The sequence below is a fragment of the Mobula hypostoma genome, chromosome 23 (genome assembly GCF_963921235.1).
Source record: "Mobula hypostoma chromosome 23, sMobHyp1.1, whole genome shotgun sequence".
Classification (NCBI taxonomy): Eukaryota; Metazoa; Chordata; class Chondrichthyes; order Myliobatiformes; family Myliobatidae; genus Mobula; species Mobula hypostoma.
The window spans coordinates 40,108,879-40,253,057 of record NC_086119.1 but is presented as its reverse complement, the minus strand read 5'-3'; the positions used below and the strand labels follow the sequence as shown (position 1 = coordinate 40,253,057).

The following is a 144,179-nucleotide window of genomic DNA, read 5'->3' as shown; positions in this document are numbered from 1 at the left end:
GAGGGACAGAGGGAGAAAAGGGAGAGTGAGAGAAAGAATGTGCGTATAAAAATAAATAACGGATGGGGTACGAGGGGGAGGTAGGGCATTAGCGGAAGTTAGAGAAGTCGATGTTCATGCCATCAGGTTGGAGGCTACCCAGACGGAATATAAGGTGTTGTTCCTCCAACCTGAGTGTGGCTTCATCTTTACAGTAGAGGAGGCCGTGGATAGACATGTCAGAATGGGAATGGGATGTGGAATTAAAATGTGTGGCCACTGGGAGATCCTGCTTTCTCTGGCGGACAGAGCGTAGATGTTCAGCAAAGCGGTCTCCCAGTCTGCGTCGGGTCTCACCAATATATAAAAGGCCACATCGGGAGCACTGGACGCAGTATATCACCCCAGTCGACTCACAGGTGAAGTGATGCCTCACCTGGAAGGACTGTTTGGGGCCCTGAATGGTGGTAAGGGAGGAAGTGTAAGGGCATGTGTAGCACTTGTTCCGCTTACACGGATAAGTGCCAGGAGGAAGATCAGTGGGGAGGGATGGGGGGGACGAATGGACAAGGGAGTTGTGTAGGGAGCGATCCCTGCGGAATGCAGAGAGAGGGGGGGAGGGAAAGATGTGCTTAGTGGTGGGATCCCGTTGGAGGTGGCGGAAGTTACGGAGAATAATATGTTGGACCCGGAGGCTGGTGGGGTGGTAGGTGAGGACCAGGGGAACCCTATTCCTAGTGGGGTGGTGGGAGGATGGAGTGAGAGCAGATGTACGTGAAATGGGGGAGATGCGTTTAAGAGCAGAGTTGATGGTGGAGGAAGGGAAGCCCCTTTCTTTAAAAAATGAAGACATCTCCCTCGTCCTAGAATGAAAAGCCTCATCCTGAGAGCAGATGCGGCGGAGACGGAGGAATTGCGAGAAGGGGATGGCGTTTTTGCAAGAGACAGGGTGAGAAGAGGAATAGTCCAGATAGCTGTGAGAGTAAAAATATACCGTCTGTCCTGGCCTGAACATCCTCACCAATGAGAGGTAACTACCTTTCACCAACATTCCCTTGCCTTAGTTGATTATGACATCTTTCCTAGCAGGAACATCCACCCATAGACCACAAATAAAAGCTACTGAATACAAATGCTGTAGATGTGGGAAACTTGAAACAAAACCAGTAAAATTCTTAGTATTACTCGGCAGACCTGAGGTTTTAGGAAGCGAGGCAGTGCAAGGGCGATGGAGAAAACATCCAAGTCAACTGGACTTGTTTCCATTCCTTTCCACAGTGACTGTTCTACTTCATGGTGTCTGTAAATTAAAATGCTAATAAAATTAAAATATAAAACAGAAACTCTCCCAAATGCTTAACAGTATCTGTGGAAAGAAACACAGAGTTTAAAGATTCAGGCTGAAGACTGAATGAAGACTAAAATGTAGGTCCATATTATTGTGAGCTGTTGTTGAGGATCAAAGAGCACCCTGCTTCTTTTCTGATTCTTCAGCTGAGCATAAAGACAAGACCTAAAGTTTCATCACAGGCATAGTGAAAAGTTTCAGCTATTGCCACATGCTCACGATCCCATGGCATTATTTGAGTCGGAAAAAGTCCTGATCTTTGCGCCTCAACTGATGTCACTGGTGAAAGGAAAAGCAGTGCTTTGGTCACGGGCAAGTTGTGGTTTGTGGTATCTTGTTGTGTACGAATGGGCTGTCAGGTTCCCTACGTTAATAAACATGCTGGCTCTTCAAAAGCACTTCACAGGATGTAAAGCGCCTCGGAACTCACCGAGATTGTTAAGGATGCTATAGAAATGTAAGCCTCTCTTTTCAGTTGGCAACACTTGCACTGTGTGAAGCCAGTGAGTGTTTTATGGCATCAGTCAAAGCTAAACAGCTGCAGCATTTGGAGTGTTATTGCATTGCCTCTCCTCACAACAGGAGATGCAAAATATCTCCTGGCGATAGAGAACTGCCAGCTCTAGAGAGAATGCCAGACCAAAACAATTTTGCATAAAGAATACAATTAGGAACATTAAGGGGACTGAAAGGCAATAAATTGTCAGGATCCAATAATCTGCACAGGTGGTTCTGGAAGGGTTGAAGATAGTGGATACAATGGGTGCTCAGCTATCGATTCAGGGACAGTTCACAGATTGGAAGGGAGAAAATGCGATCACAAAGAATCAAAGAACGGGATGGAAAGATGAATTGGTAGATTATAAAAGTGTGGTGTGTGTGTGCATGCATGTTTTTCTAACAGACCAGGTATAAGACAGTTTTACATAGCTTGGTGAAACAGGGTTACCAGTTTCAAAAGGTAGTTACTAACCATTAAAGACGCCAAAGGAGTGTGTGTCTACTGTATACTCACTCAGGGAACTGTATAGGGGCATATGTGTTTATGAGATATTTGTGTATTATTGAATAAGTTTGAAACTTTGGTAACAAGAATTGAATTAGAATTGACTTTATTTCTTACATCCTTCACATACATGAAGAGTAAAACTCTTTATGTTATGTCTCCATCTGAATGTGCAATGTGCAAATTATAGTAATTTGTAATAAATAGTATGTGCGGTAAGATATACAACAGAACAGTCAATATCGCTTAGAAATACAACTGTGTCAGCATGAATTACTCAGTCTGACGGCCTGGTGGAAGAAGCTGTCCCGGAGCCTGTTGGACCCGGCTTTTATGCTGCGGTTCCGGGACTAGGCCGTTTAAATAGTTCGTCATGGACTAGATGGGCCGAAGGGCCTGTTTCTGCACTGTCCTTTTCTGTGACTCTATGAGTTAGCAAAACAAAGGTATTGAAGAGAGATGGGGCAGAAATGTGGGATTAGAGGCAAAAGTAAAGGAATGAAGCACAAAGACAGAACATAAAATATAGAACATAGAATAGTACAGCACATTACAGGCCCTTCGGCCCACAATGTTGTGCTGACCCTTAAACCCTGCCTCCCATATAACCCTCCACCTTAAATTCCTCCATATACCTGTCTAGTAGTCTCTTAAACTTCACTAGTGTATCTGCCTCCACCACTGACTCAGGCAAAATCAATGCTATGTACAGGAAACTCGTCCATTTTGCCTACTAAAATGCTTCCGATTTTTTTTCGTTTGAATGTTGAAATATTATCTAAGAATATACCAAGACCACTCTTAGCGGAATGTATCAGAATCAGGATTAATATCATTGCCATATGTCATGAAATTTTTTGTTTTGCTGCAGCAGTATATTGCAATTCATAGTAATAAGTACAATAAATTATAGTAAGTAAATATAAAAAATTAAGTAATTAGAAACATAGAAAACCTACAGCACAATACAGGCCCTTCGGCCCACAAAGTTGTGCTGAACATGTCCCTTCCTTAGAAATTACTAGACATTTCTAATTTCTAAATAAAATATTTGCTGGATGGTAGCAGTTGGAACAGTTTGTGGTTGGGGTGACTCGAGTCCCCGATAATCCTTCGGGCCCTTTTTACACACCTGTCTTTGTAAATGTCCTGAACAGTGGGAAGTTCACATCTACAGATGCGCTGGGCTGTCCACACCACTCTCTGCAGAGTCCTGCGATTGAGGGAAGTACAGTTCCCATACCAGCTAGTGATGTAGCCAGTCAGGATGCTCTCAATTATGCCCCTGTAGAAAGTCCTTAGGATTTGGAGTTTTATAAGCAAGAGAATATAACAGGAATTGAGAGTTCAGCAGCACATAAGTAGAAGACTGGCAGAGTGCACACGCTGTGGTTTTAAGTACGTACTGTTTAGTTTTTATGCATCATTTATATTTTGCTTAGTGTGAAGATATTTGAGAGAGAGATTATATCCAGGTATATCTGTTAGGTTTATGTATCCATTTAGGTCAGACAACGTCAGGTTGAGAATCTTGACAACCCAAGCCGGCCCTTAAAACTGATTACTACCATTCACAAACCCTTCACCCCCAGGGAGGAGCTGAGCATTTTGTTTGAGCTGACTTCAATTAAAGTCACTTGTGGCAATTCAGAATTTTGGCGCAAGCCCAAGGAAATGATTGAAATTCACCAGGAGCACCCCAAGGATTCACATGCGCTGGTTAGAGCAAAATGTCCGAGGAATATGTGGGATAGTATGGCCCAGGGAGTGCAATTTGCTACATCTGCAACTGCACCATGGATACCCGTAAAGAAGAGAGATTATTATTTCTTTAAGGGGGAAGCGAGGCAGCGATCAGGGAGAGGTGAGAGTAACTGGGGAATGATAATGTCAGTGGATCAAAGAGCTGATGAGACATTATGCAGAGTGGATTATGCAGAGTGAATAACTAGCATATGAGGAATACTTGGGATTGGACATTCCTGGGAGGGATGATCCAGACTTCCTGAAAATGATGCAGGAAGTCCTGAGTTCAGCCCACAGGAAGCTTTAGATTTGGGGATTGACCTACTCCATGATAGTATCATGGGCCAGGGAGATAGACCAGAAGATGGGGAAGAGAAGTCATAAACTGGCTGTAGTGGACGTAGTTGTTGTAAAGAGGTTGTAAAACTGTTGTGTGCAGCAACTAGGGCACCTAGCAAGGGAGCACCAGAACAGGTTTAGGAAGGTGGAGATGATCTGTTGCAGCTGTGGCCTCTCAAGCCATGGTTGGAGGCAGTGTTCTAAAAAAAAGGAGGAAGGTGTGACAGTCACTCACCAAAACAGGCAGATTCCACAGCAGTGTCCCCTCTGACAGTTTAACTGCTGACCTGATTATAGAGTTGGTGAGTTCGGCATCTAGGTCAGACAAATGGCTGGCAGCAGCCTCCTTTGCCAGTAGTTGTCACCCACAAATGTTCTCAAGAGCTTAATCAGGGGGCCAGTACCAGTATGTTAGTGGATACGGAGACATCAATATTGATAACTGACCTACCCTTGCCCACGACTGGAGAGGCAATTTACATTACCAGTGCAGGAGCTGAAACAATGAGGGCAGAGGGAAGTCAGCCTCAGGTACCCGGGCTTGAGGAAGTGCAGCTTCCTGCACATTTTTGGATGTGCCCAAACAATGAAGGTACTGTCCTAGGGATTGACATACTGAGTAAGACAGGTGCTAACATAGATTCAGGAAAAGGAGAAATCACATGGGCAAGACTGGGACAGCAGACGTGTACGATCCACAAAGCAGACAACATGGCCCACAGAGAGACAGCAGCCCTGAGCAGGTGCGGGAGGCTGGACTATTTGTGACAATTAGACCAGGAGGTCCCAAGGATGGGGGCCAAACACTGTGAAGAAGTGTTAGAAACAGCCCAGCTGCCTGCTGAGGTAGGAGCAATCAAAGTAAAGACACACAAGAAAGGGGAGAGTAAGAAGCAGAAAGGGAATTAGTGTACAAATCATGCACCAAAGAGAGCAGCAGAACATAAAACAACAGGAACTGGAAGTGTACAGGAAGAAACTACTAAAGCCAATTTAGTACAATTATACGGGTGTGTGAAGGGTCATTATAACCAGATTAACACAATGAGGGACAGAGCAAAACATCAGCAACATATTGTTGATCAGAGAGAGTCAGACAGAGAAAAGGTAGTCCTCCCACATCTGGGTGACCAAGTCATGGAAAGGGAGCTGCTTAAAAAGGCAAATTTCACTCCCACACACAAGGAAATCTGCAGATGCTGGAATTTCAAGCAACACACATAAAAGTTGCTGGTGAGCGCAGCAGGCCAGGCAGCATCTATAGGAAGAGGTACAGTCTTCTTCCCATATACCGCTTCCTATAGATGCTGCCCGGCCTGCTGCATTCACCAGCAACTTTTATGAAAGTTCACTCCCAGGTGGTGAGGACAATAGATGGTTCTTCTGACAAAAGACACCTGTGTTGGTACAGACTCAGTGAGGCGGCCAATGGAAACGCTGGACTCGGGTTAAACCATACGACTCACCTTGTGTCGCCCTCACAGGCAGGATAAGGGATCAGTCCGCCCATTAACAGTGTCATTACAGAGAATCTAAATGATGAACAGCAGCCTGCTGCTTCACGTCTGACCACTCCTGATGGACACAGACTCACAGATGAAGGCAAATGGAAATGCCAATGCAGAAGACAGAGAGAGAGTGTGTCGGCGAACCGTGAATAAAGTTTAAAGTGTAACCGTAACGATAGGTGTAGTGAAGACTGGTCTTGGAGATAGAAATAGTTGTATAGATCAGAATAGAAAGATATTTGGGGAAAATAGATGGGAAGGGACCCGAGTTAAGGCAGAGGCCTTAATTCCACAATTTCAATGGCAAGGCAGACCGTAAAGGAGAGGAGAATTGCACACAGCTTCGGAAGGCAGCCACTCCAGCTGAGTGGGGAGTGAATGCATATAATCTCGGTGGCTGGGTCTGCAATCAAAAGGACTGTCCAGAAGTGGGTGGCACCTGGGCACCTTGCAGCTATTCAGATAGGGACCCCCCAAACCCTCCAACAGACCAATCAAAAAGAACGGTTTCAAGATAACTCTAATAATCTTCTGTCACGGCATGGAATGTGAACTGCTGCCTGTGAACCTGAAACAGTCATCTTGCTTTGACCCTACCCAGAGAGTAACTACTGATAGTTTTAACTATCAGAGATTGAAGGGGTGAAGAGGATGTGATCAATTTTCTGGAACGTTTTGTTGCCACCTTTGCGCAGTGTTGTAGATAGCCAGGGATGATAATGTAGATGCACAGAGGAACATGATAGGTTCGTAACTGGGGAAGGGATCTGAAGTGAAGGACATTTTTAACTGCTCCACTTAATCAGATTCTCTTTAAAGTTTGGCCTTCCTGGGACAGATTTCTGTCCAGGGGCCACGAGGAGGTTATGTTAGTGAGCATTCTGGAGTTAGGTGAATATAGCAGATATTAAATCAAAGAACCAGGCTTCAGTTCTTGTTGTAAATGTAAATAAGTTCAGGAAGCTCACAATTAGCCCTCGGTTCTTTCGGCGATAGGATGCTCCACAAACTTAGAGATTGCATACGCGAGAGCCAAACATTAAAACAATGGGATTGTGTTAATTGGCTTGCATCTACGGAGGGAAATAAACTGTTCATGTTTTGGGCCAAGACAGGCTTTGAGAGGGAGGTGGATAGGTCAAGGATCCCAGCGCTCAAGGCTTGGCGTCAGAAGGAAAGACCGCAAGCAATGGATGAGAAAATTGGTGGCTCCAAATTCGTTGGCAGGATAAGCAAACCAGCATCAATGCCATCTGCAGTAGATTTGGTATATGTATTGGTTTCCTATTGTTATGCGTACAGACTTACAGTGAAAAGCTTTTGCTTGCATGTCTCCCAGGTAGATCATACTATACACAAATAGATTGAGGTAGTGAAAAAGAAAACAGAATGTAGAATCCGACAGGCCAGGCACGGAAAAGAGTACAGTCAAGGTATCAGACAGAGGCCCTTCATCAGGACTGGAAAAAAAAGATGAGGAATCAGAGTATAAAAAGAAGTGTGGGCAATGGGTAAGGAGGGGAGGATATGTGAAACCGGGAAGGGGTGAAGTAAAGAGCTGGGAAGTCGATTGGTGAAAGAGATACAGGGCTGGAGAAGGGGGAATCTGACAGGGGAGGCCGGAGAGCCATGGAAGCAGGAAAGGAGGGAGGAGCACAAGAGGGAGAGTGACAGGCAGGGTGATAGGAGATGAGGTGAGAAAGGGAAATGGGAATGGCAAACGGTGAAGGAGAGAGGAGGGGGCGTCACCGGAAGTTGAAGAAATCAGTGTTCATGCCATCAGGTTGGAAGCTACCCAGACGGAATATAAGGTGTTGTTCCTCCAACCTGAGTGTGGTCTAATCCCGACAGTAGAGGAGGCCGTGGACTGACACGTCAGAATGGGAATGGGAAGTAGAATTAAAATGTGTAGTCACTGGGAGATTCTGCTTTCTCTGGCGGACAGAGCGTAGGTGCTCAGTGAAGCGGTCTCCCAGTCTGCGTCAGGTCTCACCGCTATACAGGAGGCCACACCGGGAGCGTCAGACACAGTACATGACCCCAACAGACTCACAGGTGAAGCAGTGTCTCACCTGGAAGGACTGTTTAGGGCCCTGAGTGGTAGTGAGGGAGGAGGTGTAGGGGCAGGTGTGGTACTTGTTCTGCTAGTAAGGAGCAGTGCCAGGAGGGAGATCAGTGGAGAGGGATGAATGGACAAGGGACTCGCATAGGAAGTGATCCAGGTTGGTGGGAAGATGGGGGAATTTACAGAGAATTACGTGCTGGACGTAGAGGCTGGTGGGGTGGAAGGTGAGGACAAGAGGAACCCTACCCCTGGTAGGGTGGTGGGAGGATGGGGTAAGGGTAGACATGCGCAAAATGGAAGAGGTGAGGATGAGGGCAGCATTGATAGAGGAGGAAGGGAAGCCCCTTTCTTTGAAGGAGGAGGACATTGTCTTAATTCTGGAAAGAAAAGCCTCATCCTAAGAGCTGTTGCAGTGGAGATAGAGGAATTGAGAGAAGGGGATGACATTTTTACCACCGACAGGGTGGGATGAGGTGTAGTCCAGGTAGCTGTGAAAGTCATTGGGTAAGGCATCAGTATAGATCGTACAGACATCAGTGGATAAGCTGTCTCCAGAGACAGTGAGATTGAGAAAGGAGAAGGAGGTGTCAGAAATGGACCAGGTAAATTTGAGGGCAGGGTGGAAATTGGAGGCAAAGTTGATGAAGTCGATGAGCTCAGCAGAAAGCAGCACCAACACAGTCGTCGATGTAGCCTATGAAAAGTTGGGGAGTGATACCAGTGTAGGCTTGGAACATAGACTGTTCCACGTATGTGACAAAGAGGCAGGCATAGCTGCCCATGGCTACACCTTTTGCTTGAAGGAAGTCGGAGGAGCCAAAGGTGAAATTATTAAGGATGCGTTCCTCCAGATGGAGGAGAGTGGTGCTGGAGGGGAACTGGCTGGCTCTGGTGTCCAGAAAGAAACGGACAGTTTTGAGGCTTTCCTGGTGGGAGATGGAGGTATATAGGGACTGGATGATGTGGCCAAGGAACTAGAAATCATCGAAAGATCAAGAGCATGTAAAGTGCCATGGATGTAGATGGAAAGGGACTGAACCAGGGAGGGTAAAACTGAGTTGAGGTATGCAGATTGCAAATGCAAGGTCAGTGGGGCAGGAACAAGCAGAAACAATGGGTCTACCTGTACAGGCAGGTTTATGGATCTTGGGTAGGAGGCAGAAACGGGAGGTGTGGGGTGAGGAAACAGTGAGGTTAGTGGCAGTGGATGGAAGATTTCTAGAGTTAATAAGGCCTGTGATGGTGTGGGAGACAATGGCCTGGTGCTCCTTAGTGGGGTCCCATTCGAAGGGTAAGTAAGAGGAGGTATCCAACAATTGTGGCGGGCCTCAGCAAGGTACAGGTCAGTCCGCCAGACTACGACAGCAACACCCTTATCTGCGGGTTTGATGGTGATGTTAGGATTAATGCGGATATAGTGGAGAGCAGAGCGTCCAACACACACAAAATGCTGGAGGAACTCAGCAGGGCAGGCAGCATCTATGGAAAAGTGTGCAGCCCACGCTTCGGGCCGAGACCCTTCATCAGGACTGAAAATAAAGTTGAGATTTTGTGTGTGCTAGTCCTGATGAAGGGTCTCAGCCCAAAACGTCGACTGTACTCTTTTCCATAGATGCTGCCTGGCCTGCTGAGGTCCACCAGCATTTTGTGTGTGTTGCTCAGATCTCAAGCATCTGCAGATTCTCTCTGGTTTGTGTTATAAAATGTAGAATATAGTGTTGTAGCTGCAGTCAAAGTGTAGTGTGGGCCAACAAATGAACTGCAAGGGGAGAGCCACAATTCAGATTAGCCTTAGAGACGTCAGCAGCAGCTATTCCAGGAGAAAAAACAACAAACAATCTGCTGCAACACTCAGCATCTGTGGAAGGAAAGGAATCGTTGACATTTCCAGTTGAAACCCTGCTTCAGGATTCAATGCCTGATACAACCTGCAGATTGTTTGCTGCTCCAGATTCTAGCATCTGCAGTCTCTCCAGAGCAGGGACCCCGGTCACCCACATGGAGCAGGCTGTGTCATTCCTGCCTCTTTATTAACACGCCTAGCACCAAACTCTCCAAACTGGCACAGCAATAATCAGGCAGATAGAGGAATAGATTCGATAATGCAGCTAAGACCTCCTTTAAGAAATACATCTTCTGCATTGACTGCTGGGGGTCTCTGGCCTAAGGAAAACGAACATTCAGGACAGTGCTGAGAACCTCGAGCCAGTGCATCTGTAGCACGTAGAAACACCAAATCAATGGCAGCCGGATTGTGCCACCTCTCCATTTACCCACACCCCCCTCCCTTGAGTCAGCCACCCCGCCCGCCTATGGAAGAGCCTGGCTCCCATAGCGACCTTTCGCAGAACCCACAAAACCAGGGTAGGAGCAAGTTATTCTCAGCCTTGCGTCACTGCGGAGGAAGGGAACTGAGCCAAAATGAGAAGAGAATATAATAAAGCAGATCAGACTGGTGAGGCTACAGGTAAGAAAGGCAGAGGTCTTGAATGTAAACACAAACTTGAGAAGTTTAAACAACAGAACTTTACAGCGGGGACTGGGATCAGCTGCTGGCCAACGGTATTGGAACATAAAACATAGCGTACAGCAGCATAGTGCAGGCCCATTGGCCCACAATGTTGTGCTCATCTTTTAACCTATTCTGAGATCAATCCAACCCTTCCCTTTTACATACCCTCCATTTTTCTATCATCTATCTAAATTTCTTAAATGACCCTGATGTATCTAGCTCTACCACCACCCTGGTAGGGTGTTCCATGCACTCACCACTCTCCGTGTAAAAATAACCTGACATTTCCCCCTATACTGTCCTCCAAATCCCCTTAAAATTATCTCTTATCTCCTTTGCTCCAGAGAGAAAAGCGCTAGCTTGTTCAACCTATCCTCACGTGTCATGGTCTCCGATCCTGGCAGCATTCTAGCAAATCTCCTCTGCACCCTCTCTAAAGCTTCCACATCCTCCCTATAAGGAGGAGTCTAGATTGAACACAATCCTTCAAGTGTGGTCTAACTCAAGTTTTGTAGAGAAACATTACGTCGTGACTCTTGAACTCAATTCCCCTGACTAATGAAGGCCAACATAGCCATACGCCTTCTTAACAACCCTATCAACTCGCACGGCAACTTTGACTGACCTACGGACATGGACCCCAAGATCCCCCTGTTCCTCCACACTGCTAGGAATCCTGCCATTAACAGGAAAGGTGTAATAATAACAGAGTTGTCATGGTGGGAGATTTTAATTTCCCAAATATCGATTGGCATCTCCCGAGAGCAAGGGGTTTAGATGGGGTGCAGTTTGTTAGGTGTGTTCAGGAAGGTTTCCTGAAACAATATGTAGATAAGCCTACAAGAGGAGAGACTGTACTTGATCTGGAATGGGAAATGAACCTGATCAGCTGTCAGATCTCTCAGTGGGAGAGCACTTTGGAGATAGTGATCACAATTCTATCTCCTTTACAATAGCAAACAACAGGAATTCTGCAGATGCTGGAAATTCAAGCAACACACATCAAAGTTGCTGGTGAACGCAGCAGGCCAGGCAGCATCTCTAGGAAGAGGTACAGTCGACGTTTCAGGCCGAGACCCTTCGTCAGGACTAACTGAAGGAAGAGTTAGTAAGAGATTTGAAAGTGGGAGGGGGAGGGATGGAGCCAAGAGCTGGACAGGTGATTGGCAAAGGGGATATGAGAGGATCATGGGACAGGAGGTCCAGGGAGAAAGACAAGGCCGGGGGGGGAACCCAGAGGATGGGCAAGGGGTATATTCAGAGGGACAGAGGGAGAAAAGGGAGAGTGAGAGAAAGAATGTGTGTATAAAAATAAATAACGGATGGGGTACGAGGGGGAGGTAGGGCATTAGCAGAAGTTAGAGAAGTCGATGTTCATGCCATCAGGTTGGAGGCTACCCAGACGGAATATAAGGTGTTCCTCCTCCAACCTGAGTGTGGCTTCATCTTTACAGTAGAGGAGGCCGTGGATAGACATGTCAGAATGGGAATGGGATGTGGAATTAAAATATGTGGCCACTGGGAGATCCTGCTTTCTCTGGCGGACAGAGCGTAGGTGTTCAGCAAAGCGGTCTCCCAGTCTGCGTCGGGTCTCGCCAATATATGGAAGACCACATCGGGAGCACCGGACGCAGTATATCACCCCAGCCGACTCACAGGTGAAGTGTCGCCTCACCTGGAAGGACTGTCTGGGGCCCTGAATGGTGGTAAGGGAGGAAGTGTAAGGGCATGTGTAGCACTTGTTCCGCTTACAAGGATAAGTGCCAGGAGGGAGATCAGTGGGGAGGGATGGGGGGGGTACGAATGGACAAGGGAGTCGTGTAGACAGCGATCCCTGCGGAAAGCGGGGGGGGAACGGAAAGATGTGCTTAGTGGTGGGATCCCGTTGGAGGTGGCGGAAGTTACGGAGAATAATATGTTGGACACGGAGGCTGGTGGGGTGGTAGGTGAGGACCAGGGGAACCCTATTCCTAGTGGGGTGGCGGGAGGATGGAGTGAGAGCAGATGTACGTGAAATGGGGGAGATGCGTTTGAGAGCAGAGTTGATAGTGGAGGAAGGGAAGCCCCTTTCTTTAAAAAAGGAGGACATCTCCCTCATCCTGGAATGAAAAACCTCATCCTGAGAGCAGATGCGGCGGAGACGGAGGAATTGCGAGAAGGGGATGGCATTTTTGCAAGAGACAGGGTGAGAAGAGGAATAGTCCAGATAGCTGTGAGAGTCAGTAGGCTTATAGTAGACATCAGTAGATAAGCTGTCTCCAGAGACAGAGACAGAAAGATCCAGAAAGGGGAAGGAGGTGTCGGAAATGGACCAGGTAAACTTGAGGGCAGGGTGAAAGTTGGAGGCAAAGTTAATAAAGTCAACGAGCTCAGCATGCGTGCTGGAAGCAGCGCCAATGCAGTCATCAATGCAGCGAAGGAAAAGTGGGGGACAGATACCAGAATAGGCACGGAACATAGATTGTTCCACAAAGCCAACAAAAAGGCAGGCATAGCTAGGACCCATACGGGTGCCCATAGCTACACCTTTAGTTTGGAGGAAGTGGGAGGAGCCAAAGGAGAAATTATTAAGAGTAAGGACTAATTCCGCTAGACAGAGCAGAGTGGTGGTAGAGGGGAACTGATTAGGTCTGGAATCCAAAAAGAAGCGGAGAGCTTTGAGACCTTCCTGATGAGGGATGGAAGTATATGGGGACTGGACATCCATGGTGAAAATAAAGTGGTGGGGGTCAGGGAACTTAAAATCATCGAAAAGTTTAAGAGCGTGAGAAGTGTCACGAACATAGGTAGGAAGGGACTCCACTAAGGAGCACCAGGCCATTGTCTCCCACACCATCACCTACTTTATCTGCTCAGGGGATCTTCCATCCACTGCTACCAACCTTATAGTTCCCACACCTCGCACTTCCCGTTTCTACCTCCTACCCAAGATCCACAAACCTGCCTGTCCTGGCAGACCTATTGTCTCAGCTTGCTCCTGCCCCACCAAACTTGTTTCTGCATACCTCGACACGGTTTTATCCCCCCTTGTTCAACCCCTTCCTACCTATGTTCATGACACTTCTCATGCTCTTGAACTTTTCGATGATTTTAAGTTCCCTGGCCCCCACCGCTTTATTTTCACCATGGATGTCCAGTCCCTATATACTTCCATCCCCCATCAGGATGGTCTCAAAGCTCTCCGGCACCTCCCCCCCCCTTTCTAGATCTTTCTGTCTCTGTCTCTGGAGACAGCTTATCTACTGATATCAACTATAAGCCTACTGACTCTCACAGCTATCTGGACTATTCCTCTTCACACCCTATCTCTTGGAAAAATGCCATCCCATTCCCGCAATTCCTCCGTCTCCGCCGCATCTGCTCTCAGGATGAGGCTTTTCATTCCAGGACGAGGGAGATATCCTCCTTCTTTAAAGAAAGGGGCTTCCCTTCCTCCACTATCAACTCTGCTCTCAAACGCATCTCCCCCAATTCACACACATCTGCTCTCACTCCATCCTCCCGCCACCCCACTAGGAATAGGGTTCCCCCGGTCCTCACCTACCACCCCACCAGCCTCTGGGTCCAACATATTATTCTCCATAACTTCCGCCACCTCCAACGGGATCCCACCACTAAGCACATCTCTCCCTCCCCTCCCCTCTCTGCTTTCCACAGGGATCACTGTCTACACGACTCCCTTGTCCATTCGTCCCCCCCATCCCTCCCCACTGATCTCCCTCCTGGCACTTATCCTTGTAAGCGGAACAAGTGCTACACCTGCCCTTACACTTCCTCCCTTACTACCATTCAGGGCCCCAGACAGTCCCTCCAGGTGAGGCGACACTTCACCTGTGAGTCGGCTGGGGTGATATACTGTGCCCGGTGCTCCCGATGTGGCCTTCTATATATTGGCGAGACCTGACGCAGACTGGGAGATCGTTTCGCTGAACACCTACGCTCTGTCCGCCAGAGAAAGCAGGATCTCCCAGTGGCCGCACATTTTAATTCCACATCCCATTCCCATTCTGATATGTCTATTCACGACCTCCTCTGTTGTAAAGATGAAGCCACACTCAGGTTGGAGGAACAACACCTTATATTCCGTCTGGGTAGCCTCCAACCTGATGGCTTGAACATCGACTTCTCTAACTTCCGCTAATGCCCTACCTCCCCCTCGTACCCCATCCGTTATTTATTTTTATACACACATTCTCTCTCTCACTCTCCTTTTTCTCCCTCTGTCCCTCTGAATATACCCCTTGCCCATCCTCTGGTTCTCCCCCCCTTGTCTTTCTCCCCGGACCTCCTGTCCCATGATCCTCTCATATCCCCTTTGCCAATCACCTGTCCAGCTCTTGGCTCCATCCCTCCACCTCCTGTCTTCTCCTATCATTTTGGATCTCCCCCTCCCCTCCCCCTCCCACTTTCAAATCTCTTACTAACTCTTCCTTCAGTTAATCCTGACAAAGGGTCTCGGCCTGAAACGTCGACTGTACCTCTTCCTAGAGATGCTGCCTGGCCTGCTGTGTTCACCAGCAACTTTGATGTGTGTTCCTTTACAATAGCATTGGAGAGAGATAGGAACAGGCAAGTTAGAAAAGCGTTTAATTATGAGGCTATCAGGTAGGAACTTGGAAGCTTAAATTGGGAATAGATGTTCTCAGGGAAAAGTATAGAAGAAATGTGGCAAGTGTTCAGGGGATATTAGTTCTGCATAGTTCCGTTTCAATGAGAGAGGGAAGTTATGGTAGGGTACAGGAACCGTGGTGTACAAAGGCTGTAGTAAATCTAGTCAAAAAGAAAAGAAAAGCTTACATAAGGTTCAGAGAGCTAGGTAATGTTAGAGATAAGAACATAAAAACATAAGAAATAGGAGCAGTAGGCCATCCGGCCCATCGAGCCTGCCTGGCCATTCAATAAGATCATGGCTGATCTGTCCGTAAACTCAGCTCCATTTACCTGCCTTTTCCCCATAACCCTTAATTCCCTGACTATGTAAAAACCTATCTAACTGTATCTTAAATATATTTAGTGAAGAAGCCTCAAATGCTTCCCTGGGCAGAGAATTCCACAGATTCACCACTCTCTGGGAAAAATAGTTTTTCCTCATCTCCATCCTAAATCTTCTACCCTGAATCTTGAGGCAATGTCCCCTAGTTCTAGTCTCACCTACCAATGGAAACAACTTGCCTACTTCTATCTTATCTATCCCTTTCAAAATTTTGTATGTTTCTATAAGATCCCCTCTCATTCTTCTGAATTCCAGAGAGTATAGTCCCAGGCAACTCAATCTCTCCTCATAGGTTAACCCCTTCATCTCTGGAATCAATCTGGTGAACCTCCTCTGCACTGCCTCCAAAGCCGGTATATCCTTCCTCAAGTATGGAGACCAGAACTGCACACAGTACTCTAGGTGCGGCCTCACCAGTACCCTGTACAGTTGCAGCCTGACCTCTCTGCTCTTGAATTCAATCTCTCTAGCAATGAAGGCCAACATTCCTTTTGCCTTCTTAATAACATTTTGGACCTGCAAGCCAACTTCTTGCGATTCATGAACAAGCACTCCCAAGTCCCTCTGCACAACAGCGTGTTGCAATCTTTCACCATTTAAATAATAATCTGCTCTGCTACTACTCCTTCCAATGTCGTATTGCATCTGCCAGACCTTGGCCCACTCACTTAACCCATCTATGTCCCTCTGCAGACTCTCCATATCCTCTGTTCAATTTGCTGTTCCACTCAGTTTAGTGTCATCAGCAAATTTTGCTACGCTACACTCAGTCCCCTCTTCCAAATCATCAATGTAAATGGTAAACAGCTGCGGGCCCAGCACCGACCCCTGTGACACCCCACTCACCACTGACTGCCAACTGGAGAAACACCCATTTATACCAACTCTCTGCCTTCTATTGGTTAACCAATCCACTACCCATGCCAATACACTTCCTCAGACTCCACGTATCCGTATCTTATTTATAAGTCTCTTGTGAGGCACCTTATCGAACACCTTATCTAGAAGACTATAAGGCTAACAGGAAGGAGCTTAAGAAGAAAATTAGGAGAGCCAGAAGGGGCCATGAGAAGGCCTTGGTGGGCAGGATTAAGGAAAACCCCAAGGCATTCTACAAGTATGTGAAGAGCAAGAGGATAAGACATGAAAGAATAGGACCAATCAAGTGTGACAGTGGGAAAGTGTGTATGGAACCAGAGGAAATAGCAGAGGTACTTAATGAATACTTTACTTCAGTATTCACTGTGGAAAACGATCTTGGTGATTGTAGAGATGACTTGCAGCAGACTGAAAAGCTTGAGCATATAGATATTAAGAAAGAGGATGTTCTGGAGCTTTTGGAAAGCATCAAGTTGGATAAGTCGCTAGGACCAGATGAGATGTACCCCAGGCTACTGTGGGAGGTGAGGAAGGAGATTGCTGAGCCTGTGGCAATGATCTTTGCAACATCAATGGGGATGGTAGAGGTTCTGGAGGATTGGAGGGTTGCAGATGTTGTTCCCTTATTCAAGAAAGGGAGTAGGGATAGCCCAGGAAATTATAGACCAGTGAATCTTACTTCAGTGGTTGGTAAGTTGATGGAGAAGATCCTGAGAGGCAGGATTTATGAACATTTGGAGAGGCATAATATGATTAAAAATAGTCAGCATGGCTTTGTCAAGGGCAGGTCATGACTTACGAGCCTGATTGAATTTTTTGAGGATGTGACATAACATATTGATGAAGGAAGAGCAGTAGATGTAGTGTATATGGATTTCACCAAGGCAAGGTACTTCATGCAAGGCTTATTGAGAAAGTAAGGAGGCATGGGATCCAAGGGGACATTGTTTTGTGGATCCAGAACTGGCTTGCCCACAGAAGGCAAAGAGTGGTTGCAGACAGGTCATATTCTGCATGAAGGTCGGTCACCAGTGGTGTGCCTCAGGGATCTGTTCTGGGACCCTTACTCTTTGTGATTTTTATAAATGACCTGGATGAGGAAGGGGAGGGATGAGTTAATAAGTTTGCTGATGACGCAAAGGTTAGGGGTGTTGTGGATAGTGTGGAGGGCTGTCAGAGGTTACAGCGGGACATTGATAGGATGCAAAACTGGACTGAGAAGTGGCAGATGGAGTTCAACCCACATAGTGTGAGGTGGTTCATTTTTGTAGGTCAAATATGATAGCAGAATATAGTATTAATGGTAAGAATCTTGGCAGTGTGGAGGATCAGAGGGATCTTGGGGTCCGAATCCATAGGACTCTCAAAGCTGCTGCGCAGGTTGACTCTGTGGTTAAGAAGGCATATAGTGTATTGGCCTTCATCAATCATGGAATTGAATTTAGGAGCCGAGAGGTAATGTTGCAGCTATATAGTTCCCTGGTCAGACCCCACTTGGAGTACTGTGCTCAGTTCTGGTCACCTCACTACAGGAAGGATGTGGAAGCTATAGAAAGGGTGCAAAGGAGATTTACAAGGATGTTGCCTGGATTGGGGAGCATGCTTTATGAAAACACGTAGAGTGAACTCGACCTTTTCTTCTTGGAGCGACAGAGGATGAGAGGTGACCTGATAGAGGTGTATAAGTTGATGAGAGGCATTGATCGTGTGGATAGTCAGAGGCTTTTTCCCAGGGCTGAAATGGCTGCCACAAGAGGACACAGGTTTAAGGTGCTGGGGAGTAGGTACAGAGGAGAAGTCAGGGGTAAGTTTTTTTTACTCAGAGAGTGGTGAGCGCGTGGAATGGGCTGCCGGCGACGGTGGTGGAGGTGGAAACGATAGGGTCTTTTAAGAGACTTTTGGATAGGGACATGGAGCTCAGAAAAATAGAGGGCTATGGGTAAGTCTAGTAATTTCTAAGGTAGGAACATATTTGGCACAACTTTGTGGGCCGAAGGGCCTGTATTGTGCTGTAGGTTTTCTATGTTTCTATGTTTCTAACCCTGTATTCTGCTTTCAAATTTGATCTTTCAAAATGAATCACTTCCTAAAAGACTTCCGCATTTCTGTTGGGCATTTTAGAGTACTTATGCACCCAAGTTCCTACCTGATAGTTCCATCATTATCCCTCCCCCAATTAAATACTTTCTCATACCATCAGTTCCTATCCCTCTCCAATGAGTTGTCGTGACTCTGAAATGCTCACCCACTGAGATAACTGATACCTGACCTGGCTTATCATGGTCATATTACTGGTTTGCATTGTCACATGTACCGAGATACAGTGAAAAGCTTGTCACATATACTGTTCACACAGATCAAATCACTACACAGTGCATTGAGTGAGCAAAAGGTAAAACAATAACAATGCAGAATGAAGTGTAGAAGTGGATTGTCACGGTAACGTAGCAGTTAGCACAACGCTTCAGAGTACCAGCGACCCAGTTCAATGGCCGCCGTTGCCTGTAAAGCGATATACCTTCTCCCTGTGACCACGTGGGCTTCTTCCAAGTGCCTCTCACAGTCCAAAGATGTACCAGTTGGTAGATTAATTAGTCATTATCAATAGTCCCGTGATTTATAGGCATCCGTTAGTCTTGTGAGACCATAGATTTGTGATTTGGAAGGTTTCTAGGGTGCAGCCCCGGGCAAGGTTGTATGGAAGACCGGCAGTTGCCTATGCTGCAAGTCTTCCCTCTCCACGCCACCGATGTTGTCCAAGGGAAGGGCACTAGGGCTGATACAGCTTGGCATCGGTGTCGTCGCAGAGCAACGTGTGGTTAAGTGCCTTGCTCAAGGACACAACGCGCTGCCTCAGCCAAGGCTCGAACTAGTGGCCTTCAGATCACTAGACGAACACCTTTCGCCACGCGCTGAGTCCCGTGATTAGGCTACGGTTAAATTGGAGGCTGCTGGGTAGCATGGCTTGAAGGGCTGAAGGGCTTGTTGCTTGCTGTACCTCAACACATAAACAAATAAATAAATACATTTTAAAAGCTACCACACAAGTGCTGATAAATGACAAAGTGCAAGATTATAACAAGCAGATTGAAAGGTCAAGAGTAGATTTTATTGAGCAAAAGTTCCATTCAGGAGTCTGTTAAATTGCACTGTCCTTGAGTCTGGTGGTTCATGCTCTCCGGGTTTTGTACTTTCTGCCCAGTGGGAAAGGGGAGAAGAGGAAATGCCTGGGGTGGGTGGGGTCTTTGATTACACTGGCTGCCTTATTGACGCAGCGAGAAGTATAGACAGAGTCCGTAGAGGGGAAGCTGGTTCCCGTGATGTGCCAAGCGATGTCCACAACTCTCTGCTGTTTCTTGCGGTCAGGTACAGAGCAGTTTCCATACCAAGCCACCATGCATCCAGACAGGGTGCTTTCTATGGTCCATCAGTAAAAATTGATAAGGGTCAAAGGAGACATGCAAATTTCTTTAGCTTCCTGAGGGAAAAGAGGTGCTGGTGACCTTTCTTGGCTGTGACATCAACATGGTCGGACCTGGACAGGGTACAGTATCGGCTATGTTCATACGCAGGAACCTGAAATTCTCCACCCTCTCAAATTCAAACCGCAGATACAGACAGGAGCATGCACCCTTCCCCGCCTTTCTGAAGTCAATCACCAGCTCTTCTGTTTTGTTGACACTGAGGGAAAGGACGTTGTCAAGACACCATGTCACTAAGCCCCCTGTCTCCTTGCTGCGCTCCAACTCAACGTTACTGATGATCTGGCCAACTGCAGTGATACCGTCTGCAAACATGTCGATGGACTTAGATCTGAATTGGGCCATGCAGTCATGAGTGCACCCAGACTAGAGCCATACATGTTATCAGAGAGTAGTACCTCCTCTGTTGTCAATGTCCTTCAAAGACCAAAGTGCTTGGGTGCAGTATCGACATGATATGATGCTGTGTTTTTGCAGCATTAGAAGTATCCCCCCTGATGGGTACACATTCTCGTGCTGGCATTGGGCTTCTCCAGATCTGAACGTTGGCACAGTGAGCCTGTGGGTAAGATTTGTCTAGATCATTTAACAACGAGTGTGAAGAGGAGCAACCCCAGCCCTCATCACCACTGGGGACCCAGGTGCAAGCCTCACCTTTGGGTGCTGTTTGAGTGGAGCTCAGGTTTTCCCTCTGTCTGTGAAGGGTGTCAATGCTTACAGGAGGAGCCAAGAGAATGGGATTGAGAGGGAAGAAAATAAATGAGCCATAATCGAATGGTAAAGTAGACTCAACGGACAAAATGGCCTAATTCTGTTCCTATGTCTTACGGTCTTACAGTATATTCATTTTCAATGTCCTGCAAATGCATTCAATGCTTGAATGAACTCCACCTCTTAAAATGTTCCAAAGCACTTTACAGAGAAACCTTTTTGGAAATTGTCATTAGTGTTGTACAGTAAACTTGGCATCTAACCTTCGAGACCTCACAGACAATAATGTGATGACAAACAAATAATCTTGGTTGAAAATCAAAACAACCTGCAGATGCTGGAAGTCTGAAATACAAGTGAGATCTGTGGCAAGAGATGTTTCAGCACGAGGACATGCTGAGGTCTGGGTCTCCTTTGTGCAACAGGCTCCTCGATTCTGTCACTTGCAGGCCCAATTCCAATCGGATTGGCAACAACATCTCCTCCACGATCTCCATCAGCACAGGTGCACCACAAGGCTGTGTGCTCAGCCCCCTGCTCTACTTGCTTTACACTTACACTATGACTGAGTGCAGCTAAGTGCAGCTCGGATTTAAGTTTGCTGATGACTCTACTGTTGTGAGCCAAATCAGAGGTGGTGACAAATCTGCACATAGGAGCAAGCTGTGTAAATTATTATTCTGCAGTTTGGCTTCTTTTGCAGATTAGTGTCCATCAGTCTTTGTGTGTAATTTTGATTGATTCAATTGTACTTCTATGTTCTACTGTGAATGCTTGCAAGAAAATGAATCTGAAGGTAGTACATGGTGACATATACTATATTCAGTTTGATAATAAATTTACATTAAACTTCAAACTTTGACAATGTCAGTTGCCTGAGAGATTATTATCAGCCACGGAACGGATTCTGAATTAACAACCTGCTGGACGAACTCAGGATCTGATTGCAGGATTTTAACCGAAATGGGAACATTTCCTGTACTTCTACAGGGGCTGCTCGACCCGCTGGATTATTCCAGTGGGTTATTTGCTCGAGGTTCCAGCATCTGCATTCTCCAGTTTTCTTCAAGGCAGTATAATGGAATCCATGATATCCTGAGGTGGCACAAGTTGTCCTTGATTTCACGTCATACCAGATTTTGTTCTGAGGTCACTGGAACGGGACTTTAACCCACACCATTCTGGTCTAAGAGATAGCAGTGTATCAACTCAAAAATTTCAAAGTTCAAAGTACATTTTTTTTAAATCAAAGTATGTATGCATTATACAACCTTGACATTCATCTGCTTACAGCTAGCCACAAAACAAGATACCTGAAAGAACCCAATTTTTAAAAAAAGAGACCAACAATTTTTCATGATTGTGAGCATGAAAAACCAATTCATGCTCACAATCAAACATCGGCATTCGGAACAAACCTGAGCCCATAAACCGGAAGACTGGAGTAAACCCACAGACACGGTCTCTGTTCTTCACACGCCGAGGCAAATCTCTGCGAAGCTCGCGGACACTAAGCGTGGAGCAGACGGGGCACAACACAACCTCACCCTCAGCGCTGAGGAGAGCAGAGTTAAACATCGCAGAGCAGGACCAGCCCCGACACTCACCTCTGGTCCAGACATCCTGCTTTTTCGATCATTCTGGGCTGGCGTTTGAATTCTCCAAGCGCCGGGCCCCACCACAGCAATACGATCTGGGCCTAGGCCCCGTCTTCCTCCTTTCTAATTCAGCCCAGCACCTAGATCAGCCCAACCTCACTCCCGGTTTAGGTGAACGGGCTCTGAAATAACTCCACTCCAACTTTTCTCCGTTCTGCTCTCTTTGACTCACACTTCATCTCCAACTTGCCTTGACCTCACTCCAGCCACTCGAATGTGCCTCGACTACACCCCGACTCTATCTCATACCCGGCACCCCTTGACCCTCAGATCAGCTTCACCTTCACTTGTCCTTTCATCATTTGTGGTGATTGTTTACAACTTACCACGTTGAAGGTCATTATTAATAGAGTACTTAGTCGTATTTCTTGCTTTGTAAACCACCAGTAAGCTGTCGCCCACCTTCAGTAGCACCATGTTAAACCAGAAGTTAAACTTCTGAGCAAGTTGCAAAGGGGACAGGTCCCTCTCAGTACCGAACGGGGAGGGAAGGAGATTGTTGCTTCTGGCGGTGGAAGCTTCTTGGAGGAGGCTGGAAGGGATGTGAGCCTGCTGGAGAAGGAAGTGAGGACTGGGGGTGGGGAATAGGCAGGGGAAATGCTATTCTTCTCCTGTATTGAGGAGAGCTGCAAGAAATTTTATGGATAGGGACATAAGGAATGCGGGTCAATGGTACTAGGTAGTTTAAATGGTTCAGCACAGACTAGATGGGCCAAAGGGCCTGTTTTTGTGCTGTAATTCTCTGTGACTCTATGACTCTAAATTGACGAGATAGGGTCAAAGGCATGGAAGAGCGGGAAGCCATGGTTCAGTTTAAGAAATGACAGCTCAGAGGAAATTCTCATTTCAGGACATAGGCAAATACAAAATGGGGAGCCAGATGGGAGGATGTATAATCAAGATATCTGTAAAAAAACTGTGGGCTCAAAGAGCGGGAGAAGCTGAGCCTCTGTAGCTCACGGATGAGTTGGTGACAGGTGGCGAACGCGGGATCTGAAGCTGGAGAATTTGCTGCATTTCTTACTGGTATTTGTTGTCAGCCTTTCCCCTGAGATGGGGCAGTGGGGGGGGGGGGGGAGATAGAGACAGAGAGAGACACACACACATCAAGGGAGAGAAGAATCAAAGTGAAGAAAGTAATGAATTTCAAGTTCTGTATAAAGCAGGAAGTGCCACCAATGCAGATGGCAAAGAATAGAGGGAGTGGTCCAGAGTAACTCTGATACAAATACCATACCACGCGTGTCATCAGGTGCGATTTAGGCCTGCGTGACTTCCCATAGCTACAACTTTTATCTGGAGAATGAGTGTGAAGTTGAAGGGTAATTTCCTCCATGAGTTCTTGGTGGAAGGGGACTGTTTGGGCCTCTGTTCACGAAAGGTGCAGAGGCTCGTTTGACTACTCTGCTGTGGGTAAAGAGGGATTACACATACCTGGTAAAGATGAGCTAGCTGGGACCAGGAAATTGGAAACAGTCAATATGGCTACCACTTTCATGAGGTTCACTCCTGATTTTGGCCTTACTCCGTCTTCATCAGGGGGACAGCTTAGCATCAATAGTCCATTACAAATATATGGCATTCTCCAAGTTCATGTTCACATCCCCTGCCTGTTTCAGAACTGACCACTTCTGATCTAAGTCATCCATCAGTTACATTAACTTAGTTCTCTTCACTGGCACAGCCTGGTCTGAGGGCACTTGCTGAAGCCCTGCACTTTGCAAAGGGTTAAGTTCCTTTACGTGTATTTATTTTCACACAGGGAGTGGTGGGAGCATGGAATGCTCTGCCAGCGGCGGTGGTGGAGGCGGATACAACAGGGTCTTTTAAGAGCCTCGTAAGATAGGTATATGGAGTTTAGAAAAATAGAGGGCTATGCGGTAGGGAAATTCTAGGCAGTTTCTAGAGTAGGTTTCATGGACAGCACAACATAGTGGGCCGAAGGGCCTGTAATGTGCTGTGGATTTCTATGTTCCATTATTGACGGCTCTGTGCTATCAATGGTTTATGACAAGGACTTTGCAAGAAGAACCTTTGCTTGAGGTAGAGGTACCAATCCTAGTCTGGAACTGGCAGAGTGATGCCTAGCAGAATTACAATAGCAGCGAGTAAAAACCCATGTCTGTGCACCCTCTGCCCTCCAGCGGTCCCCAACCACCGGGCCGCAAAGCATGCGCTACCGGGCCGTGAGGAAACGATACGAGTCAGCTGCACCTTTCCTCATTCCCTGTCACGCACTGTTGAACTTGAACATAGGGTTGCCAACTGTCCCGTATTTGCCGGGACATCCCGTATATTGGGCTAAATTGGTTTGTCCCATATTTCCCCTGCTAAGGTAGAGCGTTCCTATGAAACCTTTTGTGTCGAAATGGCATAAAGCGAAGAAGCAATTACCATTAATTTATATGGGAAAAATTTTGAGCATTCTCAGACCCAAAAAATAACCTAACAAATCATACCAAATAACACATAAAACCGAAAATAATTAACACCTATATATAGTAAAAGCAGGAATGATATGATAAATACACAGCCTATATAAAGTAGGAATAAAGTATGTACAGTGTAGTCAGGAAGATGAAGGGAAAACTGAATTGTGGGGAAAAAATTCGGCCCATACGCACATGCTCACATCACATATGCGCACGTCACGCATGCGCAAGGCCTCATGGTCATGGTAGTCTTTCCTGGGGTAAAGTGTCCCAGGATTTGACTGCTACTTTTGTCCCTTATTTGGGAGTGAGAAAGTTGGCAACCCTAACTGTAAAAGACATGCTGAGGTGAGTTTAACCCTACTTGAACACCCACCCACCCAGTCGGCCAGTCCACAAGAATATTATCAATATTAAACCGGTCTGCGGTGCAAAAAAGGTTGGGGACCCCTGCTTGTATGCCACCTGCCAAGTTTGAGAAAGGGGCTCTCAGACACGATATGGTACTGAACCCTGAGAGAACCCATTCAAAGAGCCTGTGCACTGTGACCGGAGAAGAAAGGAAAACTTTCCTGATCCCGTAATCTGGGTAGGGATAATCATAACCAATGCTGTAGGGATCAGTGAGACAACCCCTCTCTTCCTGGGCAGGAGCTGTCGAACTGTAAGACTCCCACTCATATTCAGAGTGATACACAAACGGCTGGAGGAACTCAGCAGGGCAGGCAGCATCTGTGGAGGGAAACAGACAATGTTTTGAGACCTTTTCTCTGGATTTGAAATGCTGACTCTGTAATTCCCACCGTGGATGCTGCCTGATTCACTGAGTTCATCCAGCTCAGTGGCACTGAGTTCATCCAGCTCAGTGGGTTGCCTCAGATTCCAGTGTCTCCATATTCAAAGTGCTCCCACCCGCCCTCCCAAGAGGAGATTCTCAGGCAAAACTGCCTTCTCTTCATGCAGGCAGCAAAGTACAGTGAGGTGGTAATAGGTGCCCGAGTTGCAGGTTAACTAACTCCTCCAGTCAGAGCCTCCTCTCGTACTTCTTCATCGCCAAAGTGTTCCAGTGTGCACTGAGCAACCAGTTTTCAGCATCGAGTCCCAATATAGGGACTGTTTACTTCTCTCCATAGATGCCACTGAGCTGCTGAGTTCTTCCAGCACTTTGTGTGTGTTATACGAGGTTCCCAGCATCTGCACAATCTCTCGTGTTCCAGCACTGCACGGAGCCAATTTCCGGCCTCTGGAAGTAACACTGCAACAGGCTCAGTCAAAGTCATCTCATCATGCTCACCCAATGACAACACACCACCCCTTCCCCCAGAGTTATTACTGCCCTTTGTTGTTAACACTGTGAGCAGTCTGCATGTGTTTGCTCCGTAATTAACAAATAACTTTATGGCTGCCCACAGGTGTGAGAAATCCTTGGCCAGGGCAAGGCCTTTCAAATAGATATTATCCCATTTATCTTGGCTTAGAATGAGGTCATGTCATTTTTACTGCCTTTAAAAAGGTCAATCTGTTTCACAGTTCATGGCACCAGTCACTTGTTATGCCAGTAAATTTAGGCTCCTGTTTATCTTGGTTATAGCCCCTGAGGTATTGTTTTTGCTCACTATCGAGCATGTCCAGGAGCGTTATTCAAACTAGTGGTGTCTCAAGACCACAGGGAACATCTACACAACACAGAACCAATACTTCCCAAAAACAACAAAAACACAGGAAAGGTACCACATTTATCAAAAAGGAGGAAATGACCCTCAAAATCTTCTCCCAAGATAAACACATTTTTGTTTCCACGGAGAACGCAGTGAGAAACATTGGAAAGCGAAGGCCACAGGGAGCTGGATCACTGCATGTTGTCAGCGGAATTGTTTTGAGGGTCTTTTACATCGGCTAGAGGGAGGCACAAGAAAAGCTGCAGATGCTGGAAATCCAAGCACACACACACACACATAAAATGCTGGAGGAGCTCAGCGGGTCATGCAGCAGCTATGGAAATGAAAAAACAAGCCGCAGGTGCTGCCTGACCTGCTGAGCTCCTCCAGCATTTCGGGTAGACATGGATCCCGGTTCTCAGACAGTGGGCATTCCAGCGGACAATGCATCTCATGCCTCAGGTCTGTGAAAACTGCTGAGAGCCTTTAGGATTCATGCCCAAGTCAGATATTTATTCCTACACATTGACACCAAGGAATTTAAGGCCACCTCCATTCCCCCTAGCGTGGGCTGGCTCATGGACTCCAGCCTCCTCCTCCTGTAGTTGATAATCAGCTCTGATGTTGAGTGACAGCTTATTGTTGAGGCAATATTCAACTAGATTTTCCAATCTCCCTCCTATATGCTGATTCACCACCACCTTTGATTCAAGCAACAGGGGTGCTGCCAGCAAGCTTATATGCTGTACTTAGCCACACAATCAGAAGTATAAAGTGAATAGACAGGGTGCCAAGACAAAACTTTGTGGTGCACTTGTGCTGATGAAGAGCGTGGAGGAGGTGTTGGTACCAAGCCATACTAACTGGGATCTGCCAGCGAGGAAATCAAGGATTCAATTGCACAGGGAGGTACCGAGGCTCAGATCTTGGAGCTTAGTGATGAGATTCGAGGGGATGAGAGTGTTGAGTTGTTGACAATGAAGGATATTCTGACATGAGCATCTTCAATGTCCGGGTGTTCCAGAGCAGAGTGAAGGGCCAATTAGATGGCATCTGCCTTTGACCTGTTGTGATAGTAGGCAAATTGGAGTGGATCCAACTCTCTCTTCAAGAGGAGTTTGATATTCTTCATGACCAACCTCTGAAAGCACTTCATCACAGCGCATGTATAGTAAGTGCTACTGGACGATAGCCTTGGAGGTATGTTCTTGGGGACCGGTTTAATGAAGCCTGCTGGAAGCAGGTGGGTCTCATACAGCTGAAGAGATGGTGAGGGTGTCACTAGTAGTATGAACTGATTCTGTGATGCAATTCACAGGCTCATGCTGTTAGTATTATTTTTATTTTCATAGGTTGTCTTTTGCACATGGTGTTCATCAGTCTGTTGCAGAGTTCAAATTTATTATCGATGTATACTACATGCAAACTTGAGATTCATCTTGCAGTCACCCACAAAACAAAGAAACACAATAGAATTACATGAAAAACCACACAAAGACCAACAAGTATCCAAGGTGAAAAAAGGGGGCAAATCATGCAAACAATAATTTCAAAAAAAGCAAATAATATATATAACACAAACAGGAGAAAATCTGCAGATGCTGGAAATCCAAAGCAAAGCACACAAAATGCTGGAGGAACTCAGCAGGCCAGGCAGCATCTATGGAAAAGAGTAAATAGTCAATGTTTCTGGGCCGAGACCCTTGGCCTGAAATGTTCACTGTTTACTCTTTTCCATAAATGCTGCCTGGCATACATCAGAACATGAGCTTCAGAGACCCTGAAAGTGAGTCCACAGCTGCAAGGTCAGTTCAGCACAGAGGCAAATGAACCCAGTCTAGGAGCCCGATGTCTGCAGAGAAAAAATGGCTCCCAAAACTAGTGGCGTGGGACCAAGACTCCTGCACCCCCCCCCCACCACCCAATGGCAGTAGCGAGAAGAGGGGATGGGTCAAAAGCAGGCAGATGCTGCTGAGCACCAGTTTGTTTTTCGTTCTCGGGCCTCGACACTTCAATCTGGTCAGTCACTTTAATCAGTGCGGAGTACTGGAGCCGAGCATGGGCGTGTTTTCCACTCTTGGGCCTTGACACAGCACCCGCCACCAGTGATGGCTGCAACTGCATTCTCAAGAGTCAAGTTCACCAAATCCTTCCAGAGATCGTAAAATTGCTAGTTTGTTTAGATGGCTCAAAAGTACATTTCTTAAAGGGAAATTGCATTCTGTGGATTGAAGTGATCATAGTTCAGAAGTATATCTAGTAGTTTTGAGTTGCTTGCAGCGCCATCTTGTAGCTTTATACGTAGTTTTTTGTAAACTTCTATTCCCTTTTTCCTAAAATGCCTACAAGAAAATGAACCTCAAAGTAGTACATGGTAATATATTCAAAGGTTCATTTTATTATCAAAATATGAAGAATACAACTCCGAGATTTGTCTTCTCCAGATAGCCATAAACCACAGAAGTAGTTGAAAGAATGTCAATCCCCCCCCATGAAAGAAAAAGAAAAAACTCACAAACCCCAAATCCCTCAACCCCTCCCTTGCACAATACTTTGAGATTCATTATCTTGCACGCTTTTTCAGGGAAAAAAGGAATACAATATAATGGAGGTTTATGGAAAACCATACATAAATCTACAAGATGGCACACGTATATATGCTTTGATAATTTTACTCTAGAACTCTGAACTACGCTTTGGTTTTCCAGAGAAATGCTGGTATTAAAGTTCAAAATTGTGCCTGCAATCCTTTTCTTGAGGCTGCAGGTCTAAACAAAATCAAAAAGTCTGCTGGAGGAACTCAGCAGGCTGAGCATCATCAGTGAGAGGGAAGGAATTGTCAACAATTTGGGCAGAAACGCAGTATCAGAACAAAAACAAGTGTTTGTCTTGATTCCTGTAGCTTGTTCCAGAAGCAAGCAGCCTCTAATTTTTGATAAGATCATTTCAGTCATCGTAATAGAACATTCACATTTACAAAGGCTTCCAAATCATTGAGCACATCTACATGAAACGTTGTCGTAGGAAAGCAGCATCCATCATCAGAGATCCCCACCACCCAGGTCATGCTCTCTTCTCACTGTTACCACCTGGGAGAAGGTACAAAAGCTTCAGGACTCGCACCACCAGGGTCAAGAACAGTTACCATCCTCAACCACCAGGCTCTTGAACAAAAGGGGAAAAACTGTGACATCCTGCAAAGTTTAGGGAACTAGGAAAATTAAAAAAAACAGGAGATCCACAAAGATTGTCATATCAGGATCTTGTGCTCGACTCTACCGAAATGGGTGTATAGAGCAGATAAGTATGTGGCTGAAGAGATGGATGGTGCAAGAGGGTTTTAGATTTCGAAGGCACTGGAACAATTTTTTGGGCTGGTGGGAGCAGTATAAATTGTAGTAGTACTCCTCTGCAGGACCAGGACCAACATCCTAGCAGGGGGATTTGCCTGTGCAATTGGTTAAATTTAAACAAGCCTAGAAGTAGGATGGGAACATTAGAGGAAAGGGAGAGAGGGGGTGAGGAATAAACACACACAAAGCAGGAAGGTGATGTTAGAATATAGTAAAAGTACATAGATGACAAAAAAATTCTAATAGTAAATTTCAAAAATGAGGAAGAGAAATGAAGTAATTTAGGGTCTATTAGAGTGGATTTCTTTCTGGGCAGATGATTTGTTTACACTTAAATGACTTTGGCCACCAGACTTCTATTTTAACTGTTTGACAAAGGACTGTGGATTGAGTCCACCACAATGGGCTTCCTAAAAGGTGTGAATACCAGATGCTTCTGGTGCCTGATGCTGTAGTTTCGAAGACAGCCTTATCTATACATTATAAACATTAAGTGTCTTCTATGTTAGCACATAAAATGCCAGATAAATGTATTGTGGATTGAACTAAAGGCTGTGGATACCAACACAGACATGTTGGCGTCAGAAGGAAAGGATGAAATCTGAAGGTGTGATGTTTGTATGTAACTTCAAAAGGAAGCATTGTCTATGCATTGTCTGTAACTTTTTAAGTAGCATTGCCTTCGTGTTTAGCATATAAATATCGAGCCCACATTTTAGCTAGCAGACCTTTCTGTGGAAAGCGTCTCCATCCGTATGATGCCTGCTGTACCTTGTGTCGAATAAAGAAGCTGCTTTGTATCTACCAGTGACTGTCTCTCCAGTAATTTCATCCACGCTGCAACAGGGTCAAACTAATTTCTGGCTTTGTCAGTTCTGATGAAGAGGGCTGGACTTAAAACATTAATGTTTCTCTTTCCTTAGTTGCTGCCTGACATGCTGTTTCCAGTATGTTCTGTTTTTATGTATGGCTGTATCTTAAATCCATTTATACCTCTTTTCTCCAGATCCTTCAATATCTTTAACAAAGATCTATCAGATCCACAGATTACTGCACTGGCTCCCACCACAATAATGGCAGGACTTTTAACTGTGCCACTCTCTACTCTTAGGCCTTCTCCTTTCACCCAGAACTTGGACAAAATTGTGCAGCACCTCACCGTTCTACACAGTCAACAGATTAATCCATAACACTTTCAATGCAATACCTCTCTCAGACACATCACTGTCTTCATCTCCAAGCTCATGTTTACTTCTATGGGCACACATAGACAGGGTACAAATACCACATTTTCTTTTGTAAGCAGCAGCACAGAAAAGTGAGAGACATGTTAACATAGACAAATGGACATAAATTAGGCAATCAGTGGCCACATCATTAGGTATATCCTGTACCTAAGGTAGCCACTGAGTGGATGCTCATGGTCTTCTGTTCCTCTAACCCATCTACTTCAAGGTTCAACGTGTTGTGCATTTAGAGATGCACTTTTGCACACTACTGTTGAAACACGTGGTTATTTGATTACTGTCGCCTTCCTGTCAGTTTCAACCAGTCTGGACTTTCTCCTCTGACTTCTCTCGTTAATGAGGTATTTTTGCCCACAGAAGAGCGGCTCACTGGATTTTTTTTTGTTTTCACACCCTTCTCTGTAAACTCTAAAGACTGTTGTGCACGGAAATCCCAGGGGATCAGCAGTTTCTGAGATACTCAAACCACCCTCTCCAGCATGACATATTATTCCATAGTTAAAATTACTTAGATCACATTTCTTCCTCATTCTGATGTTTGGTCTGAACAATGAACCTCTTGGCCATGTCATGTCTGCGTTCTTTTATGCAGTGTGTTTCTGCCACATAATTGGCTGACTGGATATGTGATTTAACAAGTGGGTGTACCTAATAAAGTGGCCACTGAGTGCAACTTAGACATAATGACACTGGTGCTATACTGAGTGAAAATATGTATCTTCTGCCAGTATCGAGGAGAAGACTTGGCCCGGATGGTGCGAGTCCCGAGACATCGCATCCTATGGTGGGAGAGCTGCACCTGTGATGGAACTGGCCAAGTCCATCATTCTCTGAAGTTCCTTGCATTCCTGTTCTATATCAGACCACCAGAGTGCTTTGCAAGATACTTCTGTGAATGGCTGCTTGAGTCTTCAATGACACACTTCATCACCTTAAACTTCTGAAGAACACGAGTTGCACCACCTTTATCTATATGCTGGGCCCAGGAGAGATCCACCCAACAATTTGAAGCTGCTCACCCTTTCCACCACAGACCCACCCATCAGGACTGGTGCTTGCTTGCCTGATTTCTCCTCCTTAAAGTTCATGATCTGTTCCTTGCTTCTGCCACATTGAGTGCTATGTTGTTGTGACAATACCAGTCTACCAGCTGACCCATCTCACTCTTGTATACAGCTTCATCGTCACCCATGAGTCTGCTGACAACAGTGTTGCTATTGGCAAACTGGTAGTGTTGGAGCGATGCTTAGCCACTCAATTGTAGGTATAGAGAGTAGATCTTGGTTCTAAGCACACAACTATAAGGTACACCTGTGTTGATGGTCAGCGTGATGTTGTTTCCAATCTACATCAAGGAAGTTGGAGAATCCAATTGCAGAGGAAGGTATAGAAGCCCCAAATCTTGGAATTTGATACTTTGATGATTAAATAAACAACAGCCCAATGTACAGTATGTATTCCAATTTTCCAAGCGGTCCACAGCAGAGTAGAGAAACAGCAAGATTGCTTCTACGATAGACCTATTGTAGTTATAGGTGAGTTAAAGTGGGTCCAGGTCATCATTAAGGCAGAAGTTGATCTGAGCTATCAAACTCTTTCAGCACTTCATTACAGTGGGTGTTAAGCGCCACCAGATGGTAATTGTTGATGCAGGCCATCCTGATCTTCTTGGGAATCAATATAATTGATATCTTGATGTGGATGGAAACTTCAGACCACATAAGTGAGGGGTTTAAGGTGACCCTGAATATTTCAGGCAGTTGGTCAGCATAAATTTTAAGCAATCAGGTCCACTGCCAGAGCCTGACAGGATCTACCCAACCATAGAACATTACAGCACAGATACAGGCCTTTTGGCCCTTCTTGGCTGTGCCGAACCATTTTTCTGCCTAGTCCCACTGACCGGCACCTGGACCATATCCCTCCATACACCTCTCATCCATGTACCTGTCCAAGCTTTTCTTAAATGTTAAAAGTGAGCCCACATTTACCACTTCATCTGGCAGCTCATTCCACACTCCCACCACTCTCTGTGTAAAGAAGCTCCCCCCATTGTTTCCTTTAAACTTTTCCCCCTTCACCCTTAACCCATGTCCTCTAGTTTTTTTCTCCCCTAACCTCAGTGGAAAAAGCCTGCTTGCATTCACTCTATCTATACCCATCATAATTTTATATACCTCTATCAAATCTCCCCTCATTCTTCTATGCTCCAGGGAATAAAGTCCTAACCTATTCAACCTTTCTCTATAACTCAGTTTCTCAAGTCCCAGCAACATCCTTGTAAACTTTCTCTGCACTCTTTCAACCTTATTAATATCCTTCCTGTAATTTAGTGATTAAACCTGTACACAATACTCCAAATTCGGCCTCACCAATGCCTTATACGACCTCACTGTAACATTCCCACTCTTATACTCGATACTTTGATTTATAAAGGCCAATGTACCAAAAGCTCTCTTTACGACCCTATCTACCTGTGACGCCACTTTTAGGGAATTTTGTATCTGTATTCCCAGATCCCTCTGTTCTACTGCATCTCCTCAGTGCCCTACCATTTACCTTGTATGTTCTACCTTGGTTGGTCCTTCCAAAGTGCAGTACCTCACACTTGTCTGTATTAAACTCCATCTGCCATTTTTCAGCCCATTCTTCCAGCTGGTCCAAACCCCTCTGCAAGTTTTGAAAACCTTCCTCACTGTCCACTACACCTCCAATCTACCTGAGTATATCCAGCATTTCTGGTCTATTTCAGACTCTTCACCCTCTTTTTGCATTTGAAAAGGATTTTTGCCTCTGGCATGGCCTTAGTTATCTTCCATCTCCTCCAGTTCCCTTGCCATGCACTTATCACTTCACCTCCTCCCTTCCAGCTTGCCATGGTCCCAAAACCAATTCAGCTGAGGCTGCAATTCAACTGCACTTTTTAACAGTTCAGAATACTGAATTTGTTGCTACTGATGAGATCTCCTCTACATGAAGGATATATTTTAAAAAAACACGCTGTTCAGTCCATGAGCTACCAGTTTCCTGTCAATTTAACCTTCATCCTTTGGTTTTTCTCTTCCGTTCCAATGAAACTCAACATTCTTCTGGAATGTCCATTCATCCTTTGACAGTGGACAGCACCAAATTCCACAGCATTAGTTAATCAGCAGTTCCAGCATTAGCAATTTACTTTTCTAGAATCTGTGGGTGTATTTTCTCCTGGCAATTTCAGATGCTTGAATTTTTCTTGTTTACAATTCCCCTCAACACTTTCACTATGAACTAAACCCCATGTTTTTTTCCCTGCCTTCACAGACTCTGCTTTGTTCTCCCCTCCCAACTTCCCTTGCATTTAAAAAATACTTTGTTTCCCAGTCCTAATAAAGAAAATCAGCCATTTTGTTGATCAATAGAAAACTTAAAGGGCCATATTACTTATTCCATTTCTTTATTATGTATTTCAAATAGCATGAATAGATAAAGGAACAGCAAATACATGGCAAATGAAATTGAAGATAAAAATGTGCAAGGTAATATTTTTGCAGGAAGAATGAGAGATGATTGATATCTAGTGGTAAAATTTTGAATAGGATCAAAAACAGATCTCTAGCCATGAGGATTATGCAAAACCTCTCACCAGCAACACCAAGGAGCTGATTATTGACTACAGAAGGAAAGCAGAGGTCTATGAGCCCATCCTCATCAGGGGATCAGAGGTGGAGAGGGCCAGCAACTTTAAATTTGGCAGCATTAACATTTCAGAGGATCTTCCCTGGGTCCAGCACGCAAGCTCTATTACGGAGAAAGCACGGCAACATTGAGGAGATTTGACATGTCATTTAAAACTTTGACAAACTTGTGAAGAGTATATTGACTGGCTGCATCACAGCCTGGAATGGAAACACCAATGCCTTGAATGGAAAAGCCCAAAAAAAGTAGTGGATACAGCCCATCCATCATGGGTAAAGCCCTCCCCACCAATGAACGCATCTACATGGGAGCACTATGGCAGGAAAAACAGAATCCATCATCTAGGCCACGTTCCCTTGTTGCTGCTACCATCAAGGAGGTGGCACAGGAGCTTTAGAACTTATACCATCAAACTCAGGAACAGCTATTATCCCTCACTCATCAGGCTCTTGAACCAGGGAGAATAACTTCTCTCACTCCAACACTGAACTGCTCCCAAAACCCATGGACTGACTTTACACATACACAGACACAAACATACACATTTCAATAATAAATTTACTTCGAACTTTGAAATCTGTGAAGAGCGCAGGTCAGGATAAAGCAAGTGGAAATTTATACCCAACTCTACACAAAACTGTTTTTGCTTCAGCAAGTGTATTGTGTCAAATTCTGGGTACACACACCAGGAACACGAGATTAAAGAAACACAAAAAGATTTACAGGAATCAATCGAGGGATGAGGGACTACAGTTACGTGAACAGACAGAAGCAGTTGTAGTTGAGTTCCTTAGAAATGCCTTGATCGAATTTGTTAACACTGAAGGGATTAAGTACGATGAATAAAAACTTTCCAATGGCAGAAGACATGATGACCAGAGAAAATGCTTTTATGGCACTAGGTAAACAAACATTACTAAAATCCATGCAACTGGTGGCTAGGATTCAAAATACAATACTTCATAAAGTAGTGTAAATTGTCTCCATAAAAGGGAATTGAATAAATATTTGAGAGAAAACGCAGTAGAGCCTTGACAGATCAAATTTGCCTTATCTAAAATGTCTGTAAACCTTATGCATCTTTCCCAAGGACTTTACATTACCTTAATAATCTGCAAACCAAGGCTGTTCTCTGCACTTTAATGAACATTCTATACAAGATTATCAATATCTTGTTTTTCAATTCACTCTCTAGAAAAGCATTTCTTCATATGCTTTCAAGTTACTTATTTGAATATTTCCTGATTCCAGTTTCCTTACCTATTTAATTGCATTTTTCAAGGAATATATGAGGTCACTTTTCAGTGTCAATTACTCACCCAATTTGTATTTACCATTTGGAAAAGCCAAACAAAATCCACACCTTCCAACCAGTGAAAACAGTTCTAATTTCAAACCATTAAAAACATAGAACAAGAAACAAAGTGAATACTCTTCCTGAAGTTATATCCACAAAGAACATTTTTGCAAAGTTTTAAACATAATTGCTTTTATTTAAAATTTCAAAAATGTTTTTTTCATACAAGTATAGCCCTCCTCAAACAACTACCACAGACACTTGGGAAAATATACAATGCAAATTCCACAGTTTTATTCTACATCACTTACCTACACAACTGTGACAAGGAAAGGTGTGAAACGCCAAATGGGAAGCGGGGAAACGAACATAAAAAAGAAATTTAGATCAGTGCTTTGCTTCCTCCTAGGGGAAAAAATCTGGTGGTGCAAAAAGGAAGATGAAGAACCTGATGCTCACAAATACTCAAATAATAATCAGTTATTTATACAAACTACGGTAAAGGGGCAGATGGAAACAAGTTCAAGTTGTGCCACAAGAATCTTAATCTGCTGGTTAGGTCTACACATCTGTATGCACTGTACAAATCTCCACACAAAAGGAGTACTTTACAATTCTTCAAAAATACCATTGCATTACAGGAGAACCATCTGATCAGCAATCACAAGACCAGACAACCCTACAAGTGAAATGCAACATTGTTGGCAACCAACACGCATTAGATGTCATAGAACATTTTTGTTCTATCACAGTGTGATGTTAGCTTGCACCATCTGCAGCGTGTACTGAAAGCATAATCTCCAGTTGTCAGTAACTAGACACCCAATGTATTAAAACACCCTTTGGTTAGACCAGAGATTTCAGAGTAGATGATCAAAATACAAATATTGTCATCACATATCGGACAATTCTCTCTGTTGGCGAGGACTAATCACACTCCAGTTTTGAAATGGAGATGCCTATAAACTAAGCATCTCTCACCAGTTTAGGGTGTTCATCACCTGCTCATCAGCAAATAGCTGTTTCCAGGCCACAGTCATCCAATGACATAGAAGAAGGTTGGAAGTTCAGAAGAAGCTCAAGTTTTACACGTCTTTTTAGGGGCACGGATTCTACTCAAGTAGTAGGACTTTGTTAGAATAGAAAGCAGCTTTGTATTTAAAATACTGTTCTGTGATCAACGCAGGGTTATTTTACACTTACAGTGAGTGCCTTGAAAAAGTATTCAGCCCCCACAACTATTTCCCCATTTTACTGTCCCATTTTCTATATTAAAAATATATTGAAGGATTTTTTGAGCTAATCTACAAAACATTGTGCACCATGTCAAATGAAAAGAAAAACTGCGAAACCTGTCACCAATTTGCTAAAAATTAAAAAAAAAATTGTAAGGCTGTATTCATCCCCTTTGTATCAGGTGAAATATACAGGTATTACCTAACCAACTTACCCAAATTTATGCAGAAAGTTGGAAGATCATCTGTTTTCAATAAATTCTTAAGAATAAATATCCCCTCTCTCCCCAAGGTCAACAATATGGTAGATTTTCAACAAACCAAACCAAAAAGACCAAAGAGCATTCAAGACAATTCAGGGAAAAGATAATAGACAAGCACAAATCTGGAGAAGGGTGCAAGACCATCTCAAAGGCACTAAACATACCTTGGAGCTCTATGAGAAAAACGGAAAATATATGAAACGACGGCCACACTGCCGAGGTCAGGCTGTCCCTCTGAGCTGAATCACTGAAGAATGGCACTTGTAAGAGAGGCAACTGTGATGCCAACAATCACTCTGACTGAGCTGCAGAAGTCAGTGGTTGCATCTGGAGATGAAGTTTATGATTCCACAAACTCTAAGGCCTTGCACAAAAAGGGTATTTATGAGGGAAGGAAGAAGTTCTGGCTAAAATAAAAAAAGCACATCTTTGCCTGTAAAGATTTTGCAAATCGTCACTTAGAAGATATTGTAAAGATGTGGAAGAAGGTCTTGTGGTCGGATGGAACTAAAAGAACTTTTTGGCTTCAACACTAAATGGTACACGTGGCGTAAATCTAATACTGTACATCACCCAGGTAACACCATCCCTACTGTGAAGTATGGTGGAGGTAGCATCACACTATAGGGATGATTTTCAGTAGTAGGGACTGGAATTCTAGTCAGGATTCATGGGAAGATGAATGCCGCTGAATACAGAGATCCTGGAATAAAATCCTGATAGCCATTACCAGAGAGCTTAAACTGAGGAGAAAGTTGGTCTTTCAGCAGGACGACCCAAAGGACACGGCCAGAGCAACCATGGAGTACCTTGAAGTGAAGCAGATTGATGTTCTTGAGTGACCCAGTCAGAGTTCTGACCTTAACACGACTGAATATCTCTGGCAAGCCCTCAAGATTGCTGTCCACCGCTGCTCCCAAACTAACCTGGCACACCTTGAGCAATTTTACAAGGAGGATTGGGCAAATCTTGCTCCATCACATTCTGCAAAGCTAAGAGACTTATCCAAAAAGACTACTGGCTATAATAGCTGCGAGAGATGGTTCAACTAAGTACTGAGCAAAGGGGGATGAATACTTTTGAACTGCTGACATGTTAGTATTTGAATTTTTAGTTTTTCACGCTTTACAACTGTCCCTGTATTTTTGGGTTTTACTGTGAAAAAGGAGCATATGATTCCCTGGCTGCAATACTGTACTCACTTATGTGAACAAAGGGTTGGGGGCTGAATACTTTTACAACGTACTCTATTCTGATATATGGTCAAACTTAAAATGCAGCTGGATAAAACAGATGCTGGTGATGAATTGTGTGTGGCACCTGGCACAGCCTGTTATTGAGCCTTGGCCTTCAATCTGCTGGAGCTGCCACTCCTGTACAAGTTTTCTCCAGCAATGTACTATTTTTAGAATGCACCAACGACTGACCACTTTGAGGTCTAATTCCCAGTAATGACATCTCTATTTCAAAGATGAATAATTATGAAAGACTTTACGCTGAAAGCTGATACAAGGACAGAAATATTAATGCAAAAGTTCTGTATGGTGTTCATGTAATGAGAACTACAGAGCTACAATCAATGAACTTAATTTCACAACCATTTTTAATAAAACAAGGATCTTCCTAGCCCTCAGCCTCACAAATCCTCCCAACTGCACAAGAGATTACAAAATTCTATAAGAGCTTTTGGTTTCAACCTTTTTATATTCCTATGAAAGTGTCCAAGTCAGGTTGAAGTTATGTATTTGATCCAGTATTTTAAATCAGTCAACGTAAACATTTAAAGTACAAACATGTTTGCAGTTTCCAAAATAATTACTACATCCATCATTATTTAGAAATCTTGGCTATTTGTAATTCACTTCCGACGTTTGCGTGGTGGGATGGAATGTTCACTTGATTCTGCATCACTGTCAACGTACTCGTCCTCCTCCATCTCTTCCTCCTCCTCATCCTCATCCTCTTCCTCCAACTCTACCTGCACCAACCTTGTCCTTTTTTGGATGCCTTTTCGTGGTTTGCCTCTTCTGTAGTTGTAGTTGGGGAGGTGTTTCCGCAATATCTCAATGAAGCATCGTTCTGTTTTTTCAACACAGGTGAGAACCTGGCTTCCTTCCTGATTATACAATTCTGCATTGTTAAACACCAACTTTATATCCTCAAGAAATTCTTCCACAGATCTGTAGTTGCTGCATGAAAACTTGCTCTGCATAGTCTGCAAATCCATAGGTTTGGAGATAACTTCAAAATAATCTTCTGCTTCTTCCGTTGTCACAGGCTCTCTAAATAAAAAGGGGGGAAGAAAAACAACCTGTAAACTTTATAGAAGAAGGGAAACCAGTAACTGGTGATTTTAGTGGCACACCTGACTACATTGCTCCTCAATTGCAGGAGTTGATACAATGTGCATTTAACCTGTTCACCCTTCCGCCATGGCTTTAGACTGCACAGAATGAAGCTAAGTGAAATTATTAGCTGACCCAAGCGCTACTCAACTGACCTCTTAACCACACGTACCTGCTGATAATATATTTCTATCTTGCGTTTTAATATTTTCTCTATACGGCATTTTAAAAGACTCAAGTTATCTATTGGTAGGCCTTACTTCATGGATTGTTGTTATTTCTCCTTTCCACATCTTGCAGCACAGTGGGTGGCAATCTTGTTATTTCTTTAGCAGTTTTTTGTCTTGTTTTTTTTAAAAAGTGAGGCAAAGTTGCTAGCTCAACACTCAACCCAGCACAGATAGAAAGCATGCAGGGAGCCAGCCGGATTTGAACCTGGAACCACTTCATCACAAAACCCTTGAAATAAAATTCCATCCTACTTTGATAACTATTCCTCAGAGACCCCTTTACAGAAATTGTTATCCCATCTCAGTACACAATACCAGATATGAAATGGTCAGTTTGCTAGGGTTCCTTCACATATGATTTTTTTTCAAAAAGCAATTCAAAGAACTCAATTGCTATACTAGTCCTGCTAATTTGATTTCTCAGTCAATGTAGCCTCCCCCAAAGACTTGGTTACTATTCCTCCTTGAAACAATTCCCTTACCTGAAGGGCCAGCTGTATCTGGATCTGACTAACTTGTTCAGGATTTCTTCACACTTTGTCAGCTCCAGATTTAGTCTTCTCGATCTGTACTTTGTTCTTTGTTGCACCTATCAACACAAGTAAATAGCAATTAGGAAGGCATGTTCTTTAATAGTGTTATTCCCTACCAAGCAAAAAGTAAAGCAAATAACATCAAATTCTTCTTTTGTTCCTGCCAAGTCATCCAAGGATTTATTGTTCGCATGTGAATTTTATTCAATTTAAATCATGACCTTTCAGAATGTCTACTAGGATTCATCCAAAGAGCCATTAGTGACTAAAGGTAGGAACCTGCCTCTTAAGACTCCCCCCACCCCCATCAGTCTTCAGGCAATCCAATTCACAACCTATACCAAGGAATTGCTGAGAACAATGAATAAAGGGAAAACTATGGGACCAGGTAACATCCTGGTCTGTATTACAAATACCCGGGACTTTAGAATTAGCTTCACTTTGAGCTGAACTATTACTATAGATCTACAACAAGGCCATCTTTCCAATAATATAGAAAACTGCCCTTATAAATGCTACTCACAAAAAGACAGGATAAATCCCATCAGTTAATTATAACCAAATGGATGTATTCTCAAATAAAACGACGGAAGGCATTGTTCCCATGGCTACCAAGCCATAATTGCTCACAAATAATCTGCCCACCTTAGTCCAAATATGGATCAAACAGCTGAATTTGAAACACGACATGGGAATAACATAAAAGCAACATTTGACCAAATATGGCATCAAGAATCCCTGGTAATACTAAACACAAGTGATTCTTCAAATGTTGGAAAGCTTGAGGAACACACACACACACACACACACACACACACAGAGTACTGGAGGAACTCAGTGGGTTAGGCAGTATCTATGGAGAGGAACAAACAGTTGCCATCAGGTTGGAGGCTACCAAGACGGGACATGACATGTTGCTACCTCCAACCTGAGCATGTGTCATCTGCAAAATGCACCATTTCCATTTAATCTCAACTCAAAGCACCAAGGGAACAAGTATCAAGAGGAGCATCTTGAACAAAGAGGAGACCGTGATATTCCAGTCATCATTTGCAATCAGTACTACTGCATAAATACTTATTTGTTTAAATTGAGCAGGGACAAAAACCAAATGAATTAATGCCTAGAATTAGAAGCTTTGGCTGCAAATTGACAAAAGGCTTTTGAACAGAGCTATACATCATGAAATACAGGAGAGAAAGGCCAGTCAACTACCTCAAAATCATTTCTGGAAACTAATTCTACAAGTTTATATGTTACTCCAAATGTTCCCTTCACAGAAACAAAATTACTTAATTATTCATGTAGATTACTTAATTATTCAAAAAGGCAACAATTATACCAGAGCCCAAGAAGAATAATGTGGGCTGCCTTAATAACTATCGCCAGGCAGCACTCACATCGACAGTGATGAAATGCTTGAGAGGTTGGACATGACTAGACTGAACTCCTGCCCAAGGACCTGGACCCACTGCAATTTGCCTATCGCCACAATAGGTCAAAGACAGGTGTTATCTCAATGGCTCTCCACAAGGCTTTAGACCACCTGGACAACACAAACACCTACGTCAGGATGCTCTTCATCGACTACAGCTTAGCATTTAATACCATCATTTCCACAATCCTGATTGAGAAGTTGCAGAACCTAGGCCTCTGTACCACCGCCTGCAATTGGATCCTCAACTTCCTGACTGGAAGACCACAATCTGTGCGGATTGGTGATAACCTATCCTCTTCGCTGACAATCAACACTGGTGCACCTCAGGGGTCTGTACCTAGCCCTCTGCTCTACTCTCTATTTACACATGACTGTGTGGCTAGGGATAGCTGAAATACCATCTATAAATTTACTGATGATACAACCATTGTTGGTAGGATCTCAGGTGGTGACGAGAGGGTGTACAGGAGTGAGATTTGCCAACTAGTGGAGTGGTGCCACAGCAACAACCTGGCGCTCAACGTCAGTAAGACAAAAGAGCTGATTGCGGACTTCAGGAAGGATAAGACGAAGGAACACATACCAATCCTCATAGAGGGATCAGAAGTGGAGAGAGTGAGCAGCTTCAAGTTCCTGAGTGTCAAGATCTCTGAGGACCTAACCTGGTCCCAACATATCGATGTAATCATAAAGGCGGCAAGACAGTGGCTATACTTTATTAGGAGTTTGAAGAGATTTGGCATGTCATCAAATATACTCAAAAACTTTTATAGTTGTACCGTGCAGAGCATTCTGACAGGCTACATCACTGTCTGGTATGGAGGAGCTACTGCACAGGACCGAAAGAAGCTGCAGAAGGTTGTAAATCTAGTCAGCTCCATCTTGGGCACTAGCCTATAAAGTACCCAGGATATCTTTAGGGAGCAGTGTCTCAGAAAGGCAGTGTCCATTATTAGGGACCTCCAGCATCCCGGGCATGCCCTTTGCTCACTGTTACCATCAGGTAGGAGGTACAGAAGCCTGAAGGCACACTCTCAGCGATTCAGGAACAGTTTCATCCCCTCTGTCATCCAATTCCAAAATGAACATTGAATCTTTGGACACTACCTCACTTTTTAAAAAAATATACAGTATTTCTGTTTTTACATTTTAAAGTCTATTCAATATAAGCAAATTACCTTTATTATTATTTTATTTATTATTATTACTATTTTTTTTCTCTGCTAGATTATATATTGCATTGAACTGCTGCTGCTAAGTTAACAAATTTCACGTCACATGCCGGTGATAGTAAACCTGATTCTAAGATTTCAAAGTTCCAAGTAAATTTATTATCAAAGTACATATATATCACCTGAGATTTGCTTTCTTGCAGACATTCACAACAAATATAAAGAAAAACAAAACAAAATCACTAAAAACTATACACAATCATTATGAAAGAACAAAGTGTGCAAATACAAAAGAAAAAACAAAATAACAATAGATAAACAAGTGATAAATAATATTGAGAACCTAACTTGTAGTCATAGGAACATAGAAAACCTACAGCACAATACAGGCCCTTCGGCCCACAATGCTGGACTGAACATGTACTTTAGAAATTACCTATGGTTACCCATAGCCCTCTATTTTTCTAAGCTCCATGTACCTATCCAGGAAAGACTCTATCGTATACGCACCCACCATTGTTGCTGCCAGCCTATTCCACACACTCACCACTCTCTGCGTAACAAAAAAACCTTACCTCTGACATCTCCTCTGTACCTACTTCCAACCACCTTAAAACTGTGTCCTCTCATGATAGCCATTTCAGCCCTGGGAAAAAGCCTTTGACTATCCACACAATCAATGCCTCTCATCTTATACACCTCTATCAGGTCACCTCTCATCCTCAGTCGCTCCAAGGAGAAAAGGCCGAGTTCACTCTACATGTTTTCATAAAGCACGCTCCCCAATCCAGGCAACATCCTTTTAAATCTCCTCTGCACCCTTTCTACGGCTTCCACATCCTTCCTGTAGTGAGGTGACCAGAACTGAGTACAGTACTCCAAGTGGGGTCTGACCAGGTTCCTATATAGCTGTAACATTACGTCTCGGCTCCTAAACTCAGTCCCATGGTTGATGAAGGCCAATGCACCGTATGCCTTCTTAACCACAGAGTCAACCCGAGCAGCAGCTTTGAGTATCCTATGGACTCGGACCCCAAGATCCCTCTGATCCTCTACACTGCCAAGAGTCTTACCATTAATACGATATTCTGCCATGTGTCATCAGCAAATTTACTAACCAATCCCTCCACTTCCTCATCACAAAGAGAAGGGGTCCCAGAACAGAACCCTGAGGCACACCACTGGTCACTGACCTCCATGCAGAATATGACCCGTCTACAACCACTCTGTCTTCTGTGGGCAAGCCAATTCCGCATCCACAAAGCAAGGTCTCATGGATCCTATGCCTCCTTACTTTCTGAATAAGCCTTGCATGGGGTACCTTATCAAATGCCTTGCTGAAATCCATATACACTACTTCATCAACGTGTTTAGTCACATCCTCAAAAAAATCAATCAAGCTCATAAGGCACGACCTGCCTTTGACAAAGCCATGCTGACTATTCCTAACCATATTATGAACATTTGGAGAGACATAAGTCAAGTCATGTTAAGCCACTTTTTATTGTCATTTCGACCATAACTGCTGGTACAGTACACAGTAAAAACGAGACAATGTTTTTCAGGACCATGGTGCCATATGAAACAATACAAAAACTACACTGAACTATGTAAAACAACACAAAAACTACACTAGACTACAGACCTACCCAGGACTGCATAAAGTGCACAAAACAGTGTAGGCATTACAATAAATAATAAACAAGACAATAGGCACAGTAAAGGGCAGCAGGTTGGTGTCAGTCCAGGCTCTGGGTATTGAGGAGTCTGATGGCTTGGGGGAAGAAACTGTTACATAGTCTGGTCATGAGAGCCCAAATACTTCGGTGCCTTTTGCCAGATGACAGGAGGGAGAAGAGATTGTATGAGGGGTGCGTGGGGTCCTTCATAATGCTGTTTGTTTTACGGATGCAGCGTGTGGTGTAAATGTCTGTAATGGCGGGAAGAGAGACCCCGATAATCTTCTCAGCTGACCTCACTATCCGCTGCAGGATCATGCGATCCGAGATGGTGCAATTTCCGAACCAGGCAGTGATGCAGCTGCTCAGGATGCTCTCAATACAACCTCTGCAGAATGTGGTGAGGATGCGGCGGGGGGGAGGTGAGAGATGGACTTTTCTCAGCCTTTACAGAAAGTAGAGATGCTGCTGGGCTTTCTTTGCTATGGAGCTGGTGTTGAGGGACCAGGTGAGATTCTGCCTCTCAGGATCTTTTCCATCAACTTACCAACCACTGACGCAAGACTCACTGGTCTATAATTTCCTGGGCTATCTCTACTCCCTTTCTTGAGTAAGGGAACATCTGCAACCCTCCAATCCTCCAGAACATCTCCCATCCTCATTGATGATGCAAAGATCATTGCCAGAGGCTCAGCAATCTCCTCCTTCGCCTCCCACAGTAGCCTGGGGTACATCTCGTCTGGTCCCCGACACTTATCAAATTTGATCCTTTACAAAAGCTCCAGCACATCCTTTTTCTTAATGTCTATATGCTCCAGCTTTTCAGTCCGCTCTAAGTCATCCCCTACAATCACCAAGATCCTTTTCCGTAGTGAATACTGAAGCAAAGTATCTCTGCTATCTCCTCCGGTTCCATACACTTTTCATCAGGACTCATCATCACATGTTCTTGATGTTTACTGCTTATTATCATTTCTTTCATTTTGTATTTGCAGTTTGTCATTTTTTGCATACCAGCTTAACATTCAAGTTGTTGTGGTCTTTCATTGATTCTGTTATGGTTATTATTTTACGGATTTATTGAGCATGGTTGCAAGAAAATGAATCTCAGAGTTGTACATGGTGATAGCCATGCACTTTGATAATAAATTTACTCTAAACTTTGGTTCCAGAGCCTAAAGGTTGAAAGGAAATAATTTCCTGACCCTGGTGATGTGGGACCCAAGGCTCCTGTACTTTATTGCTGATAGCAGCCGCGAGAAGAGAACATGGCCTGGATGGTGGGGGGGGGGGGGGTCCTTGATGATAGATGCTGCTTTCCTGCAACAGCATTTCTTGCAAGAAAGCCCAGCAGTGTCTCTACATTCTGCGAAGGCTGAGAAAAGTCCATCTCCCACCCCCCCATCCTCACCACATTCTAGAGGATGTATAGAGAGCATCTTGAGCAGCTGCATCACTGCCTGGTTCGGGAATTGCACCATCTCGGATCGCAAGACCCCACAGCGGATAGTGAGGTCAGCTGAGAAGATCATCGGGGTCTCTCTTCCCACCATCACAGACATTTACACCACACGCTGCACCTACAAAGCTAACAGCATTATGAAAGACCCCACGCACCCCTCACACAAATTCTTCTCCCTCCTGACATCTGGCAAAAGGTACCGAAGCATTCAGGCTCTCACGACCAGACTGTACAACGGTTTCTTCCCCCGAGCCATCAGACTTCTCAATACTTAGAGTCTAGACTGACATCTACATCATTTATTATTATATTGTAATTTGTCCTCTACTGTGCCGATTGTCTTGTTTATTAATTATTGTAGTGCCCTGCACTGTTTTGTGTACTTTATGTAGTCCTGTACAGGTCTGTAGTCTAGCACAGTTTTTTAATGTTGTTTTACATAGTCTGGTGTAGCCTTGTGTTGTCTCACATAGTCTAGTGTAGTTTTGTGTTGTTTCATGTAGTACCAGGGTCCTGGAGGAACGTTGTTTCGTTTTTACTGTGTAATGTACCAGCAGCTTATGGTCGAAATGACAATAAACTTGACTTGACTTGAGTTGAGTTGTAGATGTACTCAATGGCGGGAAAAGCTTTAACTGTGATGGACTGGGCTGTATCGACCACCTTTTGCAGGCAAAGTTCACCTGGTATGTTAAATATTCATCATGCATTGTTCAGAATATCTAGCTCTGATCACAAAACAGTGCAAGTTAATTCTTATAGAAAATATTGAGATCAGAGTGAAGTTTTGCAACTAACCAGGAGATATTGAAGCCAAACAGAATTTGAAACAAATGTACTTTGGTGAAAAGTAAAAAATTAGCACTTGAAAAATAGTTATTCCACTTACAAAAGATTTATATACATTTGTCAACTGTACTATTCACAATGTTCCTTGTGCAATCTCTAGCAACTACATTACCCTGTTGACCATTCAAACTGACGTATCTCAGCATCTGAGTAGGTTGGACAGTGATTGTTCTAAACAATGTACCTGGGAATGGAAAATCTAAGACATTTAACACTTATTTATCTCCCAAAGTCTCAGTAACAGGATCTTGATAAATAAATTAGTGACTTGGAATCAAGATATTTCCATTTTGGTTTCCAATAACCTTTAAAACATCAGTCTAATAGTTACACAGAAGAATGAACCTAATAGAATCTTCACATTTGACATTCATCAGAACTCAAAGCTGGAATCCATAAGATGCTGAAGAACATCAACTACTGAATCACCAATACAAGGAGGAAACTCAGAGGGGCGTACCAGCAAAAACATGATGTCCAAAGAACATGGCACCTACTTCATGAAGCTGTCAGAACTACATGCTGAACAATAACAATCCATAGTAGACAGTTAAGTGATCCCACAACCAACAGATCATATTGAATCTTTACATTGCTGCTCCTTCCAGTTGTGAATAATTTGTTTAAATACCATCTTACCAATCTACTCTCAACATGCAGCAAAGTAAGAGGTAAAATGTTGTGAATAGGGCTTTCAAGCAGTAATCATTCAGCAATAACTTGGTGGTCAGTTTAGGTTTTGCCTCAACCACATGCTTCCAGACCTCATTGCAGCCTTGGTCCAAACCCTGGAAAGAGATGAATTTCATGGGCAAGGAGGGTGACTTCTCCAGACATCAAACAACACCAACCACAAAGGTTGGTGCCCACATTAAGCCAAAGTCAATGGAATCAAACCAACACCATAACTGGAGTTAACCACCTTACTTTGCGCTAGTATGTGGTTGCTGGAAAATCTGTCTCTGTTTCTAAGACACTGCTGAAGAACACCCACGGTGCAGTGTCCTGGGCCAGCTAGTTTCAGTCCTTTCAACACCAAGTGGTGAATTTTCATTAATGTTTGCACAATGCTCTATTAATATTTTGTCAGAAAATAGAGATACTTTATTGATCCCAAAAGGAACTTAGTGTCACAGTAGCATTACAAATGCAGAGATATATAAATACTATAAGTAAAAAAGAATTTAAAAAAAGTTACCTCGAACAGTCTAACAGGAGGGGGTCATCACTTCCCCGGTTATAGAGCCGAATGGCCAAGAGTAAGAATGAACCTCATATTCCTTTGTTCTACCACAGCCTCCAGTGTATCTAGTGTGACTCCTATAACAGAGCCAGCCTTTCTAATCGTTTATTGAGCCTGTTGGCATCAACACACCACCGCATAGAAGATTGTACCAGCGACAACAGACTGATAGAACATGTGAAAACAAGGCCTGCGTACTCCAAAGGACCTCAGTCTCCTCAGGAAGTAGAGGTGACTTTGACCCTTCTTGTACATAACCTCTATGTTAGTACTTCACAATTCTATCATCCAGGTGCACCCCCATGCACTTGTAGGTCCTCACCTTCAATAGTAACGAGGAGCAGTGCAGGCTTAAGGCTGATTTATACTTCCACGTCAAATGGGCGCCGTAACCTACGCAAGTGGCCTACTCGCATTGTGAGCATTTATACTTGTGCGTTGGTGTGTCTGCATCGCTCTGCAATTCGGGCACGTCACGCACACACCTGCCCATGCAAGGCTTCATGGTCATGGTAGTCTTTCTCAGGGTAAACAAGTTCAAAGAGAACGTCTTTTTTCGTAAAAGCGAAATGTGTCCTCCATAATTTCGGAGGTCTATAAAGCTTTGTGGAAAGCATTGTAGCCAGAGTTCCTTCCCCGCCCTTCAGTCAGCCAATGGGAAGCTACTGCAGCGGAGGAGGACATATGATGGTAACCAAGCAGACCAATCACAGTTGTTGCGGTCTGCGTTGCCGTGACACGTAGTTACATTTTGGGAGAGGTGCGCATCAGGCTACGGCGTAGGGATCTGCATAGGTTCTGTGTAGGGTTCACGGCTATGCCGCACCTACGGCGTCGATTTGACGCACAAGTATAAATCAGCCTTTAGTCTTCCTAAAGTCCGCCACCATCTCCTTTGTCATACTGATGTCAAGCTGCAGATGATTCAGCTTTTTTTTTTAAAAACAGATCCTGTCAGGACAACACTGAAACATGGGCCTACAAATGGCAATTAATACTCATACCACACAAGTGCCTGCCACAGACATTCTTCAATAAGAAAGAATAAATTTCCTCCCAACAATCAACAGCACTGATAGAGTTCCACTATCTTTAACTTCCTGCCGTTACCTTTGACCAGAAGCTTTACTGGCACTAATCCTCCAACCACCATTCGTAACTTTTACCACTGCTACACTTTGGGTACATCACACATCAGTTACAAAAGGATGCAGTAACATTTTCAACATCTCTGAAACTCCGCATATTTGGAGCTTTAGACAGGGCAAAAGGGAACCACCATCTCAAGTTAATCCTCATGTAACATACAGTACTGTGCAAAAGTCTTCAGTCAGTCAGTGGGTGCCGTCCCGAATCCGGTGTTGGCGGCTATGTAAAGGTCTTAGGCACATGTAAAAAAAAACTGTAAAACAAAGGTGTTTTCAAAATAATGAAAAGTTTCTAAATATCAAAAAAATTACTATAGAAACATAGAAAATAGGTGCAGTAGTAGGCCATTCGGCCCTTCGAGCCCACACCGCCATTTAGTATGTGGCTGATCATCCAACTCAGAACCCTGTACCTGCTTTCTCTCCATGCCCCCGATCCCTTTAGTCACAAGGGCCATATCTAACTCCCTCTTAAATATGGCCAATGAACTGGCCTCAACTGTTTCCTGTGGCAGAGAATTCCACAGATTCACCATTCTCTGTGTGAAGAAGTTTTTCCTCATCTTGGTCCTGAAAGGCTTCCTTAAACTTCCTATCCTTAAACTGTGACCCCTCATTCTGGACTCCCCCAACATCAGGAACAATTTTCCTGCATCTAGCCTGTCCAATTCCTTTAGAATTTTATACGTTTCAGTAAGATCCCCCTTCAGTCTTCTAAATTCCAGTGAGTATAAGCCTAGTCGATCCAGTCTTTCTTCATATGAGAGTCCTGCCATCCCAGGAATCAATCTGGTGAACCTTCTTTGTACTCCCTCTATGGCAAGAATGTCTTTCCTCAGACTAGGGGATCAAAATTGCACACAATACTCCAGGTGTGGTCTCACCAAGGCCTTGTACCACTGCAGTAGAACCTCCCTGCTCCTGTACTCAAATCCTCTCGCTATGTATGCCAGCATACCATTCGCCTTTTTCACCGCCTGCTGTACCTGCATCCCCACTTTCAATGACTGGTGTACAATGACACCCAGGTCTTGTTGCACCTCCCCTTTTCCTAATTGGCAACCATTCAGATAATAATCTGTTTTCCTGTTCTTGCTACCAAAGTGGATAACCTCACATTAAGGGCAATAAACAGTAAAAAGAAACTATATCAGATCAATATTTGGTGTAACCACCCTTTGCCTTTAAAACTGCATCAATTCTCTTAGGTACACTGTTGTGCAGCTTTATAAGAAAAGTAGCATCTTGGAGAACTTGCCACAGTTCTTCTGCAGACTTTGGGTGTCTCAGTTGCTTCTATCTCTCCAGGTAGTCACAGACAGTCTCAGTACCCTGTAGAGGCCATACCATCTGAAACCATCACCCCTGATGAAGATGGCAAAGTTTGTCATCGAAACATGGGTTAAAATTGATACCTGTACACAGCTGGAAGCCCGAGAAGTTTATTCTTCATATATGGCAGAAAAGCACTAGAAACCATATTAAAAAGCCATATTTACTTCTGAAACCATATTAAAATCTAGGGTGCCCAAGGATTATGTGCACTACTATATTACTAGTGATAACATTGTCAGATTATTCCTTTATCACAAGTTCCAATATTGAAACTCTTTACCCAATGCCATGGCAATAGCAGTTTACCATACTAAATGTAGTTATTTGAGAAGATGTCTCACCATAGTAAGAACCAATTTAGCCCGACAATAAATACAAGCCTTTGCTAACAACACTCGCACCCCATAAGAAACAAATGCCAATAGATGGTATGGTTTTAACCAATTGTGCAAGGAAACTACTAGGCTGGCATTCAGAAAACCTGGGCTCATGCTAAATATAGGAACACTGATTTCCACAAACTGCCAACAAATACTCTATCCATTTGTTTTGTGTGTTTTTTAAAAATCCAAGCATAATTGGAAAACATACAGCTAGAAATACCTCACTTATTTTAAGATGGCGCACATTGATGATGTAATAGAGGCAGGTTCATCCATCATTTAAGCTTGGCAACCTCACTGTTTGGTCGATACATTTGATATACAATCTACCACTCAGTGCACAGTATACCTTTCTGTATTAATTAAATCGCTTTCACTGGAAGAATTTGTTTTGTTCCTGCTCTTGAAATAATTTCTCTATGCTTTGCAGCCATTTCAACTCCACTTCCAATCCACTGCCTTATAATGTTGGCAATAAATATTGTTAAAATTGTATAGTTCAATAATGCAAGAAAACTGTCAAAGCAATATTTAGTCTCTAAAGGATAAGAGCATAGAAATTTCTATAAAAAACAAAATATGGTGGAGCATTCAACATTTCAACAAAAAGCATGAAAATTTCACAAGCCCATACACCTCAATCAACTCTTAGAACATTTTTTCCTTACACTGCCTCCTTACAAGATATGTATATGCGTATATACATATATACACACACACACACACACACACACACACCGTAATACATTCTGGACTGGCCTATTCTAGTGAAACTGTATGACAAGTGAGTACGGATTATCAGGTCGGGTCTGTAGATACTGTTTATTTGGTCTCCTGATAATTGCTGTCCATGAAAGACAAACCCACTTCTGTTTGGCTGGAGTACAACAGGACAGCTGAGAAGAGTGCTGCAACTTTCTCTAACCCCAGCAGGCCAGCAACAACTGTCAGCAGTACAAACAGCCCGAGATACAACTGCATGATTGGGATTCTAATACTAATTGGACCCCCCAGCCTACAGATACAATTAGTCTTATTTAAAACCTTCTTAATGACCTATGAATCATCTTTCAATAATCCATAAAGTGTAGGGGTTCAAGAGCGTCTTTGCCGAGATATTTGTCAAAAATCTTCCAATGATTTTGTCATTCCCTTTGTCGAGACCAGAATAATTTCCTGGCGTCTTCCTGCTTGACCTACTCAAAGATGGAGAAGAAAAGACCCAACAACATAGCCAGAATGCCAGCAATGATTTCTCAAAAACAAGAATTTCATGACCCTGGATCAGAAGTAAATTTTTTTTTTAAAAATGTGAGGCAAGGGGAGGAATATGAATGATAATTCTGCTGAATTGTTTTTCTCCAAATATTAATGTTCTAGGATATGAGTGAATTGTGACCAAGGTTTAACTATTGATCAAAGTTCTAAAATTCATAGGCAGCTTAATTCAACCATGTTAAGCAGATGTCTGCCCAAGATCAAATTGAAAACGAGTAACTTTCTATCTTACTTCACAGCTGTATGCTCTGTTCCTGCGTTCTCTTTCCCCTTTCTCTCAAAGCTTGCTTCCAGATCCCAACTCTTACATCCAAGACTTGAATGCCCTCATGGCATCCGGCTGCAAAGGCTGTGGGTCCTTTAGTATTTTAAATGCTGGGAGTTGTAAACAATCTCTTTACTAGAAGGATTCCTTTCTGACTTTTAAACATAATACACAATGTAGAAACTAAAAGTTACTGAACAAAAAGCTCTAATTTAATAACAAAGCTTGATTATCACTTTAATGGGATAGGAAATGGTCTGAAATAATTTTGGTTAATACATTCAGCCTCTGATTGAATTACCGGATCATTTATTAAAAATATCTGTTTAATACAGGGTAATACACAGAATGCTGCTGGAGGAACTCAGCAGGTGAGATAATATCTACAGAAAGGAATAAAGAGTCATCGTGGCCTCAAATATTATATTAAGTGCCGTTTGCAACTGAAAAGCAACATGTTGTAGATTACCATGAAAAATTGTTATCTCTAAGTCCGGTTTTTCATTATCTAATTTGCCATCAGAATGGAGACTCCCATGCCCAGATGACAGAAAGGGTCTCCTGGGCAAACACACAGATTGTATTACACTGGACATGGTCTGATGTGGGCTGTCACTACAGCTGCTTCATCTATCCACACGTTGTGCTTACATAAGACTTCCCAGAAAGACTGCAGACTGAATAAGGGTATCCAAAACAATTTCTCCCTCCAAATCTAGGCTAACTAAGACCAACTCTACTGGCTCTCAGTAAAATCAGCACAGCTGGAGTCTTTGCTGGTTTGCACAACACAACAACTTGGTTAATGCAAGATAAGAAGCACTTTAAAAGCAGTGCTATGTTTCTACTGAAACTTAAATTAGTTTTCAATATTACATCACCTACTAGGAATAATAAGGCAACAACCCCCTTAATTGAAAGTGCTAATTTATGGAGTCATATTTTAGGGGCTTGAGCAATATTTCAGTTATCGTGAGAAATGACTTCCCCATTTTCCCCAAGTGATAGCATGCGGTTTCAAAACCACAGTTATTATATCTAACAGCCATATAAGCATTATTTAGATATGAAAATTGTACACAAACATAAACAAAAAATGAATGCAACGAAAGCAGAAAATCTACACACATCTTTATCTTCAACATCGCTTCAGAGGCTAGAAGCAAGTTGGTCTGTCTCCATGGAATTGAATATCTTATCTCACGTTTGGATTTCAGTATACAAGATTAAAACATTTCCAGACAAACACCTGTCATATTATAACTACCTTGTTGCCAGGCCCAAAATTCTGGCACTTGGCACTCACCAGCTCATCAATGTCCACTCCATTGACAGGTGACGTCTTGTGTCGAGTGTTTCTGCCATGAACGTGTGATGACCGTTTCTTCCCCGACTGTTTGGCCTGTCTCTGAGGACGGGTCTGAGGCCCTGATCTTCCTTTGGCAGCTTTCCTGAGTCTCGCTGCAATGAGCAAGAGTTATATGTGATCACTACATTGGTACCAGCGATTCATTTATGCTCTCCAAGCAAGTGGCATTCTAGCCATATTGCTCCCTGTGCCCAAACATGCCTTTGCCTCCCCTCCTATTTCAATCAAAAAATTTACTTACTTGACCTTGAATAAATTCAACGATTCAGACTCCAGAGCTTTTTGGAGTAGAGAATTCCAAAGATTTCAAGACCCTCATCTCAATTTAAACTGGCCTTAAATGCACCCTCTCAGCATCTAACTTGTTGAGTGGCACCCCTTCCTCCTCTCACAGTAACACACTACACAAAATGCTGGAGGAACATCAGGTCAGGCAGCATGTGGCCGACATCCTTCATCTGATTTCATTTAGACTCTCCCTTCACATTTCTTCTTAAGATAGTTTGTTTCTTTCAGAGCAACTAATGAACACTCTCTGAACTGCATTAAAAAAAAACATTGCTTGTTAATACCAGAGAAAAACTATGACTTACTGCAACCGTGAAATTTCACCTTTTGAAATCTAACCCAAACACAAATATTTGTCACAGGTGAGCCTGAAATGTTAACTTCATTTTCTATCCAAACAAATGCTGTCCTAACACACTAAGGTTTTTATTTGCAGCCTCACCATTACAAAGTAGTCTCTGTTACTGGTGCAAATAAGGCAAACTTCTGTTTGCTGTCCCAATGCCTTGCAAGGTTAGCTTTAATGATATTCAGATTGCTGTGTATTCTTATTTGAACAAGATCCTGCTTTTATATTTCTCCTACCAAACCTCATGCTGTCCTCACTTCCTCTACCAAATTATTGTCCACTTCTTTAATCATCTGTAGCCTTTTGCATATTGTTGTCACAACCTACCTAGCTTTGTATTATCAGCTAATATTGCTACAATAACCTCAGTCTCTACAAATGAAATCAGTGCTGCACCGTGCCCCCCCCCACCCGCCCCATCTGTTCGCTCAGTGAGAGACTGGCTCTATTGACTGGATTGCTGGAGTGAGTTTTGGATTCTTATTGCAGGATTGTAATGCCACTTGTGCTCGCTATCTTGTGTGTGCTTTATGCTGCGTGACTGTTGGCACCGTGTTTTGCACTCGACCCCAGAGTAACACTGTCTCTCTGGTGTAGTCGCCACTATTCATGTATGGTTGAAGGACAATTAATCTTGAATTGAATCATATTTACCGGATCTCCTTTATCCGCCCCATTCATTGCATCCTCAGAATCCCAATAAATTAGTCAAAAACACCACACCATAACCTTTTCCAAAAAAACTATGCTAATTCTGCCAACTGTACTATTATCTAAATGGCTCGCTTATCAATACTTCATAATGGATTCCAACAAATTTGGCTGAACATTTTCTGCCTTGCTCCTTTGTTGAATACAATGCAAAATGTGCAGTTTTCTTATCAGCTGAGAACTTCCTAAAATCGGGGAAGTTCATGATCTTTCGAACAATATGTGTACTAACTCTGCAACCACTTATCAAGAAATGACAACATTCTGGGCAGTTGTCATCAGACACATTCAAATTACTCCAAATTCCAAACAGCTAAAATATTGAAAATTAATCCCTAGAAAGACATCTTACATCTGAGTCTAGGCCCTTCTCGCTCCTCATAGTCATCTTCCTCTTCCTCCTCTTCTTCCTCCTCCTCCTCCTCTTCTTCTTCTTCCTCCTCCTCCTCATCAGCTTCATCTTCCTCCTCAGCATAATTTCTGAGAGAACATAATGCAGTTTTTTATTTGATTAAAAAAATTAAGACTTTCATTCATTATCACAATAGCAAACTATTGAGAGAGAAACAAAAACTGAGTACACTGGAAATATTCACCAGGACAAGCAACATCTACGGAGGGAAAATAGATTTGAAGTTCCAGGTTGATTATCTCACATTAGAACAAGGAAAAGTTGGAGGTACATTAATGTTAAGATGAACAGAAAAGAGGATGAAAAGAAGAGTTAATGAATGGCAGAACATCAATCAAGGCAAGGTGTCAATAGGAAAAATAGAATAATTTCTTGAATTTACAATAAAAATTCAGTCAATGCTTAAAATCCAAAGCAAAATGTACTAGTAAAAACTTCCCTGAAATTATTGAATTCATTGTGGATTACAAAAGGCCTAGTTGAAAAGTGAAGTGTGCACTTTAATTTATGTAAGTTTCTTTGAAAGAAGATACGAGACATCAGACAGAAGGGTCAAGTTAGCAGCAGTAGAATTAAAGTGACAGGCAACTGCAGATATGTGGTCATGGCTGCAGACTAATTGAAGGTGCTCTACAAATCATTCTCCTGGTCTACGTTTAGTCTTACCATTGAAGGGACCATCTTGTAAATACTGGAATCTTAATCTAGTACCAAACCACTGTCCCTACAACGTGCAGTCTACTTTGATGTGATGAAGAAATAAGATATAAAAGACACAGATGTTGTACTGTCTGCAGTTACACAGGATTGAAAATGGATCTTGGGTGAGACTTCTACTTCTAAATGGAAACATAAGGGAGGAAAAGATATAACACAGTGGACTCACTGCAGGTGTCATATATTGCAGAAAATAGAAGAGGTGGAAGGTGAGAACAAGAGGAATCCTATAAGCTCACAAGAGGGAGTGGTAAGAGTACTGTGATCACTGAACAGATACAGCCGAGAGTACCATCACCATAAATGTGAAGAATTAAAATTATACATTTCAACTGTTGTAACTGTAATTTTCAAAACTAAAAAGGTAGATTTGTTTATCAAGTCTCAAAGTATGATTTTTAAAAAGTACTTAAAAGTGCGGACTTCGTGAACAATTTGGTTCTACTCTACTTCCTCTGCCTGTAATCCTGAATTTTTCTTTTACCCTTTTAAGCACTTTTTTTGAGCTGCACAAATTAATTTATTTCAACCACACAACCTACCCATAAGGTCGAAGTAAAATATTTTCATGTTACATCTGGCTCGTTTGCTTATTACATTTCATTGTCATCTGTTTGTTGAATCTTCTGCCAACTGGAATAATTCCTTTGTCTAATCTATTTAGATCCTTCAGGATTTTAATCCCTCTAAATCAGTGGTCCCCAACCTCCGGGCCACGGACCAATACCGGGCTGCAAAGCATGTAGGGGTGTAGCGGTAGCCGGAGCGCACCCAGCACATCTTTAAGAAAAAAGCCAAAACAAACGAGCTAATTAATTAGGTGCCGCTCGGCACGTAAGTGTCGGTCCAGATCAGAGGCGATTGCCGATTTCACTTGCTCTATGCGGTGTTCGCTCCTCTTTCCAGGGCGATAGAGCGTTCAGCTGTTCTACTGTTTGGTCAATTTAATCACCAGCCCAGACAGGCTGAAAAGACAGGGCTGTCAGGATCAAGGTGACATGTTGAATCGACACAAACTTCTAATAAAGTACAGGCGATGCCATGCTTTCTTTGTAATGACAGTTATGTGCTAGTCCCAGGACAGATCCTCTGACACTTTTCAGAGAGAGACACATCGATCCTTAATGCCGAAGAATTTAAAGTTATTGACCCTCTCCACCTCAGTTCCTCTAATGAAGACTGGCTTCTGGGCGGCACCTAATTAATTAGCTTGTTTACTTCGGCTTTTTTCTTAGAGATGTGCTGGGTGCGCTCCGGCTACCGCTGCACCCCTGCATGCTTCGAAGCCCGGTATCAGTCTGTGGCCCGGAGGCTGGCGAACACTGCTCTAAAAGAACACCTTAGAGCCTCCACTGCTACAAGGAGAACCACATCATTTCACAGATAAACTAAAGCATCAAAGTATTTAAAATTATGCTGGTAGAACATCTCCAAGGTCTTCTAATTTTTTCCTAAAGTGTAATGCCCCAAATCAGATATAATACTTTACTTCTGGCCATTGCAGCATCTTGCAAAGATACATTATGACTTCCTTGCTATTGTATTTTGCATAAAGGTCAAGATCTCATAAGCTTTCTTAACCATTTGCTCAATCTGCTTTATCACCAGTAATTTATGCATATCTACCGTCTTCCACCCACAGGTTTCACAGAAATAACTTCCCTGCCCATTTATTCCAATCTATAACACAAAGGAAAATAACATTTCTGACACAAGGTAGGAGTTGATACATCAGGCATTTACGAAACTTTTAGGTAGGCACATGGATGATAGAAAAATGGAGGGGTACGCAGGAGGGAAAGGTTAAGATTGATCTTAAAGTTGCTTAAAAGGTCGGCACAACACTGTGGGCCAAAGGCCCTGTACTGTGCTGTAATGGTCAATGTTCTATACTCTAAATTGATATAAAAGTTCTACTTTAAGTAAAACAACTGGCTTATTGATATTTTGCAAAAACACTAATTACAAGCAAAAATAAAATTTAAAACAGTGACAGAGACACCAGCTCCACTCAGTACTCATGCCACTAATTTCTATATTGACTGACAAGCAGTTTTAGTACACTAGCACCTGTGTTTTCAAAAAAGAGCAAACTCAAACTTCTTGTTGAATATGAGTCTGGAACTCAATTCACAACTTTGCACCAAGGTCAGAAGGGGGAAAAGTCAACAGAAGAGTAGAACAATGGACATTAGAAGTCATCCTTTTTTTAAAAAAAAAGGACAGACAACATAAGAGTAGACCAAGATGAAAATCATTCAATGTCAGGGCAAAAATCTGCCAAATATTGATTATTTATGAAGTCAAATCAAGGCAGTGAAAAGTGTAGGCTAATTACTTCTATGAAACCTATTGCTATACCTGCTGGAATCCATTTCAATAGCTATGTGAGGATTTATGTGGAAATAAATCTGCAGAGGATGAGAAGACAACAGACAATGCTGCAGTAAGCTGGCTGTAAGGTTACCTATCTCGTGTGCCACGCCTGGCTGTGGCTGGCTGACAAGCCGGACAGAGCCATTCTCCATCTGGTATTACATAAAGGGCTGGCCTCAGACAGAACAAGTGGAAAGCCTTGTTACATTCATCACATAGAATCAGCTTGTCATCTTCACCTGAGGAGAAAAAAAAAATCTGATTTTACAGACCACAGACTTTCAGAGCAAGATTTATTTTTTGAAATAGAAGACTAAATAGAGCTATGCTTTTGAAACTTGTAAATATACTGAATAATTAATTTTTGCTTGACATTCCTGAAGACTATTTTGAAATAATTTGGCTATTCATTATAAGGAACCATCAATACAGTAGAGCACTGTACAGTAAACTTTCTCCAAAAGCAAGTAAAAGGGACTGCTTGTACTGGACAGGACTTGTATGTGGGGCTGGTTACTGGATGTAAGAGTGATAAAAGGCAAAAGGTCGGAAATAATAAAACAGGCACATCAAGGAGAGGGCTAAATGAATAAACGGTCACCTGAAAAACTAGTGGCTACAGTAGTTATGGTAATTGGAAGGGTCTTGGCCTTAAACATCGACTGTACCTCTTCCTAGAGATGCTGCCTGGCCTGCTGTGTTCACCAGCAACTTTGATGTGTGTGGCAAATAGTGATATTGTTTTCCAGGACAAGCCCAATAATACCAAACTTGGAGTGGAGGCAAATAAACAAGGATGTTACCAATTATGCACATCAAGAAATAGAGAACGAGATAAAGTAAACAAACAAGCAGCGGACAGAATTTAATACCAGAGCAGCATTTTGTAAAACAGGATGGGAACAGGCAATATAATAGTTGTCCTGAAGTGTGCATGAGCAGAAGAACAGGGAGGGTCACCTGCGGAAAATTCTGAAGGTGAGGTGACATTACTAGCATCAAAGTCTGAATAAACCTCTTAAAATTCCTGACCTGCAAAGAGAAATATCAGCATTGAGACCAAAACAATACAGGTGATATTCACGTTAGAAGCTTCAGTTAGTTATGAAGCCAGGTTTCCCCCTCTTAATATAAATTGATTTACAGAGCACATCTATTCATTACTTGAAGATTCCCAGTAAAAGTCGGTTGTGCTTCCATAAGACTTCCTATAATTAATTTGCTGATGACTATAATACTTACCCTTCTTGCGGCATACTTTACACCGAGCATTTTCAGTTGACATGTCCCATTTTATACAGGCATCCAGCATTCCCAGCAACACGTGCATGCGAGAGAAGGTCTGAGCCTCTCGGATAGCACTTTTCCATAGCTCCAATGCAGAAGCAACCTGTAGGCAAGTTAGTGAAGAGCAATTAAAAAACAAGGAATTTTTATAAACAGCGTCTGTATGCAAGCAGATGCACAGGCAGTCAGGGATACAGTGGATTCTGGTCAACTAGGACCCAATGGGTCCAGTAAATGTTGACCCAATTAAGCAGTTGTCTCAATTAGACAAAGTTTCATGGAAATAGTTAAAAAAGGTATTTAAAAAAGACAAATTACCATTTAACTAACAAATTATGTACTTAACTGAAATGCAGAATAAATTTTAACACTACAAGTACTACTACAGTACTATAAAAGTGCGTATTAGTTTCTAATAGTATTCAACAGATCCAATCAATACCACCACCTTGTTTTGACTGTAAGTGAACAAAATCAGTGCAGACTCCTAGTGTAAATAATAGACTACCTTCACACAATTTTTGACAATTGCATGCTTCAAATCTTCATTTTCACCTTAACTTTCAAGATGATTGCCCATACCTTCAAATTCTTTATATAGTTCCTAACTTGAAGCAGTGAAATGGTTTAATTTGCTCTCCCAGCCATTTCTGGCTTCTCAAAGCCTAAATGCTTGATACCACGGTAAGCAAAACAGTTCTGAATTGTCTTACTTCCCGCCAATTATCAGTGACAAAAATCACTGCTTTTTGAACACAAACACATGCAACTGACGCTAGTTAGAAGCTGTTCAGCAATGGACTCTTGCCCAATTAAGCAACAGTTTCCCAAGTAAACAGCTGCCCCAATTAACCGAAATCCATTGTATTTGAAAATAAAGCTTTCATTAAACCTAAAAAGAAACATTTTGCATTCCACAGAGATTGGATACACTGTTTCAAGTTGCTACTCTGCATGTTCACTCAATGTGAAATTAAGCAGCTTAATTAAATACATATGGCATCACATCGTTATTTTTGTTCTACCCTCAATGAAAACGCAGTTTTGTTCAGATTGGCTGCTAAATTCCTAGTTTGTTACTATAATGCTAATACAATGCAGTTCCTCAGAAAAATAGATGTTTTTAGGAAATGTAAAGACATATTTCATACCGAAAGTTATTCCTTCTGGGAATTATTTCCATTTGAAACCTGAAACAAGTAAGAGTTAGAATGAACCATCATTCAACTCTTGGCAGAATATTTCATTTTTGTAGCCAGTGTTACCAAACTTAATTGGTCAATACTCAACCAGGTGCTCTAATATGGGTTTCTTCTTAAGAGTCATAAAACACTACAGCATAGAAGCAGGTCATTTGGCCATCTAGTCTGTGCCAAACTGTCATTCTGCCTAGTCCCATTGACCCACACCTGACCATTGCCCTCCAAACCCCTCCCATCCATGTACTTGGCCAAACTTCTCTTAAAGGTTGAAATTGAACCTCCACTTCTGCCTGCAGCTCATTCCACACTTGCACCACCCTGAGTGAAGATCCCCCTCATGTCCTCCTCAAACATTTCGTCTTTTACCCTTATCCCAAGACTTCCAGTTCTAATTGCACCCCAATCTTAACAGGAAAAGCCTACTTGCAATTACCCTATCTATACCCTTATAATTTTGTATACCTCTATCAAATCTCCCCTCATTCCTACGTGCCAGGGAATAAACTGCTAGTCTATTCAACCTTTCCCTATAGCTAAGGACCTCAAGTCCTAGAAACATTCTTGTAATTTTTCTGTACTGTTTCAATCTTTCTAGTATTATTCCTGTAGATAGGATACGAGAACTGCACATAATACTCCAAATATTGCCTCACAAAGATCTTATACAACTTCAACATAACATCCCATCTTTTGCACTCAATACTTTAAGAAGGCCAATGTGACAAAAGCACCTTTTATGACCCTTTTTACTTGTGATGCGACTCTTAACACCCAAACACTCATTGTGCATCTCCTACCTTGATTTTTCCTCCCAAAGTGCAACACCTCACATTTGCCTGCATTAAATTCCATTTGCCATTTTTCCAGCTGATCTAGGTCCCACTGCAAGTTTGGTAGCTTTCCTTACTGTCCACTATACCTCCCCCCCCCCCAAAATCTTGGTGTCATCTGCAAATTTGCTGATTGAGTTTACCACATTGTCTTCTCTTAATGATATGGATGATAAACAACAAAGGATCCATCACCACAGGCCTCCAGTCAGAGGGGTAACTATCTACTACCCCTCTTTGACTTCTCCCACAAAGCCAATGTCTAATCCAATTTACTACCTCATCCTGAAACTTCTTCACCAGTCAAGATTTAATACATGCAGACAAAATCAACCACCTTGCTTTCATCAACTTTCTTATAACTTCCTCAAAACAGACACACAAAGCTATGTTGACCATCTCTAATCAGACCCTGTTCATCTAAATACTTATATAACTTAGAAAATGCTGCAATAACTATCCATTACTTCCTTGATGCTAATTTTGATGGCATCAGAAAGGATCTGATAGGCAATCACTAGCGTATTCTCAGAGCCTTTTTTAAAAAACAATAGCTATCCTCCAATTCTTTGGCACCTCTCCATCTCTTTCAGCTCCATGCATAGATGACCATGCTGAACAAGTAAACAAATTTTCTCCCTTGCTATCTTTTTGCTCTTAGTATACCTGTAGAAGCTCTTAAGATTCTCCTCCACCTTGTCTGCCAGAGCAACCTTGTGTTTTCTTTAAGCCCTCCAGTTATCCCTCTTAAGTGTTCTCTTGCATTTCTTATACTCAAGTACCTTACATGTTCCTTGCAATGCACCTCCTCTTTCTCAACCAGGGCATCAACACCCTGCAAGAACTAAGGTTCCCTAAACCAGTTAGCCCTGCCTTATATTCTAACTGGAACATAAAAACACTATGCTCTCAAAATTTCACTTTTGAAGATCTCCCACTTACCAAGCAACCCTTTGCCAGAATAAAAACCACCTCAATCCACACCTGCCAGATCCTTTCAGAAGCCATCAAAATTGGCATCAAGGAAGCTTTAGATTCCAATCATGTTCAATTTTTGTACTTCTACTTCTGGGCTAAATGGTCAGTTAGCAGAACTGAATTGAAACTACAAGGCTCAGCTTATTCCAGTTCACTAAACTGAAGTATCTAGTCCAAATAGTTGATTGTTAATTATCAATAATTGAAAAATCATTGAATAATTGAAATAATAATTGAAATATCAATGATTCAAAAGAGTGCAGAAAAACCATTTAAGAAATAAACTTGCTTTAAGCATCCAAAGGGTTAAAACAATTCAGCAGTTAAATTTTCTTTTTCCAGTCTATTAATTTTAAAATTATGAACAAAACAATAATATTAATAAATAGAGAATGGGATTACATTATTGATAACTAACATTAGCAAATACAAATTGCTAATCATACAAGTATGCTAAATCTCCCCAACTCCAAATACAATTGAACATGGTAAAGAATAAATGAAAAAAAAACTTAAAAAAAAGAAACCCCCAAACTAGAAAAGAAAAAAAACATTAATGATGCTAAGCATAACTAAACTAAAACAAAGTCGGGCTAACATATCACATCGGATACCATCATTAATATCGTTAACTCCACTCCTCTATCTGTATATTTTTAGTTAAAAAAATAGGATTAGAAAAAGGTCAAACTACATCATATGAAAATGTTGAATAAATGGTCTCCATGTTTCTTCAAATTTAACTGAGGGATCAGAGATGCCATTTCTAATTTTCTCTAAATTTAAATAAGATATAGTTTGAGAAAACCATCGAAATGTAGTAGGATTGACCTCTTTCTAATTCAATAAGATAGATCTTCTAGCCATTAATGTAAGAAATGCAATCATCCGACAGGCTGAGGGGAATAAGTAACTATCTTCAATCATCGGTAACCCAAAAATTGCAGTAATGGGATGAGGTTGTAAATCAATAGGCAAAACTGTAGAAATAATATCGAAGATATCTTTCCAATATTTATCCAAAGGAGGACAAGACCAGAACATGAGTCAAAGAAGCAACTTCGGAATGACACCTCTCACAAATAGGGCTAATATAAGAATAGAAACGAGCTAATTTATCTTTAGACATGTGAGCCCTATGTACCACCTTAAATTATATCAATGTATGTTTAGCGCATAAAGAAAACAGATTAACTAATTGAAAGATCTTTTCCCATTTTTCTGCAGATATATGAAATTGAAGTTCCCTTTCCCATTCAGTCTTAATTTTATCAGATAAACCTGAATTTATTTTCATAATCAAATCATAAATGATTGCTAATAAACCCTTCTGATAAGGGTTTAAACCTATAATTTTTTCCATAATATCAAATGGATATGAAGTTGGAAATATAGGTAGCTTAGTATTTTAAAAATTCCTGATTTGTAAATATCTGAAAAAAAATGAGATTTAGGCAAATTATATTTATTAGATAACTGTTCAAAAGACATAAAACAGCTATCCAAAAATAAATCCTGATAACTTAATATACGCTTCATTTTCCATACCACAAAAGCTTGGACTATAAGGGATGGTTGAAAGAAAAAGTTAGATACAATCAGACTCGATAAAATAAATTGGTTCAAACCAAAAATTTACGAAATTGAAACCATATTCTTAATGTATGTTTAATTATTGGATTAATCATTTGTTTATTTAATTTAGAAAGGACAAATGGAAGAGAAGTCCCTAAAATGGAAGTCAGAGAAAACCCTTGCACAGATTTACATTCCAGGTTTACCCATCGTGGGCATTAGGTTATATCTAAATCTTGTGTCCAAAATATTAAATATCGAATATTAATTGCCCAATAGTAAAATCTAAAATTCGGTAGTGCCAAACCACCATCCTTTTTAGACTTCTGTAAATATTTTTTTACTTAATCTAGGATTTTTATTTTGCCATATGTATGAAGAAATTTTAGAATCCAAGGTATCAAAAAAGGATTTAGAAATAAAAATTGGTAATGCTTGAAACAAGTATAAAAGAAGATAGATGACCATCTCAGTTGACCATGCTGAGATAAACAAATCCTTTCAAGAGTTTTACACTTCACTATATCAATCAGAATATCCTGCTGACTCTACTATAATGCACAAATTTTTAAGGAAATTGATTCCCCAAAATTATCATTCAATGAATGTTTAGTAGTAGAATCTCCCATTACTGAAGGTGAAATTAAAAATGCTATCTTTTCTATGAATTCTGGTAAAGCATCTGGTCCGGATGGTTACAAAGTAGAATTTTTAAAGTTCTTTTCTGATATTCTCTCACCTTGGCTAAACCGAATTTTCAAGGATGCTTTATCTACAGGTAAATTACCACAATCCTTTTATGGTGCTACTATTTAATTCTTAAAAAAGACAGCAGTTAAGTTTTGACAGCCAATGAAAACATGAATTAGAATGGATGCAATAGATCTCGATTTTAACAGATACAGACAAAAGTGTGCACACCTCAGAGCATGTGGTTACTAAGGAGACAAATATTTTCTACGCTCAGTGACTATAAAAGCAAAACGTAAATAGACAAAGTAATCAGTGGCAATCTAATTTCAACTTCAATTCTGAGAAATATTTTCACTCTGGAACACAGTAATCCTTTGCAAAATTAAATTGCTATGGCCAATTTTGAACAAAGCAACAACTTATTTTAAGAACCTATTTTTCTCATATTACAGTGAGCAGTCACACAGAACTGCCATTCAACAGGCAAAACAGTTTGTTTTGTCATTCAACAGCAGGTGAGCAGCTGCACCCACACCCACACAATACCTCAACTAGGTGCAAAGGTAATGCAGTGTGCTTTGTATGGAAAATGCAGACATGGAAGTAATTACAAAGCTGTGAAATAATTGAAGGGTCCAGAAGGCATTAAAATTTGCCTGGATTTAAAGAATGCTAGAATTAGATTACAACTTTGTAATGCCAAACAGTATCAATTTTACGCTCAATTTTTATTTGCTTTTTGAAGTTCAATGACCCAAATACAAATGGATTAATCACTGAATTTCACCCACAAATAAAATAATTATCTAGCAATACCTGGTATACATTAAAACAAAACCTTCTGGAGTTTGATTGTAGGTTGACAACATCAAATGATTCAATTGAGTGCCACTAACTGAAATGCAGCAGACTACTAGTTCCCAGGGACAATCCCGGGCCTATCCTGCATTACTTGATCTCAGTCCTGATAACAGTTGGTAATTACATATCACTTTAAAATCCCTGGCCTGGGGAGAGTCAAGGTAAAAAGATTCCAAACTTCATTTCACTGGCTCCAGAAGAGTGACAATGCCTTTGCAATCAAGCTGCTTACAGTGACCAGGCTCACTCATTAAGAACAGTCACTTTAAAAAGATATTTCAACCTATAGATGGAATTTCAAGAATCAAATGGAAATTGGTTAAGGTGCCCAATCAAATCAGCTAGTTAATCACAAATGACCTGACTTGGTTCAACCAAGCAGAGTCCACTGCCAAGAAGGCCCCACCAGTGCCTTTACTTTCTGAGGAAGCTAAGGAAATTTGGCCTGTCCCCTAACACCCTCACTAATTTTTACAGATGCGCCGTAGAAAGCATTCTTCTAGGGTGCATCACAACCTGGTATGGAAGCTGTCCTGTCCAAGACCGGAAGAAGCTGCAGAAGATCGCGAACACAGCCCAGCACATCACACAAACCAATCTTCCATTCTTGGCCTCACTTTACATCACACGCTGTCGGAACAGTGCTGCCAGGATAATCAAGGACACGACCCACCCAGCCAACACACTTTTCGTCCCTCTTCCCTCTGGGAGAAGGCTCAGGAGCTTGAAAACTCGTACGGCCAGATTTGGGAACAGCTTCTTTCCAACTGTGATAAGACTGCTGAACGGATCCTGACCTGGATCTAGGCTGTACCCTCCAAATATCCGGACCTACCTCTCGGTTTTTTTTTTGCACTACCTTACTTTCCTTTTTCTATTTATGATTTATAATTTAAATTTTTAATATTTACTATTGATTTGTACTCCAGAGAGCACGAAGAGCAGAATCAAATATCGCTGTGATGATTGTACGCTCTAGTATCAATTGTTTGGTGACAATAAAGTATAAAGTATAGTTTAAAATCCCCTAAAATTACCCCAATTAACCTAGCAATGCATTAGTAGTTGAAGGGGATAAAACAATAGGGAAATAGTTAAAGTAACTTTGAAATGACTTCCCATCATCTGTATTTTAAAATGCAACAGAATTCTTAAAATAACTTGATTCAGTTTACAACCTATCCTTTTTATCACTAGACAAGCTGGTACCTCAGCTTTCAGCTTCCACTGTGGTGCATTCAGGAGCCTAGACATTCATTACTGCCTGCAGAGGGACAGCAACTGTCAATGCCCATATTGCAATGATCACATTTCTCATGGACTTGCTTCCTACGAAATCAGTAGTAACTGAGGCTCTATGCAGAATGTTATTGAACTGAAGAAGGAAAATGCTGGTGATATTCAGCAAGTCATGTAGCACTGTGGAAAGACAAATCAACCACTTTTACTTTTCAGACCAATGATCTTTCGTTAGATCCAGAAAAGACAGAAAACTAGTGTGCATTGCCAATAAGAGGAACAGTGGAAAGAACAAAGAGCAAATATACCTGTGATTAACTTACTGATATCTTATATGTGCCTTGCGCTGCATATGACTGTTGGTACTGTACTTACACTCTGGCCCCAGAGTAACCCTGCTTTGTTTGGCTGTGTTCATGGGCATTCAAGTATGGTTGAATGACCATTAAACTTGAACCTGAAGGGGATACAAAGACCGACTCAAGGACAAAAATCCTGCGGGTACTATCCAAAAGATTGACAAATGCTATTTAATCTTAGCTGGTCAAGAGTAGAAATATAGAAGGGGTGGTGGAGGGCAGCAGAAAGAGTGAGGCTGATCAGAAATTGTTTTGATTCTCTGTTCCTCCTGGAAGAGCTTTCTACATCCTTCAAGATGTTAATCTATTTTATCAGATGTCCCTGCAACCTCCCCTGCCACAGGAAGAGCAATCCCTGCTTCAATAGTCTATTCAACGTGACCAAACTCCTACATTCCTGGAATAATCTTAGCAAATAATAAACAAGAGATTCTGCACATGCTGGAAATCCAGAGTAACACGTACAAAAGGCTGGAGGAACTCAGGTCAGGCAGCACCTATAGAAATGAATAAACAAGTCGATATTTCAGGCCGAAGCACTTCATCAGGACTGGAAATGAAGGGGGAAAACGGTCAGAATAAGGTGAGTCAGAGGAAAGAAAAGTGGTAAGAGGGGAGGCAGAGTGGAGAATGGAAGAAGAGGGAAGTGGGAGGGGAAGAAGTTAGATAAATCAACATTCATGCCATTGGGTTGGAGACTACCTCAATGGAATAGGAGGTTTCGCTCCTCCAACCTAACACTGGCCTCATCGTGGCAGTAGAGTAGGCCAAGGACCAATATGTTGGAATCGGAATTAAAATGGTTGACCACCGGGAAATCCTGCCTTCTGCAGATGAAGCGAAAGTGCTTGGCAAAGCAGGCTCCCAATCAACGTTGGGGCTTACCAATATAGAGTAGGCTGCACTGAGGTACCAGATACAGTGGATGACACCTGCAAATCTGTGGGGAACTGTTGCTTCACCTAGAAAGAATGGAGATGAGGGAACAGGTGAATGGGTAGGCACATCTTTGCCTGCAGGGATAAGTGACAGGAAAGTGGTTATTAGGGAGGGATGAATGGACAAGGGAATCAAGGAGGGAGCAATCTCTGCAGGAAGCGGACAGTGGGAGTGGGGGAAGAAGGTAAAGATGTATCTGGTGGCGTGATCACATTGAAGATGGTGGAAGTTGCAGAGAAGGCGATAGGTGGTAGGTGAAGGGACGTGAAGGCGCATAGGTTGTAGGTGAGGACAAGAGCTACTCTATCCATTATGATGGTAAGAAAATGAGGTGAGGAAATGAAGAAGATGTGGGTGAGGGCAGTATCGTGGTGAAGGGAAACCACGTTCTTTGAAGAACAAGGACAATTTTTAAAGATATTAATTAAAATAACTTTAGCCAATCTCTTTACTAGACATGATATTCTAACCATGGCTTAAAGAATGTCAAGTCAGAGTCATACGGATGAAAAAGGCCATTCAACCTACCATATCTACATCAACCAGTGGGCACCTATCTGTAGTTAGTCCCAAACTTCCATCCTCTGACCTATGCTGAGATGATTCAAGTGTTTGGCTAGACAGTCATTTCATGCAGTCAGTTACTTTTGCTTCCACCACTCTCTCCAACAGTGCATTCCAGGCACTCAGGGTGAAAAAGGCCCTCCTCAAATCTTTTATCCCTTACCATATTAGCTACCTGCACTGCCAACTTCAAGGATATCTAGCTTGCATATGAAGGTCCCTCTATTCTTCAATATTCTCTGGGGTCTTCTCATTGAGAGTGAATGTCCTAGCTTCATTAGTACTCCCAGGATACCTTACCTTACATTAGTCAGCATTAAACTCCATCTGCATTTTCTTAGTCCATTACACTAACAAGTCATTCACACTCTATTACCCAAGAGTACACGTCCACAAACTTATGATTATGCCTCCTTATATTCACATCCAAATCATTCAGGTGTATTAGGAACACTGAAGGTCCCAGTACTGATCCCTATGGAATACCACCAATACCTGGCATCCAATCATAAACAAAGCCTTCTACTATAACCCACTTGTCACCTATTTCCAAGCCAATTTTGGATCAAATTTGCCAGCTTGCCTTGGATTCCAAGGGCCCTAACCTTTTTGGTCAGTTACATGTGGGACTTTGACAAAACCTTTACTGAAGACTGTATCTATTCTATTATCGTCATCAATACACTTCATTATTTCCTCAAAGACAAAATCAACTAGATTGGCCAGACAAGATTTTTCCTTGACAAAGCCAGCTGGCCACCTCTGATCAATAATCCTGTCTCTCAGAATATTCTCTAATAACTTCCCTACTACTGAAGTTACGCTCATAGGTCTATAGATTGCAGGCTTTTCTTTGCTGCCCTCTTGAAAAGGAAAACCACATTTGCCAGCTTTCAGTCATCTGTGACCTCATTTAAGGCCAGTGAAAATCTCAACCAGAGACACACCAGTCTTTTTCCTTTCCTCCCACATCAGTCTGGTTCGACGCAGGCCACCCCTGGCAATGAACAGGTTCATTTTACTAATGTCCACACATTGATTTTGTTCATAAATTGGAAAATAGACAAAGTTTGATAAGACACACATTTTTGTAAAAAACAAATATAAATGCCATTAAAAGCCGCTGACTAATAAGAATAATGGATACAATAGAGAGAGAAACTAGCTTTGTCATTCACAAGAACAGATGCTTTTGAAGTCAACAACATTTTGGGAGTTTGGCTGCAAATACAGATGTCCTAAGTCTGGCATTTGTAACATGGGAGCAACTATAAAGGCTTATTGTGACTTTCCTGCTCTTGTACTCAGACTCCTTTATAGAGGTCAAAATCTGTTTTTTTTTGAAGAACTTTCTCAACTTGACATACCATTTTCGTCAAGCTATCCATGTAAACTCCCAAAGTTCAAAGCAAAGAGAAAAGCAACAAATGCTGGAAATATGAAACAAGCACATAAAACGAGGTCAGACAACATCTATGTGGAGAAATAATTAGCATTTCAAGTGGATGACATTTCATTACAACAACCTAAGGTTGGAAGACAAGCATGTTTTAATCTGCAGGGAAGGGGAGGGCTGGAGTGAACAAATATTTGATAGGGAACAGACCAAGAGAAACTAAATGATGCAAGTGGCGGTTCTGGTCAAAATGCAGTTCTTCAGGTGATGTTGGTACAAGATGCAAATTGAAGATATACGAGGACAGAGGAAATAAAAAATGCATTGCAAATATTAGATACAGAAAACTGCAGTTGCTGCAAGCATGAAATAAGAGAATATAGGAAATACCCAGCAGATCAAGAAACGTTGATGGAGCAAAAAAAAACAGGTTATATTACCAATTGTCACCCTTTCAACAGAACTGGCCGCTTCTGAAACAAACTGGAGAGGCTTTTTTTAAATCTGAAATTATTGGAAATAAGTGTCCAATCCATAGGGATGGAAAGTGCCTTTTATCGGAAATGTGTTATATTGGCTCAACTCATTCTTTCTACCAAACAATATCTTCACATTTCCCAGCGTTAGATTTTCGCAGTCCTCCACCCATCCATTCCACCTGTGGTCACTGCTTCCACCATTTGTGTTATCTGCACATTTGGAAAACAAGTCTGAGCTCCAACTTTATCCTGTTACTTAGCCAATTCTCTATCCTCTCTAAAACACCTTTGGTTCCAGCCTTTAATCTTGACAAGTTTATTATATGACAATTTATGAAATAATATTTGGAAGTTCATATACTGTATATTAATCAAACCTCTCCAGTTTCATCAGAAAACTACTGATGTACAAATGACCTGTGATGAACCTATATTTTCTCTGATTATTTCATACCTATCCAAGTGACTACTAATTCTGACCCGAATTATTGTTGGTTGAATGTTCCCATTATCAAGGTTGAATTGTCAATGTTAAAATTTATTAGACACTCAATCTAACCAACAGACATTAGTCAAAACAAAGGGAATAATTTTGGATGTCAGCACAATTGTGTTCTATTCCTATACTTTTTCAGACTTCCTTATGCACCTGTGACAAGCAGTGGCTCCTAAATCCTGGTCCAGCTACATCAGGCACCTCAAGGCACTGAAACAATTCTATCATCCACTCTTTACTAAACTCTCCAAATTTACCCACATTGGTGTTGTCACTGCCCCTAGCAGTGAGGATCTCATTATATCAAGCTGGATTCAAAGGCAAAGTTACTCGGATGTCTGACATCAGACTCTCAAAAAGATACCAAGCTGAAGGAGGGGAAAAAAAAAGACTCAAGAATATGCTTACAGACTTAGAAAATTTCACCAACCCCACTGATTCTTGAGAATCCCTGGCCCAAGACTGCTCAAAGTGAAAAATTTGCATTCAGGATAATATTAAGGGCACGAAGTCCACACATTAGGAGTGCAAAAAGGTTCTACACAATCATACGAAGCAGTGCTCATCCACTCTACCTACCAGCTTACTACATCAAATTGACTTTATTACTTACATTCTTCATATACATGGAGTAGAAATCTCTGTGTTCCGTCTCTGTCTAAATGTACAATTTATGTCAATTTGAGAGAAAACCTTACATTAGTTTTGAGGATTTAGAGATAACTGATAAGAATAGAAATGCCTCAGAAAGATAGACACCAAGTGAATGATGCTCTTTTGTTAAACTAATATTGACCCCTGCTGGCCATATCCATATGCTGCGGTGCAGCTCCAGTACAACAGAAATGTGCCGAATTGGTAACGTTGTCTGCCCCATCAGTCCACCTTAGAGGTAATTAATAGTGAGCAAAGTTCAAAATAAATTTATATCCAAGTCCATATATTTCACCACATACTACCCTGAATTCAATGTCTTGCAGGCTTTCATATTAACATAGAACATAGAATAGTACAGCACAGTACAGGCCCTTCGGCCCACAATGTTGTGCCGACCCTCAAACCCTGCCTCCCATATAAGCCCCCACCTTAGATTCCTCCATATACCTGTCTAGTAGTCTCTTAAACTTCACTAGTGTATCTGCCTCCACCGCTGACTCAGGCAGTGCATTCCACGCACCAACCACTCTCTGAGTAAAAAACCTTCCTCTAATATCCCCCTTGAACTTCCCACCCCTTACCTTAAAGCCATGTCCTCTTGTATTGAGCAGTGGTGACCTGGGGAAGAGGCACTGGCTGTCCACTCTATCTATTCCTCTTATCTTGTACACCTCAATCATGTCTCCTCTCATCCTCCTTCTCTCCAAAGAGTAAAGCCCTAGCTCCCTTAATCTCTGATCATAATGCATACTTTCTAAACCAGGCAGCATCCTGGTAAATCTCCTCTGTACCCTTTCCAATGCTTCCACATCCTTCCTATGGTGAGGTGACCAGAACTGGACACAATACTCCAAGTGTGGCCTAACCAGAGTTTTATAGAGCTGCATCATTACATCGCGACTCTTAAACTCTATCCCTCAACTTATGAAAGCTAACACCCCATAAGCTTTCTTAACTACCCTATCCACCTGTGAGGCAACTTTCAGGGATCTGTGGACATGTACCCCGAGATCCCTCTGCTCCTCCACACTACCAAGTATCCTGCCATTTACTTTGTACTCTGCCTTGGAATTTGTCCTTCCAAAGTGTACCACCTCACACTTCTCCGGGTTGAACTCCATCTGCCACTTCTCAGCCCACTTCTGCATCCTATCAATGTCTCTCTGCAATCTTCGACAATCCTCTACACTATCTATAACACCACTAACCTTTGTGTCGTCTGCAAACTTGCCAACCCACCCTTCTACCCCCACATCCAGGTCGTTAATAAAAATCACGAAAAGTAGAGGTCCCAGAACAGATCCTTGTGGGACACCACTAGTCACAATCCTCCAATCTGAATGTACTCCCTCCACCACCACCCTCTGCCTTCTGCAGGCAAGCCAATTCTGAAACCACCTGGCCAAACTTCCCTGGATCCCATGTCTTCTAACTTTCTGAATAAGCCTACCGTGTGGAACCTTGTCAAATGTCAAATGTTAAACACAAAGAAACAATAGAATCAATGAAAAACCACACAAGACAGAAAAAATTAATGTGCAAGACAACACTGTTCAAATACGAAAAGGAAAAAAACCCATAATAATAATAAATAAGCAATAGAGAACACAAAATGAGTACTTTCGTTAGGGTTCCAGCAACTTGATGGAGAGTATGACATTTTGAATTGCTCTTTGAACAAAAGAAAAAGTTTTAATTCTTAAAATGAAGGAAGCATTTTGAAATGAAGGTGAAATAGTAGTAATGGGAACAATTTGAGATGATGAGGTAGATCAAGAATATTAGATACAATGCAATTTAATCTTTGATTAAAGTTTGCTAACAACACCCTGTCAAACACATCCTCTCACTCTGCATTTCAAGATTGGGACTAGCTGATTATATTAAAACCAACTCAAATGGACCAGCCACATTAATAAACTACTAGAAGAATAGATGATCAGCTGGGTATTCTATAGCCAATAGTATACCTCTCAAATCCCCAAACCAATTCTGCCAAATCAGTACCATGATGCAAAACTCTCCACCTGCCTCAAATACGATTCAAACAGCTCTCAAGAAGTTCATCAACACCCAGTACAAACCAATTTTGCACTATATCAACCAGGCTAAACATTCACTCCCTCTACTGCAAGTGCACAATGGCTGCAGTGTTTAGCATCCATATTATCTACAGTCGTTTCTCATACAGGCTATTCTGACCACATTTCTCAGAGATATCTATTATGAAGCCCAAATGCTGTCGTTGTGAGGAAACAACAAACTGTGCAAGCTCCCCTCCCAGTCCGGCACCATCCTTATCCAGAATAACATCACTGGTTACTGAGTCCAAATCCAGAAACTTCCTACCCAAGTATATACCTTTAACAGGACTTGAGCACCTTATGGCAGAAGCTCACCACCAATCTCTTAAGAATAATTCGGGATAGGCAATAAATAGTGACCGTTATCAATGCCCCAATCTCAAAAGAAAATTTCAAAATTAGCTTGCATCTTCAATGCCATTTTCTGTGCAAATGAGCTTTGCAAAAGCATAACCAAAGAAAAATTGATATTGTATAAAAGGAGGATTCTTTGGCTTGCCTAAAAGAGTAGGTTTTAAGGAATGCCTCAAAGGAAGAGATAGAGGTGATAATACGAAGTATTTTGGAAGTAATGTTTAAAATATAGCAGTCAGAAAGCAAAAGACAAAGCTATTAATTAAGACTAAGTCAGTGGAATAGAACGCTGGATATGGCATATCATCAATTGTTAGTCTTCACAGTAAGCAGAATACCTGAGGTGATGTTTGCATTAACTGTGCTCCAGAGTGAAATTTCACAACTTACCTTAGCTTCTTCAGCCATTTTCTTTTCCTCATCCACTTCCTCCACTTTTACTTCCTCGCCTGCTTTCTTTTTTTGCTTGGGAGCCATGAAACCTTGGAGAAATTTCTTTATTATACACTCCTGAAGTGTGATTACGCACTCTCCCAAATCCTTCAGATCATCCATCGATCGCACCTAGCAAACCAGGAAGCGATACAATGAAATTATTTTCATCTCAACTTAGCTCTTGATTGGCTACTTGCTCAAGCAGCACAAACTTCAATTTCATATCATGCAAATACACTTGATGGCAAACATATGTGTCACACTTAAGAGTAGAGAATCAAAGCAAGTCTGGAACTGCTATCCATGTAGATTGGCACAAAGGTTAGAAATAAAAGCAAGAAGTGTTCTGATTTAATAACTGGTCCTCAATGGATGCCACCTACTCGAGCTCCCAGTTTCTCAGCAGTCACCTGACTGAACTTCAGAAATGGTTATAAATCGTGCTGCTCTTTGAAACAAGTCATAACTGTAACTGGTCACAATGTGTTTCCTTACTGTGCATACAGCAGCATTTTAAGACACTTTCTTTCCTTTCCTTCCCTATACACCCAAAAACCATAGTTCAGTAACAGTGAATATTCCACATTGGTTAATCACTACCTGCATTCTTATTACCAATTTCATAAAAATACTGCACCACATACAGCAGATTGCTCTGATATGGGGATATTTGATCCTAGCTTTATCTTATTCCTACAAATGTAAAGTATTCCACTAGAATCCAAAATTAAAAATTCAAAATGTGTTAACTACTCAGGTGAGGCAGCATCTGCAAAAAGAAAAAAAAAGTCCTGTTTCAGGACAATGATCTTTCAAATATCATCAAAAAAATATTAACTTGCTTCAGTCTTGAAAGATGCTGCCTAATCTACTAAGAATTCCAACACTTTCTGTTGATAACAACAGGAATTCCGCAGATGCTGGAAATTCAAGCAACTTTGATTTTCTGTTGATTCTGTACTTTTGACAGTTGTCTCACTGTTTCTCCACAGCTTAGAAATTGTTTGAAGGGAGACAAAACAAAGGATTTAAGCAGTGTAAATATGTGGGTTGGAAGGCCAAATGATGTTGGATAAACTGCAAATTTGCAATGCCAAAGATGGTGCTTCCCTAGTTTTGGACATCTAAACAAGACTATAATGCTCCAATTCCCAATGATTTATTTGGGGATATAATTCACAAAAATCAGATAATTCCAAAAAGAGAAAAGAGTGAATGTTTCAGGATGAAGACCCTTTAAAGGAATAGAGAAAAGAAAGAGTCTAGATATTAACTCTAACATTCCAGATCACAGATGCTGAGTGTTTCCAGCATTTTCTGTTTTTCTATTTCAGATTGAGAATCTGCAGTTTTTTTTTTATTTTCCTCCTTTACATTAAGTTAGTTTGGTCCAATCTTTGCCATCAGAAGTGCCTCTCCGAGTAAAATTTAGCCAAATTTATCAGTCAACTAACCACACTCTGTGCATATAATATGCTTAAACCCCTTTCGTCTTAATGATGAACTTAATCTGAGAATGTTTTTTTAGAAAAAACACACATTTTTCTTGACCACCTCTGTTCCATTGACAATCTCAGCAGGCACCCTTACTCCACAATCTTGATTTTCTCCATAAATGACATCTGGTTTAATGAAATTATGCTCAAATTGGACAACGGATTAATTCATGTCCATTATAACATGGCTGGTTGAGTGCAAATACTTAATATTAATACTTAATATTACTTAATATTATTACATAATCAGGCTGATTTGGAAGTGGAGTCCTGAAGAAAATTAATTCAAAGTAGTGCAAAACTTTTACACTCCGAGTACAAGGCAGCCATCAGCTAAATGAACAGCTGTTACTGATAATACATACCAGACTGGAAGCTCAGCACAAGAACAATTTGGGTTGGAGAAAATAAACTATCACCACGAAGAGAACTAACGAAGTAACAGAGAAAAGGACTGCTGCTCCACAAAGGGCAGACTCTTTGAAGGCACCTTTCTTGGCTAAGAATATATTATAGAAACTAATAACACAGAAGGGAGCTATCAGTCCATGTTATCATTGTTGGAGAAGAAAAAGAATGACAAGATTAAGAAGAGTTCATAATCTCACTTTTAAAAAGAAAGGCAAAATGTTAATTTCAAGCCAGAAGAAATACTCTTTACAAGGAGTGGGAATAGACATCCATGGTTCTGAATGTCTGTATTTTCCTGGGTTAAGACCAATCTCTTTTTACCAACAAGGGTAAAGCTAAGAAAACATTTACTTTAATATTAAACTAGACAAATAACTAGCTTACTTTGTCAAAACAGTTGAATGATTGATCACGAATACTGTGATAGCATCTATGTACAACAGCTACCGGTCATACAAACATCACTTGCTGAGTACACTAGCGTTCATGTGTTTACTTACCCTCTCCTCAAATTCATCACATTTGTCCATGTATCCCAACCCTCCCTTTTGCAGTCGGGTTGCCACCTCAATGAGGTCTGTTCGGAGATAGTTGAGGAGTTCCTGATGGCCGTCACAGGACTTTAGACCAAGGTTTGGTTTCCGGGCATAGTGGAGTGAATGAAGAATATCATGGTATCTATAAAAAGAAGTTACTTTTTAAAGATTGCAACATGCATCATCAATTATATCAATAAACTAAAACAGCACCTCTTTCAAAGCAGGCAACCATCTTCATACTATGATGGAGCATGGAGTTGCACCTTAATTGCATCTGCATGTTAAGTGGTTACATTTCTTGACTCCCTAGCTCCAACCATGTAAAATTTTATTCGCTATGCTCATTGAATTACCTCCTTTCCCCCCCACTTTATTTTGCATCCAACAGTTTATTGCCCATGATTAATCTGTCTATTTCCCTTTGCAGATGATGGATGCTCCTCCTTACTAATTAGTGACTCCTAAGACCTCTAATATGTATTCTCTAACAAATATCATTCAAGCCTAAAAAGAATCCTTGTTAATGATATATATCACATTACTTTGGGGCAGCTTATTAGACCTTCTCCAGATCACAATGACTCATTTAAAAAAAACTCAGTAGCTTAAAAATGTTTTATGGTATCAGACACTGGGCAGGTACATTGTTAAGAAAGGTATAGAGGGATAGAAGTAAACACAGGCAAATGAGACTAGCTTAGATGGGCATCCTGGTTGATATAGACCAGTTATGACTAAGGTCCAGATTCCATACTGAAATACTATGATTCTACGTACACAAATCTCACATTCTTTTTTTTTTAAAAACTATTTAAACTTCTTTGTAATATTGGAAATGACTTTTAAATAAATTTATGAAAAACAAAAATGCTGCATTAATCATTCTAACAGAAGAGAGCTTCCACCTTAAACTTAATCAGATACGAATATACTTCCATGGAATTGAGCCTGCCCACTCACACTGTGCAGATTCATTCAGTTGTCTTGCATCACACTCCGTCATATTTAATTATTTGAATTTGAACAGAGCTTATCAATAAATCACAGGGGGAAAGAGGGGCGACCTTGAATTCAAACAAAAATAACTCAAAAGAACTGAATCAACATTACACTGCTCAAAATTTACTACACATAATGTAGAGCAGCATCTTAACAATGTGGCCAATTAGTAAAACAAGATTACTTGAGGACAGAAGCACATACCATTCACAAGCAAAAACCTTCAAATTCAACAAATCACAACCTAGTGTTCAGTAGCCATAGCAAGATCCCAGTAAGTTAAAGCATAAATCTGCTTTTCAATGTGTGGAAGCCAGTCTGGCAAACTAGCAAGTACAATGAGTACACTGCTGTACCTCACAGAACAGGAAAACCCTAGTTTTCTGTCTCTGTCCAGTCATGTAACATCCAGAAAGTACACTAAGGTGCTAAAATTGGTTAAAGTATTCAAATAAGAACCTAGGTGGAGAAATGAACTAAAACTTTCCAATCACTTAGTTAAATAAGTTAAGACAGGAATGGACACAGCTAATAATAGCCACTTACCGTTAGGAGGGCTAAAGTGATGTTGATACTGGAGTATAAAGTAAGGAAAAGCATTGCATATGAGACATGGACCAAGGGCAGCAGGTATTGTTTGGGGAAGAATTAAGCTAGTCATGAACAAAAATGTATTTCAACAGGCCTGTTCTTCAGGAAGGTTAACAGTGATGTTCTTCAGGAAGGTTAACAGTGATGTTCATTACAAAAAGTTTCCACATCCTGATTTGAACTTTATTACCTGTCCAAAGATAACTAACCAGTAGCACTTAAAGCCTCAGACCAATCAGAAAGCCCATTCAGTACAAAGAAAAATAAAGATGAAGTTCACAAAATATAAATTAAGAGGAAATAGAGACCGTTTTAAAAAAAATTGTAAAACAGGTTACATGGAAGTTTTAAAAGAGGACTTACTTTTTCTGAAGTCGCTCTTTCAGGGCACTTTCTCTGACTCCTTGCTGATGGAAGCAATTCAGGAGCTCATCAAGTTCCTTCTGGGTGTCACACACAAACCTGTGGGGGAAAAAATATCACATTCCCACTAATATTTCCAAAGAAGAAGGTAAGCACACACACACACACACACACACACACACACTAGAAATAGTGGGCAAATACCTTAAAAGAAAGTAGATGAATGTTCTAACTCCCAAGAGAAAGCTGACAGGCTTTCTTCTTGGAGCTAGAGAATTGATGCATTCGCTTCAGGACAACCAAACAAAACTAGCAATCAAATAAATGCAACAAAAAAAAATTAAGAAAGCACCTCAATCAATCATACAGCATGGCACTTGTAGGATTACTCATGAGAAGAGATATCTAGGTTAAGGGTTGAAAAGTTGATGGAAAAATAAATGGGCAGTTGAATGCCAAAACATTTTCAATTTGCTAATTAAAATAAATTAAGCAGATAAATAATATGCAGGTTACAACTGGTAAGAAATGTAATTAAATAGCAATAGAGAAACTCTAAACTCAGGCAAGAGAGTTCAAAGTAAATTTTTTTTTGAAAAAAAGGACTGACAAGCAGTATTCCCCAGAGGTCAGCATGAGGCCCATGACTATTTGTTATCTATATCACTAACATGGACAAGCATGTAAAAGGAAAGGTTAGTGAGTTTGCAGATGACACTACAGTCAGTGGTGTTGACAGTGAAAATGGTTATTGGGATGCACAGAGGGATCTCGATCAGTTGGGTAAGGGCACTGAGGATTGGCAAATGGAGTTTAATTTGGACAAGTGCACCGTGTTGCACTTTGGGAAGACAAATGAGGATAGGGCATTCAGTCAAAATTAGGACCCTGGGGAGTGTTGTAGAACAGGGTCTAAGGAGTACAAGTTCATGGTACCTTAACAGTGGCATCACAGGTAGACAAGTGAATAAGATATTTAACACAATGGCATTCATCAGGCAGGGCACTGAGTATAGAAGGCAACATGTTATGCTGCAGTTGCTCAATATACTGGTGAGACTGCATCTGTAATACTGTGCTCCGTTTTTGTCACTTTGCTATAGAAAGGATACCATTAAGCTGGAAGGAGTGCAGAGGGGATTTGAGGATGTTGCTGGGGCTCGAGGGACTGGATGATGAAAACAGCTTGAGCAGGTTAGCTTTATTCCCCACTGCATTGTAAGAGAATGACGAATAAATTTACAGATTTGTATAAAGTCCTGGGGGTGGGGGGCACAGAGTCAATGTGGTCACATTTATTTTCCTCCAAGGTTGGAGGATCAAAAACTAGGAAGGATGAAGGTAAGAGGGGAGAGATTTGATAGGAACTTGATGGGTAGTAGTCAGTAAATGGAATGAGCTGCCAGAGGAAATGGTTGAGGCAGGTGTGGTAACAGCATTCATTTATTTTTAAAGATACGGCATGGTAACAGGCCCTTCCAGCCCAACAAGCTGTCACCGCCCAATTCACCTGTGACCAATTAACCTTCTAACCCACAAGCCTTTGGAATATGGGGGGAAATTTGTGCATTCTTCCTGTGACTGCGAACTCCTTACAGAAGTAGAATTGAATCTGGGTCAAGGGTGTCATCAGTGTACTGCTCTGCCCCAGAAATCATGGTCCTCCCAGGGTCAAATTGGGAAGCAAACATGATAACCACTACACTACAGCAAACAACAGCAGTTAAAAATCAAGTGTCAGGAGTGGGACTTAGATAGGTATATGGATATGAAAGATTTCCCATCTAAGCTAGTCACATTGGCCAAATGAGGGAAAAATAGGACCACCTTAGAAAGGAGTCTTGCTCAGCATAGACTAAAGGGCCCTATTTCCATGCTGTATGAATTCATGCACTTAAAGGCAGAGGTTAGCTCAAGAGATGTATTAATGCTGGCAAAGGTCTAGTTAAGATAAATGGTAGGTTTCTGTGCTCACATATCCTATGGAAGGAGGAGTCTAGAGATATCCTCTAGCTTTGTTACAATAATAAACAAATGTTTAATGTTTCCCCAAAATGTAAAGGTACACCACAACTTCATAGATTCTAAAAAGATGTAAACAGACTCAGTTGCTGAAGCAACTGAACTCTTAAAACCACAAATTAGTTTAAGGTATTTTTTAAAAATTTAATTTCTTAATGGCAATTTAAAATATTCCTTTCCTCCAGCATTCTGCTCATACCAGAGTCCATACAGTATGTACAGCATGTTATATGACCAAGGATGGATTGTATTTCAAGACGAATCCTGTCCTCAATCAGCATCTGGGCAAACTAAGCAACTAATACTCCGGAGCCCAACTTCCTGCTTGTCACAAAGGCATCACTGACCAAATGGTCTTTAAAGCAAAGGCATTGAAATTAACATCAAAACTAATTTTAAAACATTCTGAAAGTATTTACTCATTCTCTACATTGGACATTAAATTGATACAACTAAATACAGATGTGAAAAACCTGAAAGTACCATAGATTCTGTCCTTGTTTAGGCACAGTGGTTTCAATGCAAATTTCTGCTGTATAGGAGGACCCCTGGTGGCCACTGTCGTTAAAGTTGCTCTCAGCAATGCTGTCGCCATCATTGCCTGAAAGGTAAATATATCCGGAGGATCAGACGAATGACAAATCGTAATTTCAGAGTATTCATTCAATCAGGTTTCATTCAATCAAACAAGATACACCATCCAAAAATAATTCCCTTTGAACCTAATAAATCAAACATTAATTGCAGATCACAGAAGCCACTGCTCATAAACTGATGTAATCCCAGGTACCTCAGCAAAAAAAATTGAGGCTATGTTACATTTAAAATAAAATAAATACCAGTGTGAAGACTTACTTATACCACTTATCCCTTGACCTGCGGAAATGAAATTAGTATTAAGTATGCACACACCATTTCCCTCTCCTCCAGTCTCCCTTCCAACCTCCAAAAACAACTGGCCGCAACCGAAGAACAGAGCTCAGAGCTCTTCTAGCACAGAATAAGAAAAACTGGAAAAAAAGTTTTATTTATACAATCTAAAACAAAACACTCCAAAAATTAAATGCTGAATGCATTGTGTTCCTTGAGCTCTAACGTCCATCTGCAAAAGGCTCGTTCCATTGTTTCCATTACACATTGTGAAAAATGCTGCAGTCAGAATGGGAGATTGACACTGAAGGTTTTGCTGCTTTCTATGTAGATAATGAGTAGTTTCACTATTACTCAGCTATACATTTCCCAGATTTTCACACAATTAAAGCCGTTCATTCAATTCAAATTTCTAGGTCTACTATCTTGCCTCTCCGGCCCAATCCATGTCATGAAAAGTTTCAAATACTAGAAGTCCTTCAGTAGCCTGCACAAGGGGGCATCCTTCACTGAAGCTGAAGGGAGTAGGGGAGGAATAATCAAGCATGATCCAATTCTCAATCACTGAAATTTCTCCTTCCTTCCTTGATGTAAGCATCCAGCATGGAAATTTTTATCTAGTTCACTTAGCACTGATCTAAACAGGATGTGAAGACTTAAGACTTCTATTTTACTATGACCTAATGAATTCAGTACAGGCAACTCTGAATTACGATAGTTTCGATAACATACTCTCCTTATGGAAATCACAAATCACCACACAAAAATTCACTATTACTAGATTTATGCAAAAGAAAGATAAAACAAACAAAATGTGAAAGCAACAAATGTCAATTTTTATTTTTACTCAATACTGTGGGGGAGTAAGATTTGGATACAACATCACAGTTTCAACTGGGTTGGTTCTCTCAAGCCACTCCTTCCTTTGTCATGCCCTCTCCAGTCCAACATGTAAACTGACACCTCAGGTTGCAGTGCTGTCTCAATCTTCATCTGTGAGACATTTTTCTGACTCTCTGCCTAGACTCTACTTGGTCACTGTATTTTAACCCGTTATCCCCTCTGAACTTGTCCTACATCAATACTATTGCACCTTTCTCTAACAAACCTCAATCTTTATTCAAATCTTATCATTATTCCGATACCCCACTTTCCAAACCATTTCCTAACCCACAAGATTTGTCCATCCCGAGTCTAATGCTAGCTTCAACAGTTAAATAACAGTGGTGGGTCACTGCTAACGCAATATAGTAGTTGAATAGGAGAGAAAAACGTTTTGTAAGAATACATTTTATAGCAAGGCATTCAATGGAAAATTTGGGGTTTGCAATGTGAAAAATTACAATACGTATGGTTTTCTAAGAATGCAACCCCTGTGTAACAGAGGGTATGCTTGCATAAAGATTTTGGTACATTGCCAGTATGAATGAACGAGTAATTTAGTGTAATAGCAATGATTCAAGACTTACTTTTAGAGTCAGGATCTTCTTCGTGATGTGTATATTCTTCTGGAAGGGTAAAGCTATAATCGATACCAGCATGGACCCATCCCTTCTCCACATACAGTCCAGGTACCAGATCAGAAAATAGCCAGTACCTGCATAAAATTATCACACATAGTTACTTGTAGGAACACATCCATTAATTTTTACTAAAGCAAAATTTCAGTTTTAAAGTATTAGTTTTATACCTACAATCTCACCTTAGTCAAACACAACATAAAGCAGTATCTCAAAAGAAACTACTGCACAACATTTACACAATCCAGAAGAAACAAGATGAGATTTTAAAACAAATTTCTCCAAGTTGATCAAAAACATCATCTATCCACAATCTAGTTCACTAGGTACAAAATAACTGCACAGAAAAATCTTTTGAACAATATTTTTCAACCAGCATTGATGGTTTAACAATCCATCGAGGTCTACCTATTTTTTGCTTTACTGATGACAGCGAGAAATGCTCCTCCCCACAAGGACAAAATTCTGAAAAGTGGATGAAGAATCAGAAAAAGCACATCATTTTGATTGTTCCATACCCCATGAGAATAAAAAACTCAAAAGCTTTCCCTTTATCCACTTCCTCCAAAACCTTCAGAACCCCCTTTCAGATCACCAATGTTGGCTTCTGCTAAAGAAAGTATGGACCAAATAGGTAGCCAATTAGAACATCCTATCAGGAGACCAGAGATATAAAATTTTGTCTCAATATAATGGATCAGACATTTTTGCCAAACTGAATAAAATTTTAAATGTTTTATGAATTTTTTGAGGATGTAACTAGTAGAGTGGATAGGGGAGAACCAGTGGATGTGGTATATTTGGATTTTCAAAAGGCTTTTGACAAGGTCCCACACAGGAAATTAGTGTGCAAACTTAAAGCACACGGTATTGGGGGTAAGGTATTGGTGTGGGTGGAGAATTGGTTAGCAGACAGGAAGCAAAGAGTGGGAATAAACGGGACCTTTTCAGAATGGCAGGCGGTGACTAGTGGGGTACCGCAAGGCTCAGTGCTGGGACCCCAGTTGTTTACAATATATATTAATGACTTGGATGAGGGAATTAAATGCAGCATCTCCAAGTTTGCGGATGACACGAAGCTGGGTGGCAGTGTTAGCAGTGAGGAGGATGCTAAGAGGATGCAGGGTGACTTGGATAGGTTGGGTGAGTGGGCAAACTCATGGCAGATGCAATTTAATGTGGATAAATGTGAAGTTATCCACTTTGGTGGCAAAAATAGGAAAACAGATTATTATCTGAATGGTGGCCGATTAGGAAAAGGGGAGGTGCAACGAGACCTGGGTGTCATTATACACCAGTCATTGAAAGTGGGCATGCAGGTACAGCAGGCGGTGAAAAAGGCGAATGGTATGCTGGCATTTATAGCGAGAGGATTCGAGTACAGGAGCAGGGAGGTACTACTGCAGTTGTACAAGGCCTTGGTGAGACCACACCTGGAGTATTGTGTGCAGTTTTGGTCCCCTAATCTGAGGAAAGACATCTTTGCCATAGAGGGAGTACAAAGAAGGTTCACCAGATTGATTCCTGGGATGGCAGGTCTTTCATATGAAGAAAGACTGGATGAACTGGGCTTGTACTCGTTGGAATTTAGAAGATTGAGGGGGGATCTGATTGAAACGTATAAGATCCTAAAGGGATTGGACAGGCTAGATGCGGGAAGATTGTTCCCGATGTTGGGGAGGTCCAGAACGAGGGGTCACAGTTTGAGGATAGAGGGGAAGCCTTTTAGGACCGAGATTAGGAAAAACTTCTTCACACAGAGAGTGGTGAATCTGTGGAATTCTCTGCCACAGCAAACTGTTGAGGCCAGTTCATTGGCTATGTTTAAGAGGGAGTTAGATATGGCCCTTGTGGCTACAGGGGTCAGGGGGTATGGAGGGAAGGCTGGGTTCTGAGTTGGATGATCAGCCATGATCATAATAAATGGCGGTGCAGGCTCGAAGGGCCGAATGGCCTACTCCTGCACCTATTTTCTATGTTTCTATGAAATGTTAGAAAATATATTCTACTCTTCTGAAAAATGAAATCACATACCTATTGTGGTTGCGGTCTGTGCCCAATGGTGATCTATGAAGGACAAGTTTGGACTTTGTAATTCCCTCCTGGAAAGCCTTCTCAGCTGCTGCTTTTTGCTTGCGAATCTTCTCTTCTTCCACTTCTTTTTCCATCCTCTCTTTCTCCTGCTTTTCCCGTTCCTCTTTCTCCTTTTTTGCTTGCATTGCCATTTGCCGTCTACTTTTAATGGCACTAATGAGGTCTTCACTGCCATTGACATCTACCAATAGATCATTTCCACCTTTGTCAGCCTCCAGTTTCTTATCAAATTCCTTCTTCTCTTTTTTCTTGTCACACATTTTGATATTTTCTGGCTCTCTCTTTTTTGTCTCTATTTGCTTCTTCTTCAGCTTTTCAGCCTTTTTCCGGTCATTTTCCTCTTTTTGCATGGCCAGCCTCTCTTTCCAAAGTTCTGCAGATTTATGCTGCAAGTCCTCCATGTGATCCTGAACTGAATAGGTCATCAATATCCGATGGCAAAGTGCTGTTAGAATCTTCACTTTCTCTTCTGGGGTCAATTCGAAGAACTCGGAAGTTTCCAGCTTATCTAGAAATTCATCTGCAACTTCATTGTCTTCAAACTCTACAGAGTCTTTACAATCCTCATTCGTTTCTGACATCTCACTTTCAGTCTGCACATCAGATTTGCGCATGCACAGCCGAACCAACTCCGAAGCAGAGTGCAAAGTGAGGGGGATTTCTGATAGCTTCATCCCTAGTTCTCGATAGTCCTCCGCAATTTCATCCTGTAGCAAAGTTTGAAGGAGGATTAGCAGTACTCTGTTCAAATAGAGGAAACCTCCCTTTTCGGAGGTGAGTGCTTCCATCAAGGAAACTGCTGTGATTGGATATTGGTCATCTGGCATCAACAGACCAGCATAACAGCTGAGAAACTCAACTACCATAGCAACATCACCAAAAAGTGTGTTGGGGAGGCCTTCTGGTGTATCAACTAGCTTTAGTGGAGGTAAACTCTTTCCGGCAAGAGCCTGATCTTCAAACCTCTTCTGCTTCTCTAATTTTAATTGCATTTCCTTCTCTCTCCGTTCTTTAGCCTTTTCTTTCAGCCTTATCCTCAGCTCTTCACGTTTTTTCTTGTGATAATCTGCTCGCTCTTCCAGGCTCATTAATGCCCATTTCCTCTTATGTTCCAATATCTCATAACGTTTCTGCACAAGATCTCTTACTTCATCTGGTAGGCGAGCACGATCTTCAGCAGAAAGCACTTTGGCTACCCGAGTAACAAATGCAGAAACGGCACCCTTTTTCTCTTCTTTGCCTTTGTTATCTTTGAAATATCGAAGGAATTGTAATGCTAAGGGTGGCAAATATTTCTGAGGCTTCGTCACAGATCTTGATGCCCCCCCAACACCTTTTTGTGTCTTTCCTGACTTGTTAGTACTTGATTTTGTCATTTCAAACAGCGTCATCTGCTTCATTTTTGTCTTTGGAGTTTTCAGACCTTTTTTTGGAGATTTGCTGTTCCCTGGAGATTTCTGCCCATTAAGCAACTTATTCTTATTCTTTGATTTCTCTTTTTTGTTCATTTTATCCTTAGTTTGCAACTTTTTAAAATTCCGGACAGCTTTTGAGCCCTTTTTGGGAATGTGGAAATTGGTGTTCAGTTTGGTCGGAGTTACAATCTTCATGACTTCTTCCAGTTCTTGTTCTGGAGATCTTTTAGGACTATACTCCATTTCCGTACCATTCATGGTCTTTTTGACATGTACATGTCCCCATAATGTTGGACTCAAGGGTGGATTAAGAGGGATCTTATCTTTATTTCCACCTTTCCGTTTCTTGCTTGTCTCTTTGTTTGGATCTCCATTTCCTTTTGGTTTTTTCGATGGCTTTCCCTCCGTTGAACCAGAATTTTTTCGTTTCCCCAAATTCACAACAGGGTTATGAATCATGTACTGAAACAGATGTTGAGAGCACATTAACATTTAGCAAGGATCTGAAACTGGTACTAAATCTTGCACAATATGCTGCAAAATAATTCTTCAATATAAAGTGAGCTAATTAAAATCAGTGGATAGATACTGCTGAAAAATTAATTCAATCTATCAAAAAGTAAGCTTTTCATCACCTCATGCCTGTTCCACTTTCCAAAATTCAAAATGAAGTTTCTGTTTACCTCGGTCCTCTATGGTTATTCCCCATCTTAAACACCCCAACAAAGAAAAACATGTTAATGAGACCACATCTTATTCTTCAAAACACAAGACACCATAGGCCCAATTTGCTTAACCTCTCTGCATATGACCATATACCACCACCCCAAAGATTGCTCTAATTCCTTCCTTATCAAATTATATAGCATGGAAAAAGACACCTAGGCCCAACTCATTCATGCCAACCTAGGTATCTGCTTGAGCTAGTCCCATTTGTCAGCATTTGGCCAAATCTCTAAACCCCTGCCAAAATGTCTTCTAAACTGTGATTTTTCCTGCCCCCACCACTTTCTTTAGGAGCTCATTCCTTTTACCCACCAGTTTTCTGTGCAAAAGGACTTACCACTTACATCCTGGTTACTTTTGCCATCTCATCTTAAAACCTGCGCGGCTTTGTTTTAGATACTTCAACCATGGGAAAAAGACTATCCATCACCTTATCTATGCCCCTCATGATTTTATAAACCTCTAAGGTCACCCTCAGCATCCTTTACTCCAGGAAAAACCCAACCCATCTCTCCAACTCAAGCCCTCCTTGTGAAGGAACATGCTTCTGAATCTTCCCTTCACTCTAACTTAATCACATCCTTCCTGCAGCACAGTGATCAGAAATGCATGCAATATTTCAAATCTGATCTCACCAATGTCTTGTACACCTGTAACAAATCATCCCAACTCCTGTATTCAATGACCCGACATTTGAAGGTAAACGTGTCAAGCCCCACCTTCACCACCCTGACTACTTGCATCACCACTTAAGGGAATTATGTACTAGCATCCCTACAAAGGCCCAGAGTCCCGCCATTCACTGTACATGTCCTGCCTGGCTACTTCCCAAAACACATCCTTCGCAACTCAGCTAGGGCTAAATTCCACCTGCTACTCATTTATCCACTTTCCCAGTTGTACCTACATCTTTTTGCAACTTTAAACATTTTACTGTCATCCACAAATTAGTGAACAGCTCACTTAAGAACTAAAAGGAAGGAAACTCGAGGATATTTTCCGCGTATTGTATCATTTTAGCTTAGAATTCATTACTAATTAAAAAATTAGAGTTAGAGTAAAGCAGCACAGAAAGAAGCCCTTTGGTGATAAAGATGGGGGGTGGCTGAGGGATTACAAGCTTAATACACGATATTAATTACTTATTACAAGCACTTAATCCTCAGTGCCTCATAATTGATTACAATGAGACATAATCACATCTCTTGCTAACCCACTATTCTTTTAGACTTTGCTCGAGGCGCATTATAATTGTTGAAAATCAATATGACACTTCTGTATTTGACATATCATGAGATCTGGACTGAAGAAAATTGATATTTCCAAGCCCAGCCGTGCATTATTGCCACTCACTACTACAGTACAGTGTTAGCAGGTACAATTTCCATACTCGTCACGCAGTGACGCAATTTCTGTTAATTAGGGTACAAAACAGAACAGAAAACACTTCAAAACGTGTTTGCCAGCACTTCACAACAAAACAGTGATTATTTCTGTGCTTCATACAACATCTCATTGTTTATTGCTAAATCTGGAAAGCCCCAAACAATTGAAGAACAATAAAGGAGGTTCTGAGTACAGTTTTGCATATGTCACCAAACAAAATAATTAAAAGGATTCTACTCAGTGACAACTCTGTTCAAAGACAAATAGATGAAGTGTCTAAGAATGTGTAAGACATATTGGTGCAACATACATTGACCAACAGAATTTGCTCTGTAGTCGACTAAGTCAACTTTACCAGGAAACCAAACTTTGTTTCTTGGTCATGTTTGCTTCATAGAAGATGAAAGCATGATTCAGAAGTTGTTATTTGCAAGGAGACTAGAAGCAGGTACGAAGGGGGAGTCAATATTTTGGGTTGTTGAGCAATTTTTCAAACAGAAGAACATTCCCCTCACCAACAGTCTTGCTTGTACAACAGATGGAACACCATCAACGACAGGATGTCACCATGGGGTTATTTCTTGAGAAAAGCTGTATCTAAAACGCTTACAGTTCACTGTGTAGTTCAGACAGCGTCCTGTCGCAAAAAACTCATATACTGCGTCCAGTGCTCCCAATGTGGCCTTCTATATATTGGCGAGACCCGACTCAGGCTGGGAGACCGTTTCGCGGAACACCTACGCTCTGTCTGCCAGAGAAAGCAGGATCTCCCAGTGGCCACACATTTTAATTCCATGTCCCATTCCTATTCTGATATGTCTATCCACGCCCTCCTCTACTGTCAAGATGAAGCCACATTCAGGTTGGAGGAACAACACCTCACATTCCATCTGGGTAGCCTCCAAACTGGTGGCATGAATATTGACTTCTCCACCTCCCCTTTGTACCCCCATCCCTTTTTTTTCCCCCTTTTTCCCCCTCTTTTTTCTCCCTCTGTCCCTCTCACTATAACTCCTTGCCCATCCTCTGGGCTCCCCCCCCCCTTTCTCCCTAGGCCTCCCGAACCAGGATCCTCTCCCTTCTCTAGCCTCGTATTCCTTTTGCCAATCAACTTTCCAGCTCTTAGCTCCATCCCTCCCCCTCCAGTTTTCTCCTATCCTTTCAGATCTCCCCCTCCCCCTCTCAAATCTCTTACTATCTCTTCTTTCAGTTAGTCCTGTCGAAGGGTCTCGGCCTGAAACGTCGACTGTACCTCTTCCTACAGATGCTGCCTGGCCTGCTGTGTTCACCAGCATTTTTTGTGTGTATTGCTTAAATCATTAAATACTGTTATCACAGTGGTACATAAAATCAAGTCCCAAGCTCTCAATTTGACAATTTTGAGAGCTTTGCATTGAGGATGATGAACAGTCAAAAGAAAACTTCATTGAAGACACAGATGCTTCATTTAGTAATCAACTCAAGAATATTGGATGTGACATTGCCTATTTAGTAAAATTATTCGCTAAGCTTAATTAAATCAATCTTCACTTCCAAGGAGATGATGTGAATTTTATCAAAGTCAAATCAGGCGTCCCTACATTTCTGTCCAAGTTAGCCCTATTTAAGTGCAACATTGGCCATCACGAACTTTTCTAATTTCCAAGCCTCTGTGTTAGAAGAGAAAGAAAAAATACAAGATGATGATCTTCAAGTATACCGTGCCCACCTGGGTGAGCTGCATAAAGATACGTCAACAACAGGAATTCTGCAGATGCTGGAAATTCAAGCAACACACATAAAAGTTGCTGGTGAACGCAGCAGGCCAGGCAGCATCTGTAGGAAGAGGTGCAGTCGACGTTTCAGGCCGAGACCCTGACGAAGGGTCTCCGCCTGAAACGTCGACTGCACCTCTTCCTACAGATGCTGCCTGGCCTGCTGCGTTCACCAGCAACTTTTATGTGTGTTGCTTAAAGATACGTCAGAGAGATTTCAGGATTTTCTTGATTCTAGTTCCAGATTGGGTAATAAATCCATTCCTGAACACTGTTACGTACCCCGTAACTGGGTTGCCAAACCAGCAGAAATGGATCACTCAGTTGGAGTCTGGATTACTAGAACTAAGAAAGTTTTATTAAAGAAACAAGCAACACAGTGCCCTAATCAAAAGGATAATAAATGCAACAGTTCAGCAATGATAAACACACATGTACACAGAATTAAGATAACAGGATTAATCAAGCTCTATCGTTGTCTAGGGGTAAATGACCAGTTTCAAAGTGACGCAAAGTTCCGTTCAATTTAGTTCAGTTCGCAGTAATCGCTGCCGTGGCGATGGACGGTGGGGGGGGGGGGGGGAAGGAGAGAGAGAGCAAAACGAATGAATATTCAAGGCTTCCAGACAGACCTTCGCAGTCAGCTTTCGGGCGAGTCCTTTGTGATGTCATCTGAGGTCACCGACCGTGACCCCTCCATTTCCAGATACAATCGTTTCCCTGCGCTGAAACTGGCACCCAGGCAAGGGTGGACACACACCAGGTTCCCGCCGATCGTGCCTTTCCACCCTGTGCGTTTATGGCCCAGTACTTCCCACCGACTTGTGAGAGACGCACCGCTTCCAGGGTCTTGTTACCTCGGGTGTCGTGTGTGTCCTGCCTTAGCAAACCTGTCCCTTTTTATCCCCCTGCTGGGGTATCGCCTGTCCATCACTTCAAACAGTTCAGGGTTCAAAGGGGGAGCCGCTCTTGACAGCTCTCTTTCCTTCATTAACATCTCCAAATGTTGCCCCATTGTTTTCCTTATCTCTCTCTCGCCTGAAGACAGGTGGCAGACCAACTGCTGATTCCACTGGTGCCAGCACAGGACAGCTACATCTTAATCTATGTGTATTCTTGTCACAACACTTGTAATACGGAATTAACAAAAAGGATGGAGAAAGAACTGATCTCGCTATAAATGGCTGAGCCGAAGCAGAGGTTCTAAAAATTATTAACAACTTTTGATTGCAGAAAGCAATCCCTAAGCGCTATTATGCACTGTGAAAAAGGGTCAACATGTTCTTTATTGCTTTTCTGAAATCATACTTAGTGAAGCACAGTTTCAGTGCAGTCACCCTACTTTTTTCAAAGTAATGCCAGACTGTGAATTACTGAACGTGGGGATCTGAGACTCCTTCTGAATGACACTCAGCCTGATGTCGAGAAGCCACATCATCAAACCACTACATCAAACCCACCCATCGCAATGAAAGGCCAAAAAGCAATGAAGTAGAGAATATTTGGACTACTCATGAGCACTCTAAAACTGTTGAAAATTTTTACAGTAACTAAATAATTTTATTTGTAGCTTTAAATAGATTTGAATTTTTTTTTGCAATTATTTGTTACTGCTTTGAATTTGCTGTTCCTATTTTTTTCCCAGAAAGGGAGAATGGGGTGCTGGAGATGTGGTCGGGAGCCAAAGGGACCATAATTCAAAAAAGTTTGTGAACCACAGCTGTAAGTCTTTCCTATCCCACATACCTGTCCAAATGTATTTTAAGTAAGTTATAATACTTGTCTCAATCACATCCTCTGGTAGCTCATACTCACCACCCTCTGCACAAAGTTGCCCCTCAGGTCCCTCCCTTCTCACCTTAAACTTACGCCCTTAAGTTTGTGGCTCTCCTTTTCTGAAAAAAATAGACTGTGTGCATTTTCCCTATCTATGATCCTCATAATTTTATACACCTTTACAAGGTCAATGCACACTCTCCTACATTCCAAGGAATAAAGTCCTAGCCTACCTACCCTCTCCCCATAATTCAGGCCCTCAAGTCCTGGCAACAGTCTCACAAATCTAAGAAATGTTATACTTGATGTGCTTCTCAGTCCACCGGCACACCCAGCTGCAGTTATTTTGGGACCAATCCTTCCTTGCTGTAATTGCCTGAAATTTCCAATTTCAATTGGAAATCCAGCTGCTATGATAAACATCAGAAACATGTTTCAGTGCTAATCCACATATACAGGACTGATACATCAAAACTTCACAGAAGGAACTTCATGAGCCGAAGCAGTCTGCAAATTAGCTCGAGTCTCTGCCGCTAATACTAATAATTTATTTTCATAGAAAAAACATAAACGTTTCTTTTCAAAGCTGCTTAAAAGGCAAATATGAACTAAACCTGTAACTGAAAACACAGTTAATTAGAACTGCACCAAGTCACCTATTATAATTTTATATTTTGTCACTGAGAACAGACACCTTCAAAAACAAACATCAATGATTTGAAAGTTTGTCACAAAGGCGCATTAACCCAACATTATACCTGGAAAGAGGAAGCGCAACACAAACCTATATCAAATTGAAAGTGGATGGCACTTAAATATATCTGCTACATAAACCTCATTTAAATGAGGTTTAAATAAGGACTGGCCATGAAGTAGTTACTCCAATAAAAATACTCTTGGAGATTTGTACTTTAATCATTATGTAACTAGTACATAACTCCCTTCCTGATTGCTTCAAAAGACAAACTTTTCTAAAAAAAATTATTACATCAAAATAAAAGCTAACGGAATATTCTCTATTTTGTTTACACGAACATGTTCTGTACCCCACTTTACTTAATAACCTTTATATAGCCTTTACCTTTAATTGCTAAAGTCACTTTCAAGTGGCATTCAACTGGTGCAGCTTTCCATCAGAAAATGGCTGAATCACACAAGTTTCAAGGCATCTCTCTCACCTCTAAGATCATCCAATGATCCAGAATTGTTTTTCCTGCAAGCTATTTCAAGCCGATTCTTCTGCCACTCCACCTTTGCTTTCAATAAGAGAAACGCGTGAATTTAAAAAAAAACTTAAAACTTTCTAGGAAAATTGGTAATCCACTCACTGAACTTCAATTGCATCTCTCCACTGGTGTTCCTTGATCTGCTGAGTATTTTCTCCTTTAAGACTATTCATTCAATTATATTCGTGGCTTTCCGTTCTTTATTAAACTTGCCCCAAAATTTTACCAGTTTATTTTCTCATGAAATTCAAATACTGTTTTGGTATCCAAACCAAAAAGAAAGATAAATAAAGATAAACAGCTTACAAACACGAGAAAATCTGCAGATGCTGGAAATTCAAGCAATACACACAAAGTGCTGGAAGAACTCAGCAGGCCAGACAGCATCTATGGAAAAGAGTAAACAGCTGACATTTCAGGCTGAGACCATTCATCAGGACCACAGACACTGATCAAATGCATTTGGCTTTTGGCAATTAACTTCTGAATGCTGAATCAGAAATTTGAGAGAATAAAAATAATCATTTATAAGCTGATCAGTATGTATCTAAATGAAATATACATTTTTAGATTAACAATCCAATGGAAAACTTCAGACCAAAGAACAGCATCCATTTTGGAGCCAATTCAAACCAGTAACTTCAAAATCCAATTCAAAAATCTGCCCAATTGACCAAAGTTTTATTCAATTGTGAAAATGTGCCCATTCCTTATTATTGTGTCCGTATTCCAATTTCCTACTTTTGCCAAGAAACTTGAGCATAAAAATCAACACCCCTATTCTCTTAATTTGGGGACAGGCTTACAGAGGGGAAAAAGAGACCCCATGAATGCACCAATAAAAACATTGTACTGTCAGGTGAGCAACTGCAGTACTAGTCTGTGGGAGTGAATTGCTGAACTAGGAACATAATTAAGGTAATGAAGAAGACACCATTACTTCAATTCACAACTGTTTAAGACAAGCCAAAGCACTGATATGACATCAGATATTTAATCTGCATTTATATAAAGGCACTTTATTACTTGTAATCCATTTTAAAATAATCTATAATACATAATTTTAATTTTCTTGCCAATTTTCACTGCACTCTTTAATTCAACCAACCCCCACCATGACACAATCGAATGAGGTCTGAAAACCACAGTATTTACATCCATATGTTTCTTCAACAGGCGATTCTGCATGGAATCTTTATTCTTCTTAGCAGAGTAGGTAAAGCTTTCAATAGCATCAGCCCTCCAGCCAGCCCAGCTGAAGTTAACTGATACATGACTCCATTGCACATTAATTTAACTAGGCAAGGCAAAGGAGGCTGCAGGCATATAGAGACTGACATTTTAAATACAGAAATTCAAACATTTGCGTTATTATACAAGAAACAACCTGGCAACACTAATTTAAATCTATAGCTTGTAACCTGGGACTGCTCTTCTAATTTCTTTCCTGATAAAAACAAACAAAATTACATGCATCACCACAAAAACCAGAAACAGGAAGCTTCATTTATTGATCATGTCTTCATTCCTGGCCATTTAACAACTGTAACAATCTCACCTGAGACTATAGACCTGGGTAGAGCTAAGCAACCACACACATGGCACATTGCTTTTTTTTTAAACAAAATGAGGGAATTAAAATCCTTTAACCAGACAATACCTCCATATTTTGTTAGCAGCAGTTAGCCAATTGCCCAGAGAAAACAAGGAAAACACATAAAAGGAAGTAAAACTTTCACATCAATCAAAACACCCTGGCCAAGAGAGCTTGTTTCAGACCAAAAGATATAGGAAAAGTATTAGGCATTTGGCCTATTGAGTTAACCTATCATTCATGACTAATTATTTTTTCAAATCAACTCTGTCTCCAACTCCTTGTAACCCTTAATCCCTTTACCTATTAAGAACCTATCAATCTTTGCCATAAATACATCCAATGACCTAGCTTCCATAGTCCTCTGTGGCAATAAATTTCAGATAGAATATTAATTTTAACATAGAATTACAACACATAAAATCATTTCAAATTTCACATTATTGCATCAAATCACATTTTCCTCCACTCAATCCTGATAGAGGTTTTTCAAAATTATAGTTTTGAAAATTTAATAAATGAATCCAGAAACATGCAGGGTTACAGCATGCAGATAGCAGATAACAAATAAAATAAGCATCATGTTATATGTATTAGGTCCAGTTTGCTCCCATTTCTAGAAAGGAAAAAGTATTGACCAAATACAAACGCTGAAGCAAACATCCAGCAAGCTCTTATTTGAGAAGAGTGGCAAATTTTCTGCCAGAGAAAAAAAATTATTAAAGACATAAATATGCTAAACACTAAGATCATGTTTCAAATATCTCACTTAACCCTTTACTGAGACAAGTTAGCAGGAATAGGCAACTTGGGCACTCATTCATATCACAGCTGATCTAACCGCAATCTGAACCCCATTCCCTCATCTATCCATGATTATCATTCACCCCCTTGCCCATGAAGTACTTGTCTAACCCTGAACAACACACACAACATGCTGGAAGTACTCAGGCCAGGCAGCATCGATGGTAATTCATAAACAGTCAATGTTTTGGGCCAAGACCCTTCTTCAGGATTAGAAAGGAAGACACCACTGGCACTTTCCAAGAGGGGCCTCTCACAACAACTCAACTTACTTATTTTTTTATTGTGCCAATTTGAACCATAATTGTTATTTACCAAGAAATCAAAACATCGGTTAAGATTGATACGCAAAGAAACTACCTATTGTTCCCTATTAGAAGTAGATGGTATTTGAAACTTGCGACCACCGTGCATGGACTCACTGACCCAACAAAACTGCTTGCACAAACCTGTCAATACAAACATTGTCAATCAGATGGGGCTCTACGTCAAGCTGAATTTGTCAATTAAAATAGCTTGAAAACACATCAAATAACAATAAAAAAAAACAAGATGAAACATTAAGGTGACTTAAATTTCAGTGTAAATCATGGAGTGGTCCGAAAGCTGCAGCCGAGCCCAGAACCTGCGACGCAGCCTCCCGCGACAGGCGCCGCGATTTGCTCACTGTTGGGCCCCGGCCCCGAAGATCCAGCCGAGCCCAGAACCTGCGATGCAGCCTCCCGCGACGGGTGCCGCGATTTGCTCACTGTTGGGCCCCGAAGATCCAGCCGAGCCCAGAACCTGCGATGCAGCCTCCCGCGACGGGCGCCGCAATTTGCTCACTGTGGGGCCCCGGCCCCGAAGATCCAGCCGAGCCCAGAGCCTGCGACGCGGCCTCCTGCGACGGGCGCCGTGATTTGCTCACTGTTGGGCCCCGGCCCCGAAGATCAAGGTACAAACTTCTTCCATTGTTCAGGAAAAGCAGACACTCGCCCGATTCCAACTGGTGGTACTTCATTCGCTCGCACGCACCCAGCCTCCTGTTCTCACCTTCCTGTCTCCTCCATTCCCTACTTATTCTTAAATAACTCTGAACTTATTCTCAATTACCACTGATGAGAATGGAGATAAAAGTAATCAATAGATTTTACATTTCATTATCTGTTGGGTGCCAAGCTTGCTTCCTGGTTTAGGAAATCACAGCCTTATAACTTAACATGTTACCATGGTTCAGGTCCTTGATACAAATGATACAATAAGTGACCCTTCTCTTTATACTCCATTGGAGACGAACTTCTACTGTTGGTCACTCATTTGTACACGTTGGAGTAGGCAAAAGAGAGATAGCTATGCTGTTAATCCCTTGATGCAACTACCTGCCTGAGCTTTCAGCAAAGAAAACTTCAAATCCGTAAGTAAACAGGCCATTTCCCGTGCTATATGACTCCTGTAGCACCATGTAAAAATCATATCAGCAGCTCTACAACAAAAAAAATGGACAATCACATATGGCTGCTACTAATGACAGATCATGGGATATAATATTGTGAATTAATGTACTTAAACACAACCTTGGTAGAGGATATCTGGCAGTTTTAAACAGACTGATCAAGATAGTATTCCACACAACTGCCATTGTCTATTGCTTTAGTTACAATACATTTTCCAGGGACCTAGCACAGACTGCTGAGCAATAGAGGAAAGGGTGTTCTACAATACAGAGAATTAATTTTCAACACAAGTGAAACAAAATGAACACATCTGTAATCAGACCAAAATAAGTATGCTCATGATTGGAGTAATTTAACTGGGTTGAACCAATAATGACGAAGGATTAAGACCCATGCTTAAATTTAGCAAAAGCTTGAACAATTGAGACAAAAAACACAAAAACATCCATTTAGTCAGACAAAACAATAGGAACAAATGTATGACACCTAAGGGGCAGAGCTTAGGTTGGCACCTAATGGCGACTCATTTGCTTGCATCTTCGGAAACAGCTCTACTTCTATCTTTGATATCTCTTCCCCCCCCCACCGCCCCCCACTTTCAAGGTTCTTGTGAAGACCCTGACCTGCAGTTACACACTGACTTCATTTCTCAGCAGAAATAGGACCTTCTCTCAGGGCCTCACAACCAGCCGCTTTTCGATATGCCAAAGACGCGGCCTTCAGGGCGCTGGATTTTCGTGGCTCTTGAGACGGGCTGATTTGATGTTGGTGTCGCCACCTGAAGTGTCATGGGAGTAGCAGAAGATCAGAAGCAGTGAGCTGGCTGCTGGCTACGAGCCCAGAGACCCGAGTTCTTTGGGCACAGAGCTCGGAAAGAGTGACGCAACAGACTTAACAAAACAACTGGCTGGATTATGGTGTTATGTCTCCCCTCTCACTGAAACAGGGATACCTCTTTTTCCCTTATTAGGGAGCAAGAGAGAGCCTGTGGTATGTCAAGTTACCAGGTGAAGGAGTAGTCTTTACTGTAAATGTATCTTGAGTGCTTAGTGGGGGCTGCCGATGCTTTTTTGCTGGAGGGGGAGGGTCATTGCTTTGTTGCTGCTTATGCATGGGAGGGGAGGAGTTGGGGAGGGGCTTTGGGGTTTTAACATTTAACCGTAGTTCATTCTTTGAGGCACTCCTCTGTTTTCCTGGATGTTTGCGAAGAAAAAGAATTTCAGGTTGTATATTGTATACACTTCTCTGACATTAAATGTACCTATTGAAACCTACTGACTATACTCCTATACTTCATAGCAGTATGAAAAATAACTTCAGTATTTTTGAAGCATCACCTCACATCTGGTACATAACAATCTCCTAACTAATTAAAATAAGTTGGCTTGCTCAATACAAGTTCAAGTGTAATTGTCATTCAACCATACACTTGAATATTGCCAAACAATGTTCCTCAGGGGTCAACATACAAAACACAGTACCAGCAGCAAATCATAAACACAAAAGATTATGCAGATGCTAAAAATCCAGAGGAACGCAAACACACACACACACAGAGCTGGAGGAACTCAGCAGGTCAGGCAGCATCTGAGGAAATAAACAAACAGTCAACGTTTTGGGTCAAGGCCCTTCTTCAAGACAGGAAAGGAAGGGGGAAAATATCAGAATAAAAAGGTGGGGGAGAGGAAGGAGGACAAGCTAGGTAGGTGAACCAGGTGGGTGGGAAAAGTAAAGTGTTGGAGAAGGAGGCATCTGATACGCAATGAGAGTGGACTATAGGAGAAAGGGAACAAGGTGGGGCACCTTTGGGAGGTGACAGGCAGGTGAGAACAGGTAAGAGGCCAGAGAGAAATGGGGCAGGGGAAAAGAAAAAAATAAAATTACTGGAAGGACAAATCGATGCTCATACCATCAGGTTGGAGAGTACCTACACGGAATTAGAGGTACTGCTCTTCCATCAAGAGTGGCCTCACCATATCAGAAGGGGAGGCCATAGACCAACATGCCGGAATGGGAATGGGGATAGGCTGGCAACTGGGAAATTCCTCTTTCGGATGGAGCACAGATGCTCCACAAAACGGTCCCTCAATTTACATCTGGTGTCTCCAATGCAGAGGAGGACCCATCAGGAACACCTCCTGGCCCCAAAAGGTTTGCAGCTGAAGTGTTGCCTCACCTAGAAGGACTGTATGGGGCCCTGAATGGCGGTGAGGGACAAGGTGAATGGGCAGGTGTAGCATTTTTGGCGCTTGCAACAATATGTGCCAGGAGGGGAGAGGGACAAATGTTCAAGGAAATCACAGATCCCTGCAAAATTCAAAGAATGGGGAGAGGAGAGCTAAAGATGTGTTTAGTTGTAGGTGAGGACAAGAGGAACTCTATCCCTATGAAGAGGCAGGAAGATGGGGTCAGCCAGATGTCTGAGAAATGGGAGATGTGGGTGACGGCAGCATCAATGGTGGAGGAAAGGAACCCCTGTTCTTTGAAGGAGGACATTTTTGATGTCCTGGAAAGGAAAGCCTCCTCCAGAAAGAGATCAAGAAAGGAGAGAGAGGCATCAGAAATGGACCAAGTGAATTTATGGGCAGGGTTGAAGTTGGAGGCAAAAGTTCATGAAATTGATGAGCTCAGCATGCATGCAGCAGCACAAATACAGTAGTCAATGTAGCGCAGAAAGAATTGGGGAGCACTGCTAGGGAAGGATTGGAGCATGAATTGCTTCTCACAGCCAATGAAAAGGGAGGCATAGCTGGGGCCCACTCAGGTACAAATAGCTACCGCATGAATTTGGAGTAAGTAGGCAGAGCCAATGGAGAAATTATTGAAGTTGAAGACCAGCTCTGCCAGATAAGAGGACTGTGGTGATGGAAGGGGAACTGATGGGCTCTTTTGTCAAGAAAGAAACAAGGAGCTTTAAGACCTTCTTGATGGAGGGAAGAAGTGTACAGGGACTGGACATTCATGGTAAAAATGAGATAGTCAGCACTATTATTGGGCTGTCAATGCTAGGGCTTTAATGTTTTGGCAACAGGGGGCTCCAGATAACCTAGTCCCTGGGGCTCCCTTGTGGCTATGTAGGGAGTCTAAGTCTGTTGTCAATTCCTCCTTGCCAGCCATGCTGTTCTCCAAGTTAGAGAAGCCTGGGACTTCAAAAAGTTTGAGTTTTGTTTTGGAAAACTTCTGTCAGAATTCTAAATCAGATTAGGAGTGTTCTGAATTTACCAGAGACCTCTGTACAAACACCAATCTGTTTCAATCACTCCTGTCTACCCTCCTGGTCAGATAAAATATACCATGTTTGGAGGGAGAAGGGTCTAGTTTCTATTGAAGACCTGTACATAGAAGGACGGTTTGCAACATTCAGTCTGCTGAAAGAGAAATTTGAGCTGCCTGATTCGCACTTTTTTCATTGTTTGCAAATTAGACACTACATTCAAGCTAAGATTTGTAATTTGAAATCCTTCCAGGGAAACATATGTTTTTTGATATTTTAAAGAGCCCTCCTGACTCCAGGCATCTCGTTTCTAAGTTTGTACGTTAGTTTGATAATTGCACTGTAGCCTCTACTGTGAAGATTAGAGACGCCTGGAGAGAGGAGTTGGGCATCGAATTATCTGAAGCTGCCTGGGATAAGTGTTTGTCTATGATACAGGCTTGCTCTGTTAACAGCAGGCACCAACTGATCCAGTTTAAAGTTGTCCACCGTCTCCATTGCTCTAAACTTAGATTGCACAGAATTTACCCTTCTGCCTCGCCAATGTGTGACAGATGACAAGGGACGGAAGCCACGTTATCACACACCTTTTGGTTTTGCCCATTACTGATTGGATTTGACTGGTACTCAAAGGCCCATAAAAGATCCTTCCCCTTGGAAGCAGGTCTTGCTATATTTGGCTTCTCACAATCTACTATTTGTTTCCCTGCAGCCATTCAACAGTCTCTGAAGCTGGGGATGATTGCTGCCAAAAGACTTACCTTGAGGGAATGGAAATCACCTTCTCCCCCTTCCTTTCGGAGATGGATGGCTGATATGATCTCAGTCATACAGATGGAGAAACTTAGGTTCTTGAGAACCAATTCAATTAAAAAATTTTAGGCTATCTGGGATCCATTTCTTGCCTACCTGGACGAGGCCGGGGCGGATGAGCAATTTCCCCCCAGCTGATCTCTCACGGCCCTCATTTGAGATTTAATGTTTAGTATTTTTGAGTACTTTGTACAACAGGCATCCCTCTAATGTTGTCTTTTTTTTTTGCTTATTTCTTTTTTATACATGTCTGAGCTGGTATGTTTTTGTTGATTTTTTTTGAAAATTTTGAAAATGAAGTATTTAAAAATAAAAAGAAAAGAAAAAGAAAATGAGGCAGTCAGGGCCAAGGAATTGGAATTTGTTGAAGAGATCAAGAGCATGTGAAGTGTCATAGAGCGTAGGTGGGAAGAGTCTAAACCAAAGGGAATAAAATGGAGTTGAAGTATGAGGATAATGAGGGGCAGAAGCAGCCAGTTACCTCTCAGGTCTTAACTCAATCCCACTCCCCCCTCCCCCGACTAATGAAGGCCAATGCACCGTATGCTTTCCCAACAACCCTATCAACTTGCACTGCAACTCTGAGGGATCTATGGATATGAAGCCCAAGATCCCCCTATCCCGCCCACACTACCAAGAATCCTGCCATTAAGTTTTACTTAAGATTTCTAATTCAACCTCCCAAAATGAATCACTTCACATTTTTACAGGGTGAAGTCCAGAGGTGGAAAATACACAACTTATTTCAGGTATATAGCCCAAAGCACAATTCAGATACTACATGGACATGAAAAGTCAATTAAGAGAAAATGATGAAATGTGCTCAAGTGCAGCTAAGCTAGCTCATTAAAACAGTGGTCCACAACCACTGGGCCGCCAGGCATGTGCTACCGGGCTGCGAGGAAACGATATGATTTGGCGATAGAAGTCAGCTGCGCCTTTCCTCATTCCCTGTCACACCCTGTTGAGTTTGAACACACACGAGATCATTACACGCGCGTCATCTATGTCAGTGCGGGAAGGAGATCAACTCCTCAAGCTTGCAAATGACGGCGGGCTGAAAAGTACGTTTGACATAACATCTCTGCCGGCATTCTGGATCAAAGTCAAGGCTGAATATCCTGAGATAGCCGCTGAAGCACTGAAAACGTTGCTTCCATTTCCAACATATCTCTGCAATGAATGTAACAAAAACTAAATTGCAGAATAGACCAGACATAAGGAACCCATTCGAGTATCGCTGTCTCCCATCACCCCTTGATAGGACCGTCTTGTTTCAGGAAAACAAGCCCAGGGCTCCCACTGATTCAGCAATATTGATGCGTTGCAATGATTTTATATGTTCATACGGGGAAAATATGTGCTGTGTGTTTTATATCCAAACTTTATGATGCTATTGACTTACTTATATAACCATATAACAATTACAGCACGGAAACAGGCGATCTCGGCCCTTCTAGTCCATGCCGAACGCTACTCTCACCTAGCCTCACTGACCTGCACTCAGCCTATAACCCTCCGTTCCTTTCCTGTCCATATAGCTATCCAATTTAATCTTAAATGATAATATCGAACCTGCTTCCACCATTTCTACTGGAAGTTCGCTCAACATTTACTTCAAGCTCCCGACCTCCCCTGATAATTGACTTATCGCTATATTCATGCAAGGAAAATATGTGCTGTGTATTTAATATTAAATTCGTTAGATAAATAGTGTATTAGCCACTTAGCACCGATATTCCGGTTGTGATTAACCCCTCCCCCCCCGAACAGAATCGCCAAAAACAATTTGTAGTAAAAAAAACGGCACGTACACGCATGGGCATGGTGCCCGCACAAGGCTTCATGGTCATTGTAGTCTTTCTCGAGGTAAACACAATGTATTTGACTGCTACTCTTGTCCATTGGCAACAACCTTCCCCCCCCCCCCGCCCACCCCCAGTCGGCTGGTCTGCAAGAATATTGTCAAAATGAAACCTGTCCGCAGTGCAAAAAAGGTTGGGGACCCCTGAATTAAAAGTGCAAGGAGCTTTACTTTGGATCTGCCTACATGTCTGAACTGGAAATAAACAAAATAATGATAGATACTAGCATTTGAAGCACAAAATTCATCCTTTTTTATTTTAGTGAAATAAAAATTGTTACCTTGTATGGAGACAGCAGGAAGTCACTGAATTTACTGGGCAAAGAATATTTCTCCACAAGTTTGTCTTCCACCACCCAGGGTGCATTTTCACCCATCCCCATTCGCATCGAGTTATGCCTGATGAAATAGCGCAGGATTTCTTTGTTTGGTGGCCGCTCCGAGCGGATGAGACTTTCAGTTGGAACATTACTTATAATCTAGAGCGATGAGAAGAACATTAACATATTCGGTGAGTTGGTAAGGCAATACCCATATGTTGCACCTGAGCAAAGTTAGTGTAGTAATTACAAAGGATATGAAAACTTTTTTTCAGCCTCATAATTTTGGTTTTTAATTGTTAGTAAACTGTTGACAGGTTTTGGAATTTTTCTTTTGATTTGACATGATGTACAATGTTTGTTAGATTAGCTCAAAAAAATCCAACTTCAATACATTTTCTATTTAGAAAATGAGACAGTAAAATAGCTCTGGGGGCAGAATACTTTTTCCAAGGCACTGTATCATCCAATGTCACGTATTCTTGCAACTGTCTAGCTGGCTCTAAGCTGGGGAAACATTTCCTGTGAAAACATCTCACTACTCACAGGTTGTAAAAAAATTGCTGATCAAAGAAACCCAATTAAGAAGTCTGTTTTGTCTCTTACTTTATCCTCTTCCAGCAGTTTTACATCATATTTGTAGGGTAGGAATTTTGGGTGAACCCATTTCTTCTCTTCTTTCTTGAGGCTTGTGGGTAACTTGCGTGGTGATCGACGAGCTCTGTCACCTGACCAGCAAAATACATTTATATTACACTGCTGCCTGTTCTGTTTCAATTCAATCAAGCAATAGACTGGTTACTGTATGCAAAAACCAATCACACTCAATAAGGAGGAAAGCCAGTAGAAAAGCATTAAAAACATTGCATGGAAGATTTGTAGAATTGTACAATGTTGTTCAGCACGCAATAATTACATTACACGAGTAGAAATGCCCTATTAACTGACAAGTCAAATGCCTCTTCAGTCAGAAACACCATTTCATGGTAGTTATCGCTGAAGTAGCTTTAAAAACTCAAGATGTTCTCATTTTACTCCTTGCTGCAACTTATTTTTCAATCTTCCACTTAACTACAATTGGACTTTGGGAAATTCAAAAAATCCTTCTCCTTAGGAGGACTCGTTTAAAGCTCATGAACCATAATTTGGAATAAATACCACTGCAATTGCAAAAATTCTCAAACAGCCAGGTTAACTTTTGCCTGCTTTTCAAGTTCAGCAGTTTCCCTGTCCTTGGATTTTACAACAGAAGGGATAAATCCAGTTTCTGTAGATCTTGATTTTTTTTTCATTTAGTGATAATTCCCTGCCCTTCTACTTTTTAAAAATTTTAAAACTGTTAGAAATATTTATCCACGTATTTCTTAGAGGGGCAAAAAAAAAAACACCATCTTCTTTCTTACCCCACATTTTCTGCCAGGGCATTCTAAGATTCATCAGTTGTGCAAAAAAATTATGCCAATCACAACTGTTTTTATGATTTTAATTTTATAACCTCTAGGTTACAGAATCCTTTGTGAGTAAGTATTTCTTTAAAAAAAAAATTCAAGCCCCCCCCCCCAGTATTTTACTCCAATTAAAGAGCTGCAGCCCCTCTTCAAGACAACTACTCTCTGTCTTTCATGCAATTGCAGGAAATATCTCTGTATCCACTTCATAAAGAAACCAAATGGTACAGTATTTTAAGGATCAATCAATAATTTGTTGCACCAAAGACAAGACCAAATGATACAGAAGCAAAATTAGGCTATTCTGCCATTCAATCAGGATTGATTTATTTTCCCTCTCAACTCCATTCTCCTGCCTTTTCCCTGTAATCACTGATATCATTACTAATTCAGAACCTTTCAACCTCCTCTTTAAATATACCCAATGACTTAGCTTCCACGGACATCTGAGGAAACTAATTCCGCAGATTTACTACCCTGTGGCTGCAGAAATTCTTCTTCATATCTATTTTGAGGCCCTTTGTTCCTGACTCTCCCACTATTGGAAGCATCCTCTCCATATCTAATCTACCTAGGCCTTCCAGTATTTGGTAGGTTTCAATGAGACACCACCTCCCCCATTCTTCTAAACTCCACTGAGTACATGCCCAGAGCCATCAAACACATTGCATCCATCAACCCTTTCTCTCCCTGGATTATTCTCAGAAGCCTCCTCTGGACCTTCTCCAATGCCAAGCACATCCTCTCTCAGATATGGCACCCAAAATTGCTCAAAGTACTCCAACTGCGGTTTGATTAATGCTTTATAAAGTCTCAGAATGACATCATTATTCTTATACACTAGTCCTCTCAAAATGAATGCTAACATTGTATTTGCTTTTATCAACCTCCAAGTTAATCTTTACGGAACACTGCACTAGTACCAACCCCCCACCAAACTTGCACTACCGATTTCCGAATTTGCTCCCACTCTCAAAATGTCATGTGTCTTTATTCCTTCCAGCAAAGTGCATGACCATACACTTCTCTACAATATATTCCATCTGCCACTTCTCTGCCCATTCTCATCTGTTCAGATTCTTCTGCAAACTTGTTTCCTCAACACTATCTGCCCCTCCACCTATCTTAATATCATCCAGAAATTTGGCCACAGAGCCATCCATTCTATCACCCAGATCTTTAATGTATAACGTGAAAAGCAGTGGACCCAATACCAATCTCCATGGAACCTCTCTAGTCATAGGCAGCCAACAAGAAAAGGCCACTTTATTCCCACTCTTTGCATCCTTTCAGTCAGCCAATCCTCTGTCCATGCTCACATTTTCCCAGTAAAAATGTAGGCTCCTATCTCATTTAGCAGCCTCATCTATAGCACCTTGTCAAAGGCCTTCTGAAAATCCAAGTAAACAACATCCACTGACTCTCCTTTTCCATCCTGCTTATTATTTCCCCAAAGAATTCCAAAAGATTTCTCAGGCAAGCTTTTCCCTGGAAGCCATCTGGTCCAGGGGACTTACCTACCTTCAGACCTTTTAGCTTTTCAAGGACCTTCCCCTTAGTAATAGCAATTACACTCACTGCTGCCCCTGACACTAGTTCAGACATGGTGCTGGTATCTTCTATAGTGAAGGCTGACGCAAAATACTTATTCAGTTTGCCTGTCATTTCAACCTCTCCAGCATCAAGGGTGGAGAACTTGATAGTAAACTTTCCCATTTTCAAAGATCTCCAATGGTCCTACTCAACATATTGAATGTTTTGACATGAGAAAGATTGCAACAGCTGTTTGAAAATATGATAAGAGTTTCATTTGGAATTGGAAGAGATAACAAGGGCAGGGTTAAAAGAAAGTAGTCAAATAGTAAGACGTGGCAGCTGAATAAATATGCAAATCACACAGAACTTGTGGATTAGTGTAGAAGACGCAAAAATAGAGTGAACAGCCAGGGACCTTTCTAGGGCAGAAATGCCTAATACAAAAGGGCATAATTTTAAAGTTATCGAAAGATGATAGGGAGAAATTTCAGAGATATAGTTGCAAGAAAAAGTTTGTGAACCCTTTACCATTACCTGGTTTTCTGCAATAATTACTTATAAAATGTGGTCTGATCTCTATCTAAGTCACAATAATAGACAAACACCATCTATCTAAACTAATAACATATAATTGTACTTTTCATGACTATATTATATTGTTTAATCATTCACAGCCAAGGCCGAGTATGTGAATCCTTGCAATTAATAACTGGCAGAATCTCTTTTAGCAGCATTAATCCCACAACAAAACATTTCCTGTAGCTGCTGATTGGACTTGCACAATGGCGAGAAGAAATTTTAGACCATTCCGCCATACAAAACTGTTTCAGTTCATCAATATTTCTAGGATATCGTGCATGAACAGCCCTCTTCAGGTCATGACTCTGACTTGGTCATTCCAAAACAAGAATTTCCTTCTTTTTATACCATTCTGTTGTTAGTTTACTTTTGTCTTTTGGATCATTGTCTTGTTGCATCTTGTATTAAGCTTCAGGTGACAGACTACTACACTGACATTCTCCTGTAAAAATGTCTTGATACAATTTTCAATTCATTGTTCCCTCAATGACTGCAAGCAGTCCAAGCCATGATGCGTCTTCCACCATACTTCAGTTAGGATGAGGTTTCTGTGTTGGTGTGCCGTGCCCTTTTTCCTCCAAACATAGCACTCCGCATTTCTGACAAAAAAATTCAACTTCTGTCTCATCTGTTCACAGAACATTGTCCTGGAAGCGTTATGGAACATCCAAGTGGTCTTTTGCAAACCCGAGACGTGCAGCAACTTTTTTTTGTTTTGGAGAGCAGTAGTTTCCTCCATGCTGTCCTTCCATGAACAGCATTCTTATTCAGTGTTTTTCTTATAGTGGACACATAAACAAAGTTCTAGAGATTTCTACACGTCTTTTGCTGCTACCCTTGGGTTCTTTTTCACCTCCTTCAGCATTGAATGCTGTGCTTTTGGTGTGATCTTTGCAGGATTCAACAGTAGTAGGTTTCCTCCATTTGTAGAAAATTTTTCTTACTTGGACTGATGAACACTCAGGTCTTTGGAAATGTTTTTATAACCTTTTCCAGCTTCCTGCATCTCTACAGTTCTTCTAAGATCCTCTGAAAGTTATTTTGATCGAGGCATGGTGTACATAAATAGGTCTTTCTTGAGAAAAGCAGACTCCGTCAGTAACCTGACTTTGCAAGTCTTTTTTTAAAAAAAAGGGCAGAGCACTTCTACAACCCACACCTCCAATCTCATCTCATTGATTGGAACACCAGACTCCAAAGTTATGTAGAAGGCATTACCCCAGAGGTTCAAATACTGGTTTGGAACCTAGACAGTGATTGTTTAAATGGTGTACTCAGTATTGACAAGTAGCACAATTGTTTGTGTGTTATTAGTTCAGGCAGATTGTGTTTGGCTATGATTGTGACTTAGATGAAGATCTGACCACATTTCATGAGTAGTTAATGCAGAAAACCAAAACAAGGGGTTCACAAACTTTATCTTGCAACTGTAGTTCTGTAGTTGCATGAATGAAAGAAAAATGGAGTGTGGGCGTGCATGTGCTACTGCGTGTTAACTGATCTTAGAGTAGGTCAAAAGGTCGGCACAACATCGTGGGCCAAAGGGTCTGTACTGCTCTATGTTTGAAGAAAATCTTGTAGGGTAGAGTATTTATTGCCATGGGGAATCGGTGCAAATGCAAAGATTAAGCTATAATTTGGAAACATACAAGTTGCGAGGATCTTGAACATGAAGATTGAGTGGAATTATTAGTAAAATGGGGGGGGGGAGAAAGGAGGTTTAATAAGTCAATTACAAAAAAAATACAGCAAGAAAGGAGGAATTCCCTGATTAATACAGAATGATTGACTGAATATTCACATCAATTCCATGTGCCTGCCCATTCACCCATACAAATAATGTTGCACCTACTGGTGTTGCCTTCTCTCTTGCTCTCCACTTTGATACAGACTTCTGGACCAAGGTTATTATCTTGTGCCACCTGACTGGAGTTCTCCTTGTCACTTGAAGGTGAATTGCACGATCCTTCAGTTTTCTTCTCAGAAGATAACTCTTGCTTCATTTCCAGAGGATGTACTTTTACCACCACCACTGGAAGGATTTTGTTTTCCCCAACCTAATAGGAAAGTAGCAAGTTATTTTTAGCAGCCATTATTTTCTGTAACACATAGCTGAGTTATCTGCACATCTGTCAAGAGTCTCTAGTTGAAAGAAAATTATTTATCTATCATTTTTTCACCCATGTAAATTCCGTATAAAAGTAAATTTTATTCTGCATCTTAAATTTGTGGGTAGCAATTTGTGAATTTTGTAAGGGCAAACTTTCATTAATCAAATGGCTGTAATATAGGGGTCACCTATATTAGCATATGACAACCAAATACGAATACAACCAAATTATGTTAGAAAAATAAGATTACACCCTTTGAGCCAAAGATGAAAGGCATTAAACACTCTCGCCACTATTTCATGAACATCTTTAATTTTTAAAAAAATGTATCTTTTTGCCTAAAGACCGTGTAGTTATGTTAATGTTCTGAGTTACCATATTCTGGTATTTCTCTTAAAATGATTTGAGAAATAATTATTTTTGCTAATGTACAGCTTTACATTCTAAAAGATATTGTTTAAACAAAGCTCACACTGTGATTTCTGGCACATCTAGAGGAATCTCAGTTCTATCCAATTTCATGAAAGTACCATTTTCAATGGTGCACAGGAAAACAATTAATGCAAAAAACACCAAAACTATAATAGCCAAAATTTCTGGCTACAACTCTAAGCCATTCCAGAAACATTTTTTCAAGGGAAACACCCTGGTTTCATTGGCTGTACAAGTCTAAGGAAGACACTCTCAAGTCCCAGCAAACTCGTGAGATTGAGACAGCTCGATCCCACCCAAACCCCGGTTTGTGCGGATGCTGTGTAATTTGCTACCCTGTTACAAATTAGTGCCACAAAACAACAAACAGTACATTGCATACAATTAAAGGAATATTTATGAATCTTAGCTAAAGGGTTAGTAAAGAAAAGGGCCCATTTTAATTAACAGTCAAATGAGCAGAAGTTGGAGCTCCTTTTGAACTTCTCTGTCACTCGTGCGCTGGGCCCTCAGTCAGTGTGAACGCCCACACCACCTTCCGGACATCGCTCACAATCCATCTCGAACAAACGGCTCTCCCACCAGATCGTACGCTACGACTGGTTCTCCCCAGCGTCTTCTCTCTTCGTCCCCCGACGAACAAATGCGCCAAGCTGAACCTTAGTGTCCCTCACCAGAGAAACCTCCCCTTAATTTGACCATCATAATTGGATGGCACACATTTCTCCTTATCTTTCATCTTCAACAATAACCCAAACAAGCTGAAAACAAGCTGCTCTTAAAGAACTGCCAAATGAAATACATACAGCATAACAGTAAAAATATGAACCAGGCTATTACACAAGTTTCTACATATTCCAAAACTAACCTGGAATTCACACCGCTCTCCCAAAGCAAACTTAGTCATGATTTCCATCCAAGTTTTGTCAACTAGTTTGTCCAAGGACAAGGTACTATGATGAACCATTTCCAATACAGGCTTTTCAAACCATACTGGATACTCCTCCTTTAGCCTGCAGCAACAAAGCAGAACAAGGTTAAAAAGTCACTATTAAACATCATAAAAAAAAATTACCAAGGGTTTAAAAACCATTGGTCAAAAAATTATGGCGAAGCCTGAGTTTTAAAGAGCCTTGACTGTACAAACAGGTAATATGTTTGAGAAATTTAAATGAGTAGGGAATGGAATAAATCTAGAATCCAACATGTGCAAGAACTACATCAGAAGAATCACTCTGATGATAAATTAACAACCAGCTGCAGGTTTCAACTGTTTCTATACATTTAACAGACCACACAAAAATGGACCCAGCTCAGCTAACCCAGTCACGAAGGGTGTCGATCTGAAATGTTATCCATTCCCTCCCTCCCCCGCCCAAAAATCTGTGGACCATTCACCATTTTACATTTCTTTTATATTTTCAGCATCCACAGAATTCTCCTTTCACATAGCCCAAAGTGATGAAACTCAATCCCACAAAGGTTTATGTTATCAAGTTAATACCCTTGCATTAACTGCAGACAGATCCTCAAATTGGCTGATGGCAAAAACCAGCACAATGTTGCAAGATAACACCACCATTGATTGGACTGATCAAGACTCAAAATAACAAGTGGCAAACTGAGATTGCAGCAGACGGTCGTTTGCAGGAGCTGCTGTGTCCCGACACTGTAATATTATAGCTTCATGGCAGTGACCAATCTAAACTCAATGTAGAAGAACATGATAAAAAGCAGCAGCAAGCCCAAGTAAATGTTAGGGCTTATGATGAAGCTAATATGCAGTGCTGTACGTGACAGAAAGAAGAAACTGAATGCTACATAAACAGCTCCAAATTCACGTTCAAAGAATCTATTAAAGCTCTGCACTGTTGCCATATTCAATCACGAACACCAGTGGAAATTGTAATTAATGACAAAAAAATCATCTCCATGATTCTCAAATAATGGCAGAAATGTGAATACAAACTATAAAAACAAAGTGCTTGCTAACACCTTCATCTAAAAAGGGAAGAGGGGATGATTCATCTTAAAATAAAAACAAAAAAAACTGGAAATACTCAGATCAGACAGCATCCAAGCTGCCTGGGAGAAGCAGAGTTGTCATTTCAAATATGGTTCAAAATCCAAACATACCACTTGTCAGCTGCCCCAAGCTCTCTACTACTAGAAAGTGGAAAATAGCTTAGCTACATCTTAACAAAAACTCTAAATTCACTCCTGGTCATTACTAGCAACCTACTATCAATCAGTATACTGATAAAAGACGCTGAAGTTATCAAGTAAAATTTATCAATATCTTTCTCACCAGTGCGAAGCTTTATTCAGGATTTGACCTAATAAATTAGCAAGTAACATTAATGGAACATAATTGCAAAGTACTGAACATCTTCAACAAGAGATTCTAACAATCTCCCCCAACATTTACAGGCGTTACCTTGAATCTTTCACTATCAATAGTCTGAGTTTGGGAGCATGGATGAGGAGGGAAACTTAACCAGATTCTGAACTGGACTAGCACACATAAATAATACAGCCACAAAAGCAGATCAAAAGTTATGAATGCTACATTAAGTGATTCACATTCCATGCCTTTCCACCATTTTTTAAAGGCGCCACAATAGTCTCAGATTACATGGACGTCTGCAACTCAAAGCCATCTAGCTTCAATGTGCTTCACATACCATCTTAAATAACTACTCTTTTCTTAACCAGCGCATCATGAACAATTTGTAAAACGAGTAGCAGAAACTCAGCAACGCTTTCATTGTAACACCTCCCAAAAATATTATCTCTACTCACTACAAGGGACTATCATCTGTAGGTATTACCCCGAACTACACAGCATCCTGACTTGCAAAATACTGTCCTTCCTCAACTTGTGCTGGGCCAATATCCCAGAACTGTTGACTGTATTCACTACAAGGATAACTAGGGATGAAAAAACTAGGGTTGAGAATACTAGCGATGTGAATGTTTTTTTCCCAAATCTCCCAAAGCAATGCTTCTTGAGATTTACATAAACCTTTCAAAAGTATACAAAATCATGAAGGGTACAGATAAGGAGGATGGCCAATCTTTTACCCCTGGGTAGGGAAGTCTAAAACTAGAGAGAATAGATTTAAAGTTTTTGAATTGGCCCAAGAGTCTCAAGGGGAAACTTTTTCCACACAAATGGTGGTTTGTATATGAAACAAGCAGCAAAAAGAAATTGCTGTTCTTCTGATATTCACATTCTACCTGGGTATTCAACAACCCAATGCTATTAACATCAAATTTTCCAATCTCTGTTCCTCTCTCCTTTCTTACAATCTACTTTGTCCTCCCATACCTATTCATTACCGCCTACCCCACCAATCACCCATTTTCATCCTGCTCCCTCTCCTGATTCCACCCACCAATCATCTACCAGATATCCTCTACCATCTGCTCTTCATTTCTCACCTAAAGTTTCCGTAATGACCTTGCTTATATTTCAGATTCCAGCAAAGGTAGCTTTTGTTTTTCCTCTTTTCACCCTCAAGCAACTGTGTCCACCTTCACTCTCACCTCACCCATCTGGCACCATTACACCTTTTTAATCTTCCTTTCTCTACATCCACCGATCACCCACGTCTCCCCCACCTGCTCCATGTGCCTGCCATCCTTCAGCCCTCCTTGGTTCAGCTGTCACCGATTGGTCCCTGTATCACCCCCTCCTCTTTATACTGGCTATCACCCTTTTCCACTCAGGTCTAATGCAGAGTAACAGCCCAAACACTGACAATTCCTTCATACACCCCCCTACTCCCTACCAACACTGCTGAATAAGCTGAGATCTTCCAGCAGTATTTAGCTCTGCTTTCAGCATTTTTATTATATTGCAAACCACTTGATCATTTTTGAAATGTTACATCCTATTCCTCCAAAGGAGAAATCAGTATCTCAAAACTGACACATTCAATTGTCTCCTTTTCTAAATTAATCCACTCACTTTAAGCAATATCTCCATGACGACAAGAATCCATGCTATTCTAATCTACAAAAATATATCAAATTCAGAGTTAACTATTTCCTTCCAGAAACACTGATTTTTACATTAATTTTTAAATATGATTACTTTATCTACTCCTCCATCCATCCTAATCTTTCTTCTTAAAGATAAAAGGTATCCACACTATTTTGCCTCTGATTCCACCTGGACAATACCAATCAAAAATCAATCATGACAAGAATCTTCATCCAAGTCAAAATCAATGGCTGTCTAAAGAGCACCAAAGGTGGGGTAGGATGGATACAGCAATATACAAGTTAACGTGGCAACATAATCAAGATCCCAAAGATGAGCCAGAGGCTGCTATTTTAAGGAGGCAGAGTCTGCAGTGTTTACTCTACAAAGTGAAGGATGGATAACTGTAGCAAATACAGTTCATTTAGAATGACGCAAACACGAGGAATTCTGCAGATGCTGGAAATTCAAGCAACGCACTTCAAAGTTGCTGGTGAACGCCGCAGGCCAGGCAGCATCTCTAGGAAGAGGTACAGTCGACCTTTCGGGCCGAGACCCTTCGTCAGGACTAACTGAAAGAAGAGCTAGTTAGAGATTACTAGCTCTTCTTTCAGTTAGTCCTGACGAAGGGTCTCAGCCTGAAACGTCGACTGTACCTCTTCCTAGAGATGCTGCCTGATCATTTAGAATGAACTGCCTACATGAGCGGTAGACGTAGATTCAATCATGGCTTTCAAATGAAATTGGATCAATACTTGAGGAAGAGGAGGATAAAGAAGAGGGGCTTACAGCAGTGCTTTACACATAAGGGCATGGACTAAATTAAGCTAATGGTCACCTTGTGTTATTATTTTATGATTTATACCAGTTTAAATTCAGTTGCATCTAATTAACAGAGGGAACAGCATACTGAAAATTAACACTGAGATGCCAAACTTGTATTTAAAAAACACAAGGAGCACAGATAAGTAATTAATTTAGAGCAACAAAGGGAATGTCTCTTCTTTTCAATGTTCCAAAACTGCACTCAATATTAGAGACTTTCCTAAATTTATGTGATGATTGCAATAAAGAGCAAAGACCATATCTAGCCACCTGCATGCATATGGGCTCAAGTTTCTCCCCCTAGTCACATCAGGCAGCGCACAACAGTTCAGCCACCGTTACCAATGCCCCAGTACTTGTACAATATTTCAAATCTACAAACGGCACAAATCAGCTCCTATTCCAGATTAACCTAGTAATATTGTATTTAAGGATGTAATAAATTAAAAACTTTCCATCCTGTGAGTCTGTTTAACAGTTAGCAATAAAATGTAAACCATCAATAATTTTGTATGATTCAATCTTCATCAGTTCTCAAATCCTGTGATTAATCAGAATTTGTCACATTACATCTAGCCACAATACTTCACAAAGCTGAAATGTGCATATAATTAATATGGATGATTGAAGGGTTGGGGCAGAGTAGAAAGAGGTAAAATAGAAGGGGTGTGGGGATTTTTAAAATAAGCTTCATTACCTCTGGATGCTCCAAAGTGCTTCACATCCAAAAGCTTACTTTTGCTTGTGCTGTCATTAATGTACGAAACCCCACAGTCAATTTACACACAGCAAGCAGCAAGTGCTCTAAATTAAAATATATTTCTCCCTACCATTTTTCATTATCTGTCAAACACAACAACTCTTAAGAGGATGTTACCAGAAACCACTACATACTGTTAGCAATGGTCAACAGAACTCACTGCAGCAACAGGTGGAGTCCGATTTCTCCTACTATATTAACTGTAATTTGTGTGAAAGCATCTGCATATACTTACAATTCAGTTACTTCCTGCTCCTCCTCCCAGGCCTCCTTGTGAGTGAGCTGAATGCTGCCCGTACTTTTACACGTCCAGATTCGCTCTGCGTACCTAGACAGTCGACTTTCATATTCTCTGAATAAGAGCTCAGGAAAATAGTTAGTAAATTTAGCTTGTGCATGGAAGCATTGAAAAGCAAGTTCTGACATTAGCACTTTCACACTTCTGTTCCCTATATCACATAACTGAACATGCTTCTTTTCCTCAAATTTCTCTTTAAAATTTTCTAATTTTTTTTTAACATACCAACTGCAGCTGGGACTTAACCCCAGTTTATCCATTCATAACTTGAAAGTTACTTGTAAAAGCATGCTTACAGACAGAGCTCATTTGGAACTGACATTGGTGCATTTCAATCAGAAATATGATCAGTACTGAAAAACTCTAGCCCTATAACCGTGGGGCAGATACAGTTCCTGGAAATTCCTAACATTGCCAGCCATCAGAGTATTTCAGATGATTATTACGCAGGATGTAAAATAAGAAAAATTGACTTTACTTAACTGAACTACTGGCAACCTCACGCATGCAATGCCTGTTCAGATTTTCCTTTTTATATTGCTTCTACATGAAACTGTGCTTTAATGAGGCAATTTCAGGACTCAACAATGAGACCTGACCACATAATTCCATTAAGTCATTGTTATCCCCAAAATAGAGTGCTCATTGCATCTACACAGCGACTTGAACTAATGAAAACCATAAGTGCGCAGCCAGAAACATTCAAGCTTATTGGCTGTTGATTCACAAATTGTTCATCAACGAGCTCTGATGACAATATATAAAGAAATACATAATTATTATTTCAACGTTGCTACAATTAAGCACATTGATATATGATTTATAAAAGGGCCTATTTTTTTCCAAAGCTTCCAGACATAAATCTGTGGCTGCTTTGCAATTAAAATTACCAGGGAAAATAGCATAATGACCTGCAGGTTGAGCTTTCAACACCCCGAGTCATCATTGCTCAAATAGACTAGAATCGTGATGGTACAGTAAAGCATCCTGCTTTCATCACATTTGCAGTGCAATGCATATTGCACTAGATATTGCATTATGCACTTTTCTCAGTTTACTTTGCTCCTACTTCCTGCTCTGCTATCAAACCATTTGGCACGTTCCTACAGATATGAAAGATCCAAAGCTTCTCTAAGGATTAGAGGTCAACCATTCACTTTTACTTCCCATTAAATCCAAAGTGCACCACTTTATATAGACTGGGGGAATTCAATGGAACTGGTGACAAACTCATAATAACTTGAAACCACACACCTAGAAGTGGTTTGAAATTTTCCCGAATGTCCCTTAAAATTCTCAACTGTCGACTATAGTATTAACACTGCTTATGAAGTGCAAAAACATCACCAAAATCCTACTTGACTCAAGAATGGTCACTAATACCCAGTAGCATAAAAAGTTACCAGGTTAAAAGTTCCACACAAGGTGATACTCACGAGCAGGTAATGCCATTGAATCACATTACAAAACAGAAAATGCTCCGACAACCTGAAGGACCACAGCAGGGATTTAATAAAATATATAAAACTTTCAAACGACATTTGGGTCAACAATGACAAAATGCTATCTTTCCAATTAGTTGTGGCTTTCAGCTATCCAAATTGGGTGACTTTTAACTTTCAAAATAACATTTTTCAAATGTGGAAATCTCAAGACTTGCTGACAAATTTAGGTTTATTCTTGGCTTACTCTGTTGCTCTGCTCCATGACCATTGTATTTACTCCAGAGTTTGTTTTACAGTTAATATTTTAAAAATTAATATTAAGTATTTACTTAAAGTGATAGTTAATAGTTTTTCGTACATCACTGAATATCAGAAATATAAAAAAAACTCTTTACGTCAAACACTTGTTCTCAGCTTAGCTTACACTATGTTGAAGATGGTGCCTCCTATGTATGCAGTGTCGGCAGATGGCAACATCTGCTTGGGCCAGTGGGAGAGGGAGAGAAGACCTGATTAGCACAACGCAGTTTGATTGTAGCTTGTAAACTTCCAAACTTTCATTAAGTTTTGGGAGTTTCACAAAATGTGGGTGAAAATTATTCGCAACATAACAGTTACTGACATAACAGATACTGAAATTAAAAACTGTGATTTTTAGATACATTTTCTTTAGTAATATGCTAAAGATGTTTAGTAACAACAATGTACTAACTTTTTACCAACCTTCAATAAGTACGACAATAAAGCATGGGGTGCACTGACATCACCAAATGAATATTTAAAAAGATACAAATACAGTGGATTCTGGTTCATTGGGGTAGCCGCTTATTTGGGACAACTCTTGAAGAACAAAAACTAATTAAATAGCAGCAGTTACTTGTGTTTGTGTTCAAAAAGCAGTGATTTTTGTTACTAATAGCTAGTAGGGAATAAGCAGCAAGACAATTCAGAACTGCTTTACTCACAGTGGTTTCAGGCTTGGAGATGCGAGAAATGGCCAGGGATGAAAATGAAGGGATATCACTACTTCCAAAAGCTAGGAACTATGAAGAATTTGAAGATCTCAACAATCATCTTGAACATTACAACGAAAATGAAGATCTGGGGAATTCTTTAACATGGAAGCAGATTCACGGACACAGGAAGTGAGACAGAAGCTACTAACTGCGAGCAAGCACATTAACTATTTATAATCCTCCAGCACATCATGGCCTACCAGTAGATTAGTGAGACCGCCGAACCCAGCACAGTTGCTAGCCCACCCCAGGACGACTTGGCACTCTTCATGGGGGTGGGTAGGTTCTCTCACATGCTTATCACTGAACATTTTAAACTCCTGTTACACTCACTGAATCCTGCCGATCATGCCAAGTGTTACGCAGGAGCAGATTAACCTATTCGGTAAGTGGGACAGAAGACAGTGATAGCGAGTAAACTCGTTAACTATTTATTTACAAACAGTGAGACACTCAACCAAGCATCCAAGTCAAACAAGCACTTATCTAAGCCCCCTAAGTTGCAAAACTACGACAGTAAACATTCAATAACACTTCTAACTGAAGCTTGTACTTTAAGTCTCCCCAAGTTACACAACCACAACATTGAACATCCAACAAACAGGTACTTAGTTACGTGTGTGCTCGGGCCCTCCTTTCTGCAGTTCACTGATGTAATGGTCCTTCAGCCCTGGTTGCGACTCAGTCTGAAGGTGAACCCCTAGCAAAGGGAGACTATGGCTCTAGCATCTATTCTCATACACCTCGGAAATGGAAGCCGGTGCCGTGACATGCAAGTCAGCCAAAGGGATAAAGCTGCCGAATCCTTTGAATGGGCCATTCAGCAACCAGCATGAAGGAGGCGGCTTTCAACCAGAAAGTGTTAACCCTTCATGTTACAAATGCAATAATCAAAAGCATTGTATTGAAGGCTACCTGCACTCTGTCTGCACTGATTTTGTTCATTTAGTCAAAAGAACATGGCAGCATACACTGGATGATTTCCTCCTTCAAGAACTAATACAGTTTTATAGTACCATAGTAATATTGGTCATGTTATAATTTGTTCTGTATTTCATTTAAATATGTATTGCATTACTCAGTTAAATAGTAGTTGGTCTTTTATTATATATCATTTTAAGAATTTCCATAAAACTTCAGTTAACTGGGCCAAAATGTACTGGTCCTGATGTGTCACAATTAACCAGAATCCACTTGTATTTAAAAGCTCAGTAACCCATCATTTAAAGGGAATAAAAAAAATTATCACTGAAATAACCTGATATTAATTCAAGATTGAACACAGAAATATAAGTCAAATTTATATAACCACAAGTCATAAATTCAACAGGACACTCAAAGATCATTTCCCAAAATTCCACTGCATCTTTTCTAGTACAGTTACTATTTAATATTCTCAAGTGTTGGCCTAATTGGTTCATTTTCAACTTGGTTCAACACAAGTTATTTTACAGTATCTTAAATTAAACTAGCTAAATTGCAATGCCATCAAAGAATTCTAGGCCAGGAGCTCAGAATCCAATGATTAAGTTACTGAAGTAGGGGACCCATTCTATTAGCAGGATGCCTCTACTGCACAGAGCCTGGATGAACCTCCATATAGGTTAGTACAAGCAACATAAAATACAGTGCAGCCCACAAAACTACAGTGAATCTGTGCACATCAACACCAGTTACTACCATTTGTAAACAAGCTGGGACTAATTACAAGATCACCAACACAGGTTTAAAACATTTTCCTCCTCAGGTGACAAAGCCTCTACCACTCTACAAACATTTTCATTACTGTGTAATTGCCACGAGAAACAAGAACCAAAGCTATGAACAAGAAGTCAATAGATCTTCTCAACCTTTACCAGAACTGGAAAAACACAAATAAAACTGTAGTGCAGTCCTAACATGCATCTATAAACCTGTGTTCATAGTTTTAAAAACATAGGCGTCCAAACTTTAGAAAACTACAAGTTATACAATCTCTAGAAGGCCCTATTTTAATCATACTTGAAATAAAATGTTTTCTTCCTCAAAAAAATCTTTTCCAACCCTAAATTTGCAATTGTGACAGTGATACAAAAGATGCTTTGTTTCACCAGGTTACATAAGTGGCTGAACTTCTGTAAATGCAATGTGTTCCATTGGGCACATTGCACAAACCTATATAGTCCTGAAATCTAAGATGACATAAATAGAGTGGGCATAACCATAGCAACCACTTAAGGAGGAATCTAAAGATGGCCTTTTACAAAATCTAAAGTTAAAAAAATCTATTTGAAGTAATTTAACTCAATTCAACATATTCTCCTAAAACCCCCTTGCCCAAAATCAAAAAGAACCTTCAGCAATTGATGTGGAAAATAGCTGAGCATTCAGCAAATCAAACACAAAAGGCATACCCTTATATTTGAAGATGCCTCAATTAAAATCGTTGATATACCCAAGCTCAAAATGAATTGCCAGGATCAAATTGAGAGTTCTCCAAACAGAAAAACGTACTGCCAATTCTAGTAATTGCATAATGCTTCACGGCTTTCTTGAAAATCTACTTTGAAACTCCTTTGATAGATAAAAATAGCAACATTAAAGCTCTACAGTCATAAAGCCTCAAGGCCATTGACACCCAAAAGGTTGCACACCATTTAACATTTCAGGCAAAAATCCCTTAAGGTAAGTGATAATTATATAAAACCTCCACATCCTGGGATGGTGAATTAAGAACAAAGTGCTGGAAGTACTTAGCAAAAATCTTATCGCCATAGCTACATTCTGTGGAGACAGCAACGGGGTTAATATTTTAGCAGTTAAGTATTTCCAGCCCTTTGTTTTATAGTCGTTATTGTAATCCTCAAGTGTTCAGTTACTGAGCATCGATGGGCTTTGATTTTTCCTTAAAACTGAAATATCTTCAGCCTTTCTGCACGAAGCTACTGATATACAAATTCATAATGATCTTTAATATGGCAGAGAAAATGTGGAAACTATAGAGATTGTTCTTAGAAACTGTCAGGGCAACATTCGCAATATGGAAGAAAACGATGAACCAATCCCTGAACGCTGTAAAAATCTGTTCGAACGTGAACACCATTCTACTTAGAGTGATTTTGAGACCAGGTTGGAGCCTGACATTCAAGCTCCTCTGGGATCCCAGCGAAAAGGCATCGGCGAGTAGGCCCAGACGGTCCCAACTGGGCCTCTCGGCAATGACGAACTTGTGGAGTTAAAAACAAGAGAGTCTGAAGTCGCTTAGCAGGGCCACGAAACGAATCGGGGCTGGGGTACGATGCCTGACAGACAGCATGACAGGACGCTCAATCAGTGCCGCCCTCGCCACAGCTGCTCCGACTCTTGCTCGGCCAGCAGCAGGAATAACATCAGCTCCTGCCCCGAGCCCAGACAGGGTCCCTGGGGAGATGGATGCCGTCCCTGCCCCAACACCGACATCCGGTGTCTCCGCAATCTAAGGATACTCGTTGCTCCGGAATCCCTCGCCGCTGTGCTCGATCACGTAGATTGTCTCCTCTGACGTTATGTCGGTAAGCGGCTTCGCCAGCGGGAATGGCTTCCTGCCCAGCAGCGGCGCCATGGTCCTATGTGGGCGCCGGCCGGTTGGCCGGCTCCGTAGGAGATGGGCCGGGCGATCAAGGCCTATCCAATCCCGCCGTTCGCACCGCAGTAACGGGAATGGTCCAAAGGGGAGAGCCCGTCGCTCCGCTTCAACTCGAGAGTTCAAAAATGGCGGGATTCCACAGCGGCGCCGCTCCTCACCGGCAGCTCCTCACCTCCCGCCGCCGCGCAGTCTACCCCACTGCCGGAAGCACCCGCCCACCCCGCGCTTTCATTCGATGTCTGGAAAACCGCGTCATCTAGTTTAAAAAAGATCTGCCTTCTCGTTGGATAATACCGCTGTCGATCATCCCTGCAGCTTCGGTTCAGGCGCGGGTTTGTGTGAAGGTGAAAGGTTACGGCCATCGAGTAAGCGGCGACGGAAAGGAAGGATGCAATTTAAATTCAGCTTGTTTAAACCTTACATTCGATGTAATATGTAATCATTTTTATGAATTATAGTATTTGATTTTGTTAAAGGAAGGTTGTTTATGTACGCACAATATAAAGCCGCCGCGAACCCTAACGACGGGTGATCGATTGGACGAAAGCGTCTAAAGGGCGGGCTTAATGGTGCCATTTTGAATTGTGATTGGTTTGCTGGTCGATCTATCAAATCGTAGTTGCGCTTGATGGCCCCGTCGGGCGTTTTGATTGATTGCGCAAATCATCAATCAATGTCAGCAAGTGTGGTTGCAATGGTATTTAAGGTAGGTAACGGTGCGGAAATCGGAGCGATGGTTTAGGCCGCATTTAGAGCCAGGTAAAAATAGTAAGAAGTGTAAAATAACACACATACGCATTGCCTAGAGCTGAAGCAGAACGAAATTTTTGTTGACGACGTACCGAAGAATGGATTTATTCTTAAATAGTATTTTTCCCTGAAATAAAGCTCCGAAACAGGGCAGACTCGATGGGCCGAATGGCCTGCTCCTGCTCCTATGACTTTTGGAAATCGATCATTCTCCTGAGAAACCACTATGTTTTCTCTCACCTCAGATACAGCTCGACTTGCTGAGTATTTCTAGCATCAGGCAAGTGATGGAAGTGTAGAGAGCAGAATGTTAGCATGGATTTGGTGGCCTGAAGAACTTGCTTTATTGCTCAACAACTCTTTTTTTATGCTGTTGATAACAAAACAGGCACAAGAGACCAGATAGGTTGTTTTGCAAAATAAAACATACAGAATCCAATAAAGAAGCATTAGTTCATATTACCTGCTTGCTCCATGTTTGGCATCTCTAATCACTCGCAATGTTTCTGAGCACTGGGATCTTAAAATGACTTGCTGCTCTTCTCTTGATGAAGACTATTCACTGTAACCACCAACAAACATCAAGAATACTCTGCATTCAACACAGTTGAGGCTGAACTTTAGAATTCAAAAAGCAATACAATAGGCCATATCTATCTTGTCATTCAGCTTTACGATGGCTGATCTACTCCAGGTCTCAATTCCTTTTCTCTGTCAGTTCCTCATTAACCTCATTGCCATATTATTTTTACATTATGTATCTCTTTGAGAGGGCGGAACTTAGTTAAGATGGAGCTAAACGGCGATTCCTTTGCTTGCATCTTCGGAAACAGCTCTATTTCCATCTTTAACTTATCCATTTTTCCCTTCCAGGCTTCTTTTGAAGACCCTGACCTGGAGTTACACGCTGACTTCAGTTCTTTGCGGGAATGGGACCTGCTCTCGGGATTTCACGACTGGCCGTTATCCAACATGCTAAGGCGCGGCCTAAGAGTTTAGCTCGCCTTTTGAGGCCTAGGATCTCGGGGCTCTGGAGACGGGCGAATCAAAAGTCGGTGTCGTCTGAACTGGAAGATCTTTGGCTGTGTCCAGAGACCTGAGATCTTCGGGCATAGAGCTCGGAAAAAGCGACGCAACAGACTTCTAACCAGCGAGTTGTTTGTTATTATCTCCCCTCTCGCTGTGAAACGGAAACATCTCTTTCTCACTTATTGGGGGAGAGAGAGAACCCGGGGTATGTCGAATACCAGGTGAACACGTAGTCTTTGGAGTAACTGCAAGTCTGTGTCTTTGCTGTTGCTTCACTCACACTTGCATGCTCAGTAATGGGTCCCGATGCTTTTCATTTTGCTGTTGGGGGGGAGGGGGGATTGTGCGCACTGCTGCTTACACATGGGAGGGGAGGGAGCAGGGGGGACTTTGGGGTTCTAACATTTAACTGTCATTCATTCTTTGGGGCACTCCTCTGTTTTTGTGGATGGTTGCGAAGAGAAAACATTTCAGGATGTATATTATATACATTTCTCTGACATTAAATGTACCTTTGAAATGCGGCAGCCACCACAACCCTTCAGTGAGAGAATTCCAGAATTGTCCCACCCTCTATTCATACACACCTCAGTGTTAAATGTCCTGCCTTTTTGTAATCACATCCCATTGTTTCAAGGGACAACAGATTTTTTCCTGCCTTGTCTCCTTATCCCTTGATTCATCTTTTATCAATGTCAGTTCTCAATGCAATTAATCAGAATCCACCAGGGTAGAGAATTCTCTTGGAGTGAATACATTTCTCATCTCAGTTCTACATTGCCTGCCTCTGATTTTAAGACCATGATCCCCATTTCCGTATTCCAAAAACTAGGGGCAACAAGTTTCCCTTCATTTATTTCTCCTAATAATTTTCACTGACACTATGGTATTATAAGAAAAACAATCCTAACTTTTCCAATCCATCCACGTGTCTAAATTATCTCACCCTGGAGTAATTTAATAATTCTGTATCCTCACTGAAGCTTTCAACATCCTTCCTAAATCAGAGCATCCAGACTTTGACATAATTGGACATGGGAGTATGGAACGAGCTGCCAGACGAGGTGGTAAATGCGGGTTCTTTTTTAACATTTAAGAATAAATTGGACAGATACATGGATGGGAGGTGTATGGAGGGATATGGTCCGTGTGCAGGTCAGTGGGACTAGGCAGAAAATGGTTCGGCACAGCCAAGAAGGGCCAAAAGGCCTGTTTCTGTGCTGTAGTTTCTATGGTTAATTGGTTAAAATATTATTTTATAAAAATTCATCTAGTTCTTGAATAAAATGCCTTATTATAAAACTCAGGATGCTCTAAGCTTTTTAACTATTTTTTCAACCTGCCTTGCATACTTACTTCTGGATCTCTGTTCTTGTATTCTTTGTTAACAGTGCCCTTTTGTTGATATTGCCCTTTTCTCCTTACAAAATTATAAACTTCCCATTGTTCCTGCATTAAATTTCATCTACCAGCTATTTGCCCAGTCACCAGTGCAGGAGCCACGTATCTATTTGTGTTGTATGCTACTATTTCTGAGGATCTGCCCTTGCCCAGCACGTAAATGCAGTTACGAAGAAAGCACAGTAGCACCTCTGTTTCCAGAGGAGTTTGCGGAGATTCGCCAAGACATCTAAATCTTTGACAAACTTCTGTAGATGTGTAGTGGAGAGTATATTGACTGGTTGCATCACAACCTGATATGGAAACACCAATGTTTTTGAATGGAAATCCTACAAAAGGTCGTGGATGTGGCCCAGTACATTATGGGTAAAGTGCTCCCAGCCATTGAGCACATCTACATGAAACGCTGTCATAGGAAAGCAGCATCCATCATCATCATCAGAGATCCCCACCACCCAGGGTCATGTTCTTTTCTCACTCCTGCCATCAGGAAGAAAGTACAAGAGTCTCAAGACTCATAAGACCAGGTTCAAGAATAGTCACTGCCCCCAACCATCAGGCTCTTGAACGAAAGAGAAGAACTACATTCTTTGAAATGTTCCTACAACCAATGATCTCACTTTATGGACTCTTTATCTCAGGTTCTCATTATTTATTGCTATTTATTTATATTTGCATTTGCACAGTTTGTTGTCTTCTGCACTCTGATTTTTCATTGATCCTGTTATAGCTTCTATTCTATAGATTTGCTGAGTATGCCCACAGGAAAATGAATCTCAGGGTTGTATATGGTGACATTTATGTACTTTGATAATAAAATTTACTTTGAACTCTGGGTTATGGTCATTTGTCATGTGGTTTGGGGTATGGTTAAAGTAGATGAGTATAATCACATATTCATGCTTTGTATCATCAGTTAGAGAGAGACTTGACAATAGACAATAGGTGCAGGAGTAGGCCATTCGGCCCTTCAAGCCAGCACCGCCATTCACTGTGATCATCGCTGAACACCCACAATCAGTACCCCGTTCCTGCCTTCTTCCCATATTCCTTGACTCCGCTATCATTAAGAGCTCTATCTAACTCTTTCTTGAAAGCATCCAGAGAATTGGCCTCCACTGCCTTCTGAGGCAGAGCATTCCACAGATCCACAACTCTCTGGGTGAAAAAGGTTTTCCTCAACTCCGTTCTAAATGGCCTACCCCTTATTCTCAAATTGTGGCCTCTGGTTCCGGACTCCCAACATTGGAAACATATTTCTTGCCTCTAGTGTGTCCAATCCCTTAATCATCTTCTATGTTTCAATCAGATCCCCTCTCATCCTTCTGAATTCCAGTGTATATCTTTCAACATATGACAGCCCCGCCATCCCTGAAATTAACCTCGTGAACCTACGCTGCACTCCCTCGATAGCAAGAATGTCCTTCCTGAAATTTGGAGACCAAAGCTGTACACAGTACTCCAGGTGTGGTCTCACCAGGGCCCTGTACAACTGCAGAAGGGCCTCTTTGCTCCTATACTCAACTCCCCTTGTTATGAAGGCCAACATGCCATTAGCTTTCTTCACTGCATGCTTACTTCCAGTGACTGATGAACAAGGACACCAAGATCTCGTACTTCCCCTTTTCCTAACTTGACACTATTTAAATAGTAATCCGCCTTCCAGTTCTTGCCACCAAAGTGGTAACCTCACATTTATCCACATTAAACTGCATCTGCCCACTCACCCAACCTGTCCAAGTCATCCTGCATTATCTCAACATCCTCCGCACATTTCACACTGCCACCCAGCTTTGTGTCATCTGCAAATTTGCTAATGTTACTTTTAATCCCTTCATTAATGTATATTGAAAATAGCTGCGGTCCCAGCACCAAGCCTTGCAGTACCCCACTAGTCACCGCCTGCCATCCTGAAAGGGACCCATTAATCCCTGCTCTTTGTTTCCTATCTGCCAACCAATTTTCTATCCATGTCAGTACCCTACCCCTAATACCATTTGCTCTAATTTTGCCCACTAATCTATGTGGGACCTTATCAAAGGCTTTCTGAAAGTCCAGGTACACAACATCCACTGGCTCTCCCTTGTCCATTTTCATAGTTACGTACTCAAAAAATATCACTTGTTGGATATTTTTTGTTGACCACTGGACTGCTTATATTATTAATATCATTAACTCCGCCATCACTACACTTACTTTGTTATTTTGCTTATCTCACTAATTCTGATCACTCAACTTTGCTGGTTTCAGAATAAAGGATGAAAAGTACTTTTATCGACTTGGAACTCAGTTATTTGGGAGCGCGTCATGCAGTGTCGAGTCCCTCACTCAGTCTAGCGGTTTAGATTTGTTTTTCAAGTAACCACTATGTTTTTTCAACGAAAGGTAGTTTAACCAAATGAACACAAGTTTATGGCAAAAAATTGCCTCAGACCTGTTGGCAAACTTGGAATCGCAACTTGCTTTAGGATTATCTGCCACCTTTTGTCGATTCATGCCGTGTATTTGTGGTTAGAACACAGTTTTAAATTGCCTGTCCTTTGGAGTCCATTGTGGTGTTTGTCTCTCGGTCAGTCACTTTGTTTTAGTGAAGTGCTGAAATATTCTTCCAGTTGCCAACATTTGAATCGAGCATTGTTTGTTTGGTCCGGTTTAAGTGCTGTGGATGTGTGGACAGTTTGTTGCCTGCGTTTATTGTACAGAATATTGCCAGTGCACTTTGTGAATGTGCTGTGGGTGAACAAAGAGTTAATTGTGAGGTTGCGAAGTAAGAAGAATGTAAAATGAGTGAATCGAAGCGTGGAACTGATGTCAGCGATCCTGAAGTTAGGGCAGGTAAAAGAGGTATTAAACTTACTGCCAAAGCTTTGGTGAGTAGAATTGAAAGTCTTCAAAAGGAATATAAAATGTGAACAAAATTAAAGGTTTAATACCATTAATTAAGGATCTTATGAAAAATAAGGGAAATGCCTTACAAGTGCAATCTCATTTTAAGGATTTGACTAATCTTTGTGAAGCTGTTGCTAAGCAACATCAAATACTAATTTCTTTGCTTCCGAAGGACGAGCAGGTAAAACAGAATGAATGTTTTTCAAGTATTGATAGCTATAGCAGTACATTAAAAGAGCATGTGAAACAATGGTTAGCCCAAACATTACATTAAAGATTATGTTGCTGCAACGTGACTATGTCTCTCACCTTCCATCAGACAATGTTTCTGAAATTTCAAGACAGGTTTTGACTATGCATGTAGTAGGTGACCCTCAAAGTAACATGAAACCAAGTGACAGTGTGTCATATATCAGCACTTGAAGCTCTGCTGCAGGAAGAAAATCTGTATCTGTGACGTCCTCTGCACAGGTTAAAGCAGCGGCTGATTTAGCTGCATTAATGGCACGTCAACAATTAGTGAGGGGTAAACATACGCTGGGGTATAGGGGGCTCTGGATAGAGGTAGTACCTTTAATGTCTGGCATGCTGCTCCCCACTAGACAGGGTGGACGGGCATCACTGGTCCTCATCCATCTCCTAAATCTCTCACGTGTTGGCTCCAAGTGCCATACCCCGGTAAACCGCTTCAGCTGGCGGGCTAAACCACGTGAGGGGGTGAAATTACCACACAGGTGTCCAAAGTTAATGTGCCAAGGGCTTCAAGTGTGGTGAGTGCTAAAAGTGCTCCAGCAGGACAGTCCTATGGTGTGAATTCTCATATTGAAAAGGCACAAAGGAAAACAAGATCACTCAATATCAATGTTGATTCATTTGTCCCTTAAGTGTTTGGAATACATGTACAAAAACCAAGAGGTAGCTCAGGGTGTTTAATCTCAGCCTACACCAATGAGGCAGTCTGAACCTATGTCCTATCCAACAGCTCAAAGGGCTCATGGGGAAATTCACTTACAGCATGGAGATACTCTTGTTTCAGACAATAGAGGTCAAAACAGTATTATTGATATTATGAGGAAGCAAAATGAAATAATAACCTTATTGGGACAACAAGGCATTTCATCTTTGCTTAAAGGTGAGATCAAATCTTTGATGGCGATCTATTTCAGTATCGAGCATTCATGGAGGCATTTGAAAACAGTGTTGAAGCAAGACTGAAAACCATAGTGACCGCTTCTATTTCTTTGAACTATACACTAGGGATCACCTGAGAAAACTTGACGGAAATTGCCAACATGTTGACCCTGAGAAAGGAGGATATGTCAAGGCTGAGGCTTTACTACAGGAACATTTTGGCTAACAGAAAATTACATCCACCTACATGCAAAAGGCTCTTTCGTGGGTACCCATCAAATCTGAAGATATGAAAGCTCTTCAAGACCACAATCTTTAACTCAGAGGCTGTTGCAGTGCCATGAAAGAAGTGCAGTAAGCTGGACGTGCCTACCGATATGTTGATTATTGTAAGGAAACTGCTCTAAAAGCTTAATCGCAACACTACTTACGTTGACATTGTTGATTTTATTGAAAAGCGAATAAAGATTGTTGTAGACCCGGTGCTTGGGAATACACAGGATGCTCCATCACCTGCAATAAGCAAAAGTATAAACAAAACCAAGTCATAACTGAGTTCCCAAGTTCAAGGAAGCAGTTTTGCCACTACAGTGGCCACTATGAGAAGCAAAGCTAAAACTGAACTTGGGAAAATGGAAGGGAAATGGTCTCATCAGCCAAAGGGGTTTATTTGTTCTGCGAGGGTGAACACACATCAGATTTATGGCAAGTATCCCAGCATACTTTATATTCACTCTGACAAAAAGGATGCAGAATCAAAACAAGCTGTGAAAGAATGAGACACAGCAGTGAGCAGTTCCCTGCTGTGGCCTTACAGGAGCTGGCATCATGATTGTAAACTTCCCATAATTCCAGTGCAATTGAAGGCTAAGAAGGATAACAAGATCGTGGTTACTTACACATTCCTAGGTCAACGGAGTACTGTAGTGTTCTGCACAGGGGACCTAATGAACAACCTCAAACACACAATAAAAAGGACACGTATTCTCTTACACACCATGGATCAAGAGAAAATCATGAGTAGCTACATTCTTTCAGGATTGTAAGAGGCTAGCTTAGATGATGAAAACTATCCAACATCCATACCCAGGAAAGCATTCCTGTCCACAGAGGGAACATACCACGGCAGACAGATCTCCAGGGATAGTCTTACTTGAAACATGTCCATTTACGAGAGATTGATTCGGAAATTGAGCTGCCAACAGGAATGAATGTGTGTAAAGCGTTGGAGCCATTGTAAGTGGTTCACAGTGTTAATAGTGGACCTTATGCAATCAGAACAACGTTGGGTGGAACTGTGAATGGCCCACTGAAAGGAGGCAATGGTGATTGGAGAGGCTGTTGCCACATACCCCGTGACAGGTTAAAGAACCAGCAGAGATAGAAAACACTTTGGAGTCCGGTATTGTTATTCACTAATGATATTTATCAGTAACTATGCAATACAGTAATATAAATGCAGATAAATCAAACAGGTTAACTATGATTATATATAAGTATATCAGTAAATGTGGAAATATATGAAAACCAAGCTTCTTCAAGTCTAGGGGTAAATAGATAGTCTTACGATAATGAGTAAAGTTCAGTTCAGTTCGTGGTTTTGAGTTGAGTAGTGATGGGGAGAGAGAGAGAGAGAGAGATTTGAGTCTTCAGGTGAGCTGACACCGTCGATCTTCCTGTTGTCCTCCGAAATCCTTTAAAAGTCACCAACTGTGACCACAACAAAGGGGACCATTCTTCTGTGGTGGAGCTATCAACCCAGGCGAGGGTTGGACACCCAAATAACTTAAGCTCACAGGCATCTCAATGGAGGTATGTAAACACTTCAAGCAACCAGGCAGATGTTCTCTAGAGGGTTGAAGGCGAAAACATGGATGTCAGTGCCTCAATATCTTCTACAGTCTGAAAGGGAGTGGCCTGTGAATCCTGATTGTTCTAGGGATCTGCTGGATGATCCAGATGCCAAGAGGAGTGTTACAATGGATGCCATGCAAATTGGAGAGGAAGTGGATGCGGTAACACGTATAATCCATCACTTCTCATCTTGGACCGTTTAAAGAGAACAGTGGCCTGGATTCTTAGATTTAAGAAGCTGCTCTTATTTTTTAGTTGGAAGGGGAATTAATTGAACATTGCTCTTGCTCAGTCTGAGTTGGACGAAGAATAACAAGAGTATTCTTTGAAAAGAGAGATTGAGAAGGCCAAAGGTCAGATCAGCCAAGGTTGTCTGTCAGTGGAGAAATTCACAAAGGCTGAAATGGAGATAACTGAGTTTTGCCAAAGAAAGAGATTTCCAGATGAATTCAATGGCAAATCTGCAGATGCTGGAAATCCAAGCAACACACACAAAAAGCTGGAGGAACTCAGCAGGCCAGGCAGCATCTATGGAAAAAAACATAGTCTTGGCCAAAAATGTCGACTGTTGTTTTTTCCATAGATGCTGGCTGGCCTGCTGAGTTCCTCCAGCATTTTGTGTGTGTTGTCCAGTTGACTTCTCAAGTTTGCAAAAGGGAGTGAGTGTGAAAAGGAACAGCCAAATTTTCAAGCTCAATCCAGTACTTGAACGTGGTGTCTTTAATGTTGGTGGAAGACTTAGTAAAGCAACCGTGCCGAAGACTAAACGTCCTTTTGTACAAGCAAAGGATCTTCATATCTCGACAATCTTCTGAGGCATGTATATCAAGAGGTGGGACATAGTGTCCGTAACCACGTTATCCATGTTGCGTCAAAAATACTGGATTCCCTGTGCTAGGGACAGCTATAAGAAAATTCTTGACTAACTTTTTGTCAACGGTTGCACGCAGCTTTAGGGTGCAGGCAGATTTACGTCTGGACGGGGTCTCTCCAGATGATCCTCCATTCATTCATGTAGAAGTTTGTACCTTTTGAGGTGAAGAGTAGAAGGAGTACAGTGAAGAGATATGGGGTCATTTTTACCTGTCTAGCTATAGGAGCTGTTCACATTGAAGTGAACACAAATTCCTTTGTTAATGCACTTTGGCGCTTTATAGCAAGATGAGGATAGGTTTGTGAACTGCGCTCTGATAACACAATATACATTGTTGGAGCTGAACGTGAATTAAGAGAAACCATTGAGAAGTGGAACCATTCACAGATCAGTGATATCCTTCTTCAGAAAGGAATTAAGTGGATTTTTAACCCCCCTGGCTAGTTTACGTCATTGGGAACATGGGAGAGATTGATCAAATCTGTGCAAAAGGTCCTCAATTCCACCATGAAGGAACAGAATCTTGACGAAGAGGGTTTCCATACAGTCCTTTGTGAAGTAGAGGCTATTATCAATGGTCATCCATTTATTAGGGCATCCTTGATCCCAATGATTTGGAAGCACTAACACCAACCATTTGTTGCTTCCAAAGACCTCACCATTCTTATCACCAGGACAGTCCCAAAAGTAAGACATTTACGCTGTCATAGATGGAAGCAGGTCCAATACATGTCAAACTTGTTTTGGAAACTGTGAGTCAAGGAGTACTTACCACAGTTACAGGAATGTCAGAAAAGGTCAGGTATAAAGCGTGATTCCCTCCCGGAAGACATTGTGCCAACTGTTGACAACTCAGTGCCTCGCAACTCATGGATAATGGGAAGAATCATACAACTCCAGACAGAAGAGGATTTGTGCGGCAGGTGTGCATCAAGACCAATACCAGAGGGCACACAGGAGTGAGATATGCCAACTAGTGGAATGGTGCCACAGCAACAACCTGGCACTCAGTGTTAGTAAGACGAAAGAGCTGATTGTGGACTTCAGGAAGGGTAAGACGAAGAAACACATACCAATCCTCATAGAGGGATCAGAAGTGGAGAGTGTGAGCAGATTCAAGTTCCTGGGTGTCAAGATCTCTGAGGGTCTAACCTGGTCCCAGCATATCGATGTAGTTATAAAGAAGGCAAGACAGTGGCTATACTTCATTAGGAGTTTGAAGAGATTTGGCATGTCAGCAAATACACTCAAAAACTTCTATAGATGTACTGTAGAGGGTATTCTGACAGGCTGCATCACTGTCTGGTATGGGGGGGGGGGTCTACTGCACAGGACCAAAAGAAGCTACAGAGGGTTGTAAATCTAGTCAGTTCCATCTTGGGTACTAGCCTACAAAGTACCCAGGACATCTTCAGGGAGCAGTGTCTCAGAAAGGCAGCGTCCATCATTAAGGACCCAGGGCATGCCCTTTTCTCACTCTTACCATCAGGAAGGAGATACAGAAGCCTGAAGGCACACACTCAGCGATTCAGGAACAGCTTCTTCCGCTCTGCCATCCGATTCCTAAATGGACATTGAATCCTTGGACACTACCTCACTTCCTTTAATATATAGTATTTCTGGTTTTTTGCATGCTTTTTTAATCTATTCAATATATGTATACTGTAATTGATTTACTTGTTTATTATTATTTAAATTTTTTTTTTCCTCTTCTAGATTATGTATTGTATTGAACTGCTGCTGCTAAGTTAACAAATTTCACATCACATGCCAGTGATAGTAAACCTGATTCTCATTCTGATTCTCTTCTATAACTAAGATCTGTCTTCCACAGGAGGCAGAGGTTTGAGGAACTACAGTTCTAGAAGCTTCACTTTTTTGGTTGTTTGACTTCATGACTTTGATTTCACTTACTGACTTGACAGAGTACGGTGGTAAAGATCACTTCGTGCTGGTAACCTCTGGTCTAAATGATTTACATCCCTTGACTTGAAGAAGAAAGAAGGAAAAGTATATTTGCATAAATGTTAGGATGTTTATCCTTGAAGATTTCATTTCTCATATTTTTGTAGTATGTAGTTGTAACTACTATTGTGTAATAATTAGAAGCCATGTATCTATTTTCTGTCTGTCAGTATTGTATTTTGTGTTGCGTGTTTTTATTCTGGGTTATAGTCATTTGTCACGTGGGTTGGGGCGAGGAAGAAGTAAACGAGTACAGTCACGTACTCATGCTTTGTCCTCTAGTTAGAGAGAGATTGGGTTGGATTTTTTTTTGTTGATCACTAGCTTTAAATTATATTACATATCATTAATATTGTTAATTTTATTATCACTATGTTTATTTCACTTACTTTGCTAATACTGATATCGTTAATTTTGATTGCATCTTTGCTGTTTTCATAATGAAGGAATGAACGTACTTTTTTTGACTTGCAACTTGGTTATTTGGAAGCACATCATACAGTGTCATCCCTCACTCAGCAGTTTTGGTTTGTTTTTCAAGTAACTGCTACAACCAGTTTTTCTTTATTTACTTTAAGTTTACTTCTGTCTTCATAATTTACTTTGCCTCCATAGTTTGTATCGCCTGTAGATGCGGAAATCTGGCCTTTTGCACCTCTTAGTATACATTATGACAAGCAGTGTCCTGTTACTGGTCTTTGGGGAAACACCATTGTGGTCCTGGTCCTGGTACTGTTACTGGTCTTTGGGGAAACACCATCGTGGTTCTCCAGTAATTCACTACTGTTTCCTGTTACTTAACCAATTTTTGATCCATGCTGTTACAATTTCCTTAATCCCTCAAGTTTCAGTCTTGAATAGATTTCTATTATGTGGTGCTTTATCAGATCCATAGTTATCACATCAACTACAGTTCCCTCATTGTTTAATTGACAGATCTGCAATTACTACTTTGATTGCAATACCTTTTTTTGAAAAGAGTGCAACATTCACAATTTCCCAGAACTCAGGTGTCATCCATGAACTTGTCTTTGTACAGTGCAATGGGGTTGTCAATTTTATCTGGATCAAGTAGGGAAGGACTGACTTCAACAGCATAATTTTATCAAGAATATCTGAATGATGGCGAATGTCTCAATTATGAATACTTCACTAATTGAACACCTCGAAAGATAAGACATTTGGAAGTAATTTCCAAAAGAACTGGAGGAAAACGTGTTTTCCTCACAGACTTGTTGAGACCTCAAATGCACTCCCTAGCAACTTTCAAAAAACTCTAAGGCATTATTTGAAAAAGGAGTAATTTCCAGAATTGTGGAAAATAAAAGTTACTGAGTTGGGCAACCACTTTAACAAGCATAATACACCAAATGGCCTTCCCCTGTGCTGCAAGACTCTATGATTATATAGCAGTGTTCTACAAGAAAATAGTCTTACTGAGAAAACATTACATCACTCTTTTGGTTGGGGCCTCATGCTTTTTCTATGCTGAAGAATGCTTTGTGATGGTATTGAGTTTTCTGACCACAAATTTCTAAACTCAAACGAAGATTTTAAACCCTCCATAATATAAACAGCCGTGAGTACTCTCACTAAAGGGAGATTATACTGTAACTACCCAATCTTCAAAGACTAACTTACATCCTTGTCTATTCTCCACAATGAGTTTAACTCCCAATACCCATTATTCAAGTGGTGGGTCTCTTCTCCTTACCAAGGCGAAGAAACTTACAGCTAAAAAAGTAGTTTAAAGCATAGTTCATTTATTTTTAACGATAGATGTTTAAATCCAACCAACACCGTTAAAACACATTTAAAACTCATGGAGGATTACTATCTTAAACATCTCCCAATTCTCACGGAGGATTTCCATCTGGAATAATTATCTTGAATAAAACACTTCCCAATTACAAACTATTTCTATAAGACATACCATTTCCAAAGTCTGAAGTATTAAGCATTTCTTAAACATAAATGATAAAGAATAAAGCAAAAAGTTCAAGGGATTTCCTAAACACAGGTACAGCTCCTACAAACTAAAAAGACATACCAAAGATGCAGACAAACAAGTTGCCTATTGCAGAAACCAAACCTGGAGGAATGGATTCTAGTTCTTCCCTGTGTATTGATGGTGCTTATCCTATTCTTAATAAGCCCGAACTGCTCTGTACATTTATACCCTGTTCATCCAAGAAAGACTTCACTAGCATGTGATATTTCCTCAGATATCCTTTGAACACAAATGGTTTAAAAGGACCTTTTGGAGACGTAGATCTTAGCTAGCTACCATTAATGCTGTAAAGCTAAATTTGAGTACATAAACCTTTCAAATTATAAACATATTGGTTTTGATATACTTAATGATATTATCCATCCATTCTACAGGCTTCCTTGAACTAAACAACTTAATAGTCTGCTTGTCTGTTTGAAACAATCCATTGTCTTATACTCTACTCTTGAGCAAAAATAAAACAGGTGCAGTGACTCTTTACAGACAGAGCATCTTCAAAATACAGAACCTATTTGCAAAGCTGTTCTATAAAGAGTGCTTCCACTCACATTTTAAGAACTGAAGACTGACTTCTGTTTACAACCAGACGTTAAACAAACTGTTAGTTGGAAGTTTACTTACAATTGTTTCATCTTACAAGATGCTGTGCTTAGAAAGCAAGGTTAGTGGGGGGGAAAACACAGGGAGTGAATATCTATCACAGCTTAATATCAGCTTAATCAACTGGAATGGAAGAAAGTGGCACTGAAGCAAGAGATCAGTCATGACCATAGAATGATAGAGCAGGCACAAGGCTGAATGGCTCTGTTTCTCAAGTTCTAATATTCACAGAATACAGCACTGGAAGAGGTTATTCTGCTAACCATGCCCATTCCTGCCAATTATTTCCAAGTTCTCAGTTAACCAACTACAGGCTTACACAAGAACTTGGGAAAATAGGAGCAGGAGTAGGGAAATCAGCCTGTCTCACCATTCTATATGATCATGGCTGATCTGCCCCAGGCCTCATCTCCTATCTTTTGACAATTATCTATAGTCCTCAACTTATCAGTCTTTTGAAAATTATTTTGTAGGTTGCAGTGCTTCAAGTACTTGTATAGGTACTTTTTAAATATGATTGGAGATTTCTCCCTAACGGTACATGTTCTTTAAACCCCCACTACTGTCTTGGATGAAATATCTTTTTCTCAGCTTCCTTCTAATCCTTTTATTAATAAATGAGTCTATGTTCCTAGATTTTAAGCCCTCTTATATAAGGGATATAGGTTCTTTTGATTTAATTAGTTTTTTTTTAAACTGTTCTACGAAGATTTTCCTGTGTCTGTATTTTATGACTTGGCTGATAAAATCCCTTCTCCCTACTTCCACCCTTCCTGCCTTGCCACTTTAGGGATCTGTGATCACATACTCCCCATACTGCACCTGCACTTTCATATTTCATATAAGGTCATCAACGTGAAACATTAACTGCCTCTCCATCAATGCCCATCAATTTCCTATGTATATCCATGATTTTCTGCTTTTGCTTCAGATGTCAGCTTCTATAGTATTTTGCTACTAGTTTATAAAAATCTTTGTAACCTATACTTCCTTCCTCTTTACTAACTGCCAGGTAATTTTGGTACCATCTGAAAACTACCTAATCTTGAGCTTTGCTTTATACCTAATTATATCTTCCGCTTCCACGTTCAGTTTACCATTTTGATCATTAATACACCTTCCTTTCTTTATTCCCCTTCATTCTATATAACATGGTAGAATTTCTCTTGATCTTATCTTCCATCTTTGCCCCTTTTTTCAAAGATGAAGTATGAACTATTAGCTTTATCTGTCACATGTACATCAAAACATATGGCGAAATGTATCATTTTGCAGCAAATCAAATCAGTAAGAATTGTGCTGGGCAGTGTCCAGATGTTGCCAGTGCCAACATAGCGTGCCCACCCTAACCGTACATCTTCGTACTCTGGGAGGAAACTGGAGCACCCAGAGGAAACCCATGTGGTCGTGGGGAGAACGTACAGGGAGCGGTGGGAATTGAACCCTGATGTTGATCACTGGCTAGCGCTGTAAAGCGTTTCACTAACCGCCATGTTATCATGCTGCCCTATTTACATGCTCATACATACTTACTTCTATATTTTTATGGTTCTGGGCTTTCTGTATTCTTTAGCACTTTGTATCTATCATTAGCTTCACCTTTCCCTTTATCCTGCCCTGTATCTTCAATATCCACACAAGTCTACTTTCTGGATTCCTTGTATTAAAATCAAGACAGTTAACCATTGTCAGGCTTCTGGCCTGTTTTCTCCAGATCCCTCCCTTCTGCATTCTCTTTTTTGCCACATATTTATGAACTAATTGCATGTGGCATTGGCAGCAATAAGGCCCTGCTTTTCAATTTCATCTCCAGCTTTGTGTAAGCCTCTCCTTCCTTCTGTGGCAATACTTGCTGCTCACCTCAGAATATGCTGCACTTGCTGTGTGGCATCAGTAATATCACTGGTAATCCTCTGTCTCAAATCCACCTTCTTGCCCAATGTTTATCCCTTGTCTCTATGTCCCTAAAGGTTTATTGATCTTGGTCCATGAATGAACATTGCCCAATGGAAGAGAATTTCAAAATGTTGCAATCCACTGTGCTAACTAACCTGTCGCAAACCCAAATGACTGCTGTCTTATCTTGAGCTTCTGGAGGAGGTTAACACTAGAAGAAAGTTAATGGCAGACCTGAAAACTGGGATATATTTTGATTTCAGAGGACATTAAAAAGATAAATAAAACAATGCAGGAAAATTAATGAGGAACATAAAAACGGACAATAAGAATTTCTTTAAGTTAGTAAGTACCACCTCCATCACTAGAGAATTGGTAATGAGCAAACTAATGGGGTTAAATGCAATAAGTCCCCGAGATGTATAACTTGCATTCTAGGATTCTAATAAAAAGTGGATATTGGAAAAGTGGATGCAAGAGTTGTAGTTTTCCTAAAGCTCAGTGAATCGAAAAACTATCAATGTGACACCACTATTCAAAAAGAGGTGGAAAAAGACAACAATCTGAGAATCAATTATTAATACAGTTCCACGGGGAAATCTGCAGATGCTGGAATTTCAAACAACACACAGAAAAGTTGCTGGTGAACGCAGCAGGCCAGGCAGCATCTATAGGAGGAGGTACAGTCGACGTTTCAGGCCGAGACCCTTTGTCAGGACTAACTCCAGTTAGTCCTGACGAAGGGTCTCGGCCCAAAACGTCGACTGTACCTCTTCCGATAGATTAATACAGTTATATCAGCACATTTAAAACCTTATCATGCAGGATGGCACAATTTATGAAGGGAAAATTATGTCTGATGAGTCCATTAGAATTTTTTGAGCAAGTCTCCAACAGAATATATGAAGGGAAATCAAAAGATATATTGTGTTTGGACTTCCAGATGTCATTTGATAAAGTGTCCCTCATATGGTTAAGTCACAATAGACGAGTCCAAGGTACAAGCTTAAAGATGTTCACTAGGATACTCTTCACTGTGGAGAGGTTATCTTATGAGGGAAAGGTTAAACAAGTTGAGACTCTTCTCAGTGAACTTTTGAAGAATAAGGGCCAATCATATTGAAACAGAGTCCTTAACACTCTAGGTAGCTAACAGGAGTTTGTTATGGGAGAGTACAGAACAAGAGGAGGGGCACCAATGTAAGATAGAGAAAAAGAATTTATTGTCCCAGAGGATTATGAGTCTTTGGAATTTCTTGCCATAGAGCAATGGGAGCAGAGTCCTTGGGAGTATTTATGGTTGAGATAGACATTTAATCTGTATGAGGATCAAAGGGAATGGAAGTGGCCTTGATGAATGTCAGATTAGCCATGATGATACTGAGTGGAGGAGCAGATTTTAGCAGATGAACCGTCTGCTTCGGTTCCTACTTATAGTCTTACATTCTTAAATCTAGATTTTCCAGCTAAAGGAAACTGTCGCTCAGGATCTACCCCGTCTACCCCTACTAGAACCTTATACTGTATGTATTAGTAAGTGCATCTCTCATTCTTCTAAGTTCCATTGAGTAATTGTCTTATTATTCTAGTTCTGTAGGAAAATTCCTCATTAGAGGAATCAAGCTATAGAATCTTTGCTGGAAGGCAAAAATATTCCTTCTGGATGTAATGCTTGAAAGAATATAAAATAGTCCGAATTTGCTTCAGAAAAGCCATGTATAATCTTATCAAGATGTATTATTTTACTACAAACTTATTGCATTAAAGAGCTATATACCATTTGTCTTTCTAAATTCATATTTTTGTCCAATAAACCAGATTACCAATTTTGTGCACAAGTTTTGAATTTCCCTATATTTTCTATGCTGGTTGAATATTTATTGCTTTGACTGTACACCATCATCATCATCATGTGCTCTGTTGTATGACGTGGGCGGTTGTGGTCTTCCATCTGTGACCATGATCTGTGACATGCAAATATCTCTACAGAAGTGGTTTGCCATTGCCTTCCTCTGGGCAGTGTCTTTACAAAACAGGTGACCCCAGCCATTTGTCAATACCCTTCAGAGATGGTCTGCCTGGTTTCAGTGGTCACATAACCAGGACTTGAGATATACACCAGCTGTTCATTTGACCATCCACCACCTGCTCCCATGGTTTCACTTGACTCTGATTGGGGTGGTGGTGGTGGTGGGGGGGCGGGTAAGCAGGGATTACACCTTGCCCAAGAGTGACCTACAGGCTAGTGGAGGGAAGGAGCACCTTACACCTCCTTTGGTAGAGACCTATCACTACTCCGCTACTCTTGACTGTACATCAGAGTATCAATTAAGTTTTATCTGTGAAGTACAAAGGTCTCCTCCAGAAATACCACAAAGATCTTAATGGAAGATATTTGTCAAGGAATTTGTTGCAACCTCATGAAATTTAGAGGGGTTTTAAAGTAAAAAAAAATCAAGAAACAACTAGCAAATAAAATTGGAAATGATGTCAGCCATTAAAATAATAAATAGAAACATTTCAGCATTCAGTGACAATTAATTTTAAACCATACCAAAAAGACTCATTGATCGCAGATTACTGGATTAAAAACCGAACCTCAAAATTTTTTCAGTATTAATCTAAATGTAAAATTTAGCTAAATATATTTCTTTTAAATTAATACTGAAAAGTTCAAAGTAAATTTGTTATCAAAGTATATGTATGTCACCATATACAACCCTGAGATTCATTTTATTTTGCAGGGACTCTCAATAAATGCGTAGAATAATAACTATAACAGAATCGATGAAAGACCTCACCAACTTGGGTATTCTATATACAGTGGATTCTAGTTCATTGGGACCACATTGGGACCAGTACATTTTGGCCTAATAAGTGCCTGCTCTAAAGTTTTATGGAAATACAGTAATTCAAAAGATACCATATAAAAACACAAACTGAGTTTTAAAAATTATGTATTTAAATGAAGTACAGAACAAATTAGAACACTACCAATGCACCACAGTAGTATAAAACTGTGTGTTTGTTCCTAATATTTATCAGAGGAGTAATTGTATGCTGCTGCATTTTTTTGATTGCCTGTAAATGAACGAAATCAGCACAGACGCCTAGTGCAGATAATGGACTGTCTTCATACAATGCTTCTGACGATTACATCTGTAACGTGAAGAGTTCATTTACCTGCCAGTCGGAAGCTGCTTCCACGATGCCAGATGCTGATTGGCTCATTTGAAGGATGCGCAGCTCCCTCCCATTGGCTGGCTTTAGCGGCATAGCACCAGCTTTGTGCGAGTCTGCAGACTGGGTCACCAAGAGGTCCGAAGCAGCATTGCAAAAGTGTGCTGCAGAAATGAAGGCCCGCATACGTACTTAGATAGATACTTGTCTGTTGAATGTTCCGTGTTATACGTAGTTGTGCAATCTCATGGGTTGGGGGTTTAACAAAGTAGCTGTTTGAGTTAGAAGTGTTATTGAATGGGCTTAGATAAGCACTTGTTTGACTTAGATGTTTATTTGAGTGTCTCACTATTTGCATGTAAATAAACAGTTAACGTGCTCACTCACAATCAGTGTTTTCTGTCCCTCTTACCAAATCTGCAAATTTGCTTCCGCATAAAAGCCTCCTCCAAATCTTCCTTTTCATTGTAACATTCAAGATGATTGTCAATACCTTCACATTCTTCGTAGTTCCTAACTTGCTGAAGTAGTGTTTCAATTTCACTCCTGGCCATTTCTCACATCTCCAAGCCTGAATGCTTGAAACTGCAGTGAGCAGAATAGTTCTGAGTTGCTTTACTGCTCATTTCTCCCAACAATCAGTGATAAAAATCACTGCCTTTTGAACACCTGTAACTGACGCTATTTAAAAACAATTCATTCTAAGCATGGAGTAGTGTCTAATGCCACAGAAGTGTATGCTACTTTCTTTCTTTTTAAATCTTTTTATTGAGTAAGTATACAAAAAAGGTAAGCCATATAAACATTAATACAATGTTAAAGTATAATAAAATTCCAAAAGATAACAATACCAAAAAGAAAATACTACAAACAATGTAATTTAAGCATAAGAAACCAAGATAACATAATAGTATACTAGATTTTATATATATCAATGGAAAAAAAGAAAAAAAAAACCCCAAAAAAAACCCACCGTGCAACTAACTAAAAGCAAAGCAAAGCAATGGGCTAACTTGAAACCAAACAGAGTTAACCTTAAAATCACGTCCTCAATCCCGACCTCCATTAAAACAGTGAAAAAAAAACAAGAAGGGTAAATATTACATTAAATGAAAATATCGAATAAAAGGTCCCCAAATCTGTTCAAATTTAAATGAAGAATCATAAAGGTTACTTCTAATTTTCTCCAGATTCAAACATAAAATCGTCTGAGAAAACCAAAAAAAGGTAGTTGGAGCATTAAGCTCTTTCCAATGTTGTAAAATACATCTTTTCGCCATTAAAGTAAGAAATGCAATCATTCTATGGGCTGAAGGGGAAAGATTACTAGAAATTTTAGGTAGTCCAAAGATAGCAGTAATAGGGTGAGGAGAGATATCTATATTTAATACCTTAGAAATAATATTGAAAATATCTCTCCAAAAAGTTTCCAAAGTAGGGCAAGACCAAAACATATGAGTTAAAGAGGCTATCTGCCCCGAACATCTATCACAGAAAGGATTAATATGCGAGTAAAAACGCGCTAACTTATCTTTGGACATATGTGCTCTATGCACAGAAGTGTATGCTACTGATGCTAGTTAGAAACTGTACGGCCACCATCTCCTGTCCCAATTAAGTGGCATAGTGTCCCAATTAAATGAAGGGAATCCTAGATATTTCTTGATTACTTTTTGTTCTTTAAGAGTTGTCCCAAATAAGCAGCTGCCTAATTAACCAGAATCCACAGTACTTTAATCTGGATACTGCTCAATAATTTTAAATGGTCTTTGCTTTTGAGAAGTAGAAATCCTGTATTAAGAAACTACTCAACAATTTACAAAGAATTAACCACTCATGATCTTTAACCCACAACCTGATACCATTATCTCCGGAGTTTAAGCCCAAAAGAATAACAACTGCTGCTGATTTAATTGATCACTCGTACTCCT

The 144,179-nt window shown here is 41.2% G+C and overlaps 1 protein-coding gene across 1 annotated transcript; it reads right to left on the bottom strand.

The window, feature by feature from the left end:
- Positions 1–34,379: 34,379 nt before the first annotated feature.
- baz1b (bromodomain adjacent to zinc finger domain, 1B) lies at positions 34,380–122,866 on the bottom strand. The gene is made up of 18 exons (XM_063031227.1): positions 122,529–122,866; positions 116,541–116,657; positions 111,601–111,745; positions 110,042–110,246; positions 105,233–105,354; positions 104,588–104,785; positions 86,242–88,178; positions 84,157–84,284; positions 82,301–82,418; positions 79,796–79,894; positions 77,804–77,981; positions 75,352–75,525; positions 60,211–60,358; positions 59,060–59,207; positions 55,816–55,943; positions 54,053–54,207; positions 40,444–40,550; positions 34,380–39,668 (listed from the first exon to the last, which is right to left on the bottom strand). The coding sequence occupies exons 1-18, from the start codon at positions 122,642–122,644 to the stop codon at positions 39,245–39,247; spliced, it is 4,647 nt and encodes a 1,548-aa protein (XP_062887297.1). The 5' UTR covers positions 122,645–122,866; the 3' UTR covers positions 34,380–39,244.
- Positions 122,867–144,179: the final 21,313 nt, after the last annotated feature.

What these genes read in the sequence shown, in the direction of transcription:
- baz1b (XM_063031227.1), bottom strand. Translation starts at nt 122,644, where the DNA reads ATGGCGCCGCTGCTGGGCAGGAAGCCATTCCCGCTGGCGAAGCCGCTT. An exon ending in GAGGGATTCCGGAGCAACGA is followed by an intron (nt 116,658 to 122,528) that starts GTATCCTTAGAT and finishes GCTCTTATTCAG; the next exon opens with AGAATATGAAAGTCGACTGT. An exon ending in AGATACAGCTGGCCCTTCAG is followed by an intron (nt 39,669 to 40,443) that starts GTAAGGGAATTG and finishes CTTTTTATTTAG; the next exon opens with AGAGCCTGTGACAACGGAAG.